The 102,218-nt window shown below is 46.9% G+C and overlaps 1 protein-coding gene and 1 long non-coding RNA gene across 3 annotated transcripts, besides 20 other annotated features; one reads left to right on the top strand and one right to left on the bottom strand.

Annotated features, from left to right (window-relative positions):
- Nucleotides 12,434-13,255: an enhancer, noted in NCBI's record as "H3K4me1 hESC enhancer chr22:39332328-39333149 (GRCh37/hg19 assembly coordinates)". NCBI's record gives its function as "activates a minimal SCP1, AML or CMV promoter by ChIP-STARR-seq in primed H9 embryonic stem cells {active_cell/tissue: H9 hESC(primed)}" and the evidence as "EXISTENCE:reporter gene assay evidence [ECO:0000049][PMID:30033119]".
- Nucleotides 23,119-63,291, bottom strand: LOC105373032 (uncharacterized). Its single transcript, XR_938256.2, has 3 exons — nucleotides 62,571-63,291; nucleotides 28,028-28,402; nucleotides 23,119-25,461 (listed from the first exon to the last, which is right to left on the bottom strand). It is a non-coding gene; the product is annotated as an uncharacterized LOC105373032 (long non-coding RNA).
- Nucleotides 43,536-43,705: an enhancer, noted in NCBI's record as "experimental_63387 CRE fragment used in MPRA reporter constructs". NCBI's record gives its function as "activates a minimal promoter by MPRAs in K562 erythroleukemia cells, with activity observed for both the introgressed and non-introgressed 22:39301963 variant alleles {active_cell/tissue: K562}" and the evidence as "EXISTENCE:reporter gene assay evidence [ECO:0000049][PMID:34662402]".
- Nucleotides 43,536-43,772: a biological region, named in NCBI's record as "Neanderthal introgressed variant-containing enhancers experimental_63385 and experimental_63387".
- Nucleotides 43,603-43,772: an enhancer, noted in NCBI's record as "experimental_63385 CRE fragment used in MPRA reporter constructs". NCBI's record gives its function as "activates a minimal promoter by MPRAs in K562 erythroleukemia cells, with activity observed for both the introgressed and non-introgressed 22:39301896 variant alleles {active_cell/tissue: K562}" and the evidence as "EXISTENCE:reporter gene assay evidence [ECO:0000049][PMID:34662402]".
- Nucleotides 46,027-46,196: an enhancer, noted in NCBI's record as "experimental_63367 CRE fragment used in MPRA reporter constructs". NCBI's record gives its function as "activates a minimal promoter by MPRAs in K562 erythroleukemia cells, with activity observed for both the introgressed and non-introgressed 22:39299472 or rs2205966 variant alleles {active_cell/tissue: K562}" and the evidence as "EXISTENCE:reporter gene assay evidence [ECO:0000049][PMID:34662402]".
- Nucleotide 46,111: a transcriptional cis regulatory region, noted in NCBI's record as "Neanderthal adaptively introgressed variant 22:39299472 (GRCh37/hg19 assembly coordinates) or rs2205966 in the experimental_63367 CRE". NCBI's record gives its function as "modulates activity of the experimental_63367 enhancer by MPRAs in K562 erythroleukemia cells {active_cell/tissue: K562}" and the evidence as "EXISTENCE:reporter gene assay evidence [ECO:0000049][PMID:34662402]".
- Nucleotides 55,004-55,173: an enhancer, noted in NCBI's record as "experimental_63315 CRE fragment used in MPRA reporter constructs". NCBI's record gives its function as "activates a minimal promoter by MPRAs in K562 erythroleukemia cells, with activity observed for both the introgressed and non-introgressed 22:39290495 variant alleles {active_cell/tissue: K562}" and the evidence as "EXISTENCE:reporter gene assay evidence [ECO:0000049][PMID:34662402]".
- Nucleotides 58,144-58,313: an enhancer, noted in NCBI's record as "experimental_63270 CRE fragment used in MPRA reporter constructs". NCBI's record gives its function as "activates a minimal promoter by MPRAs in K562 erythroleukemia cells, with activity observed for both the introgressed and non-introgressed 22:39287355 variant alleles {active_cell/tissue: K562}" and the evidence as "EXISTENCE:reporter gene assay evidence [ECO:0000049][PMID:34662402]".
- Nucleotides 75,020-76,219: an enhancer, noted in NCBI's record as "BRD4-independent group 4 enhancer chr22:39269364-39270563 (GRCh37/hg19 assembly coordinates)". NCBI's record gives its function as "activates an origin of replication core promoter dependent on BRD2, P300/CBP, MED14 and CDK7 cofactors, and independent of BRD4, by STARR-seq in HCT116 cells {active_cell/tissue: HCT116}" and the evidence as "EXISTENCE:reporter gene assay evidence [ECO:0000049][PMID:35650434]".
- Nucleotides 75,020-76,605: a biological region, named in NCBI's record as "BRD4-independent group 4 enhancer GRCh37_chr22:39269364-39270563".
- Nucleotides 75,024-75,203: an enhancer, noted in NCBI's record as "active region_19023". NCBI's record gives its function as "activates an Ori minimal core promoter by ATAC-STARR-seq in GM12878 lymphoblastoid cells {active_cell/tissue: GM12878}" and the evidence as "EXISTENCE:reporter gene assay evidence [ECO:0000049][PMID:35858748]".
- Nucleotides 76,056-76,605: an enhancer, noted in NCBI's record as "H3K27ac hESC enhancer chr22:39268978-39269527 (GRCh37/hg19 assembly coordinates)". NCBI's record gives its function as "activates a minimal SCP1, AML or CMV promoter by ChIP-STARR-seq in naive H9 embryonic stem cells {active_cell/tissue: H9 hESC(naive)}" and the evidence as "EXISTENCE:reporter gene assay evidence [ECO:0000049][PMID:30033119]".
- Nucleotides 76,606-77,156: an enhancer, noted in NCBI's record as "H3K27ac hESC enhancer chr22:39268427-39268977 (GRCh37/hg19 assembly coordinates)". NCBI's record gives its function as "activates a minimal SCP1, AML or CMV promoter by ChIP-STARR-seq in naive H9 embryonic stem cells {active_cell/tissue: H9 hESC(naive)}" and the evidence as "EXISTENCE:reporter gene assay evidence [ECO:0000049][PMID:30033119]".
- Nucleotides 77,151-77,410: a silencer, noted in NCBI's record as "silent region_13736". NCBI's record gives its function as "represses an Ori minimal core promoter by ATAC-STARR-seq in GM12878 lymphoblastoid cells {active_cell/tissue: GM12878}" and the evidence as "EXISTENCE:reporter gene assay evidence [ECO:0000049][PMID:35858748]".
- Nucleotides 77,362-88,156, top strand: CBX6 (chromobox 6). Of its 2 annotated transcripts, none has more exons than NM_001303494.2 (5): nucleotides 77,362-77,456; nucleotides 77,633-77,676; nucleotides 77,821-77,886; nucleotides 78,032-78,098; nucleotides 82,431-88,156. In NM_001303494.2, the coding sequence occupies exons 1-5, from the start codon at nucleotides 77,388-77,390 to the stop codon at nucleotides 83,367-83,369; spliced, it is 1,185 nt and encodes a 394-aa protein (NP_001290423.1). In that variant the 5' UTR covers nucleotides 77,362-77,387; the 3' UTR covers nucleotides 83,370-88,156. The 2 variants fall into 2 exon arrangements, with proteins under 2 accessions (NP_001290423.1, NP_055107.3); NM_014292.5 differs by having other exon boundaries at nucleotides 82,377-88,156.
- Nucleotides 77,441-77,590: a silencer, noted in NCBI's record as "silent region_13735". NCBI's record gives its function as "represses an Ori minimal core promoter by ATAC-STARR-seq in GM12878 lymphoblastoid cells {active_cell/tissue: GM12878}" and the evidence as "EXISTENCE:reporter gene assay evidence [ECO:0000049][PMID:35858748]".
- Nucleotides 77,691-77,740: a silencer, noted in NCBI's record as "silent region_13734". NCBI's record gives its function as "represses an Ori minimal core promoter by ATAC-STARR-seq in GM12878 lymphoblastoid cells {active_cell/tissue: GM12878}" and the evidence as "EXISTENCE:reporter gene assay evidence [ECO:0000049][PMID:35858748]".
- Nucleotides 82,839-83,650: an enhancer, noted in NCBI's record as "H3K27ac-H3K4me1 hESC enhancer chr22:39261933-39262744 (GRCh37/hg19 assembly coordinates)". NCBI's record gives its function as "activates a minimal SCP1, AML or CMV promoter by ChIP-STARR-seq in naive H9 embryonic stem cells {active_cell/tissue: H9 hESC(naive)}" and the evidence as "EXISTENCE:reporter gene assay evidence [ECO:0000049][PMID:30033119]".
- Nucleotides 83,769-84,646: an enhancer, noted in NCBI's record as "H3K27ac-H3K4me1 hESC enhancer chr22:39260937-39261814 (GRCh37/hg19 assembly coordinates)". NCBI's record gives its function as "activates a minimal SCP1, AML or CMV promoter by ChIP-STARR-seq in naive H9 embryonic stem cells {active_cell/tissue: H9 hESC(naive)}" and the evidence as "EXISTENCE:reporter gene assay evidence [ECO:0000049][PMID:30033119]".
- Nucleotides 84,647-85,526: an enhancer, noted in NCBI's record as "H3K27ac-H3K4me1 hESC enhancer chr22:39260057-39260936 (GRCh37/hg19 assembly coordinates)". NCBI's record gives its function as "activates a minimal SCP1, AML or CMV promoter by ChIP-STARR-seq in naive H9 embryonic stem cells {active_cell/tissue: H9 hESC(naive)}" and the evidence as "EXISTENCE:reporter gene assay evidence [ECO:0000049][PMID:30033119]".
- Nucleotides 89,127-90,006: an enhancer, noted in NCBI's record as "H3K4me1 hESC enhancer chr22:39255577-39256456 (GRCh37/hg19 assembly coordinates)". NCBI's record gives its function as "activates a minimal SCP1, AML or CMV promoter by ChIP-STARR-seq in naive H9 embryonic stem cells {active_cell/tissue: H9 hESC(naive)}" and the evidence as "EXISTENCE:reporter gene assay evidence [ECO:0000049][PMID:30033119]".

Below are 102,218 nucleotides of genomic sequence, written 5' to 3'. Positions count from 1 at the left end.
TCGCCGAGGCTGGATCTCAGCTCACTGCAACCTCCATCTCACGGGTTCAAGTGATTCTCCTGCCTAAGCCTCCTGAGTAGCTGGGATTACAGGCACACACCACCACACCTGGCTAATTTTTGTATTTTTAGTAGAGACAGGGTTTCACCATGTTGATCAGGCTGGTCTTGAACTTCTGACCTCAGGTGATCCACCTGCCTTGGCCTCCCAAAGTGTTGTGATTACAGGCGTGAGCCACCACGCCCGGCCAAAACATAAGATAAATTTTTAATTAAAATTAATTCACTCTGATTTTTTAAAAAATCTACTTGTCAGGAGTGCATTGCTTTGCTGGTGTCTGTGAACACCTGGAGATGGTGATGAACAGCCTGTTTGCATTTCTTAGAAGAAGATCTTTTATTCTGCTGCTCAACCCAGGTCTCTGCCTTCCTTAGAGACTGAGGCCCATCCTTCAGTTTCCCTGATTCTGGAAAAGCAGGGGAGTTGAATGGAGTAGGAGGTGAGAGAGTGGAAAGAGGGCACAGGGAGGAGGTCTGGGGACAGTGACAATGACGGGAGAGGAGGGAGGGACGTGAGAGATAGGAGAGAGAGGGAGGCTGTGAGGAGCTGTGGGCAAACCCAAGGACCTTGCCGGCAGAATCTTGTTTAATTTTCACCCCATCCCCCTAGGTGAGCAACTCTCATTACTCCCAGCTTCCAGATGTGGATGCTGAGGCTCAGGCAGGGGATGTCCTGTAGCCAAGGACACACAGGAGGAAGTGGCGCGGGGCATGGTAGGCCCTTTACCCACCTCTGGGCTCCCTCTCTAGTGGGGTGGGATCAGGAAGGGGTGGGGACAGGGCTGCTCCCAAGGCCCCCTGACTGCATATGTGTGGCCCCTTTCCAACAGGGAGACTCACTGCTGGCTCTCCTCTTATTGCCTGGCCTGTCCCTCTGACCAGGGCTGGCCAGCAGCGGGGAGCTCTGTGAGTGAGGTCAGAGTTTGAATTCAGGTGCTTGTCCTTCAGCTGCACCCTCAGCCCCTTCTGTGCAGCTTCCTGGATAGATGCCTCTCTGGGCAGCCCCAGCGCTTCCCTCCCAGGCCCTGTCTTCCCTGACTATGTTGCCAGGTGATGCCTTTGCCCTGGCAAGCTCTTTCTGGCAATTGGTCATTTCTAGCCTCATACCTTGCCTTGGAAGTAGGGTCACTGTGGCACTTTTCATCTGAACCTGGACCTTTTCAAGAGTGACAGGGGTGCTGTCACCCATGGCAGGGACAGCAGGCCTAGAGCATCCCCATCCAGGGCAAAAGGGACAGAGGTTCACCCTATTCAGAGGGAGTCGATCAATTGCTATTACATGGACGGGGAGGCTGAGGCTCTGAGATGTCCCGAATATAGATCTAGGCAAGCCACCTAACCTTAACTCCCTCCCCCGCACCAGAAGAACCCCTTGCCCACATGGCTGCCGTGAGGCTTAAGCAAGAAGGTGCCACTCATGTGCAGCAGCAGAAGTGGCTCCATTATTCCTCTTACCCTCACCCCCACTTCTCACCCCTACTTCTGTGAAGTCTCATCACTAATAAGCAATGAGTTTAAGTGCTGACCCTGAGTTCACTGGTATCAGGGCACCTGACTCATTTGGCATGTTTGTGATAGTCAGAGAAAAGTACCCCTGCTCTGTACAGACACATTTCTCCAGGTGCCAGCCTCTACTCATCCTCCCTGAGCAGTGCGAGGCTGAGCAACTGTACGTGGCAGCCCTGATTGGCTGACAGTGATCCCGGCAGTTAACATCAACACTTCAGCCCCTGGCAGCCCCAGGACCAATGTCTCTCCTCCACCTACGACATGTCCCTGCTCCTACCTGCCGCTGACCTCTCTGGCCGATGGCCCTCTCCCTGGTACTGTCCCTTTCACCTGCTCAGCTTGGAACATCTCCCTCAACTCTCTAGGAAACATCAGCCCAGGAAGACCCTGGGGGAAAGTGAGTAGAGAGAGGGGGGCGTGGCTGTTGGACTTTCCGCCTGTTCTCTCCACTGGGTTGTACCTCCTGTAAGAGCAGGGCAGTGTCATCTCTGCATCATCAGCGCCAGGTATTCGGCTTATGAGCCCTGAGTGAATGAGGATCAAGTGACTCAGTGAGGGAGACTTTCAAAGACTGGTATCACTTCCTAATCCCGCCATTCAGCCCCACCAGAGGTTCAGAGCTCAAGCGATCTGCTAGGCTGGGTGCTGGTGAAGTAAGAGGCACTGCATAGGGAACAAATAAACCCCGACACTGCAGTGGTTTAATACAAAAGACGTCTATTCCTCTCTCACACAAGAGTGTCATGCAGGCATTCCTCCGAGCACACGGGCAATTTCCTCCAGGTCGCAAATCAGAAGCCTCAGAGGGCTCCTCGGAGGCCTCAGCGCACAGGGATAGAAGCGGAAGGAGAGTGGGAAGTCTGGCCAGCTTTTTATCTTCACATCTGCTGGCAAGAACCAATGCAAAGGGTTGGGGATGATGGGAAATGGGGTCCGAGCGTGGCAACTCTCCCCAGAACTACCCTCGCTGGGCAGGGGGAGCAGCCAGCCACTCTGCCCCAAAGGCAAACCCAGCCAACATAAGCCCTTCCCCAGCAGCAGCTGGGGGCATTCCTGCTGCAGTAGCAGAGGTCCGCTCTGCCATTCCTCCTCCAGGAAGCCTTCCTTGGATTCTCCCGGGCCAGGCGGTTCTGTTCCAGTAGTCCCCAGTGCTCTCATTTCCCTGCCATGAGCCACACATTTTGAAAGTATCTCCCATTTGACGAAAACCAACCCTCCTTTTTGGTTTTGAACTCCTAGCACATGGTCAGTGCTTTTTCAATGTTTGGGGGAAAACTCAGTGAAAGAACGTGTTGGGACGCAGAAAACAATATCTCAAAATGAAGGCCTGAGAAGCAGCCTCAGAAGCAATAGCTTTTCTCTGAACTTTGCATGCCCTTTTGTCCTCAGTCTCATTCTCTTGCTAAGCTGGCCATAGGAAGTCGAATCCCCTTTCCACCCCCACCCTGCAAACAGCCATAAAACCTAAAAATATTACTTTTCCCCCCAAACCAGCCATAAAACCCGAAAATATTATTCTAACTTTCTCTCTGCCTTTCTATATAAAAACTGTTCATAAAGAAATTCTCTGGGCTGGGTGCAGTGGCTCATGCCTGTAATCCCAGCGCTTTGGGAGGCCGAGGTGGGTGGATCATCTGAGGTCAGGAGTTCGAGACCAGCCTGGCCAACATGGCAAAACTCTGTCTCTATTAAAAATATCTAAATTAGCCAGGTATGATGGTGGGTGCCTGTCATCCCAGCAACTCAGAAGGCTGAAGCAGGAGAATTGCTTGAACCTGGGAGGTGGATGTTGCAGTGAGCCAAGATTGTGCCACTGCACTCCAGCCTGGGCAACATAGTGAGACCCTGTCAGAAAGAAAAGAAAGAAAGAAAGAAAGGAAGAAAGGAAGAAAGGAAGAAAGGAAGGAAGGAAGGAAGGAAAGAAGGAAAGAAGGAAGGAAGGAAGGAAAGAAAGAAAGAGAGAGAAAGAAAGAAAGAAAAGAAAAGAAAGAGAAAGCAAGCAAGCAAGCAAGCAGGAAAGAAAGAAGAAATTCTCTGACCTATTTTGACTGTAGGTCATAAGACTCCCAGTCCAGAGAGGGCCTTGCCCCACACCCAGAAGGAAGGAATGTTGCTCAAAGAGGCCAAGAAGAATCTAGAGAGACAAGCCCTGCTGGATTTCCCCCTCAGTCTATTAGCATTAGATCAAACCCTTTTTGTCCAATTATATTTCTACATGGCTGCCCATACCTGGTTGAAATTAAGCATAAAAATGGATGACTTCCCCTGTATCTTTTGGTATTCATTCTGAAGGCTCCATCATAGACGTTAAATAAAACATGCATGCCTTTTCTCCGATTTGTCTGTTTTTTGTTGTTGTTGTTGTTGTTTGTTTTTTTTTGTTTTTGTTTTTGATGGAGTCTCGCTCTGTTGCCCAGGCTGGAGTGCTGTGGCACAGTCTCAGCTCACTGCAACCTCCGCCTCCCTCGTTCAAGCAATTCTCCTGCCTCGACCTCCTGAGTAACTGAGATTATAGGAGCCTGTCACTAGACCTGGCTAATTTTTTTGTATTTTTAGTAGAGAAGGGGTTTCACCATGTTGGCCAGGCTGGTCTCGAACTCCTAACCTCAGGTGATCCGCCCGCCTTGGCCTCCCAAAGTGCTGGGATTGCAGGGGTGAGCCACCACGCCTGGCCAAGTTGTCTGCCTTTTGTGAGTTCCTCTTTCAGCAAAACTTCAGAGGGCGAAGGGGAAGTTTTTTCTTCGCTCCCTACAGATCAATAGCCACCAACTCTGTCCTCAAGACACTGAGAGTCTAGTTTCATCCCTGGGTAAAATGGGTGGCCACCACACGATGAGGGGAATGTGCTGGGGAGGTGGGGGTGCTTAGAGCTGGGGCATTTCACACAACCCAGAGGGGACAGGGCTATCTGAGAAGGCTTCCCTGAGGAGGTGGTCCCTGAAATGAATCCTAAAGGCAGATAGGAGTCAGCCAGGCTGGAGGGCTGTGAATGGCAGAGACAATCATGACACAAGGGGTCTCGCATGCAGAGGTATCTGAGTGCATGATATTGAACTTGTCATAGTCAATTCTGTTCAGCGAGGGCCCCATAGGTGAGCCGAGAGACAGCCCAACCTGGGGCGTGTATTTGCCACCTGTGTGACTTTCAGGAGACTAATGGCACAGCAGTGTTCTAGAGAGCCCAGATCTTCCCACCCCCTTGCTCTCAGAATCAAATCTGAACCAGCGGCCGAAGGCCACCTTCCCACACCCTTCCTGAGTGGTCCCCAGCAGGTGCCCTGATGAGATGCAGAATCGGTGCTTCCATGAGCTCTCCAATCCCAGGAGAGGGGAAGGAGGGCAAAAGGGAAGCATGGGTGGTAAGCAGCCCCTGTGAGCGGAACATGGAGTGAACACAGAGGACTGGCCTAAACGGAGCTTAATTCTTCGAGATTCCTGAGCTTTAAGACCAAGGTATCAAGAGGCTGGACTCTCTTTGAGAACCACCGACAACCCTAGCCTTCAAAAGGATGGGCTAGGCACACACTGAAATCTCGTCAGCTTACACACAATTCCTAGAGAAAGGGCTGAGCATGGTGGTTCACGCCTGTAATCCCAGTCCTTTGGGAGGTCAAGGAGGGCTGATCGCTTGAGCACAGGAGTTCGAGACCAGCCTCGGCAACATGGTGAAATCCCATCTCTACAAAAAATACAAAAATTAGCCAGGCGGGATGGTGCGTGCCTCTTGTCCCAGCTACTCAGGAGGCTGAAAGGTGGGAGGATCACTTGAGCCCAGGAGGTCAATGCTGCAATGAACCATGATCACGCCACTGCACTCCAGCCTGGATGACAGAGTGAGATGAAAGAAAAAGAAGGAAAGGAAGGAAGGAAGAAAGGAAGGAAGGAAGGAAGGGAAGGAGGGAGGGAGGGAGCGAGGAGAAGGAGAGGGAGGAAGGGAGGGAGGAAGAAAGGAAGGAAGGAAGGATGGGAGGGAGGGAGGAAGGAAGGAAGGAAGGAAATGAGAGAAATGACCTAGAGATAAATTAATAAACAGATTTATGCTCAAAAACACAGCAGCAAGAGACCTTTAGATTCACAAGAGGTGGTGGTAAAGGGTCGTGGGAGGATTTTTTTCTCTGTTTTTGTTTACAGAGGAACATTGATCACTTTTTGTATCTGCACTCCACACACAGGCTCCTATTTAACTTTTACAATCTCCTTGCAGTGAAGGCAAGCGTCATGACCCTCGTTTTACGGGTGAAGCCACTGTGCAAAGACACAGCCCAGAAAAGGCAGAAACTCGACTTGAGGTTAGGTCTGCTGGGCTCCAAAGCCCCTACTGAGGAAAGACAAGTGTGACCAAAAGGCCAAACAGGAAGGCGACAGGACCAAGCAGGAAGGAGTCAGCACAGGGTAGAAGGTGACACCAAATGTTCTTGGCCAGGAGAAGGAGCTTTGAGAAGCTCAGCTGGAGTCAACGTTGGGAGGCATCATCAGAGAAGGGAGCACTGAGGCCTCGGACAGGGCAGGGACCCAGAGGGAAGGAGACCAGAAAAGGGGAAGGAAGAGGCCATCTCAAAGGCAAAAGCAGAGAAGACACCTTCAGGGAGGGAGGGTGAGTCGGGGAGGAGAGAGGCTTAAGAACCAGAGAAAAAAACTGCTTGGAGCCAGGTGTCGCCGATAGGGGGCTGTGGCGCCTCTGTCTCCCCACAGCACATTCCCTCTGCTTCCTGTTTCCTGGAATCTTGTATCACCTTCTCTATCCATTAGGGATCTTCGGTTTCAAGCAAAAGAAGTGGACCATAGCTAACGAGAAACGTAACAGAGCTCACGGGGTTGAAGGGTAAATTACAGAATCTGGGCTCAGGAAGCACAAGAACGAGTGACAGTGCAGGGTCCAGGAGCAGGAACCCATGCACAGCCCTGGAGGTCTCAACCACTGGGATCCACATTGCTCTGACCGTGTTTTCTGGTTTTGTCTTATTTTGTTCAGAGTCAGAGCTCCAGGGGAGTCAGATTGGGTTTGGGTTCTGAACTGGCCCTAGTCCTGGAGAGGGCAGGGGCCTGGGTTGTCTTGTCCACAAATCAATCAAGATGACAATCAAAGGAGAGGCGGTTCCCCAAAGGCAGCAGAGGAAGGGATGCTGGGCAGGCGAGTCCAACCCAGAGCAGCTACACAGCCAGGTGCTGTGGAGTGGTCAGTGCTGCCCTGGTCTCACCCGGAGCTTCTGTTTCATCTCCCCACAGCACGTTCCTTCTGTTTCCTGTTTCCTGGAATCTTGGATCACCTTCTTTACCTATTAGAGATCTTTGGTTGCAAGCAAAAGAAACTAACCATGGCTACCTAGAAACGTGGGGGAAGCTGGGTGCGCTGGCTCACACCTGTAATCCCAGCACTTTGGGAGGCCAAGGCAGGTGGATCACCTGAGGTCAAGAGTTCAAGACCAGCCTGGCCAACATGGCAAAAGCCCGTCTCTACTAAAAATACAAAAATTAGCCAGGTGTGGTGGCAGGCACCTGTAATCCCAGCTACTTGGGAGGCTGAGGCAGGAGAATCACTTGAACCCAGGAGGCGAAGGTTGTAGTGAGCTGAGATCGTGGCACTGCACTCCAGCCTGGGTGACAAAAGTGAGACTCCATCTCAAAAAAAAGGAAACATGGGGGGCGGCTCACAGAGTGGAAAGGTTAACCCTTTTCTACACTGGACAGACAGAAAAGGTTGAAGAGTTAACACCTTTCCACACTCTACAGCCATGGTCCAAGGAGGAGGCCAACAAGATCATGGCACGATTGTAAGCATCATCGGTGGAAAATCAAAAAGGTGGAACCATTTGGCTGCCACATGAAGAAGATGTTTTTTGGAACGGCATTAAGACAGGAAGATTCGGGAGAGGTAAGTCATCATGACCGAGGTTGGTGAGATGCACGTTCCTATAAGTACGGTGATGTAAACCCCAAAGACTGGGTTTTCAACATTTAGATTCAATCTATAGACAGGACATGGGAGGCTGAGATATGTTCACAAAATTAATATAAACATTCTCAACCTTAATAATGTGAAGGCGAAAGTGAAAGAGGTCAAGATGGAATGAGGAGGGAGGCTGGAAGAGGAGTGAGGGAAGTGTCAGCGGCTGATTCACAAGGTTGAGTCAAGTGATTCTGCTTCTTGTTGAGTTTCAGCAAGCACTTGAAGCTGTGGGCGTTTGCCCACGGGGGACCTGAGGGCACTGATGCAACTACATGAGGAGGGGAGAGGAGGGGAGGGGAAGTTCTGGAGAATTATAAGAGCGAAACTCTCATATTCGCGGAGGGAAGGCAGTAGATACCATCAAGAGCTAGTAAATCAAGAAATAGTGGTTCCCCGAGGAAACCACCCAAGGAACTAAAACCAGAGGGTCAGTATGACTGACTCCGAAAACCGGAAGCAGCCTAGAGGAGAAAATCCTCTGCGCCGTGTTCCCTTCTCCAGGATGTTGTCTTAACTAGTGTGTGTTATATCAACAACTTTTAACCTCATCCACAATGTGAAATAAAACGATACTATAACCAGGAATTAGTAAGAAAAGCACAGACTTTCATCAGAAAGCACCATTAAGGGAGTAAGGGAGTGAAAAGGCCTATCATAGACTCGGAAAAGATGTCTGCACTATATCTACCTAACAAAGAGTTTATCTCCCAAATATATAAGGAGCTCCAGAAAATCAGTAAGAAAAAGAGCCCATTATAAAATGGGCCAAAATCTTGAAGGAGCAGCTTACAAAAGTGGATATCAAAATGGCCTGTGAACCCATGAAAATGTGGTCAACCTCATTAATCATCAGAGAAATGTAAAGTAAAACCACAGTGAGATACCACTAGCCCCTCCCCACCAGGATGGCTAAAATCCAAAAGACTGACAACATCAAATATTGTCAAGGATGGAACTCTTTTACATTGCTGATGGTAGCATAAAAGGGGCAGCATAGAATGTTTAGTTGCAGCTACTAAAGCGAAACAAGCATCTACTCCATGACTTAGCAATGCCACTCCTAGGTATTATAATATCCAACTGAAATAGATGCTATGTCCACCAAAAGGCTGCATAAGAACGTTCACAGTCTGGGCGCGGTGGCTCACGCCTGTAATCCCAGCGCTTTGGAATGCTGAGGGAGGCAGATCACCAGAGGTCAGGAGTTTGAGACCAGCCTGGCCAACATGGCAAAACTCCATCTCTGCTAAAAAGAAGTACAAAAATTAGCCAGGCGTGTTGGCATGCACCTGTAATTCCAGCTACTCGGGAGGCTGAGTCAGGAGAATCCCTTGAACCCAGGAGGTGGAGGTTGCAATGAGCAGAGATGGTGCCACTGCACTCCAGCCTGGGCAACAGAACGAGACTCTCAAAAAAAAAAAAAAAAAGAACGTTCATTTCGCTTTATTCATGACAGCCAAAAACTCGAAATAACTCGGTCTGTCCAGCAACAATGGCATATATTAAAATATATTATAATATATAAAATTATTTTAATATATAAATTATATACAATGTAATTTTAATATATTATAATTTAAAATATATATTAAAATATATTGTGAATATGTTATACATGGTAAATATATTGTACTCTCTCCATCAATGGAATACTACACAGCAATAAAAATGAATGAACTCCTGGCATATAAAGCATCAGTGAACCCCACAAAAGTAATATTGAACAAAAGAAGTCACACATAAAAGAATTCATACTGTGTAATTTCTATGAAGTTCAAAAACAGGCAAAATTAATCTATGATAATAGAAGTCAGAACACCAGTTTCCAGTGGAGGGGGAACAAATCGAATGACATGCATGAGCCACCTGAGATTCTGGAGAAAGCCTCCACCCCATCTGGCCGGTGGTTACATCAACTGCAAACCTAAGCTTTTGCAATTAACTCTAAGTTATACTCCAATACAAACATTTTTGAAAGAAAACAAAGTTTCAAAGCCTGTATTTTGAAAGAAGGGAACAGTTTTACTAACGGACATAAAATATCCCAAATACACTGATAGACAGAAATACAACACAAATGCAAATAGAATCACCATGACTGCTCTTAGCTTTCTTTCTTTTTTTAAAATAGTAAACGGGTTATTTAAGTCCAAGTGACAGAATAATTGTGATTGAAGGAAATGAGGGGGTACTTACAATATATCAGAAACTAGGGAAGCTGACTTGGCATGGTGGTTCACGCTTGTAATCTCAGCACTTTGAGAGGCCGAGGCGGGGGAATCACCTGAGGTCAGGAGTTTGAGACCAGCCTGGCCAACATGGTGAAACCCTGTCTCTACTAAAAATACAAAAATTAGCCGGGCATGCTGGTGTGCACCTGTAATCCCAGCTACTAGGGAGGCTAAGGCGAGAGAATTGCTTGACCCTGGGAGGCGGAGGTTTCAGTGAGCCGAGATTGCGCTACTGCACTCCAGCCTGGGCAACAGAGTGAGACTCCGTCTAAAAAAAAAAGAAACTAGGAATGCTATAAAGCTACCGTAATCAAAAGAGTAGTATATGCACCAGGAGCAGAAATAGAGATGAGGAAAATGCCACACACAAACAGAATCAAGGATATTTGGGAAGCTGGTATATGACCAAGGTGGAGCTGCAATTCAGGGGTGGAAAGATGGGCCTCGATTCAGCTGGTGTTGTCCAGTGGATGAGAAATGAATCCTCCTGGCATTCCCGTGGCACAGTGAGCACAGCTCCTCTCCTGCACAGCTGCTCCCGCAGTCACCCGTTCCCAGCCAATCCCCTCCCAGTCCTCAGCCCATGACCCTACCTCAGCCGTCACTGAGCACCAAAAAGCAGAAAAGATCACACTCACCTTCACTCCACCTCTAAAACCCTGCCTCCTTTGGTGTCTATATTCATTCATGCAACATTGTTTTTACTGAGCAGCTACTATGTGACAGGTGCTATTCTAGGAGCTGGATACAGACTCAAACAAAAACAGACACAATTCCTGACTCCGCGGCCTGCCATAGTCTGTGCCCTGTCAAAGCCCAGCCTTCTGTTCCTGCTCAGGGCTCGGCCTCTCCTTCAGTGGGTTTCCCTCTGTAGCTTTCCACACCATCGCCCCTACTGGAGGCTCCTTCCCATCAGCAAGCCACGTGGACTGCTATCTCCACCCTGTGGAGCCACATTTTCCTCCATTCTTGGCATCCCTTCATAGAAAAAAATTATATATGATTTATAGATATAAAATCTTTCTACATGTTCTGTCCCAGTTTCCTGCCTCCTGTTCACTTTCATCCCCCTGCAATCTGGCTCCTGTCCCCTCCCCAACGCTCCAAGAAAACTGCTCTTGGCCACACCACCAGCGACCTTCAGGTTGCCAGGAGAAAGAGATAGTTTTCAGTTCTCATCTTGCCCCTCCACCGGCAGCAGATGACCCGGCTGAACACACTTTCTTCCTGAGCCGCCTCCTCTCTCATTGTTGGTGACACCCCTGACCCGCGGCTTTCTCTCTTCTGCTCACTCAGTAGCTCCTCCTCTTCTCCAGGATCTGTAAACACCAGTACCAGACTTGGGGGTCCTCCCCACTTGTGTCTCCCACCTTCTCCCAGGAGACATCGGCCCGCCCCATGTGCACACCACTCACCTCTCCGGTCCTGGAGTTCGCCTCAGCCCGAGACTCGGACATCCACTTCCTACTGGGCATCCACTCTCGATATCTGATGGGCATCATAATTCACATTCCTGATTCCTTGTGGGTTCCCCCCCAAAAATGTATTTTTCCTCAGACTTCACCAACTTTACACAGGACACCAGCATTCACCCAGCGAGCAGTGAGCTTGAGCCCCAGCCCAAGGTGTTACCAGGATTCTTCTTTCTCCTGACACCCAGTTCATCACTGAGTCCTGCCAATGCCACCTCCAAACTTATCCCTACTCGCCTGCTAATCTCTGTCCCCACAGCCTGCACCATCACCTCTCACTGGGATGGTGGAGAACCTTCTGACTCTCAATCTTCTCCCTACAATCAGTGTCTACAGAGGTGCTGCAGTGAGACTTTCAATAGGACCAGGACATATCCCCACCTTGACTAGACTTCCCAGCCCCTCAATACATGCCTACACACACATGCACACACCCACACATGCGCCCACCCACGTGCGCACACACATGCACACTCACACACATGCACACACCCACACATGCGCCCACCCACATGCACACACATGCACACACCCACATACACACACTCACACACATGCACACACATGCACACACCCCCATGCACACACCTACGTGAACACAATGCACTCACATGGATACACACATGCATGCACACCAACGTACACATATGTATGCATACACTCACACGTGCACACACCCATGCACACATGTACCCACCCATGCACACACGTGCACCCACATGCACACACACCCACATGCACACGTGCGAACACCCATGCACACATGCACACCCACACACACACCCACACGCACACACCCACACACACACGCACACACCCATGGACACATTCATCACGACCTCACCTCTCAGTGGAACTGTGTCCTCTCTTCAACGGGGATAAAACCACTTCCCAGCATGATGGCTTCTACGGTTGAGTGGGAGACTCAGTCCAGGGCCTGACTTGGGGGAGTTCAATGTTCCTTCCCTTCCCTCCATAGGGCCAGGAAAGAAAGCCAGGTGGCCAATTCCCAGGCCAGCGTCTTCTCTCTTCCCACACCTTGTGAAGCCCACCTGACCCAGTTCACCCATGCCGTGGGAAGCCCTGGGCTGGGGCCCTGTGTGGTGCAGATAAGTCCAAGCTGGCCCCTGCCCTCTGGAAGCATCAGATGGACACCAGGCCTTCACTCACTCACCGGCCTGCGCCTTTCCACTGGGATTTGGTCCCTGCTGCCCAGACTGACCATACCTGAGCCTGAGCACTCCTTGTCACATGCTAGCCCCCTGCTTCTGGGAATGACAGAGCCTGGGAAGTAAAGGCCTCCTGGAGAGGGCTGGGACACCCTGACTTTGGGTGGTACAAGATGCGACACCCAGGGGAGTCTGGGGTGAGCTATGGGCAGGATCCTTTTCTGATTCTGCGTGTGTGCATGTGTGTGTTCGTACACACGCATGCACATGTGTGCGTGTGTGCCTGTACATGCATGTGTGCACACGTGTATGCATGTGGGTGTGTGCGAGCGTGTTCATGCACACGTACGTGCATGTGAGTGTGACCAAGCCACAGAAGCGGCAGGCCCAGCCATGTGGCAGCAGGGTCCGCTGTCTACAGATATACGCAGCTCCAGAGGCCAAAGAGAGCTTCCTGGGACAGAAAATGCAAACAAAACTGGTAATGGGAGCGGGAAGATGCAGAGGCCAGACTCAGAGACAGAGGCGAAGCGTGATGGACTCAAGGGCAGAGCTGAGACCCAGGTACTCCCGACCCCTGCAGCAGTGAGTCAGCGTCACCTTTTCTCTGCTTCCTGGGACCTCCAGGGTGGTGAACTCGGCTCCTTCCCCTAAAGGCTCCTCCTCTCCTCCTGGCCTCTTTCTAGGTCTTCTCTAGCCCAGCCCTGGCCACCTGCCCTTTCTCTGGGCTCCCTCCCTCCAGGAACTGGCTCTGCCCTTCACCCCAGCCAGGACACCTCTGCTGCAGCCCCCAAATCTGCTTCTCCAGCCTGACTCCGGGAGGCACACTAGCTTTTCAGCTCTGTAAGTTTCAGGAAACCCCTGGAATGTTCTTTTCAGAATGCTGATTCAGGTGGAACTGAAACTATGTCAAAATGGGTTTTAAACTACTTCAGCAAACTTTACAAAAATGTACAGAAAATGTCCCTATTTCAGATCTTATGACTCAAAAAGCAGGTACCTCAGCCAAGGTTATACTATTTCCTATGAGTACACTGTCAACTGTGAGAAGAGTGTTCTACTAACCCTTAAGTCCAGCTTACTGATTGTTCTTATTCTAACTGCCATCTAATTTAACAATGCTTAAAATATTATAACTGTCATTAAAGTGATGCATCCACAGAATCTCTGATAATGTAGAACATGAATAAAGTAGAACAAGTCTGAAGAAATTGTATCCACGACGTCGCTGAAAAAACTAAAAAGAAAGAATACTCAACTTCCATATTTTCAGGAGGATTCCATTCCTAGGGAACTAAAAGATGTCTCAAAATCTCTGATTATATCTTCCCTTTTAGATACGATCGTTGGCCATTTGGTTTCAGCATTTAAAACATGTCTTAAATGTTTTAAGGTGCGATGGCCAGGTGCGATGGGTCAGGCCTGTAATCCTAGCACTTTGGGAGGCCGAGGCGGGCGGATCACCTGAGGTCAGGAGTTCAAAACCAGTCTGGCCAACATGTTGAAATCTCGTCTCTCCTAAAAATACAAAAATTAGCCAGGCGTGGTGGTGCGCCCCTGTAATCCCAGCTACTTGGGAGGCTGAGGCAGGAGAATCGCTTGAACCCGGGAAGTGGAGTTTGCAGTGAGCCGAGAGTGCGCCACTGCACTCCAGCCTGGCAACAGAGCAAGACTCTGTCTCAAACAAACAAAAAACAAACAACAACAGCAACAACAACAAAAACATGGTTTCCTTCATCAGTGAAAATACACCTTTCCTCGGGCCTGGTGATGCCCAGATCTACCTGAATCGAACTATTTCATTCACATCTCCTTCATTTCCCTTGCTCCTACCTGCACTTTCCTTGCCCAACGCCCTTATCTTACAAGGTCACAAGGACAGAAGGCAGGAACAGTGAAGCGCTGGTGCACGCCCTGCTATAAAGGCAGAACCTGCAGTCTTGTTGGCAGGCTGCCCGCAGCCCTGGCATGGCCACACCTGACTTTGCCATGGCACGGTGCCCGGGAGCTGGGGATGATCACACCCCATGGTGCAAATGAGGGCTAGGCTGGGGCCTGGGGTACAGCCAGGGACATGGTGGCCAGGCTCCATCTGTCACATAATCGTGGTCAAACACCAAAGAGACCAAAGCTGAGGAACACTAGAATAGAGCAAAGTGTCAATTTTATAATCCGAATGAGAAACACATGATTGATAGAACAAACACAGGGTTAAAGCATACCGGGGAAATGTTCACAGCTGATGAATCTGGGTAAAGGGTATACGGATCCTCTTTCTATGCAATTTTCTGTCAATTTGAAATAAAATTCAAAGTTTAAACAAAAAATTCAAGTATTCACCATCTCTAGGTGGTAATAGGGATAATTTCCTTTTGCAACTTTTCTCTGCTTTTCAAATTGCCTGTGATGAGGGAGTGTTGTTTTTATCATCAGAAAACATTATTAAGGGCTGGGCATGGTGGCTCATGCCTGTAATCCCAGCACTTTGGGAGGCCAAGGTGGGCGGATCACCTCAGGTCAGGAGTTCAAGCCCAGCCTGGCCAACAAGGCGAAACCCCATCACTACTAAAAATACAAAAAAATTAGCCAGGCGTGGTGGTGGGCGCCTGTAATCCCAGCTACTCCGAAGGCTAAGGCAGGGAGAATCGCTTGAACCCAGGAGGCGGAGGTTGCAGTGAGCTGAGATCACGCCACTGTACTCAAGCCTGGGCGAAAAGAGCGAGACTCTGTCTCAAAAAAAAAAACAGAAAAAAGAAAAAAAGAAAAGGAAAAGAAAAGAAATGCTCTTGGGTGGTGTGGGGCAGGGGATGGGGCTCCCAACAAGGGTGGAGTTTGCATCAAAGCTGCTGGGGGCCAAGCCAAGGTAAATGTCAATAATTAATTCCAGGGTCCCCAGATCCTGCCCCGTGCCTTTTGACTTAATGGCTACTTGGCTGCAAATGAAAAGAAAAGAGAGGGGAAGGGCTGAGACCGTCTATGACTCCCACAGCTGGTTTTCATTGGGCATCTGATTCCCAAATGTTCAGTTCCTAAGTCAGAAAGATGGGAGTGGAATGAGAAGGTGAAGAGGAAGAGAAAGGCATGGCAGGCAGAAAGCAGAGCCGAGCAGAGGAGAGAGGCGAGTAGAAGCCAGGTGTGGGAGAGGAGAGGCCAGAAACTGCAACCTGCTGTTGCTTCAGGGAGGTGGCCTTAGGGCCAAGAGGAGCAGAAACAGGGGTGAGCAGGCAGCAGAATCAGCACACAGAAGGCCTTTTAAAAAAGTGTGGCATGGGCCAGGCGCAATGGCTCACGCTGTAATCCCAGCACTATGGGAAGCCGAGGCGAGTGGATCACTTGAGGTCAGGAGTTCGAGACCAACCTGGCCAACATGGTGAAACCCTGTCTCTACTAATAATACAAAAATTAGCCAGACGTGGTGTCACGCGCCTGTAATCCCAGCTACTTGGGAGGCTGAGGCAGGAGAATCGCTTGAACCCGAAAGGCAGAGGTTGCGGTGAGCCGAGATTGCACCACTGCACTCCAGCCTGGGCAACAGAGTGAAACTCCGTCTCAAAAAAATAAAATAAAAATAAAAACAAAAGTAATGTATAGTAAGATACACACAACATCAAATTCACCATTAAGTACATTCACAGTGTTGTGCAACCATCACCACCGTCCATCTCCATAACTTTTTCATCATCCCAAATGGAAACTCTGTAGCCATTAAACACCAAATTTCCATTTCCTCCTACCTCGGCCCTTGGTAAAATATCACCAGTTTACAAAACACGCAGGATAGCGTCTACCTCAAGCCTGCAAGTATGAGTTTATAATCACTAATTCTTGTCTGTTTTGTTTTTTTCTTTTTTTTTAAATTTGGAAGGCACGTAGGATTGTAAAGGTTAGCTGCCCAAGTTTGTCCAGCCACCACTCAGAGAGCACAAATGGTAGCCCCGGCATTGCAACTTTGGGAGGCTTGAGATGGTAGACATTGTTTGTTATCTATATAGGGTTGACTGTTGTAGCCTGAAATGTTTGGCTCATTCTTTTAAAAAAACTAAATCTTCTTAGAGTCTTTCCTCTAATTGTGCTCAAGTGAGCTCCAGAATCAGATTAAATAACCACAGATTCAAAGTGTGACAACTGTATCCTGTTTCATTATACAAATAGAAGTCTTGGGAAGTTTGCAAGTTGCCCAGAATACAAGCACTAGGCAAATTCAGATAGTTTGCAAGATTAGAGTCCAATCCTGTGGTCATTGGTAGACAGGCAAATTTAATTGAAGAGGTGTCACTGAATTCAAAAACTGAAAATACTTCAAAAAATAACATTGAATCAAATAGGTTTCAAAATTATTCCATGCAAAGGGAGATTATGGATAAAGGGAGTTGGCAACTGAGCATGCTAAATCAAATTCAGCTTTCATGATAAAATGGATTTACTATTTGCATTTGTTTAACAATGCCTCCCTAAAAGTCACCAGCTTCAAGAGTTATACATTGTATTGAAACGAATCTTAACTTATTAGGGGAAATAGTCATAGCAGGTAGCCAGTAGCCAGTGACAAAATACCAGCTGTGAAAATTGAGGCAAATTGAGAAACTAGAAGCTTTTCCACTAAGATCAGGAACAAAGCAAGGATGCCCCCTCTCTCACACTGCTTTTCAACATCTTACTGGAAGTCCTAACTAATGCAATAAGACAGGAAAAGAAATAAAAGGTATACAGATCAGGAGCAAGGAAATAAAGCTGTCTTTGTCTGCAGATAACATGACCATTGTCTTCGTCCATTGGGGCTGCTATAACAAAATATCTTAAACTAAGTGATTTATAAACAATAGAAATGTATTGCTCACAGTTCTAGAGACTGGGAAGTCCAAGATCAAGGTGCCAGCAGATTTGGTATCTGGTGAGGGCCCATTCCTCATAGATGGTGGAAGGGGCAAGCATGCTCCCTCTGGCCTCTTTTATAAGAGCACTAATCCCATTTATGAGAGTGGAGCCTAATCACCTTCCAAAAGCCCCACCTCTTAATACTATTGCATTGGCTATCAGTTTTTAACACACACACACACACACACACACACATATATATATATATATATATATTTTTTTTTTTTTTTTTGAGATGGAGTCTCGCACTGTCGCCCAGCCTGGAGTGCAGTGGTGCAATCTTGGCTCACTGCAAGCTCTGCCTCCCAGGTTCATGCCATTCTCCTGCATCAGCCTCCCAAGTAGCTGGGACTACAGGCACCCGCCACCACACCCGGCTACTTTTTTTGTATTTTTAGTAGAAACGAGGTTTCACCATGTTAGCCAGGATGGTCTCGATCTCCTGACCTTGTGATCCGCCCGCCTCGGCCTCCCAAAGTGCTGGGATTACAGGCATGAGCCGCCGCACCTGGCCTAACATACAAATTTTGAGAGGATCCAAACATTCATACCACAAAGCATTTGTCTACATAGAAAATCTTAAAGAATTGTCAAAAAGAAACTTCTGGAACTAATAAGCAATTATATAAAGGTTGCCAGATACAAGGTTAATATACAAAAGTCAATAGCTTTCCTTTATACCAGCAATGAGCAGGTGAATTTGAAATTAAGAACACAATACCATTTACATTAGCACTCAAAAAAAAGAAATACTTTGATATAAATATAGCAAAATATGTACAAGATAGATATAATGAAAACCATAAAACTGATGAAAGAAATAAAAAACTAAATAAATGAAAAGATATGGCTGGTCACGGTGGCTCATGCCTGTAATCCCAACACGCTGGGAGGCCGAGGTGGGTGGATCACAAGGTCAGGAGTTTGAGACCAGCCAGACCAACATGGTAAAACCCCGTCTCCACTAAAAATATAAAAATTAACCAGGTGTGGTGGCGTGTGCCTGTAATCCCAGCTACTCAGGAGGCTGAGGCAGGAGAATCACCTGAACCCAAGAGGTGGAGGTTGCAGTGAGCCGAGATGGTACCATTGCACTCCAGCCTGGGCAATAGAGTGAGACTGTCTCAAAAAAAAAAAAAAGAAAAGAAAAGATATTCCATGTTTATGGATAGGAAAGCTTGATATTGCCAAGATGTCTATTCTTTCCAATTTCATCTATGGATTCCATGCAATCTAAATCAAAATGTCAGCAAGTTATTTTGTGGATATCAAGAAACATTCTGAACTTTATATGGAGAGGCCAAAGACCCAGAATAGCAACATAACACTGAAGGAGAAGAACAAAGTTGGAGGCCTGAAGTTAGCTGACTTAAAACGTATTTAAAAGCTATAGTAATCAAGACCATGTGGTATTGGTGAAATAGACAAATAGATAATGGAACAGAATAGAGAGCCCTGAAATAGACCCACATAAACAGTCAACTGATCTTTGACAAAAAAGCAAAGGGAATACAATGTTATGGTTTGCTTGGTCTCCTGCCAAGTCTCATGTTGAAAGCCAAGTCTCGTGTTGAAGTTTGATCCCTGATGTTGGAGTTGGGGCCTAGTGCGAGGTGTTTGGGTCATGGGAGTAGATCCCTCCTCAAAAACCTGCTGCTGTTCTTGAGGTAGTGAATGAGTTCTTGTTCTATTCATTCCTCGAGAGCTGATTGTTTAAAAAAGCTTGACACCTTCCTCCTCTCTCTCTCTTCCTTCCCCTCTTGCCATGTGATACCTGCTCCCCTTTGCCTTCTACCCTGAGTGGAAGCAGCCTGAGGCCCTCCCCAGATGCAGATGCTGGCACCATGCTTACTGTATAGCCTGCAGACTGCAGAACCATGAGCCAAATAAACTTCTTTTCTTTATAAATTACCCTGCCTCGAGAATTCTTTTATAGCAATACAAATAGACTAAGACACAAAGATCCTCTTTTTTTTTTTTTTTTGAGACAGGGTCTCACTCTGTCGCCCAGGCTGGAGTGCAGTGGCACGATCTCGGCTCACTGCAAACTCCACCTCCCAGGTTCAAGCAATTCTCCCGCCTTAACCTCTCCAGTAGCTGGAATTACAGGCACCCACCACCGCGCCTGGATAATTTTTGTATTTTTAGTAGAGACAGGGTTTCACCATGTTGGCCAGGCTGGTCTTGAACTCCTGACCTCGGGTGATCTGCCCACCTCGGCCTCCCAAAGTGCTGGGATTACAGGTGTAAGCCACCATACCTGGCCCAATAAATGGTGATGGAACAACTGGACATCCATATGGAAAAGAAAAAGTGATTCTAGATACAGACCTTACACCATTTATAAAAACTAACTCAAAAAGGATCATAGATCTAATTGTAAAATGCAAAAGTATAAAACTCCTCAAAGATAACATAGGAAGAAACCTAAATGAGTTTGGTTATGACAATGACTTTGTAAATACAATAACCAAAGGCCTGACCCACGAAAGGAATAATTGATGAGCTGGACTTGATTAAAATTAAAAACTGCTGCTCTGCATGTGTGGGGCAGGGAACATATGGGAAATCTCTGCATCTTCAAATTTTTCTGTGAACCTAAAACTGCTTTTGAAAAAAAGTCTTTAATTAAAAAAAAAACTTTTAAAGAAAAAAATGAGACAAATGAGTTGACAAATTCCTGAGAAAGCAAAGTAAATCGTTTGTCAAAATAATTATTGGACAATACAAAACTAGCCCAAATCTAAAATTTATAAATTAAAATTATAATTATATAAAACAAGTTTTGGAATGGATGTAAAATTTCTTTGGGTCCAAGAATGATCTTTTTCACCAATTCCCACTATTCAGATGTTGTTGAACACATCAGCACTGTGAAAGAAAAAACAAGTTATGGGGGAAAATATCTCAGAGTAAGTGGATCTGATTTTTTTTTTTTTTTTTTTTTGAGACGGAGTCTCACTCTGTTGCCAGGTCTCCAACTCCCCGGTTCAAGCAATTCTCCTGCCTCAGCCTCCTGAGTAGTTGGGATTACAGGCATGTGCCACCATGCCCAGCTAATTTTTGTATTTTTAGTAGAGACGGGATTTCACCATGTTGGCTAGGATGGTCTCGATCTTCTGACCTCATGATCTGCCTGCCTGAGCCTCCCAAAGTGCTGGGATTACAGGCATAAGCCACCACGCCTGGCCAGATCTGACTTTTAAGGCTACAAATAAACCACAGACTGATGTCAAATAGACAGAAACATTTGAATGCTGTGAAAAGACAAATGACACCCACAAAATACAAGGAAGAGAGGCACAGTTAAGATGTATAAAAAAGAAGGTGGTGGCTGGGTGCGGTGGCTCATGCCTGTAATCCCAGCACTTTGGAAGGCCAAGGTGGATGGATCACCTGAGGTCAAGAGTTCAAGACCAGCCTGGCCAACATGCCGAAACCCCGTCTCTACAAAAATACAAAAATTAGCCAGGCATGATGGCAGGTGCCTGTAATCCAAGCTACTTGGGAGGCTGAGGCAGGAGAACTGCTTGTACCCGGGAGACGGAGGTTGCAGTGAGCCGAGATCATGCCATTGCTCTCCAGACTCAGCGACAGAGCAAGACTCTGTCTCAAAAAAAAAAAAAAAAAAAAAAAAAAAAGGTGGCTTTTGGCTTATTAAAATATTGTACTTTTTTTTACTTTTTTTTTTGAGATGGAGTTTAGCTCTTGTTGCCCAGGCTGGAGTGCAGTGGCACGATCTCAGCTCACTGCAACCTCTCCCTCCTGGGTTCAAGCAATTCTCCTGCCTCAGCCTCCCAAGTAGCTGGAATTACAGGTGCCACGACCACACCTGGCTAATCGTTTGTATTTTCAGTAGCGACAGGGTTTCCTCATGTTGGCCAGGCTGGTCTCGAACTCCTGACCTCAGGTGATCCACCCATCTCGGCCTCCCAATGGGCTGGGATTACAGGCATGAGCCACTTCAGCCAGCCTTGTATACTTTTTTATTTTATTTTATTTTGAGACAGAATCTCACTCTGTCACACAGGCTGGAGTGCAGTGGTATGATCTCGGCTCACTGCAACCTCTGCCTCCCAGGTTCAAGCAATTCTTCTACCTCAGCCCCTTGAGTAGCTGGAATTACAGGCGCGGGCCACTACACCTGGCTAATTTTTGTGTTTTTAGTAGAGACAGGGTTTCACCATGTTGGTCAAACAGGTCTCGAACTCCTGACCTCGTGATCTGCCCGCCTCGGCCTCCCAAAGTGCTGGGATTACAGGTGTGAGCCACTGCGCCTGGCCTCTTATTCACTTTTTTAAAAGAGGATTTCAAAGCATCTGGAAAACATGCCTGCTGTTGGAAACCCTGCACGGCAAATTCAGTTTGCAAGCGTCATTCAGATGTTGGTTGACGACAATACACCCGCCTCTCGGGCTGAGCGGTTGCGCCGTGTTGGGTCCTTTTTCTGTCACTCGGTGACACTCCAAGTTCTGTGCAGTCCTTGGTACAAACAAGGCATGGTTTGGAGGGAAGGGACGATGGTGTTTGCATTGCTTGGGGAACAACCCAGCTAGCATTTTCCACATACTCTGCATATACTATCCAGTTTATGACACTGGAGAATCTTGCGTCTTCTGCTGGGAATCATTGGCTCTTCCTCCCCCATATTCACAGAATCTTGCCAGTCTTCGAACAGGTGGGGGTCAGTGACTGTGAGAACAGGCACCCCAGTCCCGGCTTTGAGTCTCCGTTCTGCTCCAATCTGCCCAGGCGTCTCCTTTCACTACCAGCTGCTAAGTAATCTCCTCTCCGACAGCTCGGCCAGGGCGACTCACAGCGCCCCCTGCCCTGCAGCCAGTGATCTATCCCGCTGCTCATTCCCCGGGGATCTGCCACCTCCAGCGCCGGTGCTGCCATCTGCTCTGGCCGCAGCCCGCCAGGGGACGCAGGGCCCAGGACGGGCAATGGGGGGGTGCCGCCCTCCCCAGCCCCCTCTGCGGCAACCCCCCCCCCCGCCCCCGGCAGCCTGAATCCCACCCACCCCGGGCCGCGACACTCCCACCACCGCCCGGGTGGCACCAGGCTCGCGCCACGAGCCGGGGTTGTGAGGACTCAGCGACTCTAGCAGCGCCGCGCACTGGGAATCTTTGAACAGTGCGTTGATCTTTGTGTTTTAATTACCACTGTCGCCCTTAGACCCAACACTCTAGTTTCTATTTATTTATTTATTTTTGAGACAGAGTCTCACTCTGTCGCCCACAGTGGAGTGCAGTGGTGTGATCACGGCTCACTGCAACGTCTGCCTCCTGGGTTCAAGCGATTCTCCTGACTCAGCCTCCTGAGTAGCTGGGATTACAGGCACCTGCCACCACGCCCGGCTCATTTTTGTATTTTTAGTAGAGACAGAGTTTCGCCATGTTGGCCAGACTGATCTTGAACTCCTGACCTCGGGTGATCCGCCCGTCTCAGCCTCCCAAAGTGCTGGGATTACAGGTGTGAGCCACCACGCCCGGCCTCGTTTTTAAAAATGAGTGTTTTTAAACACTCCTATTGGGAGGCTGGGCGCAGTGGCTCACACCTGTAATCCCAGCGCTTTGGAAGGCCGAGGCAGGTAGATCGCCTGAGGTCAGGAGTTCGAGACCAGCCTGGCCAACATGGCGAAACGCCGTCTCTACTAAAAATACAAAAATTAGCCAGGTGTGGTGGTACACATCTGTAATCCCAGCTACTTGGGAGGCTGAGGCAGGAGAATCACTTGAATCTGGGAGGCAGAGGTTGCAGTGAGCTGAGTTCACACCACTGCACTCCAGCCTGGGTGACCAGAGCGAAAACCTGTTTCAAAAAAAAAAAAAAAGAATTATTATATTGGGAGTATTTTGTTGTTTTTGTTGTTGTTAATTGAAAATCCATACCAATACTGAGAAAATCTCTCATTTTTTGTGTGTTACTGGCAAAGAGAAAATGGAAGAATGGCAACTAGAAGAACAAAACTTGGACACAGATGAGTGTCTATAAACGAGGGCCCTGGGCTTGGGGCTGAGGCTGGGTGCCAGTCAGTGTCAGCTCTCAGGAAGGGAACTGGGCAAAGGGATTTCTGTCCTTTTTGGATTTGTGTACCCACTTGTTTTGGACAGAAGAGGCTGGGTTATGCTACAGGAACAAACCTCCATGATCTCAGTGGCCTAAGTTCATGAAGCCTTTTTCTTGCTTAAGTTAAATATCCATGAAGTGGAGAGGGGCAGTCTATACCCAGTCCTCACTAAGGGACACAGGCTGACACAGACCCCTGTCTGGAACATTGACCACAGGGTCAAGGCAGTGATGACGCACGTTGTTCCCTGGCCGTTAAAGCTTGTACCTGGCAGGGATGTGTCACTTTCACTCCCATTTCATTGGCCAAAGCAAATCACGTGTTCACACCTAACCTCAATGATGCGGGAAAGCCTGACTCCACCATGGGCCCAAAAAGGGAGAAAGGGATGTTTCAGTGTAGCGACAGGATGATGACCAGCACATCATCCTGTCACTGCACTTGGTCAACTTCTTTGTGAAGGTCTGAACCAATAAGTAAGCCAAGGAAAAGGGAAGAGATGTGATCATTGGAAAGAAGCCACATTTGTCATCATTTCTAGGTTATTTTTCTATCCCCTGTCCACTTAAGAGGGCCATGCCTGGCAGAAGTTTGCATCAGTGCCCAGCCCACAGAGGCATGAGTAGGCCTGGGCACGGAGTACACAGTTACCCAGTATGCTCCTTACCTACCTGGCACCTCTTGGCTGACAGAAAAGCAAAAAGCTTCAATAGGTGAGAACCAGGGGAAAGAGACTTAAAACAAAGTATTAATAAATCATATTCACATAGGGCTTCTCGCTTGCAAGTTATAGTTTATGTCTGTTATTTTTTAATTTTCATGGTTATTGTAGTAGATATGTCACACTGTATCTCCAATTCACCAAAATGGATCAATGACTAAAAAGAGGTTCTATAAAATGCAAAGTAATGATGAAAATGGCAGCATAAATCCTCAGAAGGGCACTGTAAACATAATGAGTAAATGGTTCTGCAATATAACTATGGAAATACAAAACTATATATTCAAGGACAAACAAGTTCTTGAGTGGTGATTTTACACATGCAACCATAAATGAAAATTGTGAGTCTAAGTTCAGTGAGGAATACTTGAACATTTCATTTATTGGACAAGCAATCCATTTGCCCCTAGTCCTCGATATATTACTGTTAAAATGAAAATGCTGATATATAGTAGTCTGGAGCCATAAAAAGTGTTTCTCATTATCTTTAGAAAAAGCAACCAATTCCATTTTTCCAGAATAAGCACAAAATAACTTTCTAATGTAAAATTGATTATTCTTCTTATTAAAGGTGCGGAGGAGACTAAAGCTACAGAAACATCATTCTAAATTGCTGTCCTCTTAGCAAATGCACCTAGATATCAGTCGTAAAATTGCCAAGAAGACCGTAAATCAGCTCACAGATCATAATGAAGACTGTGCTTGGAGAGAGATCCAAAGGATATTGACAAAGCTCCTCTATCAGATAACAGAGCACACAAAGCAGAAATGCAATTACTAGTGCACACACATGTTAGCCAATACTTTGCTTTTGAGCAAACCAAACTCCTCATGTGCAAGGCATAAAACAGCCCTTGGTGCATGTGGGGTTCAAATATGAGGGAAAAATGCTGCCTGGCTTGTCGCTTTGTTTTTCGTGCCAAAGTATGATAAGAGGCTTTTCATTTACAGATTATTTACTTTGTGAGTCATGTGCTAGAAATGGCACTTCAGGACCCGTGCCAGAGTTGAAGCCGCTGTGGCTGAGCAGCGAAGAGCTTTGCTCTGTGAATAAAAGAGGTTGTTCCTCATGCTGCTTTATTCACAGAGAAGAGTTAATGGTCAACAAAATGCTTCTGGACCCTGATTCAGGGTTAAAGGAAGTAATAAAAAGAATACAAACTTCGTCTAATTCTGGATGAGCTCAATATTGGCACAGCTTTTCAGCCTGCTGTGAGGAAACACAGGTAGTATGCAGGTCAGTACACTTCCAGTCGGGGATGACAGAAATTCAATTTCAAGTGGATTAAACAATAAATGGAACCAATTAAAGCATTTGTGATGTCAGGGCTCTGGCTCTGGCTCGCTGCAGGTGCCTTGGCTCTGTTCTCTTCCTTGCGTTGCCTTCTTTTCAGACCAGCGTCTCCTGTGGTAGAAAAATTGTTACAGCAGCGCCAAGCCCACAGTACGCCCCACCTATCTGGACCAACAGAGAGTCTCTGTCTCCCACAATTCCCAGGAAGGTCCTGAGGTTAGCATGGATTAGACTGGCTCAGGGCACGTGTCCACTCCTGAGCCAATCACGGTGTGGCTGGGGGTGGAACCCACTTACTGCTCCACCCCTGCCCTGATGGCAGCAAACAGCAAAGCAGCAGCAAAAAGGAGAGAAGGGAGTGAGGGAAGAAAGGAGGAGGGAGCAGAGGAAGGGAAGGAGAGAAAGGAGGGAGGGAAGAAAGGAGGAGGGAGCAGAGGAAGGGAAGGAGAGAAGGGAGGGAGGGAAGAAAGGAGGAGGGAGGAGAGGAAGGGAAGGAGAGAAGGGAGGGAGGGAAGAAAGGAGGAGGGAGGAGAGGAAGGAGGAAGGGAGGGAGAGAGAGGAAGAAAGAAATGAAGATCTCATGGATATGAGAACATAATTAATGTTTCAAACACTCTCTTTAAATTTAAAATCATTGATGAAACTCTACTTTTTTTTGAATTACAATTGATGATCTATGAATGTGCCAAATGCCCATTCAGTGGTCTGTGGTGTGAAACGTTGAGAAAGGATGCCTCGAGATGCTTCTAACACCTAAAAATACCCCTTGCAGGCCAGCTGTGGTGGCTCATGCCTGTAATCCCAGCACTTTGGGAGGCCGAGACAGGCGGATCACTTGAGGTCAGGAATTTGAGACCAGCCTGGCCGACATGGTGAAACCCCGTCTCTACTAAAATACAAAAATTAGCCTTGCATGGTGGTGTGCCCCTGTAGTCCCAGCTACTTGGGAGGCTGAGGCATGAGAATCACTTGAACCTGGGAGGCGGAGGTTGCAGTGAGCCGAGATCACGCCATTGCACTCCAGCCTGGGCAACAAGAGTGAAACTCTGACTCAAAGGGTCATGGACCCTTTGCAGATCCATGTTCTCCTAAGTAGCAAATACTTAGGCAATTATTACAAATGAATTCCCCTAATAAAACTCTCCTCCCACCTCCTCCTCACAGGACATGGAGTCAGTGCATGGCAGGGAGAGAGCTGGGAGCGTCAGGCCAGGCTTTCCACTGCGGTGTCTTTCTGGGTGTCAGCTGCACCACTGTCCTGAACTCTGTGCTGACCGGGCACTAGTCTGGTGTTTGAGACCACAGTGGGGACAGCACCAGCCCCACGTCGTTGGCGCTGTCTACAGGCTGTCCCCACCAAGGCAGCCCCTCTCTCTGCCCGGTCCTCTGTGGCTCTGCTTCTCCTTCAGCTCCTTCATCCTACCCCCTTGTCAGTCTGGTTTCTCTGTTTGTACAAGGATTTGACACCTGTCCCAAAAGGGCACCCTCAGCTCTGGGTCTCCTCACCTTCCAGGTCTGACAGCCAAGGCTAACCTATGATAACCACTGGTTCTCGATTCTAAATCTCCAGAAGAGAGAATCTGATTTGTGCAGCCTGCATCAGGCATCCACTCCTGGACCAACCAGGAAGCCTACGGGGCCCACCAGTGTGGGTAATATGAGAAACATGCTCACCTGTCCAAACCCAAAGGATGAACTTAGAGACATAGAGAATTGCAGAGGTGAGACTTGTGTTGTTGTTGTTGTTTTGTTTTTGTTTTGTTTTGTGACAGAGTTTCACTCTTGTCACTCAGGCTGGAGTGCAATGGTTCCATCTCGGCTCACCGCAACCTCCGCCTCCTGGGTTCAAGTGATTCTCCTGCCTTAGCCTCCCGAGTAGCTGGGATTACAGGCATGCACCACCATGCCCAGCTAATTTTGTAGGTTTTTTCTTTGTTTTTGTTTTTTTTTAGTAGAGATGGGGGTTTCTCCATGTTAGTCAGGCTGGTCTTGAACTCCCGACTTCAGGGGATCTGCCTGCCTTGGCCTCCCAAAGTCTGGGATTACAGGCATGAGCCACTGCGCCCAGCCAGAAGTGAGACTTTTAATGACAGTCTTGCAAGATCTGGTGTCTGGTAGGCAGGCACACCCAGTACAGTTACAACAAGCAATGTATCCCCTAGTAGGCAAGTCCCTCCCCCGGTTCCTCATAGGCTGAGTACCATGGGGTCACCATCTTCCCAGACATCACCTATTGGTCGTTGGGTTGGGGCTTTTAGGTGTTTACTTTAGGGTTGTCTCGCTGCAGTTTGTTGTGGCCCATAATGCACTGCAATCATAGTCAGCTAAGGTGCTCTTCAAGTATTTGACTTATGACCCAGGTGGCCAGGCAAGCTGATAAGAATAGATAAAGTGAGCTATTTTTCAGGCTAGTAAACTTTCATTCTAGACTAAACGCTTTGCTTTGGGTGGGGGTAACTAAGGGGGCCCTGACCAGCAGGGGTCTAGTATATCCTGTCCATCCGCAGGTTGTGGGCCCAAGCCTATTTGAGGCACTTTGCCTTGGAAATGGGCCACCGTAGACATTATTTCCTACAGTAGGAGAGAAGCTTGAAGCAAAGGGGACATTGACTCCGTAAGTACTTTAAAGCATGTCTACAAATCCTTTGAAAGACATCCTGACATCCTCCAAACGTACCTTGTGAAGACGGCTCATAAGGGCAACGCAGCCTAGATGGAGCAACAGGTGGACAGTCTCAAGCCGACCGTGCAGAATTAGGAAAAGCCCCAGCAGACCAGAAAAATCTCCATTCCCTGGTGACATGGGGAGAAAGCTGGCCTGACATGGCTCCAGAGCTGGCAGCACCTCTGGGTCCTGATAGAAGTCTGGGTGGCTGCCAAGCTGAGTCATCCAGGAGCTAAGGGAAACGACCTACCTGTAGCTAAGACCAAGCCTCACACCCCATCACCTGGGCTGGATCTTGTTCTCCTGCCAGATCTGTCGTATCTTTATTGGCTCTCCCAGTGACGGCTTCTGTGGTTGGAAATCATTCATTAGTTTTGCTGCCTGAAACTGAACCATAAATGAGGCACTGAGACAGGGGAAAAGCCTGGTCCATGTCGAGATCTGAGCTCAACCCTAGACCTAAGCTCCTGACTCCATACCCTGATTAGCAACAGCTGCCATCACAAAACCAATTTTTTTTTTTTGAATTTCGCTCTTTTTGCCCAGGCTGGAGTGCAATGGTGCAATCTCAGCTCACTGCAACCTCTGCCTCCTGGGTTCAAGCGATTCTCTTGCCTCAGCCTCCTGAGTAGCTGGGATTACAAGCACATGACACCATGCCCACCTAATTTTGTATTTTTAGTAGAGCCAGGGTTTCACCATGTTGGCCAGACTGGTCTCGAACTCTTGACCTCAGGTGATCCGCCCGCCTCGGCCTCCCAAGGTAGTGGGATTACAGGCATGAGCCACCATGCCCAGCAGACAAAACTAACTTTCTAAGCTTTTAACATGACCCTCAGACATTAACCAAGATGCTTGTCTAGACCACAAGCCCATTTTTCTTTTGTAGAATTTGCATTTCTCTCCTTGCATAAGAAGGAAGTATCCAGTGATGGTGAGAAAAACATGGGATCAGCAAGACCTGGGTTCGAGCCCTAGATTCCCCACTTAGGAGCCACAGAGTCTCACTCAGGAGGCTCACTTCTATGAGGCTGAATCTTGATTGGGAAATTTGTGATAAATCTCCTATGAGAATTAAGTGAAAGACCCTAATATCAAATGCCTGACACATACTTGGACCTCAAATTTGAGCCCTTTTGCTCTCCTTAGAGGAGGGATGAAAGCATAACTTATCCTGAGTGCAGATGCACCTCATTTAATTGGGATTCACTTTACTGAGTCACAGATGCTGTGTTTTTTTTTACACATGGAAGGTTTTTGGCAACCCTGCATCGAGCAAGTGTATTGGCATGATTTTCCCAACAGTAGGTACTCACTTTCAGGTCTCTGTGTCACATCGGTAAATTCCCACAATATTTCAGACTTTTTCATTATTATTATATCTGTTACAGGGATCTGTGATCAGTGTCTTTGATGTTACCACTGTAATTGTTTTCAGGCATCACAAACCACACCCACATAAGACAGCAAACTTAGTTGATAAATGTTGTGTGTGTTCTGACTGCTCCACCAACAGCTGTTCCCCATCTCTCTCCCTCTGCCCTGGCCTCCCTATTCTCTGAGATGTAACAATATTGAATTTAGGCCAATTAATAACCCTACAATGGCCTCTCAGTGTTCAAGTGAAAGGAACTGTCACATATCTCTTGCTTTCAATCAAAAGCTAGAAATGATTAGGCTTAATGAGGAAGGAATGTCAAGAAACAAGATAGGCTGAAAGCTAGGCCTCTTCCACTATGCAGTTAGCCAAGTTGTGAATGCAAAGGAAAAGCCTTTGAAGGAAATTAAAAGTGCCACTCCAATGAGTACATGAATGATAAGAAAGTGAAACAGGCTTACTGCTGATATGGAGAAAGTTTGAGGGGTCTGGATAGAAGATCAAACCAGCCATGACATTCTCCTAAGCGAAAGCCTAATCCAGAGCAAGGCCCTAGCTCTCTTCAATTCTATGAAGGCTGAGAGAGGTGAGGAAGTTGCGGAAGAAAAGTCTGAAGCTAGCAGAGGTTGGTTCGTGAGATTTAAGGAAAGAAACTGTCTCCATAACATAAAAGTGCAAGGTGAAGCAGCAAGTGCTGATGGAGCAGCTGCAAGTTGTCCAGAAGATCTGGCTAAGATCATTGATTAAGGTGGCCATAGTGAACAACAGGTTTTCCATGTAGATGAAATAACCTTCTATTGAAAGAAGATGCCATCTAGAACTTTCATAGCTAGAGAGGGGAAGGCAATGCCTGGCTTTGAAGCTTCAAAGGACAGGCTGACTATCTTGCTAGGGGCTAGTGCAGCTGGTGACTTTAAGTTGAAGTCAATGCTCATTTACCATTCTGAAAATCCTAGGGTCCTTAAGAATGATGCTAAATCTACTCTGCCAGTGCTCTAGCTTAGATGACTGCACATCTGTTTACAGCGTGGTTTGCTGGATATTTTAAGCCCACTGTTGATATATACTGCTCGGAAAAAAATATTCTTTTCAAATATTCTTTTCAAAATATTACTGCTCATTGACAATGCACCTGGTCACCCAAGAGCTCTGCTGGAGATGCACAAGGAGATGAATGTTGCTTTCCTGCCTGCTAACACAATGTCCATTCTGCAGCCCATGGACCAAGGAGTCCTTTCAGCTTTCAAGTCTGGATCTGGGCAAAGTAAATTGAAACCTACTGAAAAGCATTTATCATTCTAGGTGCCATTATGAACATATCAATCTACCAGGAGTTTGAAAGGAGTTGAGTCCAACCTTTGTGGATGACTTTGAGGAGTTGAAGACTTCAGTAAAAGAAAGAACTGCAGATGTGGTGGAAATAGCTAGAGAACTAGAAGTAGAAGTGAAGCCTATAAATGTGACTGCATTGCTGCAATCTCATGATCAAACTTGAGTGAATGATGAGCTGCTTCTTATAGATGAGCAAAGAAAGTGGTTTCTTGAAATGGAATGTACTCCTGGTGAAGATGCTGTGAACATGTTGAAATAACAACAAAGCATTTTAAATATTATAGAAATTTAGTTGATAAAGCAGGTTTGAGAGAATTGACACCAATTTTGAAAGGAGTGCTACTGTGGGTAAAATGCTATAAAACAGCATCACATGCTACAGAGAATCTTTCATGAAAGGAAGAGTCAATCAATGTGGCAAACTTCATCGTTGTCTTATTTATTTATTTATTTATTGAGACAGAGTTTCACTCTTGTCGCCCAGGCTGGAGTGCAGTGGCGTTGGCTCACTGGTGCAGTTGGCTCACTGCAGTCTCCACCTCCAAGATTCAAATGATTCTCCTGCCGCAGCCTCCCAAGTAGCTGGGATTACAGGTGCTTGCCACCACGCTGAGCTAATTTTTGTATTTTTGGTAGAGATGAGGTTTCACCATGTTGACCAGCCCAGTCTCAAACTCCTGACCTCAGGTGATCCACTCACCTTGGCCTCCAAAAGGGCTGGGATTACAGCCATGAGCCACCACACCCAGCCCATTGTTGTCTTATTTTAAGAAATTGCCACCACCACCCCAGCCTTCAGCAACCACCACCCTGATCTGTTGGCAGCCATCAACATCAAAGCAAGACCCTCCACCAGCAATAAGATTACAACTCACTGAAGGTTCAGATGATCATTAGCCTTTTTAGCAATAAAATATTTTTAAGGTATGTACTTTTTTAGAATAATGCGATTGCACACTTAATAGGCTACAGTATAGAGTAAACATAACTTTTATATGTACTCGGAAACAATAAAATTTGTGTGCCTTGCTTTATTGCAATATTCACTTTATCGTGATGGCCTGGAACCAAACCCACCGTATCTCTGAGGTATTCCTGTACTTAGTCTCTTACACCCAACATCTTATCAGTTCAACCAACACTTATTGAATGCCTGCCTTGTACACTGACAAGGGATAAGGGAGTCCAATATGGACCCTGCACTCCTGGAATTCACAGTCCTAGGTCTCCATCCCCTTCTATGAACTTGCCAGCAGAGGGATGTGGTATAGTGGTGTCATGCGCTTCCCAGCTTCTCAGAGGTCTTGGTAATTGTAAAACTTTGTCAAAGATGACCAAAAGAAAAAGTCCCATTTTCTTCTCCCTGCAAATGTCTCAGCAGCATTATTCTCCAAAGGATTCCAGCCATGTTCCCCTCTCCTCTCACGTCCTTGCTAACTTGATTCCCAATTCTTGGGAGAGGCTGGACTGAAGTCACCACTGACTCTATGGAAAGTGGAAGGAGAATGCAATAGAGACCAGCAGCTGGGCCGGGTGCGGTGTCTCAACCTGTAATCCCAGCACTTTGGCAGGTGGATCACCTGAAGTCAGGAGTTCGAGACCAGCCTGGCCAACATGGTGAAACCTCATCTCTCCTAAAAATACAAAAATTAGCTGGGCATGGTGGTGGGCGCCTGTAATCCCAGCTACTTGGGAGGCTGAGGCAGGAGAATCGTTTGAACCCGGAGGCGGAGGTTGCAGTGAGTCAAGATCACACCACTGCACTCCAGCCTGGGCAACAGAGCAAGGCTCCATCTCAAAAAAAAACAAAAACAAAAAAAGAGAGACCAGCAGCTGTAGTTCAGGACCATGAACAGCGCTGATGGGTGCCTCCTGTGCCAAACAGGTGAGTCCTATCAGCACAAGGTCTTCTCTCCCTATGCAAGAGCCAGTCTGAGGGCAGAACCCCCCTGCCTCTCATAGGTTGTGCTCTTGCTGCTGGAGTAACTGGATTTTCACCAGTGCTCATGTTGTGAACTGTTACAACCCTCCCCTCCAGGCTGGAAGATGGGGCTGAGAACCAAAAATACCCAGGAACGCTTCCATTTGGACCCATCAGTGGAGAAAGGGGAGCTCCCACTGCTGGCTTCCGGGGAAAGCAGATGTTAAGAGACCAGGATCTATAGATTTGTCTAAGAGCAATTCCTAAGCCAAGTTACACGGTGCTTTTCTGCTTTAAGCCTCGAAAGCCAGTCAATGAGATTCAGGCACAAGAGTTCACAGAGAATGGGTGCCCTAGCAAGGGATGCCCAGAGCCATGCTCATCCTTCTCTGCCGGCTAACCTGTGGTGCCTGGAAGTGCTGACCCTCTCTCCTTGAGACTCTGTTTTTATAGCAATGCATGTGGCAATTCTGTTCTTCTTATAAGAACTCCTCTATTGACTCTTCTTATCCCTCCTAACCCCTTACTCAAGGACATGAACAACACAAAGTCTGGGCCCCTCTGTGTGCCTTCTCTCTACGGTCCTCTTTTCTTTCTGTCTCAAGCCTCAGGCCTCACCTCCCTGTCTTTGCCTCCAAAATCTGCTTTACCATACCAGATTTCTGGTATGATAAATGATCTCTCAAGAGAGAATCGTCCAGGGTGAAAGAAGAACTTGAAAGGATTTGACTTCTATCAACAGGATGCAGTTTATGCTTTGGATCAGAAATTAGTATGTGGTGCTTTCTCTCCTATCACCAGAATATGGAATTCCAGATAGACATGGGAGTGGCTCCTCTCACTGCACACCTAATAACCTGTGTGCAGAATCTTTCTTCCCATCTCCACAGCTCTGAGCTCTGCAGGTTTGGAGGTCATGGTCATGGCTCCCAAGAGAGGAATCCTGCCACCAGAGGACACAACTGCAGCTCCATTGAATTGGATGTTGGGACTGCTGCTGGCCATTGGGAATCTTCATGCCACTGAACCGAGAGAAGAAAGGGGTTACTCTACTGCCTGGGGCGACTGATCCCTATTACAAGGAGAAATTGGGTTGCTGCCACACAGTGGAGGTAGGGAGGACCACATCTGAACCCCCAAGGATGCTCTAGGATGCCCCTTAGGACTTCCATGTCCAACCATAAAAATAAGTGAAAAAACATGACAGTCAAAAAAGGCAGGACCACTAAGGATCCAGACACCTCAGGATGAAGATTTAGGTCACTCCATCAGGCAAAGAGGCCTAGCCAGTTGAGAGCAAAAGATATGTACAAGGAAGAGTGGAAGACAGAATTGGAATGTCAACTTCAGCCACATGGCCTATTACAGAAACAAGGACTGTAGCAGTTGTGTACCTTTCTTTCTTCGTTTGCTGTGTTTGTGTGTGTGTATGTGTTTGTATATGTTAACCACTTTTTTTCCTTCTTTCTCTCCCTTCCTATTATTTATTTTTTGATAAGTTTTCTTGGAAGTTAACTTTCCAATTCAGTATTTAGATAACGGAATATTCAGCCGGCACTGTGACTGGATTTGAGGGGTTATTAACATTGTCCGGAGATGGATACAATGCTGTTGGAATCTTTGCATCTCCCCATTTTGGGGAAAGACTGAGAATGTCTTCATTTGCATGAAGGATAGTTGCAACCTGTTAAGTGTAAACATAGAGTTGTCTTTTTTTTTTCTGGAGACGGAGTCTCTGTCTGTTGCCCAGGCTAAAGTGCAGTGGCACAATCTCGGCTCACTGCAACCTCTGCCTCCTGGGTTCAAGCGATTCTCCTGACTCAGCCACCCCAGTAGCTAGGATTACAGGTGTGTGCCATCATGCCCAGATAATTTTTGTATTTTGGTAGAGACAGGGTTTTGCCATGTTGGTCAGGCTGGTCTCAGACTCCTGGCCTCAAGTGATCTGCCCGTGTCAACTTCCTAAAGTGCTGGGATTACAGGCGTTAGCCACCGCGCCCAGCCTATCCTCTTATTTGAAAGTCAGATTTGTGTATACAAATGCTGAGAAGCCAGAAAGGTGGATTATGCCACTTACTAAGCTATTGTCTCTCTCTCTCTCTTTTTTTTTTTTTTTTTTTTTTTTGAGACCGGATCTCACTCTGTCACCTAGGCTATAGTGCAGCAGTGCGTTCATGGCTCACTGTAGCCTCGACCTCCCGTGCTTGAGCACTCCTCCCACCTCAGCCTCCTGAGTAGCTGGGACTACAGGCACATGCCACCACACCCAACTAATTTTTGTGTTTTTAGTAGAGATGGTATTTTGCCATGTTGACCAGGCTGGTCTCCAACTCCTGAGCTCAAGCGATCCACCCACCTCGGCCTCTCAAAGTGCTGGGATTGCAGGTGTGAGCCACTACACCTGGCCTACCCTTTATTATTTCTGTCTTAGTCTGTTCAGGTTGTTATAATAAAATACCATAGACTGGATAGCTTATAAACACAGAAATTTATTTCTCACTGTTCCAGAGGCTGGGAGGTCCAAGATAAAGACTCTAACAGATTCAGTGTCTGATGAGGGCTCACTTTCAGGTTCATAGAGGGTGCCTCCTGGCTATGCCCTCTCATGGCAGACACAGATAATCTCTTTTGTGCCTCTTGTTATAAGAGGCACTAATCCCATTCATGAGGGCCCCACCCTCACGACCTACTCACCTCCAAGTGCCCCATCTCCTGATACCAACTCACCGGGGGTTAGGATTTCAACATGTGGTTCTGGGGGGAGATGCAAACATTCAGACAATAGTAATTAGCTTCCTTCTCTTTCTTTGAGTTTGTTCTGCTGCAGTTTTATCCCTAACTTCTTCAGATAGATGGTTCGCTCATTAATTTTTAGTCTCCCTTGTTTTCCAGTGTATGAAATTAAGGCTATCAATTTTTCTCTAAGTACTATTTTAATTGCATGTGAGAAGTTTTAATATGTGATATTGTCATCATCTTTCAGTTTAACATTTTTCTAATTTCCATTAGAATTTTGTCTTTGACTAATGGACTGTATAAAAAGTGAACATTTTCATTTCCAAATGTATTAATAATTTATTTTTTGTTGTTGATTTATAATTTATGCAATATAATCACAGAAGGTGATCTGTATAATTTCAATCTTTGGTCTTTATTGAGACTTGATTATGGCATAATACATGGTCATTTTTCACAAATGTTCCACAAGAGTTTGAAATGAATGTGTATTATCTAATTCTTATGCAAAACATTCTATAAATGAGCATTCAATCAAGCTGGTTAGCAGTACTGTTCAAATCTTTTACACTCTTACAGGTTCTTTTTTCTGCATGATCTACCAATGATAGAAATATGTTAGAATCTTCCATAATGGTGGTGGATTTGTCAAGTTCTTCTTGGGTTTCTTTTCTTTTTTCTGTTGATTCTTGCTTTATTCATTTTAAGGCTATAAGATATGTACAAGTTTTAAATTAGTTTATCATCTTGGTGAATTAAAATACTTTATCTTTATGTACATACCCTCTCTATCCTTAGTAATGACTTTTCTTTAAAGAATATTTTTATCTGGGCCGGGTGCAGTGGCTCACACCTGTAATCCCAGCACTTTGGGAGGCAGAGGCGGGCGGATCATGAGGTCAGGAGATCGAGACCATCCTGGCTAACACGGTGAAACCCCGTCTCTACTAAAAATACAAAAAATTAGCTGGGTGTGGTGGCGGGTGCCTGTAGTCCCAGCTACTCGGGAAGCTGAGGCAGGAGAATGGCGTGAACCTGGGAGGCGGAGCTTGCGGTAAACCGAGATTGTGCCACTGCACTCCAGCCTGGGCGACAGAGCGAGACTCTGTCTCAAAAAAAAAAAAAAAAAGAATATTTTTATCTGATGTTGATATCATAAACTTGCTTTCTTGGCACTTAAAAAATCTTTTTATTTTCAAGCTTTCTGTGTTCTTTGACTTTTTTTTTTTTTTTTTTTTTTTTTTGTTGAGACGGAGTCTCGCTATCTCCCCGGCTGGAGTGCAGTCCCGCGATCTCGGCTCACTGCAAGCTCCGCCTCCCGGGTTCACGCCATTCTCCTGCCTCAGCCTCCCGAGTAGCTGGGACTACAGGCACCCGCCACCTCGCCAGGCTAATTTTTTGTATTTTTAGTAGAGACGGGGTTTCACCATGTTAGCCAAGATAGTCTCGATCTCCTGACCTCGTGATCTGCCCGCCTCGGCCTCCCAAAGTGCTGGGATTACAGGCGTGAGCCACCGCTCCCGGCCGTTCTTTGACTTTTAATACATCTCTTAGAAAGTTGGATGGGGGAGAGGTAATCCATTTTGAAAATCTCTGTCCTCTAACTGGTGGGTTTAGTCCATACACCTCTGTGATTATTGTTATTTTTTAACGCACCTCTATCATCTTATTCTTTTTTGCATTTTTTTCATGCTTCTTTGTTTTTCTTTCTTGGTTTTTTGTTTTTTGTTTTACTAATTGGGCTTCTTTTATTTGTTTTCCCTATTCCTATTTGTATTTCCTATTTCCTATACTGTTTTGAATTTACATGCTCCATTTCTTTTCTTTTTAGGGATAATCTTTGAGGCTCTGCATGTATATATAACAAATTTTAAAATTAATATATTATTCTACCCCCTTCTGAAAATTTCAAGACCTTAGAATACTTTACCACTGATTTACTCCTTCTTGAATTACATGTCATTGTTTTTCAATATTATATTTTGAGCCAGAAGTTTTATTACTCACTTTAAAGAAGCAATTTTTGGCTTTGTAGGTCTTTCTCTATTGCCTATCTGCTTTCTTTTTTTTGAGACGGAGTCTCGCTCCGTCACCCAGGCTGGAGTGCAGTGGCGTGATCTCGGCTCACTGCAAGCTCCGCCTCCCGGGTTCAAGTCATTCTCCTGCCTCAGCCTCCCGAGTAGCTGGGACTACAGGCACCCGCCACTACGCCCGGCTAATTTTTTTTTGTATTTTTAGTAGAGACGGGGTTTCACCATGCTAGCCAGGATGGTCTGGATCTCCTGACCTCGTGATCCACCCGCCTCGGCCTCCCAAAGTGCTGGGATTACAGGCGTGAGCCACCGGCCCGGCCTGTTGCCTATCTGCTTTCTATTTATTTCATTTCCACTCTTATCTTTATTATTTCCTTCCTCCTGCATATTTTAGGTTTAATTTGCTCTTCTTTTTCTATATAATCAAAATGAAACCACAGATGGCTGATTTCAAACCTCTTTCCTTTTCTAATAACAGCATTTAAAGCTATAAATTTTTCTCTAAGAATTGCTTTATCTGCATTCCACAAATGCTGATAAAGCTAAAAGGAAAACAGAAAAAACACAATTAGAGTTGGAGATTTTAATACTCCATTTTCAGTAATTGATAGAACAAATGGATAAAAAAAATCAATAAAGATGTGGTAGATTTAAACAACACTATCAACCAGCTTAATCTAAATGACGTTTGTAGGACACTACATCAAAAAACTGTAAAATATACCTTTTTTTAAATGTACATGGAACATTACCAAGTTTAGACATACACTGGGGCATAAGATGTCTCAATAAATGTAAAAGGATTGAAATCATACAGAGTATATACTCTTATTAAAATGTAATTAAACTAGAACTCAGTAACTAAAAAATCCCTTAAAATATCCAAATTTGGAAATTAATATCTTTAATTTAACCATTAGAGCTTTTCGTTAAGAGTCATCATACTAATTAACAAGTTGTTAATTTCATCAGTGAAAACTCATTTCTGACATTAAATTTACTTCTTAGCAAGCCTGAGGTATTGTTCTAGATATGATAGCAAAAGTGGTCCCTTCCTCTGAAATCCACCTCTAATATGATGCCAGCCGACCACTGGGACACACTATCTATGATGAAGTGTTTCAAAGTGATCGCAGTCACTGTGATAAGCATGTTTTAGTTCTAAAACGAGAGTCTTTTGGTGTTAAACTCAGTTTTTGTCTGAGAGTGTCCTGAGGTGGAAAAGGAGGTGCTACTTGCTTCCCCCACTCCAGATTCTGCTACATACATAGACACACCTCCTTATCGACCTCAAACTTTTAACAGTTAAACAACATCTACCAAAACAAAGCTAGGAGTTGGCTTGGCCAAATTGGCCTAGGTTGGTTCACATCATCGGACACAGCAAGTGACCATAAAGATCATTTTTGCAGGAGCCCAGTGTGGATGCTGGCAAGGCAGTGTGAGCTTGTCACTGTGTCATTGCGCTTACATGAACTGAAAATAAGGAACAAGGATATGGGGTGTGGGGAGAAGACTACTTGGAAACAAACCCATGGTGTTGGAATCAAGCTACTGTGAAAAGCTGGGAAGCAGCAAGCAAGTTTCTGGAAGTTTTGATTTGAGATGATGTGAAGGAAAGTAAAGATAAGTTGATTTAATAAAAAAGATGATAAAGAAACAATGGGAGAAGAATGGTAAAGAGATAGGATTGGATAAGAGCTAAAGGTGTAAAACCTTCTCAGAAGAAAACATAGGTGTATACGTTCATGACCTAGGATTCGGCAATCATTTCTTTTTGTTTGTTTGTTTGTTTGTTTGTTTGAGGCGGAGTCTCACTCTGTCGCCCAGGCTGAGTGCAGTGGCGCAATCTCGGCTCACTGCAACCTCTACCTCCCTGGTTCAAGTGATTCTCCCGCCTCAGCCTCCCAAGTACCTGGAATTACAGGCACCTGCCACCACGCCCGGCTAATTTTTGTATTTTTAGTAGAGAAGGGGTTTCGCCATGTTGGCCAGGCTGGTCTCGACCTCCTGGCCTCAAGTGATCCACCTGCCTTGGCCTCCCAAAGTGCTGGGATTACAGGCGTGAACCACCATGCATGGCCTTGACAATCGTTTCTTAACTATGACACCAAAAGCATGCACGATCAAAGAAAAATAGATTAAAGGGGCTTCATCAAAATTCAAAAATTTTGTGTGTCAAAGGACACTGTTAAGAAAGTGAAAAGACAGCCCAGAGAATGAGAGAAAATATTTGCAAATCATGTACCTGAGAAGGGTCTAGTATCCAGAATATGTAAAGAACTCTTACAACTCAACAACAAAAAGACAACCTAATTTAAAAATGGGCAAAGGACACAATAAGACATTTCTCCAAATAAGATATACAGATGGTCAATAAGCACATGAAAGGATGCTCAGCATTAGTCATTAGGGAAATGCAAATCAATATCATAATAAGATACCACTTACACCCATGGGAATGGCCAAAATGATCAAAGACAGATGATAAAAAGTATTAATGAGGATGTGGAGACACTGGAACCCTCATACATTGCTAGTGGGAATGTAAAATTGTGCAGCCTCTTGGAAAATATTTTGGCAGTTCCTCAAGAAGTAGAATTACCATATGACCCAGCAACTCCACTCCTAGGTATATACCCAAGAGAAAGCAAAACATGTCCATACAAAAATCTGTGCATGAATGTTCATAGCAGCATTATTCACAATAGCCAAAAAGTAGAAAAAATAAATCCATCAACTGAGGAACGGATAAACTAAATGTCATACATTCATACAAGAGAATATTATTCAGCCATAAAAAGGAATGGAGGCCGGGCATGGTGGCTCACACCTGTAATTCCAACACTTTGGGAGGCTGAGGTAGGAGGATTGTTTGAGCCCAGGAGTTCAAGACCAGCCTCAGCAATATAGTAAGATCTTGTTTCTACAAAAATAAATAAATAAATAAATAAATAATAAGTACTGATACAAGGTGATGATCCTGGAAAACATTATGATCAGTAAAAGAAGCCAGACATAAAAAGCCACATATTAGGCTGGGCGCCATGGCTCACACCTGTAATCCCAGCACTTTGGGAGGCCAAGGCAGGTGGATCACCTGAGGTCAGGAGTTCGAGACCAGCCTGGCCAACATGGTGAAACCCCATCTCTGCTAAAAATACAAAATATTAGCTGGGTGTAGTGATGGGCACCTGTAATCCCACCTACTTGGGAGGCTGAGGCAGGAGAATCACTTGAACCTGGAGGAAGAGGTTGCAGTGAGCCAGCATTGCGCTGCTGCACTCTAGGCAACAGAGTAAGACTTCGTCTCAAGAAAAAAAAAAAGCCACATATTAAATGATTCCATTTAATAAATGTCCAGAGTAGGCAAATCCATAGAGACATAAAGTAGATTAGTAGTTACTGAGGGCTGGGGGGACTAGGGAAAATGGGGAATGACTGCTCATGGGTACAGAGTTGGGTTTTTTTGTTTTGTTTTATATGTGTGTGTGTGTGTGTGTGTGTGTGTGTGTGTGTGTGTGTGTGTGTGTGTTAAAAATGTTCTAAAGGGGCTGAGCATGGTGGCTCACACCTGTAATCTTAGCACTTTGGGAGGCCAAGGCAGGCAGATCACTTGAGGTCAGGAGTTCGAGACCAGCCCGGGCAACATGGTGAAACCCCATCTCTACAAAAAATACAAAAATTAGCCAGGCATGGGGGCACACACCGTCTCAGCTACTTGGGAGGCTGAGGTAGGAGGATTGCTTGAGCCTGGGAGGCAGAGGTTGCAGTGAGTTGAGATCACGTCACTGCACTCCAACCTGGGCAACAGAGGGAGACTCTATCTCAAAACAAAAAATGTCCTAAAGTTATTTATGATGATGGTTGCACCCTGTGAATATACTTAAAATCATTTAATTTTACCATTTAAAAGAGTGAGTTTTATGGTATGTGAATTCTACCTTGTATCCCAATTTCTTAAGTAGGAAAAAGTATCATCAACAGAAGACCCCCCCAACTCACAGTCAGACCATGATGGAAGGTGGTGGGGAGGGAGAGAGGGAAGGAGAGAGTGAGGGAGGGAGGACAGAATGGGGTGAAGGATGCTAAGCAGAGAATAGTGCCATGATTGAGGTTAGGATGCTTAGCATTATGGGAAGAGTTAGAAAAGGGGAAGAAGTTAGCCTAGCCCTGGTGATCAGCAACTAGAAGGAAGGTAATTTCTTTTTTTTGTTTTTCAGTCTACCAGCTGATCCATTACATGGGGCTATGACAAGGTCTGTTGAGGGAGACACCCACTGAGATTACAGAAACTAGTAAGGAGCAAAAATGGTTTACTTGAAATGTTCTGCTGAGGAACAGGTTAGAGAAGGCACTACTGTAACTGGCTCAAGTCCGGCTACTCGCTGCTCACAAGTCAAAGCATAAGAAGCAAGGTGTGGCAAGAGGAAAGCAGCTTCTAGTGGTGAAATGCCAGCAGATGGGAGAATGGCCAGGCTAAAGCCTCAAAGAGACCATCTTTGCCTTCTGGGCTGAGTGAAGGGGTTTAAGAAGGAAAAAGGTGTGGGGAATATGCGGGACTCATGAAAAGGGGGGTGTAGGTGTGCGTGTCTGGTTCTGATGGTTATCTTGAGTAATCGCTCTACAGAGGTCCACTTGGCATCATCCTGACTTCGACCCAGTGGTGGTGGGCTAACTGTTCCTAACACCCCCTGAGCAGGAGGATTCTGCAGCTGGGTCTCTCTGCCTGGCTTGTTTAAAAACTAGCCCCTGGAATTTCTAAGCAAGCACATAATTAGATAAGCAAGCGCTGTGCATGGGAGCGCCTGATGGGGAAATGGAGGGAAACAAAGAATTTCAAAGTTCTGTCAGTTTTATGATCTCTATTTTAATGGTAATGATGGTCAGTTGTGCCTGAATTCCAAAGGAGGGGGAAGGTGTAGCAAGGTGTGTCTAACCCCCTGCTTTCTGTCATGGACTGAACAGTTTTTCAGGTTCCTTTCGGATCCCTCTTGGCCAAGATGGGGGAAGGTGGGGGAGGGAAAACGGGTCCATTCTGTCTCTTGGGAGGCTTAGGATTTTTTTTCTGTTTATATTCCGCCTCTTTTGTCAAGGTATGCTAGATGTAGCATCAATGGCCAAGCTTTTATTTTGTCCAATATTGATGCTATCTGCCCCAAGTTCATCATGTCCCTCAGTGGAACCCCTTTGGCAAAGGGACTTAAAATCAAAAGACTTATAGCTAATTAAACAGTCTAGGCCAGAGGGGAAACCCCCTTTAAGCAATGTAAGAGCCAAAAACCAAAAGCCAAAAGGCAAGGTTCTAAAATTGACTTCTCTATAAATTCAATGCATTGAACTACTGTATTTTTGACTTGTAGAAATTGGCTATACAAAACACAAGCATTTTGTTCAGCCGTTTAGGCATCTGTGTGCTAGTTCTCGATTTGGAGAGTCTGAAATAATTTTCTCTCTCAAAATCAGCCCTTAAAATCTCATGCAATAGTCCCTGGGCCTGCAGGGATTGAATAGTTTCAAATTTTGAAGGCAAAACAAAACATAAAGAATTAGCAATGTTTTACACAAAAAGATCATAAGCCCTGCCTAGTTCTGAGGAGAACAGGAAAGGAAGTTCATAGGTCATTAAACATTTAAATTATTTAGTATCAAGGCATAGAACAAATTATATTATTTCAGATAGAGGCAAAATTATTAAATGAATCTTAATGTTTTTCAATACAAACCTATCCCGATGTCTCATGAAAGCAGTTTGCTTTGATTGTCTCCTTTGCCCAGGTCTAAAGACGAGGCTTTGGCTAACTCGAGTTTGGTGTCAGAGACTGGCAGGAGCCAATGCCTTCTTTAGATGAGATATGTGTACCCAGGAGTCAAAGCCCCATAACTTAACAGCACAAAGATTAGTTAATAGCACCTTTTAGGGCTTTTTTGAGGCTGAAGGTGGTGATACTTGAGTTCATGACCTGACTGGAAGCTGTAAAAAGATTTTACAGACTTCCAGTGATTAACTTTTATAGCTTTGATAAACCTCAGCAGTAAGTCAGGCTCTTAATTTAGGATTTGATTTGAGGATGTTTGTCAAATATGTTAAAAAGCTCAAAACATTTTATCAAAACAGAATAATGGTCATTGTAAAATAGTAGTTACTCATTGAAACAAGGAGATAACTAAAAGACTTTAAAGGCAATACAGAAGGATAAATGGGCGTAAAAGCCTTAACCCTTTTAAATCTCAGTTTTTTTAAGCAATCAAAAACCTATAGCTAGCTGTGATGGCTCATGCCTGTAATCCCAGGATTTTTGGAGGCCGAGGCAGGCGGATCAGCTGAGGTCAGGAGTTTGAGACCAGCCTGGCCAACATGGTGAAACCCCATCTCTACTAAAAATACAAAATTAGCTGGGTGTGGTGGTGCACGCCTGTAATCTCAGCTACTCAGGAGGCTGAGGCAGAATTGCTTGAATCTGGGAGGTGGAAGTTTCAGTGAGCCCAGATCGTGCCATTGCACTCCAGCCTGGATGGCAAGAGCAAAACTCTGTCTCAAAGACAAACAAACAAACAAAACCTAATAAAGACAGCATAGGGGCAGGGCATGGTGGCTCACGCCTGTAATCCCAGCACTTTGGGAGGCCAAGGCAGGCGGATCACGAGGTCAGGAGATCAAGACCATCCTGGCTAACACAGTGAAACCCGTCTCTACTAAAAATACAAAAAATTAGCCGGGTATGATGGCGGACACCTGTAGTCCCAGCTACTTGAGAGGCTGAGGTAGGAGAATGGCATGAACCCGGGAGGCGGAACTTGCAGTGAGCTGAGATCGTGCCACTGCACTCCAGCCTGGGTGACAGAGCGAGACTCCATCTCAAAAAAAAAAAAAAAAAAAAAAAAAAGACAGCATAGGAATTACCTCCATAAAATGTAGAATCTTGTTTCTTGAGCCAGTTGCCAAAAAGGCAAAGAAAAACTTTCTGCGGTGTGACTGCTTCTCCTTATGGGAAGCCCACTTAGATAACCTGGAAGTCAAACTTGATGAAAAAAAGTGCTTTAATTTAATTAGACACAGAAAGAGTATGTTCAAGATCATGAGTATAACAGGGGAATACATGACTCTTAGTAACTGCATGAGAAGTTTCCTGATTAACTGAAAATTTAGACATATCAAGAAAAGCCAAGACAACAGAATCAAGTTATACTGGAGGAAACCACTGCTTTTACAGACTTCTAAGATAAAACATTTCAGCATCTGGCCACAACAGTTAGATCCAGAGGGGAAAAAATTATAGAAGTTGATGGACAAAGTTGAAGGAGAGTTATCATCTCAGGCCTTTTCAAAGGGAGAAAAAGCTGAATGCAGTGAGATACAACAAAAGCTGAACTTTTAAGATATTAATCTAAGAAGTTTTCAAAAGAAACAGTTTATAGAATTAAAAAGCAAATCTTCTTGTAATTTTAATAAGAGCAAATCAATAGCTTAAGAAAGCCCCATTTTAACATAGGGGACTGTTCTTTAGAAATACTATCATAAATAATTCCCTTTTAATCATAGCTAACTTAACCACAAGACAAAATTCCTTTTATAGGCCTGGCGTGGTGGCTCATGCCTGTAATCCCAGCACTTTGAGAGGTCGAGGCAGGCAGATCACCTGAGGTCAACAGTTTGAGACCAGCCTGGCCAACATGGCGAAACCCCGACTCTACTGAAAATACAAAAATTAGCTGGGTGTGGTGGTGCACACCCTTAATCCCAACTACTTAGGAGGCTAAGGCAGGAGAATCATTTGAACCTGGAAGGCAGAGGTTGCAGTGAGCCAAGATCACTCCACTGCACACTAGCCTGGGAGACAGAGCAGACTCCATCTCAAAAAAAAAAACAACCCACAAAATTCCTTTTATAAATTCCCCTTCATGAACATTTTGCAACTTATACAGACCGTCTATGACATGCTTGGAATTTCTGACTTGTCCTATACTTCTCTCTTTCCTAAATAATCATTTTTCTTTAGGACAAAAATTTACCATATGAGGCTATATTTTTATACAAAATCATTTTCTTTTCTTTATAACCTTTCTTACCAAAAACACATCTTCATAACCACAACTTTCTTAACATCTCTCTCCTACTTACTGGTCCTTTCTACCTTCTTTTAGAAGTTACTTTTAAATAACCCCCAAATTACATAAAAGTATTGTGTTAGTTTTCAATAACACAACTTACACGATTATATATTAATTAGAATTTTTATTCTTGGTAACCTTAAATTTTAGTAAAAACCTATGAAGCAAGAAATCCTGAACTGTTTGTTAGATATTAGCATTTTGTAGATGAAACAACTACTCCATAATATTATAAACCATTCCATAATATTACGTTTTCCCATATTATAACATTATAACATGTTTTCACACATTATTTTTTTCTTAATTGGAAATGACCCAGACATCCAAAAAAGCATCTATTATTTAATTCAAAATAATGTCAAGATTTTAAATTATACAAGAAGTCCACTTACAAGCATTTATCTCATTTACATGTACTCAATTTTTTCCATTTTTAACAGTTTATCTAGATTACTTCTGAAAACTGAGATGTTACACAAATCTAGTCATTATTTAAATTTATTTCAGCCTCAGCAACATGGAGAAACTTCATCTCTACAAAAAAATACAAAAATTAGCTGGTACCACGTGGTGGTACACAGCCATAGTTCAGCTTCTTGGGAGACTGAGGTGGGAGGATCACTTAAGCCTGGGAAGAGGAGGTTGCAGTGAGGCAAGTTTGCACCATTGTACTCCAGCCTGGACAACACAGCAAGACCCTGTCTCAAAAAATAAATAAATAAATAAATAAATAAATAAATAAGTTATTTATTTATTAACCATTTTAAAAGTCTGAATAGCAGGTGAACACCCAAGAACCTTAAACGTAAACACATTTTGCCAATAACTCAGAAGATTCAGCTGTTTTAATTAAACCAACAATCTAGTCTTTTTGTCAAAAAAAAATTACACAAAGATAATTTTGGTTTTGTTTGGGTTTATAGTCCTATAACCTTTATGTGAAACTCTGACACCTTAACATGTAGACAGAGACAAATATAAAACCATTTGGTTAAAAAACTCAGACAAAAATGTATTCTGACAATTTTGAAGACATTTCTATCAATAATTTTAGTTTTATTTACCAAAGATTCATGTGAATTTGAAAAGCATCTGGACTTATTTAATTTATGAGTACTCATTTACTTATAATCCAATTTGGTAGCATGCTAGACACAATATACAACATAATACATGTATGTACACACAAGCATATCTAAACATGTATACCTACATGCACAAAGATCCAATAGCTTTTACTTTGGAACTCCAGCCATAAGATAGCAGTACAGACTCACCACTTTATAAAAGATAGCTGGATCCAAATTATTTTTCTGATGAAATTGGAACCTGTTCACATGGCTAAGGAAAGCTGTTTGCCCCAATTTAAGGAAATCTGTGAACCAAAATTTGGGTAAAGTAGTTTCTATGGCAGTTTGGTTTTGAAAACCTTTTTACTCTTCTTTTTTCTGCAGTTTCAAGTGAGTTTCTAGTGTTTCCATTTTAGCTAGAACTGGCTGAAATGTATAAGAAAAACAAAATCTCCAAGTAATGTGGAAACAGTAAGTTTTATCTCAACACCAGTAGCTGAATAACAGCAGATTCAAAGAAGGCAGAAAAGAAAAGAGAGGTAGAGAGCCTTAGAAGACTCTGCTTAACTGTAGAGTTGCAGGTTAACCATTTGACCTCTGAATTTCCCTTACTGTAATTTGCCCATCAGCTTAAAATGTGCACAAAAGTTGGCCATAATATGTAACCAGGTGGAGTCTCAGATTGTCTAGAAAAGAGAGTTGACTTGCTTTCTCCCCCCACAAACCTTGACATGGATTCAGGAAATACTCTGGAGGTCTCAGAGAGGATGACAAAATTAGAGGCTAGGATATTGGAAACTTTCTCCCCTGCAGAGGAGAGAAGCAGCCTATCTTGATGCTTTCTGACCTAGTCTTGGCGGGTGGGATGGAGACTAGTCCAAAGCACCCTTGGAGAAAGGGGTAACACTAAACAGAGACACAAACACAGACAGATCCCATGCAGACAGAGCACTCCATACCAATCCCCAAAGAGGAGAGACTGGAGAAAAGTCCTGAGATCTTGTGTCAAACCCAGAGGGCACCACAGAGTGACCTGTGTTAGGTGCAGATAGCATGGAGGCTCAGATGGCACCAAGATGACCTATGCTAGGTCCAGGTGGCTGGACAGCCCAGATGGCAGAGACAGACAACTCCAGGTGCACTCTGGTTGACTTACCCAGTCCTGAAGGCCATCAACTTACTGAATGCTGCTTTCCTTACACCATCAGAGCATGATAGCACCTGATGCCATGAAAAGGAGGCAAAGGAAAATACCCCAAACAAAGGCAGTCTCTGCATCTGTTGGGAATTCCCAAGGCCCCAGTCGCAGGGTCCACTGGCCACAAGTAGCTAGCATAGCTAGCATTTGCAAATGGCCCTGCCCTGCCTGGTACCATCAGTGGGTAAGCCTTGGTCCACTGCCTGGCCAACTGCTCCACTCGCTGGAAACCAGGCCTACAGGCTGAGCTGCTCAGAACACACACCTCCTCACTCAGGCACCAAGTCTGTAACCAGCTCAAGTTCAGCTGCTCACCGCTCAGCAGTCAAAGCATGAGAAGCTTGGTATGTGGTGAAAGGAAAGCAGCTTCTATTGGTCAAATGCTAGCAGATGGGACCATGGCTGGGCTCAAGCTTCAAAGGGAAACGTCTCTGCCTTCTGGGCTGAGTGAAGGGATTTAAGAAGGAAAAAGGTGTAGAAAATATGCGGGCATGGTGCAGGAGAATGCAGGTCTGCATGTCTTGTTCTATAGCTATCTCAAGTAATCACCCATCTGGAGGTCTGGTTTGTGTCATCCTGTCTTCAGCCCAGTGGTGGTGGACTAACTTCCTAACTTCCCTTGAGCGGGAGGATTCAACAGCTGGGTCTCTCTGCCTGGCTTGTTGCAAAACTGCCCCCTGAAATTTCTAAGCAAGCACATAATCGGATAAGTCAGCACTGTGCACGGGAGCACCTGGTGGGAAAAAGAGAAAGAATTTCAAAGTATGTTTCAAGGCTGAAAGCAAGAAAGGAAAAAAAAGTTTTAAAATGCATTTCGAGGCTGGGATACTCGGTTACACTACTCCTTGGCTGATACTGCAGCTGGGATGATCGGTTTACCTCAGAGATACAGGAAAGGAAGAGAGAAGTTTGTGGTCTCAGGTCACATGCCACTATTGTGGTCAGGCCATTAAAATAGTAGTGAAGGAAATTAAAGATGCTAAATTTATAAATGCAACTTAAAGATTAAAGTGGTTGTAAATGGAACCAAGCATGTGCTCTTCTTAGAATAATACAAAGTGTAAAATGAACTTGAAATCTCAAAAATAACTAGGATTTTGAGTTTATACATTTAATAAAGAGAATATCACATTTAAAAAATAAAAGGTCTGAAACGACAGCATTTCACTTGTCTACTAAAAGTGGAATATCTGAAAAATCAAAAATTAATCAAAATGAACATTTTTTTTCCTCGGGTTAAACTCAGAATATTGCAGCCAAAAATAGAGGTAAATTGTTCATATTTCCAATAAAGAATCCTACTCTACTAGATGACACTAAATAGATAGCTGAAATTTAAGTGTGTTTGCTTAGAAGCAACTCTGATTTCAGATTATTTTATGGATAGAAAACTTTTCCTCAAGGAAAGAGCTTGGTGTATTAAATTTAAAAGATAATCTCAAGATCTCAGGTATGACTCTGTAAAGCATGTATAAATTTTGTTGTTTTTCTAAATTTTTTTCAAATTTGAGAGATGGTATGTGTTCTAAATTACAGTTATAGGGAATGTATAATGAAAGCCAACATTTTAAATTTAATCTGAATTTTAAAGCTTAGTAATTTTGTTAGTTTCCGTAAGGTTAAGTGCAATTACTACAAAATACAAAATTGGGAATTGGAGGTATAGCACAGCCTGCTTCCATGCAAAAACCTGAATTTTTGCACTAAAACTAAATAGGCAAAACCTTCTGCAAATATATGATCATAGAACCACAATTGAAGTATACTACAATGGAAATGTGATACAATTATAAAGCCTACTGTCTTTTAGAAATCGGTTGTAGCGGAAATTATGTAAATCTAGGCCAGGTACAGTGGCTCACACCTGTAATTCTAGCACTTTGGGAGGCTGAGGCAAGACTCCTGCTTGACTCCGGTAGTTCAAGACCAGCCTAGACAACATGGCAAAACTCCGTCTCCACAAAAAATAAAAATAAAAAAAAATTAGTCATGTGTGGTGGTGCACACATCTGTAGTCCTAGCTACTCGGGAGTCTGAGCTGGGAGGATGCTTAAACCTGGGACGCAGAGATTGCAGTGAGCCAAGGTCAAGCCACTGCACTCCAGCCTGGGCAACAGAGCGAGACTCTATCTCAAAAAAATAAATAAATAAATAAATAAATAAATAAATAAATAAAAGAAAAGAAAATTATGTAAATCTATAAAAAAAATTCCACTTGAACTTTTGGGGTAAAGAACCAAAGGTACAATAGCTTCTTTCAATAATTATTTATTATTTTTAGTTTTTTAAATAAGTATAATATGGGCATATTTCATAATTGCTTTGAGAAATTTGAATTTTAAACATGAATCAGTAGGCATTTGGTTTTATCAAAAGCTCCTTAATAAATTAGAAGTTTTACATTAGGATTACCTGCAATTAAAATATAAACACAAACACATATGGAGTGAAGCATGCATTTTCACCCATAAATTAGAAGATTTTAGGGCAAACCTAAATATTTTCACATATTAACCATATGGCACTCCAAAATTTTAAGCAGTCTTTTTAAAATTCCTCTAAGTGGGCCCGATGGGGTGGTTCATGCCTGTAATCCCAGCACTTTAGGAGGCTGAGGTGGGAGAATCACTTGAGGTCAGGAGTTCGAGACCAACCTAGCCAACATGGTGAAACATCATCTCTACTAAAAATACAAAAAATAGCCGGGCTTGGTGGTGGGCACCTGTAATCCCAGCTACTTGAGAAGCTGAGGCAAGAGAATCGCTTGAACCTGGAAGGCAGAGGTTGCAGTGAGCTGAGATCACACCACCGCACTCCAGCCTGGGCGACAGAGTGAGACTCCATCTCAAAAAAGAAAATAATAATAATAATAATAACCTCTCCCTAAAACCTAGCCTGCAACATGATGAAACCCTATCTCTACTAAAATACAAAAATTATCTGGGCATGGTGGCGCATGCCTGTAATCCCAGCTACTTGGGAGGCTGAGGCAGAAGAATTGCTTGAACCCTGGAGGCGGAGGTTGCGGTGAGCAGAGATCGCGCCATTGCACTCCAGCCTGGGCAACAAGAGTGAAACTACATCTCAAAAAACAAATAAATAATTTTAAAATAAAATTCCTCTAAGTGGGCCAGGAGTTCGAGACTAATCTGGCCAACGTGGTGAAACCCCATCTCTACTAAAAATACAAAAAAAATTAGCCAGGTGTGGTGGTGCACACTTGTAATCCCAGCTACTCAGGAGCCTGAGGCACGAGAGTCACTTGAACCTGGGAAGTGGAGGTTGCAGTGAGCCAAGATGGTGCCACTGTGCTCCAGCCTGGGCAAGAGAGGGAAATTCTGTCTCAAAACAAAAAAACAAAAAAACAAAAAAAAAAAACTTCTAAGTGTATGTGGAGGGGGTTAGGTAAAGATTCAAGATGGTTTTGGATTTAATAATACTACTTGGGAGAATAATTTGGATTTATAGCCTAAAACCCTGATGTTATCATACAAAATCTGATATATCAAGTTGATAAAGAAGTGTTATATGTGATTAAAAAGAAAAATATGTGTCTCCAGAAAGGGAGCAATGCAAGGTGAGGACAAACCAAACCAAAAATCTATACAATGTGAAGAGGAAGGCAGTAAACAGGGTAAAGTAGGATGGAAAGGAGACTTCTGTGAAGACACCTTGTTTTACAGTTTTCACTTTAAAATAAAACAAATTTTACATAAATACAAAATAAAATGAAATCAAAATAGAAAAAAATCCCTAAAAATTGAAAACAAATTTAAACAAGCTAAACTAAAATACATCAAGTTAGTAGCATAGACACATTAAAAAATTATTTCATGTTACTTTAAAACACAGTATTTTAAGTGTACATTCCTAGTGGAAAATATTCTAAAGACAATAAGAACTACATAGAAATGTTGAACTATATTCAGGGTCTTATTGTTAGTAGCAATTTTGAAATTTTTAATTTTGGAATACCTATAGGTATATTATAGGATAAGCCAAATAATACATACGTTTGCTCATTAAAAAAACAAAAGTTTCAGTTGAGTGCATTGGTGCACACCTATAGACTGGGAGGCTGAGGCAGGAGGATCGCTTGAGCCCAGGAGTTTGAGGCTGTAGTGTGCTACAATTGTGCCTGTAAACAGCCATTGCACCCTAGCCTGGGCAACATAGACCCCATCTCTAAAAACAAAACAAAACAAAAACCAAGATTTTCAGTGAAAGAAAAAAATATACAAGTATTAAACCAAATATTTTGAGTTAAACTCTTGTAATCATAAATTTGAATTGGAAATATCAGTATGAACTCATAACTCTTTTCTTTTAGAATGCACTCATTTCCTAATATGTGCACTGAAAATCCTGGAAGGCATGAAAACACACTAGTAATGATCACTCCTCAGTCCCCAGATTGTGGTCTCTAAGTATCATTTTCCCCTAAAGGAACTAGCGTTTCTTAACATAACAGCTGGTTCCAGGTCTGGGGCAGGAATTGTAAAAATTGCCTAGAATACGTTGTGTTAGACAAAAAGGAAGCTATCACAGACTGCTGGGATCACGTCAAAGGACACAGAAGCCAACTTGAAGGGTTCTTTGTTGTTTGGGTTTTTTCTTTTTACTAAGATGGGTCGATTTAACAGTAACCAAATAGTGCATGAGGGAAATTTCTTTATAGAAGAATTTCAGCTACTAAATGCAGAAAAATGTTAGGAAATCACTATTTTACAATCCCTAATGAAACCATGGATGTAGCCAATGATCACCAATGAACAACCAATCCGTTAAGTGAAAGATGAATAGGGAACTTCATAAGGAAGAGATTAGGCTGATAGCACCTGAAACCATTTATGAAAATTATCATTTAAAAAATGGAGACAACCAGACCTTACATGCTTTATGATGTGATGAAACAGGAAGTAAGAGCATCACTTGTGAATGTTCCTTCCTAAGTAAATAAATCTGAACCTAATTTAGCTAGCTAGACATACATACTGGTTAATAGGAAATACAGGGGATAGAAGAAGAAGGCACCACAAGGAAGCAATCAGCTAAATCCAGAATGTAGGACATGCCTCTCCAAAATGACCAGATTTTTAATAAATTGGTGGCATGGAAATAAAACAAGGTTCCCTATAGAATAAAAGAGACAAGGAACAGCAATAAAATGCAATATGTGGCCTTTGTTTGAATCCTGATCTGAAAAAAAAACCTGAAAAGATGCTTTTGAAACAGAAAAATTTGTATATGAACTGAATATTGAATGATAGAAACAATGTAATTATTAGACAGTGGTTATATAAAAACAAAATGTCTGAGTTAAAGATGCATAATGAAGTATTTACAGGTGAAATGACATGATATCTGAGATCTACTTTAAAATAATATAGAAAACAAAAAAAGAAAAATAAGGAAATAGATGAAACAAAATTGGCAAAATATTGATAATTGTTGGAGACATAATTGGTACATGGGTGTTCACTATATATATTATATATGTATTATATATATGTATTATATATAATATTACATATAATTATATATATAATATATATCATATATTATATATATACACACATATGTTTTTTTGAGACAAAGTCTCACTCTGTCACCAGGCTGGAGTGCAGTGGTATGATCTTGGCTCACTGCAACCTCCGCCCCCTGGGTTCAAGCAATTCTACTGCCTCAGCCTCCCGAGTAGCTGGGATTACAGGCACGCGCCACCACACCCAGCTAATTTTTTAAATTTTTAGTAGAGACAGGGTTTCACCATGTTTGCCAGGATGGTCTCCATCTCTGGACCTTGTGATCCACCCACCTTGGCCTTCCAAAGTGCTGAGATTACAGGTGTGAGCCACTGCACCCATATCACTATATTGTTTTTTACTTGTGTATAGATGTGAAATTTTCCATAATATAAAGTTTGCAAAGGAAGCAAAATAAACGTAAAATTTCTGTTACAGGTAAGATAAAATAGAGAAAAGAGATTGGTTAACATTAGAATGTATATGATAGTCCAGATGCAGTGGCTCATGCCTTTAGTCCCAACACTTTGGGAGGCCAAGGCAGGAGGATCACTTGAGCCCAGGAGTTCAAGGCTGCAATGTATATGATAAATTGCAGGGTAGTCATTGAGAGAATAAAAACAGAATATAAAACTTCCAAACCAACAAAGTGGAAAAACAGAAATAAGAGAAAAATCTTCATCTATTCAAAACAGTCCAAAAAAGAGCAAGTTATAAACAACAGGAAAAAAAATAAATGAGACAATAAGATGTAGTCATAAATTCATATATAGGTAATCATAATAAATTTGAATTAATTAAACTTTCCTGTTAAAAGGCAAGGATTTAATGGCATGCTGCAAATGTGATGCTCAAAGGGAAATTTCTAACACTAAATGCCTACATCAAAAAAGAAAGATTTCAAATCAATAACCTAATTTTATACCTTAAGGAATTAGAAAAAGAAGAGCAAATTAAACAGAAAGCTAGCAGAAAGAAGGAAATAATAAAAATAAAAGATTAACATGGAGAAAAATGAGACAGAGAGTAGAAAAACAACAGAGAAAATCAACAAAATCAAAAGTTGATATTTGAAAAAAAAAATCAACAAAATTAACAAAGCTTTAGCTAGACTAAGGAAAAAAGAAAAAATGCCAAAAACTAAAACCGCAAATGAAAGCGGGGACACTACTACCAACCTTACGGAAATAAAAAGGATTATGGGAGAATAGTACACCAACAAATTAGGTAACCGAGATGAAATGTACAAATTCCTAGAAACACACAAATTACCAAAACTGGTTTGAAAAGAAATAAAAAATCTGCACATAAATCTTACAAGTAAAGAGATTGCACCTGTACTAAAATGCTTCCCAACAACAAAAGTCCAGGATCAGCCGGGCACAGTGGCTCATGCCTGTAATCCCAGCACTTTGGGAGGCCAAGTTGGGCAGATTGCCTGAGGTCAGGAGTTTGAGACCAACCCGGCCAACGTAGTGAAACCCCGTCTCAACTAAAAATACAAAAAATACCTGGGCGTGGTGGTGCATGCCTGTAGTCCCAGCTACTCGGGTGGCTGAGGCAGGAGAATTGCTTGAACCCGGGAGGCAGAAGTTGCAGTGATCTTGCACTCCAGCCTGGGCGACAAGAGAGAAACTTCGTCTCCAAAAAAAGAAGAAAAAAAAGCACATATACATCTTTCAGTATTCAGAGGGGGGAAGAAACAGAAGGCTTCAAGGCAAAAAATAAATAAATAAAATAACTTGAGATAAAGTAAGTCACAACATAATGATCAACAAATATTTTTCGAGTGCCTACTGCACACCAGGCACTGTTCCAGGCAGTTCCACAATGAGAGAGAGTAATCATATTATCTGGAAGTTATGGCAGTTTTGTGTCTTCTGTCCCAATGTTGTATCCTTCATTCATTTTTCCTGGCCCTACTATACTTTAATGTTTAATAGAATGGTGAGAGTAAGTTTCCTTGGCTTGTTACTGATCTTAACATTTTAATATTTACTAAAGTCTTCACTGTGGGGAATTTTTAAAAAAATACATCTTTTATGGCTGAGCGTGGTAGCTCATGCCTGTAATCGCAGCACTCTGGGAGGACAAGCAGGCGGATCACCAGAGGTCAGGAGTTCAAGACCAGCCTAGGCAACATGGTGAAACGCTGTCTCTATTAAAAATACAAAAGTTAGCTGGGCGTAGGGGCGCACGCCTGTAATTCCCAGCTACTCAGGAGGTTGAGGCAGGAGAATCGCTTGAACTCAGGAGGCAGAGGTTGCAGTGAGCCAAGATTGCACCACTGCACTCCAGCCTGGGTGACAGAGCGAGACTCCATCTCATAAAATAAACAAATAAATAACAAAAAGACATCCTGTATTAGTTTAAAAGCGTTTCTTTATATTCTTAATTTGTTTAGTTTTTTAATCATAAATAGAGGTTGAATTTCAGCAAACACCTGTTCTGCATTTATTGAAATGATCCTATGGTTTTTCTCCTTCTATCTGTTAATGTGAAAAATTACGTACTTACTTTTCTAATCTATTCTAGTGTACTCTAATCCAATTTGGTCATGATGTATTATCTTGGATTCAGTTTACTGATGTTTTGTTTATGGAAAAGATTGTTCTATATTTTCCTTCCTCAAACAGTCTTTGGTTGGGATAACAAGCAGATTAAGCCAACTTTGTAAAAATTATTAGCAAGTATTGGTAATTTTTCTACTTGCTGGAATAGTTTGTATTTGAAAGTATTCATTCCTTAAATGTTTGGTAAAACCCTTCTGTTTAAAAAAAAAAGTCTAGTCCTGCTGTTTCTTTGATATGAAGATTTTTAGTCACCAATTCAATTTTTTAAATGGTTAAAACATCGTTTACATTTAAAATGTCTTAAATGTAAAATTTGTGCAACTTGATTTACATTTTCAAAATTATTGGCATAAAGTTGCATCATATTTTTACATTTTTAAAATTGATTCTTCATCGAAGTCATGTTTCCTTTCTTTATTTTTATTTAATTTTTTTGAGACGGAGTTTTGCTCTTGTTGCCCTGGCTGGAGTACAATGGTGCAATCTCGGCTCACTGCAACCTCCGTCTCCCAGGTTCAAGCGATTCTCCTGCCTCAGCCTCCCAAGTACCTGGGATTACAGGCATGCACCACCACGCCCGGCTAATTTTGTATTTTTAGGAGAGACAGGGTTTCTCCATGTTGGTCAGGCTGGTCTTGAACTCTCGACCTCAGGTGATCTGCCTGCCTCGGCCTCCCAAAGTGTCGGGATTACGGGCGTGAGCCACGGCGCCCAGCCAATTTCCTTTCAATTCTGCTATACTTTATGGGTCCCATCTCTATTTCCTAATTAGTCTTGCCAAAGGTTTGCCAGTTTTATTAGTTTTTTCAAAAAAACAAAATTTGGCTTTGTTCGTCATGTCAATTTTATGATTGCTCTCTGTTTCATTTATTTCTGCTCTTACCTGTAAATTTTCTTTTTTCTACTGTTTAGGATTTACTCAGCTGTTCTCTTGGTAACTTCTCATGTTAAATGTTTGGCTTATTGATTTTCAGCCTTTTTCTCCTATATCATAAGCCTCTCATATGTTCTGATACGTGGAATTTTCATTATTGTTCGCTTCTAAGCATATTCTAAAACCTGTTATGCTTTCTTTTTTTACCCATGAATTATTTAAAGGTTTTTCCTATTTCTATGCTTTTTTGTTATTTATTTCTTATTGAAGTACATGGTGGTCAGAAAATATTGTTTGTTCAATCCATCCTTTTGGCATTAACAAAAGATTGCTTTTTGGCAAGATAAATGGTCAATTTTCATAAATATTCCAGACGTGCTTGAAAGTAATGTAATGTCTGCAGTTACTTGGTGAAATGTTCTGGAAATTCCCATTAAGTAAAATTTGTAATTCCATAATTCTCATCTCTCATCTTTTCTATGCTCACTGACTTTTGTTTTTTTCTGCTTTCTCCTTCTGAATTACTCAGTGAGGTATGTTAGACAAGACAGAACTATCCAAACTCACAGTAAGAAACCAATCAGTGAAATCTAGAAGGCAGAATATTCTATCGGACAGTAGCTTAATTCCTTCAATTCACGGTATGAAAATAGAGGCTGTTCTAAATTAAAAGAGATTTGTGGATGTAAGCAGATTGGGTCCTGAACCCTAACCTAGAAAAACCAGGTATAGAGGACATTTGGAGGAAAATTGGTTTGGGCTCTCTAAAGCCTAGGGTGCACCTTTGCCCAAGTCCGAGGACACCCAAATGTCCTCCCTTTGCAGATGGCCAGTGCTTTGGTCCTGCCAGAGGAGGGCTGACATCCCCATCCACCTGTTCCAATGATAATAAAAGCGCCATTGCCTGTGATAACAGATGTCAATCCCCAACACCCAGAAGATGTAAATGCTAGGCACTTGAAAATATCATTTTGAGTGACTTACCAGGGGACTTTAAAGGCAGACTGTGTGGCTAGTCTTGCTGGAAAGACACTCTGAAGTCTGTGATAATGGAGTAGCCTCTGCCCCATCCCCAACACCCGCTCCATGGCCCCATGGGTCTATCAACTCTACTACACAGCTAACCCCCATGAACAGGGACTGTGTCTCATTTCTCTGGGTCTCCCCAGCAACTAGCATGGCTTGTTGGATAAACAAGAATTAGCTGGCCATCGAGCCACCATCTCTGTCTTGGCACAACCTCCGTGTGTTCTGCTTGCAAAATTCTGAGCCCAGGCCCTTTTATCTCCTTTGTCTCCTTTAAGAAAAGGATGCTCAAGCCTGTCACAGAATGAAAAACATTACGGGCATGCCCAGCCCAGACAGATGGGAGGGAGGTGGATGCAGAGATTGTTGTGGCCAAACTATTTACTGTGTCTGGACAGGACAATTTCAGGATTTGGAAATTCCCCGGCTGCGGAGAGGCAAAGGCTCTTTTCTCTCGCCAGTTACCCGAGCAGCAGCCGGTGAACTGACTTTAATTTAGGATGTGAGGCTATGCTACGCCCTCACAAGGACCCAGCAGAATAAGACCACTGTTCAGGGAGCTGGGTGGCCCCTCAGTTTGCAGAGAATCCATGGCTGGATTTGATGGGTCAAAGTCAGCAGTATATACCCTCCCTAATGTGAGTGATTTTTCTCTAAATCCCACCAACGGTATCCCAAGAAGATAACTGGGCAAGTGCATGAAGACATGTGTTTAAGGATATTCATCGCAGCCTGTCTGTAATTTCAAAAAACTGAAAACAGTACATTTAGATCCATTAACTTCTGATTATATACATGAATAATGTCACATCCATACAGTGGATTACTCTGCACTGTTAAAGGGATAATGGAGATCTATATTTCTTTTTTTTTTTCTTTTTTGAGATGGAGTCTTGCTCTGTCACCCAGGCTGGAGTGCAGTGGTGCAATCAAGGCTCACTGCAACCTCCACCTCCCAGGTTCAAGCGATTCTCCTGTCTCAGCCTCCTGAGTAGCTGGGACTACAGGCGCGCCCATGCCCAGCTAATTTTTGTATTTTTAATAGAGATGGGGTTTCATCATGTTGACCAGGCTGGTCTTGAACTCCTGACCTCAGGTGATCCACCCCCTCCTCGGCCTCTCAAAGTGCTGGGGTTACAGGCATGAGCCACTGCCTGGCAAGATCTATATTTCTTGACATGGAGATAGGTGGATACACCTATACACACACCCACATGCCGATCTGATATACACAGAGTCATTTGTGTACATATTTGAAAAAAAAAAAAAGATGTCTAGGTCATTCACCACACTGCACCGCAGGTTATCAATGGGTAGTGGGAATTAGAATGACATTTACCTTCTTTGGACTTTATGGAGTGTTTAATTTTTTTTACCATGACTATGTATCATTTTTATAATCAAGAGAAACAAAGTGATTCCCATTTTGGGATAAATAAAATTAGCTGTTAGCATTTTTGAAAAGTTTAAAAAGAATTTGTCAATATGTATAAAATTCTCTGCTCTAAAAATGATATAATTTTAGCACAACTTTTTCCCTCACTGCTTCACAGAGGTTTCATTAAAATCAGCTCGAGCTTCCATCTGTGATTTTTAAAATTTTTTTATTTTTTATTTTTGAGATGGAGTTTCCTCTTGTTGCCCAAGCTGGAGTACAGTGGCGCGATCTCTGCTCACTGCAACCTCCGCCTCCTAGGTTCAAGCAAGTCTCCTGCCTCCGCTTCCCAAGTAGCTCGGATTACAGGTGGATGCCACCATGCCCGGCTAATTTTGTATTTTTTTAGTAGAGAAGGAGTTTCACCATGTTGGTCAGGCTCGAAATCCTGACCACCCACCTTGGCCTCCCAAAGTGCTAGGATTATAGGTGTGAGCCACCATACCTGGCCTTTTTTTTTTTTTTTAATTATGTTGCGTTCATTTCAGGAACTCTTTGGTAAAAATTGCACTACACTGCAAAGGTTGAGAACCAGGTGCTGGAACCAGACAGCCTGGGCTCAGGTCTGGATCTGGATTGTGTTATTCATTAGTTCTGTGATCCTGGATAGGTCCTTTAACTGCCGTTTGACTCGTTTAAATTTGGGATGATACAGGAGTTCGAGGTTACAGTGAGCTAAGATTCCACCAGCTTGTGTGACAGAGTAAGACCCTGTCTCAAAAATAAATAAATAAACGTTTAAAAGACTAATTTGAGCTGATAGTACTACAAAACCTCACATGGCTACTCTGAGGATTAAATGAGATGATACAGGTACAGAAAGAACTTAGAACAATGCCTGACTTAAAGCAAGCACTCAGGCCGGGTGCAGTGGCTCACGCCTGTAATCCCAGCACTTTGGGAGGCCGAGGTGGGTGGATCACGAGGTCATGAGATCGAGATCATCCTGGCTAACACGGTGAAACCGCATCTCCACTAAAAATACAAAAAATTAGCCGGGTGTGGTGGCAGGTGCCTGTAGTCCCAGCTACTCCGGAGGCTGAGGCAGGAGAATGGCGTGAACCCGGGAGGCAGAGCTTGCAGTGAGCCAAGATCGCGCCACTGCACTCCAGCCTGGGCGACAGAGCAAAACTTCATCTCAAAAAAAAAAAAAGCAAGCACTCAATAAATGTTTCTACTTTCCTCTTTCTTAAAATTTACAGTCAGCTCCACCATTGATTATTTGGATTGAATGATAGGATATATTTTACTGGCTTCTTTTTTGCCATTGTTACTATATGTTGTTTCGTTTTTTCCCAGTTTTATTGAGAAAACTGGTAGTATAATTGACAAAAAAATGAACATATTAAAGGTATACAACACGATGATTTGATATATGACACACTGATACGTGTATACATGGTGAAATGATTATCATAACCAAGCAAATTAACATATCCATCACCTCACATAGTTACCTGTATGTGTGTGTGTGCTTTAGATTCCACATATAAGTGAGACATACAGTATTTCTTTGTGTGTCTGGCTTATTTCTCTTAGCATTGTGTTCTGTGGGTTCATCCATGTTGTCACAAATGGCAAGATTTCCTTTTTTATGGCTGAATAATATTCCAATGTGTATATATTTCCCATTTTCTTTAGCCATTCATCTGTCAGTGGACATTTATGTTGCTCCCATATCTTGGCTATTGTGAATAATGCTGCAATGAACATGATGGAGCAGATTTCTCTTTAAGATACTGACTTCATTTTATCTGGCTATACATCCAGAAGTGGGATTCTTGGATGAAATGGTAGCACTATTCTTAATTGTTTGAGGAAACTTCATACTGTTACCTATAATGGCTGTACCAATTTATACTCCCACCAACAGTGTCCAGGGTTCCCTTGTCTTCCTCCACATCTTAGCCAACACTTGATATCTCCGTCTTTTTCAAAAGAACCATTCTAACAGGTGTGAGTTGCTAGCTCATGTAGTGTTGATTTGCAATTGCCTGATGATTAGTGATGCTGAGCACATTTTCATATACTTGCTGTGTTCTTTGGAAAAAATGTCTATTATTATTTCTTTGCTCATTTTAAAATCAGGTTATTTATTTTTTGGCTATTGACTTGTATGAGTTCCTTATATATTTTGGATGTTAGCCCCTTATCAGATATATGATTTGCAAATATTTTCTCCTATTTCATAAGTTATCTTTTCATTTTACTGATTGTTTGCTGTGCAGAAGCTTTTTAGCTTGATGTAATCCTACTTGTTTATTTTACTTTTGTTGCCTATGCTTTTGGTGTCCTACACAAAAAATCATTACCAACACCAATGTCAAGGAGCTTTTTCCCTTTGTTTTCTTCTAAGAGTTTTACAGTTTCAGTTCTTACATTTAAGTCTTTAATCAATTTTGAGTTAATTTTTGTGTGTGGTGTATGATACGGGTCCAATTTCATTGTTTTCCATGTGGATATCCAGTTTTCCCAACACATTTATTGAAGAGACTACTCTTCCCCCATTGTGTATTCTTGGCACCTTTGTAAAAGATTAGTTAACAGTATAAGCATGGGTTGATTTCAGGGCTCTCTATTCTGTTTCATTTGTCTATGTGTCTTTTTATACCAGTACCATGCTGCTTTGATTACTGTTGTTTTGTGATGTAGTTTGAAAGCAGGAGTGTGATGCCTCCAGCTTTGTTATTCTTTCTCAAGATTGCTTGGGTATTCAAGGCCTTTTTTGATTCCATGCAAATTTTAGGATTTTTCTTTTATATTTCTGTGAAGAATTCTATTGGATTTTTTTCTTTTTTCCTGTATGTATGTATGTATGTATTTATGTATTTATTTATTTTTGCCTGAGGCCTCCACTTAAAGAGGAGCAATTGAAATTTTGATAGAGATTGCATTGAATCTATAGATTGCTTTGGGTAGTATGGACATTTTAACAATATTAATTCAGGCCAGGCATGGTGGCTCATGCCTGTAATCCCAGCACTTTTGGAGGCTGAGACTGGCAGATCACCTGAGGTCAGGAGTTCGAGACCAGCCTGGCCAACATGGTGAAACCCCATCTCTACTAAAAATACAAAAATTAGCCAGGCATGGTGGCAGGCACCTGTAATCCCAGCTACTCAGGAGGCTGAGGCAGGAGAATCGCTTGAACCCTGGAGGCGGAGTTTGCAGCAAGCTGAGTTGGCATAGGCGACAGAGCAAAACTCTGTCAAAAAAAAAAAATTTGCTGAGTAATGAACCAAAATGACATCACCAGAATGTATTGCTCCCCTGTCCCCCAAATACTCCCCACCACCGTCATTCTCAGTCTTCTAATAGTTGGTTATCTTAAGTGCTTACCTTTTATACCCATTGAATTGTCAACAAATAGCTGCCAATCTCAGGCCTTTCTGGATGCCTAAAATCCAGCAGCATCTATAACATGGATTTTACTGAAAGAGGAACAGTGTTCACAAACTTCTAGGTGAATATAATCGCGCCACTGCACTCCAGCCTGGCGACAGAGTGAGACTCCATCTCAAAAAAAAAAAAAAAGAAAAAAAAAGGATTGAGTGAATTAACAAATGAAGAACACATAGAATTATGCCCAGTACATAGTAGGCCTTCCATACACATCAGCTATTAATACTGTGACATTCCAGGGCCTTTAGACATTTTTATATCTTATGAGGCAAAGAAACAAAAAACCCAATCAGTTCTGTAGAAAATACCTCGTTGATGTAGTTACCAGATTTCCATGAACAGAGGGAAGAATTCGGTAGTGATATGACTCAAACCCAAGGTTGTGGACGAAGGCAGTCCCAAGGGCTCTGAGACTACCCACACAGAAGGTCTTGAGATAAGCATCTATAAATAGGAATCGGAATGGCCCATCAGGGTCACAGAGAAGAATCCTGAATCATTACACAACATCAAACTGCTGAGTAGAGACCCTCAAAAATGGTTTGAAATGACTGAATTATTCCCTTAGTGAGTAAGTAGTTTTTACCCCCAGGAAGACTTGAATTACGTACAGAAATGTAAAAAGAACAAAATCCTAATTATTTATGTATTTACTTATTTGAGATGGAGTCTCGCTCTGTTGCTGAGACTGGAGTGCAGTGGTGCAATCTTGGCTCACTGCAACCTCCGCCTCCCAGGTTCAAGTGATTCTCCTGCCTCGGCCTCCCAGGTAGCTGGGATTACAGGTATGCGCCACCACACCTGGCTAATTTTTGTATTTTTAGTAGAGATGGGGTTTCACCATGTTGGCCAGGCTGGTCTCGAACTCCTGACCTCAGGTGATCCACCCACCTTGGCGTCTCAAGTGCTGGAATTACAGGCGTGAGCCACCGCGCCTGGCCATCTTTTATATTAAGGTGTTTTTTCTATTTTATATTCTTATAATATTTAAGAGAACTCAGTCTATTAAAATAATAGATTGCCTCAAGATTACAATTTTAAATGTGTAACTGAGTAAATGATCTGGACTTGGGATTTGCTCTTTTACACGTAGTACTGGAACAGCCAGTCAGACTTCAAGCTCATATTTATATGCTAAATGCATTCAATTTATAAGAATTGCTTCAGCACTTAAGAAGGTTTGTCAGCCAATTATACTTAGGAAGTTAAGCAAATATATTATATGTGATGAATAATGCAATATGAAAAGTTTAAAGGAGTTTAAGTTCGTAAATGAGACCAAAATTAATCAGAGCCTTCTTAGAAGTGATTGCTAAATTTGCTAGATCTATAATTAAAATAATAAGTTATTTAAGCTGAAATTAAAAGTGTAAGGACAAACTAGGTTTTTCCTTTTATTTATAACTTTAATAAATTGAATATTAATTTTTAAAACTTAAGAAAACCCCTGGATAATCTTTTCTGCACATAAAATCTGCCTTTCAGGGCATCCAAAAATTCACATTAATGTGCATATGAGGTTGAGGTTATTTGAGACAGTCCTGTTACCTCTTATTTCTGTTCATGTGGGGTCAAGAATAGGACAAGTTCGGGCCGGGCACGGTGGCTCACGCCTGTAATCCCAGCACTTTGGGAGGCCCAGGCAGGCAGATCACGAGGTTGGGAAATTGAGACCATCCTGGCTAACATGGTGAAATGCTGTCTCTACTAAAATACAAAAAATTAGCCAGGCGTGTTGGTGTGCACCTGTAGTCCCAGCTACTCGGGAGGCTGAGGCAGGGGAATCGCTTGAACCTGGGAGGCAGAGATTGCAGTAAGCCAAGATCACTCCACTGCACTCCAGCCTGGCAACAGAGCGACACTCTGTCAAAAATAAAAATAAAAAAGAATAGGACAAGTTCTCAGTAGGCCCCTGGACTAACCACCCAGCACCCTTAAATTCACACAGGAACTGGCTTTTGATCATAACTCTTCCAATTCTGCACACCATTCAGCAGCTGCGGTTCACACAGGACCCTGGGAACAGAGAATCCCCAGCCCAAATGGGGTTGAGGTTGTGGCTCACAATGTCCCCCAGAGGGATGTCCTATCTCCATGTGAGAGTCACTGGGGCTCCAACCTGTCCCAGAGTCTGAGGCTGGAGTGCAGCAGGGTTCCCCCATGGCTCAGAACATGATTATCAGGATGTGGTTCCCTTAGGCGGCATCTTTATTGGCACCCCCAACAGGTGACGCCCGCCCTGGACAGCCGGACCTCCCAGGTGGATGACAGACCTCCTTGCCTCTCCAGGTGGCGGGGGATACATCACAAATCGGAGTCATACACACAACACTAGAGAAACGGAAGAAAGATGATGCATTTTGGTGGTGACAAAGGTGGGAGCAATCTCCCAGAGCTAGGGACTCCCGAAATTGGGTTGGGTTCTAAACTAACTACATAATCAGACTGATGCGTTCTTCTGTTGGCTGGCTCTGCCTCACCACGAACTCCACACCCCTGGAAAATCCCTCCCAGGATTGTCTGGGAGGTCCAGGTGTGTCCCTGGGCACAAGATCTGGGGTGCTTAGCTGGGCCCAGCACTTTCTCGGGGCTTCTCTGCTGGGTGTGTGCTTTGGAGGCAGAACTCAATGAACCCACCAGAAGGCTCCTTTCTCATTTAACCTCTCAAAGTTTCTCTCCTAAAACAATCCCAGAACTGCTGTGTTACGACAGGAACAGGAACCTCACAGCCGATCTCCTATCAGCAAGCTTTTGATATTGTCAATCCCCTTAAGGGGCCCCCTCAAGACCCCAGGGAAGGGGATGAGGAGGAAAAGGCAAAGGTGAGGGGACACATAGTGGGGGGTCCTCCTCCTCCCGCCAGGGCGGAAGGCCCCAGGTGACTCTGGTCCCCGCTGTGAGCAGGGATAGGGCACCGCACCGGGGCCCAAATGCTGGGGAGGGCAGGCGGTCAGCAGCACGGGTCAATGGCCAGCCTTCTCCAGCCATATGCCAGCCCTCTGCTCCAGGGCAGGAGTCCACACAGCTCAGCAGAACTGGCAGAATGGGGCTGGGTGCGGTGGCTCATGCCTGTAATCCCAGCACTTTGGGTGGCCGAGGTGGGTCGATCACCTGAGGTCAGGAGTTCGAGACCGGTCTGGCCAACATGGCAAAACCACATCTCTACTAAAAATACAAAAATTAGCCAGGCATGGTGGCAGGCATCTGTAATCCCAGCTACTCAGGAGGCTGAGGGAGGAGAATTGCTTGAACCCAGGAGGTGGAGTTGCAGTGAGAGCCATTGCACTCCAGCCTGGGCGACAGGAGCAAAACGCAAAAAGAAAAGAAGAAAGAACGAAAGAACAAAGGAAGAAAGGAAGGAAGGGAGGGAGGGAGGGAGGGAGGGAAAGAAAAGGAAAGGAAAGGAAAGAAAAGAAAAGAAAAGAAAAGAAAAGAAAAGAAAAGAAAAGAAAAGAAAAGAAAAAAGAAAAGAGAAAAGAAAAGAAAACTGGCAGAATGGAACCCAAGAGAGGACCAGCCTCCCAGCACCCCCTTGTCAGGGTGCCCTAACTTTCCTTAAAGTGAAAAAGATTCTGGAGAAACTAGCATTCCCCCTAAACCACTAAAATGTAGTTGGAAGAAAAAAAACAAAACAAAAAACATGCTGCCCAGCAAAACAGGAAGAGCAGGAAGAGAACAAGTTTGCACAGAGCTGAGAGATGAAAGACATCACGCCAGAGCTTTGCATCTCTTCTCATCTGCTTCGCATTCACTGGAAAGAGGTGTCCGGACGAGGGGCCTGTGGGAGCCAGAAGTGCCCCTGGATTTTATCTGCAATTGCTCAGGTGTCAGTTTTCCCACCGTGGCCTTGACCACCCCTTGTCAGTCCCGCAGACCTTGCTGGGGCGCCCCTGGCCTGACAAGCCAGACTGTTGTGGAAGAAAGGAACAAACGCTCTTCTTTAAATCATTGTATTTCCAAGTGTCTTTGTAGAGAAGCCCTAATTAACTAGCAGACCAGAGGGGAATGGCTCCCTCCGTCTTGGGCACCCATCTGTGAGATGGTGCCCAGGCTTGGAGTTTCCAGGGAGTTTCCAGCTCTTTCCATTTTAATGTACAGCCTGTTGCCTCTCTGAATATACATCGGGGAGGCTGCGCTGCAGCAGATTGGAAATGCATCTGCCTCTTGGCCCTCGGAACCTCACCCAGGGCTCAGCCTCTGCATCCAGCTTGCTGTGCCAGGCCCCTTCGCCTCTGCAGTGAGTTGTCACTGGGGGCCTCCTCCCTGTACTTGGATCAAGGCCCAGGCTCTCCTCCATGGCCTGCAGGGCCCTGCCTCCCTCGCTGACCTCACTCTCTCTGTCCACTCGGCTCCAGCCCCGCTGGCTTCCTTCTGTCCCTCAGATATGCCAGGTGTGTCCCTGCCTCAGGGCCTTTTGCTAGGAAACCTCCTCTCCCAGATCTATACAGCTGCCTCCTTTTCCTGGTGTGGGTCTCATCTCAGATGTGGCTGCTCTACAGGCCTGCCCCAGCCACCATGCTGAGCACCCCACCCATGCGCCCTGTTCCTCTCCACTGTGCATTCCTATTCAGCCTCTTCACAACACATATCTGACTTGAAATCATCTTGCCTTGTGTGTTTGTTGTCTGTCTGCTGCCCCCATAAGAATCCAAGACTCTCAAGGGCAGGGACTCTGTCTGTCTTGTTCTCTGCTGTGTCCCCAGCTCCTAGAATAGTACAAGCATATGATTGAAGCCCAGTAAATATTACTTGACTGTCTACCTAGTGTCAGGCCCTGTCCAGGGAACAAGCAGCACAGGGGGCCATGCCCTCAGGGAGCTCATGCTTTGCAGGGAGGTGGCAAGTCACCAGGAAGAACTCTCCTGTGTTCTTGATGCTCTATAAACACCAAAATGGGGCAAAGGAAGGCTGGCCAGTTCTACCTGGCAGGGCCAGATATGGCTTCATACAGGAGACCCCAGAACTGAGTTTTGAAAGATGCATAGGTGCATCCCAGGTGAAGGTACAAAGGTGTGGAAAAGCGGGGACCACCCGGGAACAGCAGGTGGTTCAAAGAGACCCAACGAAGAAGGTGTGCAGGTTGAGGGTACAGGGTGTAGGGACATGGGGAAGAGTTGCTCTGCCACGAGAAAGAGCTCAGGCTTCCTCTAGAGACAGCAACAGCCACTAAGAGGTTTTTTCACTGTTGATATTTTGGCTCCTTCAATGTTGAAACATCTTAAACAGAGGAATGACTTGGTCAGAACTGCACTTCCAAATAATCCCTTTGCCAAAATTGGCGTTTCCCGTGTCCCTTGCCCAATCATGACCGTATTCGGGCATATTTCCAACGACTCTGCTGCCCTCTTTCTAAAAATAGCGAGCCTGTCTTCGGAGGCACAGAATTTCACAGTGCAGTGTTTCAGAAGGAACTCTACACGTCTCTATTCTCTACATGTTCAGGGGCTCACACTGTCCCCTGAACTCCTGTATTTGGCTTCTTTGTCCACAGCTTCCTAGGTCAAATAGCATCATGTGGCTGGACTCGTTGGGCAGCAGGAAGAGATAAGGGAAGGGCATTAAATGGAAGAAGAAAAGTTTCATTCACCTCTGAGTCTTCCACATTTGGATAGAAACTCAGTATCCTCAATAGTAAAATGGAATAACAACAGCATCTACCTCGTAGGATCCTTTTGAGATCAAATTATTAATACCTTTTCTCTAATCAGGTAGAGATAGAAAAGAAGAAAAAATAAATAAATAAATTATTAATACTGTATGTAAAGCTCTCAGAAGAGTCCTTGAAACATAATGAGTTTTTTTTTTTTTCTTTTTGAGACAGTTTCACTCTTGCTGCCCAGGCTGGAGTGCAATGGCGCGGTCTCGGCTCACTGCAACCTCCACCTCCCAGGTTCAAGAGATTCTCCTACCTCAGCCTCCTGAATAGCTGGGATTATAGGTGCCCACCACCATACCTGGCTAATTTTTTTTTTTTTTTTTTTTTAAGTAGAGACGAGGTTTCACCATGTTGGCCAGACTGGTCTCGAACTCCTGACCTCAAGTGATCCTCCTGCCTCGGCCTCCCAAAGTGGTGGGATTATAGGTATGAACCCTATAAGGAGTTCTGTACAACGTGTTAGCTGTTGTTATTTTTGGTCAATACAGCTTCAATTTCTAGAATTGGTCCAATATACTTTCAGTGGAAGAAAAACATATAAGTGTATACGTTGTGTGCGTGTGTGTGTGGGGGGGTTGTGTGTGATGTTCATCTCTCTTGAGGTATAAACTGGCTCAGAGCATATATAAACGTACACTTCCACCACTGCAGACTTGCTGTGTGCCCAACACAGTTGCAGATGCTGATATATATCATATGTTGTTATCCTCATGAGAATTCTACAAGCTAGGAATGATTATCTCCATTTTACAGATGAACACTGAGGCTCAAAGAGGTTGATGATGAAAAGTTGCACCGCTGAAATTCATCCGTGTGCACATCCATCTCTTCAAGCATCTCAGTTCCTCCAGGGCAGAAATCCCATCTTTTCTACTTTGCATTCCCAGAGCCCATTGCAGAGAGGGGGAGAGAGATGCAGCAAGCAGTTGCTGGACCTGAATCCCTATACATGTTATATGGTCAAAATTACTCTTAACAAGCCCTTCAATGGCACACCCAACAAATATTAATTGGAAAATATATATATATGAATTGGATACCTACTGTGTGCAGGGCCCTGTGTTAGCACTGGAGAAAAAGTGGGAACCAGATGGGCAAAGTCCCTGCCACTGTGGAGCCTGGCGTCTAGTGAGGAAGTCAGGCATTAAATAAATGGTCATATTAAACAAACCATTCCTATAACGCCAGATAGTGTTAAGGACCAGGGGAAAAAATAGACATTGTAACCAAAAAGTGTCTGAGACAGGCCTCGATCAATTGAGAAGCTTATATTGCCAAGGTCAAGGACATGTCCGGAAGATAGTGAATTCGGGTCCTGAGTTTTTATTTTTCTTTCTCATCTATGGGGAGAGAGGGTGGTGGGTAGGAGTTGGGGCTCCTTTACATAAGGTCATCAGAGGAAATCTTTTTGAAGAGGTAACATCTGAGCAGAGATTGAAAGAACTGAAGAAGCCACCGTGCCACCCCTGGGAGAAGATGGGACTGTTCTAGGTAGAGGGAACAGCAAGGATCAAGGGCCTGGGGTGGGAGCAGCTTGGAGTTTGCAGAGCCTATAAAGTACCATACTCAGCTGCTGTGTCTCATCCCTCCGCAGTAACATCTGTTCCCTGCTCGGATCCCCAGGGGTCCCTGTTCTATGTCCCCCCAAGCCCACCCATGTGCCTTTCCTCCAGCAGCCAGCATCTATAGCTCTCCTTCCAAAGGCCATCCCCAGGGTACTGAAGCCACTTTGCAGACAGAGGCAGAAAGCAGCACGTGTCTGGGGGATCAACATTCCCCCCACCTAATACCCTTGCCCTGCAGCCTGTAACCAGGGTCTGGTGGGTGGGGGAAAATATTGAGGAATAACTTACTCTCCAGATCCCTTGAGGCGTGAGGCTGGGGCCACTCACTGCAGGACTTTAGCTCGACACCTTACTCTCTGCTTGCTTCCTTCCCTTTCCTATCTTGCTTCACTCATTCCCTTAGCAATCTCCCCTGGGAGCACTTCCTTAATAAGTCACTTACATGTGACTAAGACAATCACATAAGGGGTTGAGTTGCAGCAGTGTGCAGTGTATAGTGATAAAGACATCTGCAGAAAATCATTTTACATTTTCTAAATGATGGAGACAAGTGCAGAGTTGACTCTGTGTTGAGTTAAATGTCCAGATGATGCCACACCCTCCACATTCTAACTCACACCCCAGCCCTCCAGGACCTCAAATCAGGGACAGAATGAAGGCCTGTGGCCTGTGGTCCCAAGCTCAAGGCACTGACTTCTGGCATCAGGGAGGGGATAGTCCATTCTGGAAAGTGGACTTGGATAGATCTTCAATGGGATTGGAGCTAAAGTACTCTTTCCCAATTCTGACACTGTCCACAGCCTTAAGAGACTCTGTGCCTCAACCATGCCAGGCTGACAGTCGAAGCCTGGGACAAAGCTACCTCCTCCCATCCCTGAGTCCCTCCTTGCCCCAGGTGCAGACAAACTCTGTTTGGCAAAGGCCTCACTCCCCATCCCTGCAAAGCCCAGTTCAGCACCTTCATTCCTTGATTTGTCCCACAGATATTTATGAGGCACCCACATGTGTCTGATGCTAGGGACATGGAGGCATAGCCCATGAGTCCCAACCACACCCAACTGGTAGAAGTCACAAAGGTAAGATGCCCAGAATTCTGCAGGTGCCTTTGTGAAAGGAGTGTCTGGCCCCAGGGATCCCATCAGCTTTAAGCATGAGCTGTGTCCCAACTAGGGACCCTTGAGGTAAATTATTACAATAATAGCTCTGCGTTCCCTTTTCAGTGTGACCCTGCCACTCCTCCCATCCAGGCATGGAGTCTCTTTCCCTGTTCCTGAATCTGGACTGGCCTGATATATTAGTTTGCTATGCTCTATCACTGATTGCTTAAAGCAATACCCCTTTATCATTTCAGTTTCTGTGGGTCAGAAGTCCAGGCACAGCTTAACTGAAGTCTCTGCTCAGGGTCTCACAGGCTGCAATCCAGGTGTCAGCTGGCGCCACATCCCCATCTGAAAACTCAGAGTTCTCCTCCAAGCTCAGTGGCTAGTCACAGAATTCAGATCCTTGTGATTGTAGGACTGAGGTCCTCAGCTCCTGGAAACCACCCACCACCGTTCCTGCCACATGGCCCTCTCCACAACATGGCATCTTGCCTCTTCAAGGTCAACAGGAGCGCAATTCCACTGCTTCCAACCTTTCCTCTTGGGAGAGGCTTGGATTGTCTTTCAAAGAGCTCGCCTGATTAGGTCAGACCAAGATAAACTCCCTTTTGAATAAGTCAAAGTCAACTTAAAGGACCTTAATTATGTCTACAAAACCTTGTTTGTTTGTTTTTGAGACAGAGTGTTGCTCTGTTGCCCAGGCTGGAGTGCAGTGGCACAATCTTGGCTCACTGCAACCTCCGTCTCCCAGGTTCAAGTGATTCTCCTGCCTCAGCTTCCCCAGTAGCTGGGATTACAGGTGTCCACTACCACGCCCAGTTAATTTTTGTATTTTTAGTAGAGATGGGGTTTCATCATATCGGCCAGGCTGGTCTCAAACTCCCGACCTCAGGTGATCTACCCACCTCGGCCTCCCAAAGTGCTGGAATTACAGGCAGGAACCACCACACCCGGCCTGTTTTTTCAATATAACCTAATCATGGGAGCAAAATCCCAACACGTTCCTTAGGTCCCTCTCATGCTCAAAGGGAGGGGATTATACAGGACATGTACACTGGGTTGGGGGAGGCAGGAACCTTAGTGGCCTTGAAATCTGCTCACCATACCTTGTGACTTGCTTTGACCAACAGAATGCAGAGGGAGCAATGTTGTGTAAGTTCCAAGGCAAGACCTTAAGAAGCTTTGTGTGTCTCTCACCTTCTTGTGTGACTCCTGGAACCACATAAGCAAGCTTGAAGTAGACTATGAATGATGAGAGACCACGAGGAGAGAGAGGCCCAGCCAGCATCCAGTACTATGACTCCAGATGTACACATCAAGCCTTGGCCTTGTCTCTGACCGTGGCCACACCAGTTACCCTATACAAGAGCAGGAAAGAGAACCATCCAAAGTGCCCGTCAAACACAGAATCATGAGAGATAATAGATTCTTGTGTTTTAAGCTACTAAATTTTTGTTTGCTGTACTACAGGTTTTTTTGGTGAAAGGAAGGTAAGTCTCAGGACCCCCAAATCACTAAGCCAAAAAGAAAGTTGTTGGCCGGGTGCGGTGGCTCACATCTGTAATCCCAGCACTTTGGGAGGCCGAGGCGGGCAGATCACGAGGTCAGAAGATCGAGACCATCCTGGCTAACACAGTGAAACCCCGTCTCTACTAAAAATACAAAAAATTAGCCGAGTGTGGTGGTGGGCACCTGTAGTCCCAGCTACTCGGGAGGCTGAGGCAGGAGAATGGCATGAACCCAGGAGACAGAGCTTGCAGTGAGCCGAGATCGCGCCACTGCACTCCAGCCGGGGCGACAGAGCGAGACTCCATTTCAAAAAAAGAAAAGAAAAAAAAAAGAAAGACAGTTGTTGCCTTTTTTGGGGTTGAAATTTGAACCCAAAAAATCACTAAGTCAAGCTGGGGACTGCATCAGGCAAACTTGGCTCCCATTTTTTCCCCAAATAAGATAGTTACAAAGATTAAAAAACTACATATCTCCTTCAGAGTTTGCCCCCAAGGAATTTCCATGTGGGCCTCAGCATCTTTACCCTAAAACAGTTCTGTTGAATTTCACCTTGGCAATGTAAATTGATAGTTTATCTTAACAGATGCGGGACAAGGACAGAACTCAAAGTCATCCCTCTTCCCACCCGAGACAAATGCATATCTGATTGCTTCCTCCGCCTGTTGCTTATGTAAAAATGCAGATTCACTGAGACAGACTGAGGCATAAGTGACTCTTCCTCTACCCTCCTCACATGTAAATTGTGTACTCAGTGAAAGGCTGATCAGAATCAAAATAATACAACCTTTTGTCTCTTATCTACCTACCACCTGGAAGCCCCCACTTCGAGTTGCCCCACCTTTCCAGACTGAACCAATGTACATCTTAAATGTACTGATTGATGTCTCATATCTCCCTAAAATGTATAAAACCAAGCTATACCCCTATCACTTTGGGTACAAGTCATCAGGACCTCCTGAGGCTATGTCACGGGCACGTCCTTAACCTTGGCAAAATAAACTTTCTACATTGATTGAGACTTGTCTCAGATAGTTTTGGTTCACAATTTCATAGGAAACTGATTTGCCCTCTGTCTGGGCAACAACTCACACAGGCTAAGAGATCAATTTTTTTCCTTTGTGATGTTACACCAAACCTCAGAACTATAGACTGTCAGAGGTGGAGGGGATTTTTTTCTCATAGAATAGAGACTATCTTCTCCAGGTGCTCATAAACAAGGGAAAAGCATGTGAGAAGTCCATAAATCTCTCCAAAATTTTGGAATGACTTGGAAATAACAGATTTTCAAAAGAGTCACCTGCAGCTTGTCGCAGTGGCTCACGCCTGTAATCCCAGCACTTTGAGAGGCCAAGGCGGGCGGATCACGAGGTCAGGAGTTTGAGACCAGCCTGGCCAACATAGTGAAACCCCGTCTCTACTAAAAATACAAAAATTAGCCTGGCAAGGTGGCGCGCCTATAGTCCCAGCTACTCAGGAGGCCAAGGCAGGAGAATCACTTGAACCTGGGAGGCGGAGGTTGTAGTGAGCCAAGATCACGCCACTGCACTCCAGCCTGGGCAACAAAGGGAGACTCCACCTCAAAAAAAAAAAAAAAAAAAGTCACCTGCCAAAAAATATAGAGCATGAAAAAGGGCCAGTTCCTCCCCCATTTTTGAAGTTGAAAAACTAAGATCCAGAGAGTAGAAAAGGACTTGTACAACATCACACGATTACCAAAAGAAAAGGGATCCAAGCCTGGCTGCCCGAATTCCCACTTCATCTCATCACATCCCTCCTCTACTCAAAACTCCCTCACGCTTCCCACTGCCTGAGACAAAGTCCAAACCTACCCAGCATTCAAGGCCCTTCCCAAGTTCAGTCCAACCCATCTTTCCATTGCCATCCTTTGCCGTACTGCCCCAACCCATGCCATAGCAGACTTCTTTCCCATCCCCAAAACACACTCTCAGGCTCTGATGTGCTTGTTCAAGTTGACACCTCCACCCGGGACACCCTTCCCATTCTTCACTTGTAGGCCAATTCCCATTTGTCTTTCCGGCCCCAAATCAGAGGTCTCCACCTCTGAGAAGCCCTCACAGCCTCACCTCCACGTGGTAGGTTGCTCCCCTATGTCCACTCCCAAGACATCCTGTACAGACTCTTGTGGCAGGCTTATAATGCCTCCCCGAAAGATGTCCGTGTCCTAGCCCCTAGCCCCCAGAACCTGTGGATAGGATACCTTACTTACCATCCATGTTACCCTATGGTAAGAGGGTCTTTGCAAATCTGATTAAGTTGAGGTTGAGACGGAAAGATCATTCTCAATTATTTGGGCAGACCCAATGTAATCACAAGTGTTGTTAAAAGAAAGAGGCAGAAGCCAGGTGCGGTGGCTCACGCCTGTAATCCCAGTACTTTGGGAGGCTGAGGCGGGTGGATTACTTGAGGTCAGGAGTTCGAGACCAGCCTGGCTAACATGGTGAAACCCCCATCTCTACTAAATACAAAAATTAGCCGGGTGTGGTGACGCATGCCTGTAATCCCAGCTACTTGGGAGGCTGAGACTGGGAGAATTGTTTGAAACCGGGAGGCAGAGGTTGCAGTGAGCCGAGATTGTGCCACTGCACTCCCACCTGGGTGACTGAGCAAGACTCCATCTCAAAAACAAAAACAAAAGAAAGAAAGAAGCAGGAAGTGAGCAAAGGGATCGTGGAAACAGAGATTTGAGTGATGAAGCCATGAGCCAAGAAATGCCAGCAACATTTGGAAGCTGGATGAGGCACGGAACAGATACTCTCCTTGACCCTCCAAAAAGGGACCAGCCCTGAGGATACCTTCACTTGGGCCCAGTAACACTGATTTGGGACTTCCCGCCTCCAGAGTCATCAGATAACAAATGTGAGTCATTTTAAGCCACTGAGCTTGTGTTAATTTGTGAGAGCAGCAACACGAAACTCCTACACCTTTATTCTAGCATTAGTCACACTGTGTGACAGGTGCCGTTCTCACTCCACTGACAGCTCCTCAGCCTGGGGCACCTTTGTTTCCTGATGGTTTCACACAAAGCCTGGTGCTTCACAAGGGCTCACAAACACTGCTGAATGAATCAACAAGTGGACTCACCTGCTTCATCCCCCGCCTGTCTCCGTCAGCCTGAACACACACACACTGTCATACCCACTCCTCTCACCTGCTCACCCACCACCACCCACATCTCCCAGGAGGACATTTCTATTTTTACCACAGCAGCTCACCTTGGGCTGGCCAGCAAATAGCTGTTTCCCTGGAACATACTGATTTTAAGTGAGGAGAGGGATTTCTCTCAAGGTAATAATTGGACAAATCTGCTGGGAGAAAAAGACTAACATTTTGCTATGGTGGATTTGAAACCCAAGAATTGGCATTGTAGCACAGAAACGCAAAAATCTTTCCTAATGAGCCATTGATGTTCGCAAGACACAACCCTGACTCTTCACAATCCCCATTCCTCCCCACCCCATCTCAGCCCCAAGGTGGTCACTGGAAGGATGGTGAAATCTGTATTTAATGACACTGAAAGATGTCCACTTTATAGCATTAAGGGAGAAAAGCAGATTCCAGAACAGTGTGAATAGCGTGATCCCATTTTGTTAAAAAATTAAATCTACAGACAATGTGTATGTGTATGTATATACATACATACATAGGTGTACGTGAGTTTATGTACGCATAGAGCAGAGGCTGGAAGATTGGTGAAGATGTTAACAATGGTTTTATGGGGGTTATGGACAGTTGTTTTATCTGTATTTTTAAAATTGTTTTACAAAGAACAAGACTACTAACATAATGGGAAATAAAGTTCAAGTAATTTCAACATTTAAAAAGTGGAGCGTTTTGCGCGGCAGGGCTATTTTTTGTGTGTCCGTTCCTGGACAGCCCCAGCTCGATCCCCCGCCCCTCCTCAAGTGGGAAGCTGGGATCTGGGCTCCCCAGAGCAATGGCGGAAGCTTCGCGCAGCTGCGGGCGGGGAGAGGGACGCGGCCAGGTCGGGGGGCCGGGAGGGGTGCTGGGAATCGGAAAACACAGATATGACCGCGAAGGCGGTTTCTGCCGAATGACCAGATGATGACCCGCTGTGGGCCCAAGGCGGAGTGCGGGGAGCCCGTTCCTGCCCGCGGTCCCTCTCCCTCCCCCACTGCCACACCGGCCCCGCCGAATCCTCCCCGGTCTCCTGGGCGAGGACAGGTGCCGCCCGAGACCCCGGCCGCAGACAGATGCCCACGGTCACTCCGGCCTTCCTCGGCCCCATTCGCCGCACACCCCCTTCCTGCGGTGGCGTTTTTGTTTTAACTCTTCTGAACTGGTTACAAAACCACCCTCCCACGAATACATAAATAATGGGTGGGGGGCGATGTTTTAAAGAAATTCCCGCAAGGCCTGGCAAGGCAACAGCAACTGCATTTCTGCTGCATCATATTTAACTGTTTGCAGGCTGCTGCGGGAGATGCGCGGTGGCGGCGAGACTCGGGCTCCACAGCCCTTCTCCGCCCGGGGCCTGGCGAGACTCGCGTGGGGATTAAGAGGCAAGGAGAGGGTGTCAGCGATCGGGCGCCGGCAAGATGTGAGGGGGGGTGATAAGCGTAAGGCCGCAGCGTGCCCACAAGCCGGGCACCCATCGGGTCGGCCGGCAATTGCTCCCTCCGCCCGCGCGGCCCCTTTAAGAGCCAGCGCGCGCCCCCGCCCCGCGAGCGCCGACTTTCCCTAGCAACCGCCCCGGGGGAGGGGGAGGTCCTGGCAACCGCGCGCCAGCCGCGAGGATCACGTGACGGCCCGCAGCTGGAACGCGAGCGCGCGCCCCGCCGCGCTCCCGCCCGCCGGGGCCTGGGCGCTGCGGCGCGTGCGCGAGCGGTGCCGCACCGGCCGCGGGCGCAGGGAGTATTATGGGCTGTGGGTGCCGCTGAGCAAGATGGAGCTGTCTGCAGTGGGCGAGCGGGTCTTCGCGGCCGAATCCATCATCAAACGGCGGATCCGAAAGGTGAGCCGCCGCCCGGGGCGGGCCGCCGCTGTCCGCAGCCGGGGCCGGGGCCGGGGGCCCTCGGGGCGAAGCGGTCCCGCTAGCCCGGCTCCCTCGCCCAGCCCCGCGCCGCCGCCTCCTCGCGTCCCCGCATCCTCCCCACCCCCACCCCCGTTTTTCTCCCCTCTGTTTTTCAGGGACGCATCGAGTACCTGGTGAAATGGAAGGGGTGGGCGATCAAGTGAGTGTCGCGGGGTCCGGGGGCGTCGCGGGAGGGGAGGCAGCGGGCACCGGGGCCTGGGGTGGGGGTGCGCGCTCTTGCTCTCGCCGCGTGCCTGTCCCTCTCTGGTCTTCATCCTGATTTTGTGCGTTTGTGACTCGGCAGGTACAGCACTTGGGAGCCCGAGGAGAACATCCTGGACTCGCGGCTCATTGCAGCCTTCGAACAAAAGTGAGTTGTTGGGGAAGCTGGCAGGGGCTGCGAGGCCGAGGCTCGGCTGGGGCGCCGCGCGGGGAAGCGGGAGAGCCGGGGAGGGCAGCGCGGAGTGGGGCCCGGGAAGGGGCTCTTTTTAACCTCTGGTGTTTTTCGGCCGCAGGGAGAGGGAGCGTGAGCTGTATGGGCCCAAGAAGAGGGGACCCAAACCCAAAACTTTCCTCCTGAAGGTAACCTGGCCCAGCCCCAGCAGCATCCCCCTCTCGGGCCCCCAGCCCCGGCACAGCACGGGGCCTGGAAGGGAGGGACAGATACGCGGCCGCCCAAGCGGGCCGGCCTTTTCAGAGGGGCCCCAGCTGGGCAGGGGGTGGTTGTGAGCCCCCCCAGAAGCCCCTGATGGCAGGCCTCAGCCAGCATCAGCTTCAACAAGAGGGTTTTGGGACTGGGGATAATCCTCCCTGTTGAAACCAGGGGCTGGGGATGCCTTTAGGGCTCCAGGAAAGGGGGTGGCTGAGGCAGGTGGGGGATGCCCATGGGAAGGGGGCATTTGTTTGAGCTGTTATGACTGTGCTGGGAGTTGGAACCCAGGGGGAGAGTGAGTGGGGTCCCACCTCCTGGCAGGGCACAAGGAGAGGATTTGGGGGACCACCTGCCTCCCTGCCCCCAGCTTCCCCCGTTCAGTCTTTCAGGATTTGTTCTTCATGGCTCCCCTCCTTTCTTGGGGATCCAACTTGAATTTGACCTCAAATCATTTTACTTTGAATTTATCACCCAGGCTGGGCCACTAACTTTAGGGCTCTGAGCCTCAGTTTCCCCCCACTCCCGGCCATTTCTGGGGGATGGGGATGTGGGAGTGAGAGCATAGCATATTAGTCTCTGCTAGGGAGGGAAGAACTTCCAGAGGAAGCCATCTTGGAGGATTTGGGTTTTTATTTTATTTTGACAAGGAAAAACAGAGTCTGGGAAAGGAAGGGCAAGATGGCCCTAGGTGGCAGGCACGGCTGCAGGTGGGACTCAGTGGGCCCCCTGTCTTCCTGTAGTGCTACGGATGCCTCAGGGCCCCCTCCCACCCGACAGCCGGTGACTTTGTGGGAGGACTCTTTTTCGGAGAAGAGAAGCAGAAGTGAAAGAAATGTTGGTTTCCAGAATTTCATATTTTTATAACCCCCACCCTCAAGCGACGCACATCCTAGGGGATCCAGGGAGTAACCTTAACCCTGATGCTTCTCTTGGGGAGGGATGGGCGGAGCAGCTGGAAGGCTGGTGGGCTGTGTGACAGCCTCTCAGTGCAGCTGGGGCACCCTCTAGCGGCGAAGCGAGTATGACCATGAGCATTGATACACAGAACGCCTTTTTTTCTTGATAGTTCTTTTGGTTCCTGAGCTGGCTGTGGGCCTAATACAGGGCTGAGCCCCCACATGGATTATCTCCTTTAATTCTTTCAACAGTTCCAAGAAGTAAGGAGTATTATCCCCATTTCACAGATAAAAAATCAAGGCCCAGGAAGGGAAAGTGACTTACCCGAGGTCCAGCTTCCTGGCTTCATCCTGTCTCCTTTTCTTCATCTTGTGCCTTGAGTAGTCCATGTCAGGTTAAAGGGGGAAGGCAGACACACACAGGAAACTATGAAGGCTGCAGAGTTGGCGTGGCAGGGGATAGAGACACAGATAGTAGGACTTTTTTATCTGGACCCTAAGAAACAGGTAGCCTGAGAGTGATGTGGATGTTTGTGAGGGGCTATGGAGATTAGCTTGGGCTGAACACATTGTTCTGGGGCTCCCTGAGAGGCAGTATGGCAGAGTCAGCAAATTACACTCAGCGCTTTCTGCCAGGAACTACTCTGAAGCAAACAGGAGCCCATGAGATAGCTTCCATCCTCCCTGTTTCACGCATGGGGAAACAGGGCCAGAGGTGTCCAGTAACTTGCCCACAGACATGGGGAGAGGCCATGGTAGAGTTCAGGTGCTTAAACCTTCACACCATCTACGGTGCTTGCCAAGCCCACAGAGCTATGCCTGTCACCTGGTCAGGGTGCAATAAGCATGTTGGCTACAGTTATTTTTAATTCATCAGGCAGACCCAGGTCCCACTTTCAAAGAGTTCTCCATGTGGGGAGGAAGAGGAAGGGTAAACCCTTTAAAAAATAATAATATATAGAAAGTATAAAGTAAGAAATGTCAATGTATGCCAAGCATACATTGGAAAAAGATCACTGCTTATAAGTCCACCACCCATGGGTAGGTCTGTTCAGTTATTTGCTGCGTGCCAGGCACTGTGCTGAGCAGGTGCCATGTACTCTCTGATCATCATAGGAGTGCCCGTAGTAGGCCCTGTGATGGTTCAGCAGATAAGGAAAGGAGACTCACTGAGCCAGGGTTTCTTTCCGGGCCTGCCATTTGCCCACACTCTGCCCCTCCCCCAGGAACAGTCCGTCACCACTGGACTCTTGGAAGCATAATTTCAGAAGTCAGGAAGCTCAGGCAGTTTGCAGAGGGAGTAAACACTTTCTGAGAGTCAGAAAGTGTGGGGATGCACCTGCAGAATGTCTGCTTACCACGCCAAAAAAGCCTGGGCTTTTCCCTGCCTTTGTGTGGGAAGGGGTCTGAGGGGCCCAATCCCTGGGAGCTGGGCTGGCAGCATTGGCATGGGCAGGCCCGGCTTCATGTGCTGCCACCTAGTGGCGGAAGGGACTGTTAACCAAGCAGCCCCAGGAGGCCCCAGCCTGGGCTGGGAGGACCACGTGGAGTCACAGTCCCTTCTCCCATGGGGGTGAACGCCACGTTCTAAATGAAGACATCCTTGCTTAGCCAACAAATAAGCCAGCAAACATCTCTCCTGAGAGTTGTGATCAAATGGTAATCTAGTCTTGTCTGAGAGGCATATGGGCTACCTCCAGGTACTAGTTAAGCATCCAATGCTGTGGGGAGTGGGAGGTAGAGAGACCTCACAACAGATCCCACCCTCATGGACCTCACAGACCAACCGTGGGGACATGGCCTTCTTCTCGGTCCCAACCATCTCCCACCTAGATTGAGGGCAGCCATCACCTAACAAGCCTCCCTGCCCCAGTAGGATCTCTAAAACCCACGCCCCTTGTGGCACCCCACACACACCCCAGCCTCTGTCCCCAGCCCTTGCTTTCAGTCCTGTGACTCCTCGCCATCTTCTCACACCACTGGGATCTTGCCCAGAGGACTCTCTGCCTCTACCATCTGTCTGTCTTAGCAGGCCACCGCAGCCTCTGGAACTGTCTGGGGTGCAGTCAGGGCTCAGTAAGGACCAGGACTTTTTCCTACTTAGGTGTCAGGGCCGGGCTTTGATGTTTCATTCTCCAAGCCTGGGGTCTGTGCTTCTCTGGGCTCTGTGGTTCTTTCGCTGCACGAAATCACTTCATATTCCCACTGCCCACCGTCCTCCCTGTGATAGGGCAGCTCTCCAGGGGAGAGTCTGTGCGTGTGCAGCTGTAACCCCAAGCAACTGGTGCCTGGTGCCTCAGTACCTTCCTTAGTAAAGAAAGGACTGGCCATGCAGACAGCTTACATCGCCTTAGGAGTCCCTTAGCCTCTCTCCATTTAGTGGCATCTGACAACGGGTGGGTTGGACCGGAACCTGGGGTCTCTTGAGAGCCCTGTGGCTTTAAAGAGATTTCATGCCTGGAAGGACAGCTGGAAGGACAGGCCTGGGAGCCTGGGGCAGTATTCCTGGCTGCCCACGACCTCTGCACCATCATCCTGCCCCAGACCATCTTGGCACAGAGAATAGGCAGTGGTCGGGCCCACTTCTAGGCCTGTCCCCACCAAACTCACGTCTGACCGGGTTGGGTTCCAGCCCAGGCTTTGGGATGCATTGGTACCAGTTCACTCTGAGCCAGGCACTGGGCAGACAAGTAAATGAGACCCATCCAGGGAAGTATGGTGGCTGAGGTGCTGGCCAGCTGAGGAGACAGGCTGGAGCCGGAGGTCAGCCTGCTCAAAGGCGAGAGAGTACGGGGCATTGGGGACATGGTGGCTCAGCAGGACTTGGTGCGGGGGAGCAGGGAGGACCCACCTCCTCCTTTCTGTCACCACGAATGAGTCCGTGGAGGAGTCCCCACTTGGGCTGGATCTGCCACAGAGCAGGGGTTTAGCAGGGGCTTCTGAGCAAACGGCTGCCCTCCCGACACTGTGTCCCAATTGTCGACACTCCTCCGTGTCAGCAAGGGCAGCCATGGAGTGGCCCAGGGCCCTCTGTGGAGCTAACAGAGGTGGTGGGTGATAGAAAAAACACAGTTTTGGAATTGGGCCTGGACAAGGGTGTCCTGACTCTGACCTTGGAGTCAGAGGCAAATTGCTTCATCTCTGAACCTCTGTTTCCTTTTCTAAGTCGAGGTCATGAAGACCAGTGATTATCTTAAATGATCTCGGGATCGCTGGCTGAGAGGCTCTACTTAGGGCTGGCTGGCGTAGGGACATCCAGGGGAGGTCAGCGGGCAGTCCTGAGGTCCCACCCACCCCTCCCTCTGCCCGCAGGCGCGGGCCCAGGCCGAGGCCCTCCGCATCAGTGATGTGCATTTCTCTGTCAAGCCGAGCGCCAGTGCCTCCTCGCCCAAGCTGCACTCCAGCGCAGCCGTGCACCGGCTCAAGAAGGACATCCGCCGCTGCCACCGTATGTCCCGCCGTCCCCTGCCCCGCCCGGACCCGCAGGGGGGCAGCCCCGGACTGCGCCCGCCCATTTCGCCCTTCTCGGAGACGGTGCGCATCATCAACCGCAAGGTGAAGCCGCGGGAGCCCAAGCGGAACCGCATCATCCTGAACCTGAAGGTGATCGACAAGGGCGCTGGCGGCGGGGGCGCCGGGCAGGGGGCCGGGGCGCTGGCCCGCCCCAAAGTCCCCTCGCGGAACCGCGTTATAGGCAAGAGCAAGAAGTTCAGCGAGAGCGTCCTGCGTACACAGATCCGCCACATGAAGTTCGGCGCCTTTGCGCTGTACAAGCCTCCGCCCGCCCCCCTGGTAGCCCCGTCCCCCGGCAAGGCTGAGGCCTCAGCCCCGGGCCCTGGGCTACTTCTGGCCGCCCCCGCCGCCCCCTACGACGCCCGCAGCTCTGGCTCCTCCGGCTGCCCCTCGCCTACACCACAGTCCTCTGACCCCGACGACACGCCCCCCAAGCTCCTCCCCGAGACCGTGAGCCCATCCGCCCCCAGCTGGCGCGAGCCGGAGGTGCTCGACCTGTCCCTCCCTCCCGAGTCGGCAGCCACCAGCAAGCGGGCACCGCCTGAGGTCACAGCTGCTGCCGGCCCGGCACCTCCCACGGCCCCTGAGCCCGCCGGTGCCTCCTCCGAGCCCGAGGCTGGGGACTGGCGCCCCGAGATGTCACCCTGCTCCAATGTGGTCGTCACCGATGTCACCAGCAACCTCCTGACGGTCACAATCAAGGAATTCTGCAACCCTGAGGATTTCGAGAAGGTGGCTGCTGGGGTAGCAGGCGCCGCTGGGGGCGGTGGCAGCATTGGGGCGAGCAAGTGAGGGGGCTCCACCAAGGAGGGGGGCTTGGGGGGGCCCTCCTGCCCGAAGTCATACTCTTGCTCCCACCCCACCCTTGCCCCCAGCCCTCTCTCCCTGTGCTTTGCTTGTCTCAAATGGCTCGGTGTTGACCCAGGGATGGGGCTGGGTAGTTGGGGTCCCAGAAAGCCGGGGGTAGGGGCCACCCTGGAATGGGGCAGGGGAAGGGCACACCCCCTGCCCATGCATGGTAGCCCACTGGGTGGTTTCTGGAAAGCCCTAGAAACTAGGGTTCCTCTGCCCCTTCCACATCCCACCTGTCTCTCTAGCTTGCTTCCTGCTCTCCTGTGCGGCGTCTGATTTCTCGGTGCTAACCTGGCAGCTGTGGGGCCCTTAGGAGCCCCCCACCGAGGGTGGACACAGTCCCTTTCCTTCCTGCAGATGCCTAGGCAGGAGGAGGGCTTCCTGCCTGTTTGGCAAAGTCCCAGGCAGAGGCCAAGGATGAGGCCTGACTCGGCTCCTCCCTCCACATCAGCCAGGGCATCAGAAGTTGGGCCAGGGCGGGGTCTTCCCTGCTCGATTTTGGACGAGGCCTAAGTAGACCCCCTATGCCCTGCCCCAGCCCTGGCTCTTTCCTAACCCCCTCAACGGTGGGAGGAACTGGCAGAGGGTGCGCCTGGCCACAGCCTCCCCGCATCTAAAGGCCCCTTCAGTTCTTGACCAAAGGTGCTACGAGAACCTGCCGTGGAAACTTCCAGTTGTGCGTCTGCCCCACTCGCTGTGTTTGTCCGTGGGTTCATACATGCATTGGGTGCTAGGCCCCAGGCTGCCGGGTGGCACCCTTTACAGTTCCTTTGAACAGGGGCATTGAAGGCCTGGACTGCCTCTCGCCTCAGTAGGCCTGGGGACCAGGCTTGGGTCTGGAGGTTTGCTGTGGAAGTCACCAGGCCTCCCCTCCTGGCCCAGGTGTGCTGGGGGCACCGTGCCCCCCACCCCCCTGCCCTCCTCAGGGTGGTCAGCCCAACCTGTCGGACCTTCACTTCACATCATGGTGGGGACCGAGATAGAGAGGGAGACCCCATTCCAAGCTCCCTCTTCCTCCGGGTGTTTGGGGAGGATGCTGAAGAATCCATTCCCGAGGGCCTCCCGGCTTGTCCCAGCCCCTCTTTTGCTTCTGACCACGGAGGCTTTCTCACAGCCCAGCCTGCCTGAAGCAAAGGAGGCTCCCGTGTCCTGGGCAGCTTCTGTTTCCCTCTGCTGCCTGGGAGCTGAGGCACCCGTGCCAGTGGCAGAGGCCACAGCCCCAGCCTTAGGCCAGGCCCTGGGAGGGCAGGCAGGCAAAGGGGAGACCAGAGGGTCTGTGTTCTCCAGGAGAATGAGGGTGTTGGTCCCAGAATTGGGACCGGGGCCCCGCTGGCCAGCCCTGGGCCACTTCCCGGGTCTCCATTGTGCGTGGGTGGCGTGTTCCAGGCGTGGCTGGAGCTGGCTTCCTGGCTGTGCTGCCATGGGCCCCTCCCTCAGAAGCACGTTGGCAGGAGGCCGATCAGAACCCTAGCGCCTTTGGTCCTAAGAATGGGAGGCTGCCTTCCTTCCCAATCTCCCTGCCAGGGCCCACAGCGTGGCCCTAGCCCTCCCCTCCCCGGGATGTAGAACGGGGACCCTCGCAGGGTTGGGGCGGGGGCTGATACTCCTCGGCCCCTCCCTACCCTGCCCTGTGTGTTGGCTTTGTGGCCGTCCAAGTGCCAATTGGCTTTTCGCCCAAATAAGGGCTGGTATTTCTCCTCTGTCCTTGGAGGTGATTTCCCCCTGACCCCCTCCCCCAGGTGAGTGACCACCTGGGTGCCAGTTACAGGTGTTTCCAGAGACCATAGAAATGTGTTTTCCTGAGAGTTCGTGTCATTCGTGACTTTTTTGTAAAGAAGTTGTGTTTTCAGAGGTGATTTTATGACAGGAAAGTGAAAGAATTAGTTTTGCAAAAAAACAAAAACAAAAAAAGAGGAAAAAAAAAAGAAATAGAAAAAAATATTGTGGGATTCCTATGGGGGGGTGGCGGGGGAGAAAGAGCTATTTAAGAAAAAATAGTAACGCAGTGATTGCACAGGTGAGGTGGCAATGTCAGGATGGGGCGGAGGCCTGGGCCCAGCTGGCAGGTCCCCTGGCATCGCAGGCACTGTGGAGAGGGCCTGGACCCAGATCTCCACACCCGTGCTTGCTCAAAGGGAAGGACAACAGCGGGCCCCCGGGAGCTAACCCAAGCTGCAGGTCCCGGCAAGCTGAGGTTTGGGAGGGTGGGGGTTGTCACTGGTGATTTTCTCCAGGGGGCTGGTGAGTGGGCAGTTTGGTTTCTTGCCCCCTTCTGTTCCTTTCCCAGTTGTTGGGCCATCTGGTCCCCACCACCGCCACCCTATGGGGGAGACCTCCCTCCCCACGGGTCACCCTAAAGCCCACAACCTCTCTGAGCCTCCCTGGCCTGAAAGGGGATGCAGGCTTCAGGAGGCAAGAAGCTGGGCCCCTGGGGGTGGCTGGGGAGAGGGAATGCATTTCCCTTGCCACAGGTGGTCTGCTTCTGCTGGCCTGAGCTCCAAGTGGAGCAGCCCGGGCCAGCCTTGGTGCATGAAGAGGCACCAGGCACACCGCCTTGAGGTGGGCAGTGCCCATGGGGGCCCGAGTGGATGGGACCGAGGGTGAGTGGAGCCTCCTTCCTCCCCTCTCTAGTACCCCCGCCTCCCACACACTTGCACGGATCGGCCTCCCTTGGGAGATCAGCCTCCATGGGCCCCTCGTCCACCCTTGCTGCTTTCCATTTGCCTAATTACCAAGCAGAAGTTGCAATCTGGTTTGCTTTATTTTTGTATGTGAAATAACCCCCAAAGCCCAATCTCCTCCTACGTTCAATATTGGTTGGGGCATCCGTCATCTCCCCTTAAGTGCGCCCCCTCCCCACCCAAGTATCATAGGAAACCGGTGAGGTCTGGTGTCTCTGGTTTGAGACGGTAAGTTGGGACCCATCCCTGTCTGGGTGCCCACTCTGACCTTTAGTTTGCCCTTCTGTGAAATGGGTGTATTGGGTAGCAAGCCCTCTTCAGAAAGCGCTGCTGGTGTCAGAGCAGCTGCCCAGTACCAGGTGGGGGGTCAAGGTTGCTGGTACTGGGGCCCCCAGCTGCCCACAACCCCTCTTTGTTCTCACCCTGCAAAGGGGTCAAGGTCAAAATGAGCCTCATCCTTCCTATGATCTGGGAAGAGGTGATGATCAAGTCCCCAACTTCAGTGTGAGGTGGACAGAGTTGGGGGGATGGCCCCTTTTTGAAGAGGTGAAAATGGTTTTGGAGAAGCGCAGCTGCTTCACTGGGGGAATGCGGCAGGGACTGGGGCCCAGGATGCTTTGGCCTATGGGGAAAAGCCCTTTAAAAGGCAGGGCCCAGGCCCTGGAGCCAGCACAAGACTGGCCTCGAGCCCCTGAGCCAGGAGGTCCTGGAGGAGAGCCAGGCCGGTGGGCCCGCCCAAGGCTGGAGGGTCAGCCCCAACAGGGAGCTGGGTTGGCCAGGGGGCTGGACTGCTACCAGCCTCTCTGGCCTATGGGGACCCAAGAGGACACATCCCCCTTTTGCCCACTCTTCTGTGTCATTTTGTTGTTTTGGTTTGTGGTGGTTTTTCTTTTTTCTTTTGTTTTTCTTTTTTCTTTCTTTCTTTTTTTTTTTTTTTTTTTTTTTTTTTGCACTTCGCCCACACAGGACAGTGGAGCCCCACCTGGTCAGTTCCACTTCCGGGCTCCCATGCACTTGCCCAAGGCGGCCTCTTTGGGACGGGGATGGTTTGAGGAAACACTTTTAAAGAAAAAAGGAAGACATTGAAAGGTTTTAGTTTCTTCCCTATCTGCATGTCCTCTCATATAGAAAGCCCAGAATTAGGGGCTAGAACTCCAGGAGAGGGTCTCCCCGACTCATCTCTTGCTGACGGTCACCAGGATGCAGAAATAGGGAGATGGTTAGTGGGGGCCAAAGATGCCCCCTCCCAGGCCTTCGTGGTTCCCTCCTCCGCCCCCTGCAATCTTTGGAGGAGTCAGTGCCTCACTCCAGCAGTGAGTGCCTACTGTATGCAGGTAGTCAGCCAGGCAAAGAGAGACTAACGGTCTCATGGGGGAACCCTCTTGCGGGAGGCCGGGTAGCTGGAGCGAAGCGTTCCGGCTGCCCTTGCTGCTGGGTGGAGTGGAGAGGGAGACTTCTTTTTGTTGGTTTTAATTTAAAAACACAAAGGCCTAAAGAAATACGTATCTTATAATTTTTTTAATTTTTGAGACGTTCATTTAATGAATTGTGCACGAATGAATTCTATATATATAAAATATACATATATAGCTCTATATTTGGGGAGGGGCACTGTCTCTTTTTTCTCTCATTTTTAAAATGAAGTGTTGTTGCCTTTGTATGTGGTTCAACCATCCAGCTCCCAGCTGGCTAAACTTTGCCTCCAGTGGTCAAAGATGGGAAAAGAGTGGGGTTGGCAGGAGATGGAAAACGGAGGTGCCGCCCCAGCATGGGGGGCAGGTCCCCCAGTCCACCCTGCCCCTCCCCCTGTGGAGAAGACGCTTAGTTGGGGGTGTGGGTTTGGGCTCCATTCTGGATTCGGCGGTTCCGGGGGAGGGGTGGGTCTGTGCCGATTACTCTGTCTTGTACGTTTGTTCTGCTGCTCTTCAATATTGTATCAACGCCAGGAAAGGGGGGTGAAAAGCCTCTTTTACCCCCCAAATAAATTGTCACATTCCGAAGCTGAGGCCTAGCCCCTAGGTTGGGGTGTGTCTGTGTCTTCTTCCAGCTGTGACTGGCTTTTCAAAAGTAGCAGGCCCATGTCCCTCCAGTGACAGGTGAAGAGGGGGAAGCCCTGTCCCACCGCTGGCACTCACTTGCTTCCCGGTTCCTATCTCCCACACTCCCCCAGCTCACATGTGCCTCAGTGGGAAAAAGAGATGCCTGCTGCTTCTTGGACCCTTGAGAATAACGGGTAGGTGAGAGTGGGAGGATGGAGGTCTCATCACTGCCTGTCCCTCAGTGGGAATCACAGCACCCGCAGAGAGGAAGGGGCCTCTGGGGTTGTGGCCCCAAAGCCCAGAAGGGAGCAGGCCGGAATGGGGCACCAGCTGCTCTTGCCATTGGGTCCTACAGTTTGGCACCCAACCGTGCCATAAAGTCCGATATCACATTCGGATAATGAGAATGGTGGTCTTCGAGTTTGTTTTCTGGGTGCCATGTGCCTTCTCTCTTGAGGTGACGCACCCTCTCCCCACATAGGTGGGCTTAAAAGCAGCAGCCCCAGGCAAACTTCCATGCCTTCCCCAGGTGCCTGGCGTTCCACCTGCAAGCTCCCGATGACTCCCGTGGCCACCTGTTTGCCAGGCCTCGGACAGGTAGCGCTCTGGTCTCCCCTTCCTCACCACCCCACCTCCTGTCTGGCCTCTCTAGTATCTCCCCGCCCTGCAGCCTGGGGTCCTGAGCGCTTCTGCTTTGGCAGCGGCTCTGGCCTGGTCCACCAGTCTCCATCCTGGCCTGCACCTGCCCCCTGTGTCTTCCACACCAGTGCCATAGGGGTCAGGGAGGCTACCGCCCCAGCGCCACGGCCTCTAGGCAGGCAGGAGTGTGATCTAGTTCCTTGTCATGCCTGGTCCCGGCGCTGGGGATATTCAATGCAGACAGACCCTGCTGTTAATTTCCAGGCTGCAATGCCCAGAGCCCCCACAGCTCAACACAGCCTGTGTGCCATCTGCAAATGGCTGAGGTGCAAAGTCTCCCCTAGCCTCCACCTCCCCGCCCCCCTCCTCCTTGCCTCCCTTTGCCTGAAGCCCCTCCCCTGCCACCTGCCCTCCCGGGCCCTGCCCTGTCTCCTCCCTCGGTATTGACCTGCGGTTTTGTCCTTCCCCCTTCCTAAGGACAGGGCTGGGTCTTCATCCCCTCTCTGCCCACACCTCAGTGTCTGGCACATGGTAGGCCCAGATCATCTCCGTCACCAAGCTCAGTCCTCTTCCTATGCTGGCTGGGACAGTGAGGCTTGGGAGCGGCTGAGAGGTAGACCTGGGGCTCAGTGCAATCAACCAACTGCCTCTGAGCATTACCAGTGGGCCTGGCCTGGGCCAGGCAGGGGCCAGCAGGACAAATGGGAGTGTGTCCCTGTCCCGGATACGGGGCTGCCACTGGGCAGGCAGGTGGGAAGGGACCCACAGTGAAGCACCCACAGGGCAGGGGAGGCCAGCCAGTAAGCCAGGGCTGGTCCTGCTCAGTGCCACTGCTGCACCTCACGGCCACCTCCTTGTCATCTTGAGCACCTGCCTTGGTGTTCTACTCCCAGAAAGCCCTCATTCGTACTTATTTTTTTGAACCCCAAATTATTAGCGCACCTACTATCGGCCAAGCCCTGGTGAGCACGTCACTGGCCCTAGCCCATGTCCCTAACCCGTGCCCAGCGAGCCCATGAGTTATGAGCAGATGTCATGGGGAAGAGGAGGCCAGAGAGGCGAAGTCATTAACTTGTTCATTTGTCCAAGGGGGCACAATTGGAGCAGGGGAGTCGGCATTCACCCCAGCCCCATCTGTTTGCCCCTGAACCCCAAGCTCTTGGGAATGAGGACATGGGGCAGCCCATGTGAGGCAAGTGCAGGCCGAAATTAGTCACCGTGTTCCTGATCACAAGTCCTGCCATTGCTAAGCAGGTAAGTCTCCTTATTAGTTGAGGGTTAATGAGTGAGGAGGCTGTGGCAACTTCTCGAGGAACTGAACAGTTTGTGAAGAGGACTGGGCAATACCAAGCAATTGCCCGAGAGCGAGCTGACTCGGCTTAGAGAGGGGGGTGCCTGCCTGGCCCCCACCCCTTCCTTGTCCTATTCCTGGGCCTCCTCCCAGGGTTAAGGGTCAGCGGTGGGATGAAGCTCAGGGGTGGGGCAAGCCAAGGAGTAGGGGGATGGGATGGGATGTGGATGACTATTTTTGCAAAATTACCTGGTTACGTTTGTTTGTTTGTGACAGAGTCTTGCTCTGTAGTCCAGGCTGGAGTGCAGGGGTGCAACCTTGGCTCACTGAAACCTCCGCCTCCTGGGTCTGGGTTCAAGCAATTCTCCTGCCTCAGTCTCCCGAGGAGCTGGGATTACAGACACATGCCACCACGCCCAGCTAATTTTTGTATTTTTAGTAGAGACGGGGTTTCACCATGTTGGCCAGGCTGGTCTTGAACTCCTGACCTCGTGATCCACCTGCCTTAGCCTCCCAAAGTGCTGGGATTACAGGCATGAACTACCATGCCCAGCCCTTGGTTGCTTTTTAAAAGCTAAAAGTTGAAATTTTTTGGTCCATGTCAAGCCATGCCTGGAGTGAATAGGGAGGTGACAGAGGCCACATCAAATTGCCCAGCCCCCCCCCAAGCCAGCTAACAGGTCTGCGAGCTGATTCTGTGCCCTCTTTGTTCAGGCTGCTGGCTTCTGGGAGGACAGACTTCAAAAAGGCCTGGTGGCCTGCAGAGGCCGAGCACAAGGACACCTGATCCACAGCGGTGGGGTCACAAAGGAAGCAGCAGGGGGAGGCCCCGTCCTGGCCTCCAGACATCCACACGCGCTGAGCATCAGCCAGGGAAGCTGTGAGCTCAGGAGGGAGTCCCAGGAGGGACAGAGGCCACTCCAGGGCGAGACTCGAAATGACCCTGGCGAGGATAATGAGGCCTGAGGCAGTGGGGACAACAGAAAGTGGCCAGAGTGGATGGGATGTTTGGAATATTTAGAATTTGGTGAGGGACTGCCTTTGAGAGCTTGTATAAAAGCCTTTTCGAAGAAGCACCTGGGTATGTGGTATAGGCAGAGGAGTGAGTGAGTGCATTCTTCTCAGGTGGAGAACCTGGTGGAGGACACAGCTTCCAGGGACACATTGGGAGTAAATCAGCCATAGGGTCCTGGAGGGATTTTCATCTATGGATTTGAGGCTCAGAGCGAGCTCCTGCCCACCCAGGCACTGCTGGACAAATCTGCTGAAGGGTCTTTGTCCCTTAGTGCACCTCATCTCTGAGATGACTGGTCACCAGCCATCCTGGAAGCACCACCACGGACATAGGTGCTTAGCTCTGGAAGCCACTGGAAATTCCAGGGGTTAATGTCCAGCCCCTTGCCGCCCGCCTCTACCCCATCAATCTCATACCTTTTATCTCCATGAGCAGCCCCCATGAGGTGAGGCTGGGGAATGATTAACCCCATTGGATAGGTGCAAGGCGAGGCCTGAGAGTTGTAGGGTGGGGATGCTCTGCAAAATCACTCAGAGGCAGAGAGAATGGAACCCAGGTCTGAGGCATGAAAAGATAGAACCTTCTGTCCTGCTAACCTTCTGTCTATACTTAAAGACTGGGTAAAACATAAACATTCTTTCAAATACCCAACTGAGTTTCCGAGATTAAAAAAAAAAAAAAAATCCCCAGGGACCAAAAACAAAGAGAAAAGCCAAAAATCACAGTGACAAGCAGGTGTTTATTCTTTGGCTGTCCTACAGGGTGGGCCTATGGGTGGCAAAGGGAGGCAGGAGATGGGCGTGGGAGGTGGTGGCTTTTGCTAATGTTGGTAACCAAAGGAGCTTGGATTTTATACCTGTGGAGGGAGGGATAGGAGACAAGGCCTGGGACCCTTGCCAGCAGAAATTTGGAACCAGAATAAAACTGGACCCATATCCTCAATGAAAAAAGCAAATGGTGGGGAAAAATCACCCTTTCACAAAGGGAAAAGACAAAAAAGTTGTAGTCTCATTTCTGGCTCGGCTGGAAAAAATTTGAAAAGAATGATCTCTTGAGAAATTTTAACTCTAGACCTTCACTAACACACATTTGAGGTTTGAATTTGTATTACCCATATGGTCCCAGGACTCCCAAGTATAGAAATTAATATAAGAAAAAAACCTGGGGCGAGTTACACCACAGACATGTGGCTACTAGTAGCAAATGCAAGCCTCTGTGGATAGCCCTACCCACAGTAAAGGCCACACAGGATTCTCACAGATAAAACCATTGTAAATGTGAGCTCACTATCCAAAATTACAAAAACACGCAAGCCACAAAGACAAATAGCAAAACAACCAACAGTACATACAGAATCCTGCACCCAACACGTTATTTTCAAACATGCATTGAAGATGTCCTAAAACTGCCAGGCACAATGGCTCATGCCTGTAATCCCAGCACTTCGGGAGGCCAAGGTGGGCAGATCACCTGAGGTCAGGAGTTCGAGACCAGCCTGGCCAACATGATGAAACCCCATCTCTACTAAAAATACAAAAATTAGCCAGGCATGGTGGCACATGCCTGTAATCCCAGCTACTCGGGAGGATGAGGCAGGAGAATCACTTGAACTCGGGAGGCAGAGGTTGCAGTGAGCCGAGATCGCGCCACTGTACTCCAGCCTGGAAGACAGAGTGAGGCTTCGTCTCAGGGAAAAAAAAAGAAAAAAAAGTTTTCCTAAAATTGTCATGTATATCATATAGCAGGAGATAAAGCAAGTCTCAATAAATTTCAAGAAATTGGCATCTCAGATCATGTGTAATTAATTAAAAATCAATAGCAAATAGTGATAAAAACAGTGTTGTACTGGCATAAAGTTGGCCGTATAGACCAAAGGAATAGAAAGGAGATCCCACCATAAACCTTCACATGTATGGTCAGATGATTTTTGACAAGGGTGCCAAAACCATTCAATGGTGAAAGGACAGTCTTTTCAGTGCTGGGAAAACTGGATATCCACATACACAAGAAGGAAGTTGTATCCTTACCTAATGCCATATACAAAACTTAAAATGAATCAAAGACTGAAATGTAAGACTTTAAAAAACTTTGAGAAGAAAATATAGGGCAAAAGCTTCATGACACTGGATTTGGCAAAGATTTCTTGGATATGACTCCAAAGGCACAGGCAACTAAGAAAAAAATAGATAAGTTGGACTTCATGAAAATTTAAAAATTTTTGTGCATTAAGAGACTATTAACAGAGTAAAAAGTCAACCCACAGTATGGGAGAAAACATTTGCCAGTCATGTATTTGATAAGGGACTGATACCGGAACACATAGAGAACTGCTAAAACACAGCAACAACAAAAACCAAAACCTGATTCAAAATAGGCAAAGAACTTGAATAGACAGCTCTCCAAATAGGATATACAAAGAGTCAAAGGTCACATGAAAAGATACTCAACATCACTAACCATTAGGGAAATGTACATCAAAACTACAATGAGATGCCAACTCATACCTATTAAGATGGCTACTATTTAAAAAAATAAATGTTGGCAAGAATGTGGAGAACTTGGAACCCTTGTGCACTGTTGGTAGGAATATAAAATAGAATAGCTGCTGCAGTATGGCGGTTCCTCAAAAAATTAAAAATGCCATGTGATCCAGCAATTCCACTCCTGGATATATACTCAAAAGCATTGAATGCAGAGTCTGGAGAAGATATTTGTATACCCATGTTCATAGAAGCGTTACTCACAATAGCTAAATGTGGAAGCAACTCAAGTGTCCATCAATGGAAGAATGGAGAAGCAAAAGATGACATACACATACAAGAAAGGCAATACACATACACAAAAAGAAAGGCATTCTGACATATGCTCCAACATGAACAAACCTTGAGGCTATGATGCCAAGTCAAGTAAGCCAGTCATAAGAAAGACATATACTGTATGATTCCACTTACATGAGATATTTAGAGTAGCCAAAATCATACAGAGACAGTAGAATGGTGGTTGTCAGGAGCTTAGGAGGAGGAAGGATGTGGAGTTAGTGTTTAATGGGTATGAAGTTTCAGTTTTATTTATTTATTTTTAAATTTATTATTATTATTATTATTACTTTTTTTTTTTTTTTTTGAGACGGTGTCTCGCTCTGTCGCCCAGGCTGGAGTGCCGTGGCACAGTCTCGGCTCACTGCAAGCTCCGCCTCCCAGGTTCATGCCATTCTCCTGCCTCAGCCTCCCTAGTAGCTGAGACTACAGGCACCCACCACCATGCCCAGCTAATTATTTTGTATTTTTAGTAGAGATAGGGTTCTACCGTATTAGCCAGGATGGTCTTGATCTCCTGACCTCGTGATCCGCCCGCCTCGGCCTCCCAAAGTGCTGGAATTATAGGCATGAGCCACCGTGCCCGGCCAATTTACTTATTTATTTATTTTTGAGACGGGCGGAATCTCACTCTGTCGCCCAGGCTTGAGTACAATGGTGTGATCTCGGCTCACTGCAACCTCTGCCTCCCAGGTTCAAACGATTCTCCTGCCTCAGCCTCCTGAGTAGCTGGGATTACAGGCATGCGCCACCACGCCTGGCTAATTTTTGTATTTTTAGTAGAGACGGGGTTTCACCATGTTGGCCAGGCTGGTCTTGAACTCCTGACCTCGTGATCCACCCGCCTTGGCCTCCCAAAGTGCTAGGATTACAGGCGTGAGCCACCGTGCCCGGCCTGAAATTTCAGTTTTACAAGACAAAAAGACTTCTGGGATGGATGGTGGTGATGGTTACACAACAATGTGAATGTATGTAATGCCACTCCACTGTACACTTAAGAATGGGTAACACAGCCGTAAAAAGGAATGACATCATGTCCTTTGCAGGGACATGGATGAAGCTGGAAGCCAGCATCCTCAGCAAACTAACACAGGAACAGAAAGCCAAACACTGTATGTTCTTACTTATAAGTGGGAGTTGAACAATGAGAACACATGGACACAGGGACAGGAACAACACACACCAGGGCCCGTCAAGGGGTGGAGGGGAGGGAGGCATCAGGACACATAGCTAATGCATGCGGGGCTTAAAACCTAGATGAGGGGTTGATAGATACAGCAACCCACCATGGCACATGTATACCTATATAACAAGCCTGCACATTCTGTACATGTATCCCAGAACTTAAAATAAAATTTAAAAAAAAAATAGTTAAGATGGAGCTGAGGGCAGTAGCTCATGCCTGTAATCCCAGCACTTGGGGAGGTTGAGGGGTGGATCACTTGAGGCTCGGAGTCTGAGACCACCCTAGGCGACATGGCGAAACCCCATCTCTACAAAAAATAGAAAAATCAGCTAGGCATGGTGGTGTGTGCCTGTAGTCCCAGCTACTCAGGAGGCTGAGGTGGGAGGATCACTTGACCCTGGGAGGTCAAGTCTGCAATGAGTCATGATCGTAACACTGCACTCCAGCCTCGGTGACAGAGCAAGACCCTGCCTCTAAAAAATAAAAAGAGTGGTTAAGATGGTAAATTTTGTTATTGTAACATATTTTACTATGATTAAAAATTTGAAAAACAAAACAAAATCAATAGCAGTTAAGATGGTAAATTTTGTTATTGTAACATATTTTACTATGATTAAAAATTTGAAAAACAAAACAAAATCAATAGCAAAAAGATAACTAAAACCCAAAACTTCATCTATCCGGACAGTAACCCAGAGCTCTCTTTCCCCTGCATCTTGCTCCCTCCCCAACCTTCTGAAATCTTTAGGACAATGAGATTCAAAGATGAATGTGAACATTCCTAATAGCGAGCAGACACGCAGGGGGCGCACAGCCAATCTGACTTAAAGCTGGATGGGAACAGGTCCCCCTCTGATCCCTCTAGAAGGGATGTGGCCTTCATTAGAGCAAATTGGTACCAAAGTCTTTTCTGTCTTTTCCAAAGGATGAGTGAGCTCAGAGCTTGACAAAGACATGAGCCTCCATTTAAATGACGGCCGCCAGCAATCAGCCTTTATGAACACAAGGGCCTGGGAAACATCGGTGCGGAGCCAGGGTGGGCTGATGGAAACAGAACAAAGCCGGGTGGCAGGGGTCCTCAGTCCTGTGAAATAAGGACAAGCCCCCCACCAGCTTATCCTGCCTATCACGCCTCAGGGCCTGAAACTGCAGCGCCAGCAACAGGCTCTTTCAGAGAAGATCTGGATATCCCTAGGAGTTCTCGGTAAAGGCTCAGATACTCCCAGCCGTGAGCAAGGAAACAGGACACACTTTGGAAAAGGCAAATGTGGACCCTGTCCCCCAAGGGGACTCATTAAAACGATCGTCACTCGCTAGCTCCCTTGGCAGTCCCTGCTGGCACACACGGCTTGGTCTCTGTGCAGTGGTGCCCTTGTAGAAGGCTTCTGCTCTTATCATCTCTGGTTCCCTCTGGGGGGCTCATCTGCCTGCCTGCCTGCCTTTCAAACTCAGGCACCATAAAGAGACCCTTGTCCATGAGACAGGCGGCCTGGTTTGCAGCCTCTCGGTCACTTCTCCAGGCCTCAGTGCTCCTCAGCTGGGAAGGAGACTAGGACCCCCTACTTGGCAGGCTTATTTGGATTAAAGGAGATGGTGAGTAAGAAGAAACACCTTCTAGATCTCTGTGTCCAGATATGACCACAATTCTGACTTCCAGTCTGGCATCCCAGCTATCTGCTCACCAATTCTTGATGTCCTCCTCCCATGTAACAGCTTGAGGTGAGTAGGAAAACAGTGGCTTGAGTCCCAGCTCTTCCAGCTGTGTGACCTCAGCCTGGTCAATCACCCTCTCTGGTCTCTGTATCATCTCCTATAAAATGGGGGAGGGGGCTCCCTCTAATTATCCTTCCCAACTCAGAATTACTCTAAGGATAGCTAACACGTACAGAGTGGACTTTACACTAACCAATTCATTAAATACCCACAACCCAGATGTCCTTGTCTGTTTTCTGTTGCTTATAACAGAATATCTGATACTGCGTAATTTGTAAAGGAAAGGAACTTATTTCTTACAGTTATGGAGGCTAAGAAGCTCAAGGTCAAGGAGGCTGTGTCTGGTGAGGGCCTTCTTGCTGGTGGGGACTCTACAGAGTCCCGAGGTGGCACAGGGCATCACAGGGTGAGGGGGCTGAGAGTGCTACCTCATGTCTCCCTCCTACTTCTTATAAAACCACAGCCCCATTCCCATGATAACCCATTAATCCGTTAATCTATGAATGGATTAACCCATTCATGAAAGCGGAGCCCTCATGACCCAATCATCTCTTAAGAGCCCCGTTTCTCAATGCCCCCACACTGGGGATTAAACTTCAACATGAGTGTTGGATGGGACAAATATTCTAACCGTAGCACCAGAGAGCACAGTACCCACAACATACAGATAAGGGAACTGAGGTTCAGAAATGTGATTACTTGCTTAGAAATTCTGGAGTGGTAGAGCCAGGATTTGACCCCATGCGATCATCCTTAACCACCACGCCAACACCGTTCTGTGCATGGCACCGTGGTTAAGGGCACAGTCACTGGAGCTGGACAGCCTGGCTGTACAGGGCCCTGGGAATATGTGCGTATCTGTTCTGTGCCTTAGTTTCCCCATCTATGAAATGGGAAAGGATCGTAATACCCCCTTCCTCCTGGAATTGCAGGGAGCTCTGCTGAGCGCTACACGAGCCAGGCTCTGAGCTGCACACTCGCATTTCACTCTTGCATAAATCCTCCCGTGGTGCAGCCAAGGAAGCCGGAGAGAGTGGCTGAGTCATTTGCTCCAGGTGACTCTATTAGTAAGTTGTGCAGCTGGGATTAAAATCCAACTCCTTGACTTCAAAGTCCATATTTCAATTACTCCACTCCACCTTGATGCAATGCCCTCAAACTCCACGTTTAAAACCAATCTCCCGACTGCAAAGTGCACCCCCCAACAGGCTGCCTGACTCATCTGCTTCCCTGATGGGGCCTGAACCCCAGGCCTTGTGTTTGACTCATTCCTTTCCAGCCAGCCATCAGCGTTTGTGACTAACTGACCCCTTAGTGGAAATGTCACTCGGATCCGTTCCTTCCTCTCCAGCCCTGCTGCCCCCCTGCAGCCCAGACCCCCAAAGCTGAGGACAATGGAGACCAAGTACCCATGCCAAAGTGTAGTGTTGCAAAGGAGCTGAGAAAAAAAAAAATGCTCCTGGTCCCTCACCCCTTCAAGGCTGAGTAGCTAGGGAGCCTCGTGTGTGGTGGGAGGCTGGAGAGGGAGGTGTCTTCTTAAGTGGCTGTGGCTAGTGCTGGTGGCAGGCAAACCTCAGAGAAGAGAAAGAACCAAGCCTGGACCCAGCCCAAGGTGGGCCTGCGGGCTGGCAAGCTCGACGGGCAGGAGCAGGGAGGGGCCCAGCTGGCAGCGCTGCCCACCCCACCCTGGCTTCATGTGTAGTCCCTTCTTCCAACCTGTGGAATCTCTCCACCTGCCCCCCACTTCTAGGGCTCACCTTGGGTACTTGAGCTAGATCAGGAGACAGATGGTATTTGAGGAGGAGCTACCAGGCACCCTTGATTCCTCGCTGGACACACACGAATGGCCACCCAGGTGAGATCTCAGGTGCCCCTACCTCACCATAGGCAGGTTAGGTTTATGCATACCCATTTTACAGATGAGGAAAGGAAGTTTCCCCGAGCCCTAGGACTCAGCTTCCCTGTCTCCAAGTGCAGTGGCTGTAGAACCCTGGGAGCCACCTGAAAATGCCTTTCCTAGAGGAGCTGCAGAGGTGGCCACCATTCCTTAGGGTCCATTGGGCAGGAGGAATCAAATGTACCCTGGACATGCCCTGGGTGCCAGTGACCCACATATGAAGAACATAAGGTTTGAGGCCTTGAGGAGTCCACAGCCTCATTGGGGAAACACAAGTTACAGACAGTGCAACAGAAACTGGTGCTGGGACCACTGGTGAGCCAAGGAGGGGGCCATGGTGGCAGTTTTGAGACACACTCCAGAGGTGGAGGGGGAGAGTACGGGGAGGAGGGGGCTTCCCAGGACGGACTTGGCTGCCTCCTCACCCAGCAGGGGCCAGTCCACACACCCTTTGAAGGGCAGTGTCAGAATGTGAGCTGGGGAACCTGAGTCTGACAACTTCGGGTTCAAATGCCAGTGGTACCCCCACAGACCAGGGGCTTCAGGACAAATGACCGAATGTCTCTGAGCTTTGATTTTCTCATCTGTGACATGGAAAGATTATACTGTAGAGTTCCAGGGCTGCCAAGGTGAGAGCCCAGTACAGTAAGAAGTGGCAGGAGGAATAGGCCAGCAAACAGGGGCTGCAGGAGGCCCTTGAGACAGTGAGGGCACCCCCACCCCGCCCCTACAGCATCCTTGGCCGGCCACTCCTTCTGGTCTTTCTTTACTGGGCCTGGACTCAGGCACGCACTTTCCAGCCAACTCCAAGGGCCCCCCACAAGGTGGACACACGTTTCCTCCTTGGTTCTCGGCCCCTCCTGAGCCTGTGCGGGAACAGATGTCCTTGCTTCCTGCCCAAATCTGCAAGCTGGGTTGGCTCCTTTTGCTGCTTCCAGGGAGGCAGAAACTCTGGATGGAAATCTCTGGGCTTCCCCTGAGAGGAAAGCTCTCTTTTCCCTGGCTTCTGCCCTCCTCTCTGGTCTGGGCTCCCAATCCCAGTATCCACTGCTGATGTGTGAACACTTCTGGGCCCCAGTTGAGCCCTGCACCCCACTTGGAAGCCCTCAGACTGGCGTGTGTTGATTGAATACACGTATGATCCTTCATCTGAATGATTCCCCAACTCCGCTCAGAACGGGGGCGGGACGGGAATCAAGAAAGGGCACAGCAACTAGGGAGTAAGCACTGTAGGCAGCCGGGGAATCAAAGGCAAAGGCGTCAAGAAGGGAAGGAACATTTATTGAGCACCTAGTATATGCTAGGAATAAATAAGGAAGGCATAGCAAGTACCGAGCCTTGCCCTGATAACACACAGTAGCATGGTAGGAAATGGTCCCTGTCTTGAGTCCCTGGGAGAGATTTTACACACATCTCACCTGCCCTCATTTCCTTCCCATTACAATCCTATACATAGGTACCACTGGCTCCACCTTACAGGTGAGGAGACTGAGGCAGCTCAGGTCTTGAGACCGGACCTAGATGGAGACTTCAGGATGGACACAGACACTCTCTTTGTCCCCAATCTCTTTACCAACCCCCCTGGGGAAAAGAACTCTTTGTTCACAAGCACACCCCAAAAGGTACCACACGTTTTCTCAATAAATGTTTTTTGAGGCCGGGCGCGGTGGCTCACATCTGTAATCCCACCCATCTGCCCAAACTCCTTCACTGGGAGTTTGAGCACCCACGAGTGCCAGCCCTGGAGTCACAGAGAGGAGGGTGCTGCAGCTGGTCCCTGCCCTCGAGGAGCTCACAGTGTGCAGGCAGCAGGGAAAGAGGGAGATGCTAGAGGAGAGGGAAGGATGGAGGTCGAGGGAAGAGAAAGACGTGTGTGTTTCATTGCTATGTGATACATACCAGCACTGAGACAGTGTGGTGGGAGAATGGGTTTGAAGATAGCCAGGGTGACCAACTGTCCGTGTTTGCCCAGGACTGAGAGGTTTCCCAGGATGCTAGCATTTCAGTGCTGACACTGGGAAAATTCCAGGCCAGATGGGATGAGTTCGTCACCCTAAGCCTGTGTTCAAATCCTGGCTCTGCCATGTGCCTGGTGAAACCGCCAGTTACCTAATTAGCATCCAATCACCCATCTTTTAGAAATGACTTTATTACAGTCTAAAGGCCTTCCCTGTGCAATTCCTCTTTCTCCCTCCTCCCCCCTTTTAAAAGTGTATCTCAGTTCAAAAAACTTTTATTTTTATTTTTGTATTGAGACGGCATCTCACTCTGTCACCCAGGCTGGAGTACAGTGGCACAATCACAACTTACTGCAGCCCCGACCCCTTGGACTAGAGATCCTCTTGCCTCGGTCTTTCAAGTAGCTGGGACTACCGGTGCGTGCCACCACACCCAGGTAATTTTTGTATTTTTTGCAGAGACGGGGTTTCACCATGTTGCCTGGGCTGGTCTTGAACTCCTGGGCTCAAGACATTCTCCTGCCTTCGCCTCCCAAAGTGCTGGGATTACAGGTGTGAGCCACCATGCCTGGCCTCAAAAAACATTATTGAGAAAATACCACGGGCTTTCCTAGGCTCCGGGGAATGAAAGAATGTTCTTTCCCCTTTTATCAGCAGAGACAATGACTGGGAGAATGATTAGATGGACAGGGGAAGAATCCATGATGCCTCTTGCAGCCTGAGGCCAACTGCAGTAGCGGACACTGGTGTTCTTCCCACTAACCTCCCCCTTCCAGGTGTCCCTAAGGAAGAGAGGCCACGGGCACCTTGGAGGGACTACTCCTGACCGTGTATGGAGAACTGGACCTTGGTGTAAGGAATGGACCATGGCAGCCAGGGAGGGGCCCCCTTAGCTCTCCATTCAACAACAACTTTGCCACTCAGCAGCAGGTGAGGCAGTTAGCAGACGCTCTCCAACTTCATGATCCACCTCAGCTTCTGAGCTGAAGCCTTGCTCTTCTGGGGCAACTTCCAGCCAATGACTCAGGGTGAAAAGGGCACCATAGAGACAGGCCATTTGTGCCTGATGCAAAAACTCCCTCGTGGGCAGTCTCGGCCCCAGAGCTCCCTGTCGGGGTGGCCAACACTTTGTTAGATCAGCACCGAAGTCAGAGGTTCTCCCTGCCCGATTCTGTTTCTGGCCCTCTTATCTTTCACAGGACATCACCCCCAATAAAGCACTTGCACTTCCAACCCCATCTCAGTGTCCGCTTCCTGGAGGACCCAACTGACAAACACTACCTGTAAAACAGATTCATCCACGTCTCTCCACCACCACCAATTCCAAGTCACCATTACTTGGAGAAGCACCTGGAGGGAGGCATAGCCCTCCAATTGTAACCCCCCTACTTCCTCTTGTTTTGTTTGTTTGTTTTTGTTTTTGAGACAGGGTCTCTGTCGCCCAGACTGCAGTGCAGTGGCGTGATCTCGGCTCACCGCAACCTCCGCCTCCCAGGCTCAAGTGATTCTCTTGCCCAGCCTCCCGAATAGCTGGGATTACAGGCGCGCACCACT

This window comes from Homo sapiens, chromosome 22 (assembly GCF_000001405.40).
Source record: "Homo sapiens chromosome 22, GRCh38.p14 Primary Assembly".
Classification (NCBI taxonomy): domain Eukaryota; kingdom Metazoa; phylum Chordata; class Mammalia; order Primates; family Hominidae; genus Homo; species Homo sapiens.
Note: the sequence above shows the minus strand (reverse complement) of the source record. Positions and strands in the feature narration are given on the sequence as shown.

Coding starts and splice junctions, on each gene's coding strand:
- CBX6 (NM_014292.5), top strand. CDS start 77,388: ATGGAGCTGTCTGCAGTGGGCGAGCGGGTCTTCGCGGCCGAATCCATC. Junction 77,457..77,632: donor TCAAACGGCGGATCCGAAAG/GTGAGCCGCCGC, acceptor TCTGTTTTTCAG/GGACGCATCGAGTACCTGGT. Junction 78,099..82,376: donor CCAAAACTTTCCTCCTGAAG/GTAACCTGGCCC, acceptor CTCTGCCCGCAG/GCGCGGGCCCAGGCCGAGGC.